The 127,757-nt window shown below is 44.6% G+C and overlaps 8 protein-coding genes and 1 long non-coding RNA gene across 21 annotated transcripts in view; all 9 read right to left on the minus strand.

Annotated features, from left to right (window-relative positions):
- Window positions 1-240: 240 nt before the first annotated feature.
- LOC106577937 (solute carrier family 12 member 6) lies at window positions 241-25,826 on the minus strand. Of its 6 annotated transcripts, none has more exons than XM_045701496.1 (27): window positions 25,573-25,826; window positions 24,006-24,048; window positions 23,185-23,412; window positions 15,034-15,128; window positions 14,787-14,915; window positions 14,227-14,373; window positions 13,910-13,964; window positions 12,635-12,765; window positions 12,154-12,395; window positions 11,679-11,797; window positions 11,194-11,373; window positions 10,951-11,115; window positions 10,561-10,659; window positions 10,129-10,186; window positions 8,867-9,041; window positions 8,622-8,740; window positions 8,404-8,502; window positions 7,454-7,573; window positions 6,661-6,765; window positions 6,270-6,438; window positions 5,816-6,011; window positions 5,398-5,567; window positions 5,155-5,286; window positions 4,725-4,850; window positions 2,408-2,679; window positions 2,114-2,247; window positions 241-1,881 (listed from the first exon to the last, which is right to left on the minus strand). In XM_045701496.1, the coding sequence occupies exons 3-27, from the start codon at window positions 23,402-23,404 to the stop codon at window positions 1,790-1,792; spliced, it is 3,549 nt and encodes a 1,182-aa protein (XP_045557452.1). In that variant the 5' UTR covers window positions 23,405-23,412; window positions 24,006-24,048; window positions 25,573-25,826; the 3' UTR covers window positions 241-1,789. The 6 variants fall into 6 exon arrangements, with proteins under 6 accessions (XP_045557452.1, XP_045557449.1, XP_045557450.1 ...); XM_045701493.1 differs by having other exon boundaries at window positions 15,034-15,131; XM_045701494.1 differs by lacking the exon at window positions 24,006-24,048.
- Window positions 25,827-25,944: 118 nt separating this feature from the next.
- Window positions 25,945-27,297, minus strand: LOC106577940 (H/ACA ribonucleoprotein complex subunit 3). Its single transcript, XM_014156415.2, has 2 exons — window positions 27,065-27,297; window positions 25,945-26,628 (listed from the first exon to the last, which is right to left on the minus strand). Exons 1-2 carry the CDS (start codon window positions 27,116-27,118, stop codon window positions 26,488-26,490), a joined length of 195 nt encoding a protein of 64 aa, XP_014011890.2. The 5' UTR covers window positions 27,119-27,297; the 3' UTR covers window positions 25,945-26,487.
- Window positions 27,298-45,305: 18,008 nt separating this feature from the next.
- LOC106577939 (lysophospholipid acyltransferase LPCAT4-like) lies at window positions 45,306-60,680 on the minus strand. 2 transcript variants are annotated; one of them, XM_014156414.2, is made up of 13 exons: window positions 60,207-60,680; window positions 56,158-56,524; window positions 55,200-55,312; window positions 54,663-54,723; window positions 54,304-54,362; window positions 53,472-53,506; window positions 51,401-51,455; window positions 51,204-51,286; window positions 50,899-51,024; window positions 48,153-48,306; window positions 47,891-47,983; window positions 46,520-46,655; window positions 45,306-46,154 (listed from the first exon to the last, which is right to left on the minus strand). In XM_014156414.2, exons 1-13 carry the CDS (start codon window positions 60,294-60,296, stop codon window positions 45,937-45,939), a joined length of 1,590 nt encoding a protein of 529 aa, XP_014011889.1. In that variant the 5' UTR covers window positions 60,297-60,680; the 3' UTR covers window positions 45,306-45,936. The 2 variants fall into 2 exon arrangements, with proteins under 2 accessions (XP_014011889.1, XP_014011888.1); XM_014156413.2 differs by having other exon boundaries at window positions 48,138-48,306.
- An 8,481-nt stretch (window positions 60,681-69,161) lies between these two features.
- On the minus strand, window positions 69,162-76,249 carry emc4 (ER membrane protein complex subunit 4). Its single transcript, NM_001279033.2, is given in 6 exon segments — window positions 69,162-69,508; window positions 69,645-69,805; window positions 73,993-74,146; window positions 74,916-75,030; window positions 75,303-75,447; window positions 76,096-76,249. Coding segments are annotated over 5 exon segments (564 nt in total). The 5' UTR covers window positions 75,401-75,447; window positions 76,096-76,249; the 3' UTR covers window positions 69,162-69,472.
- Window positions 76,250-78,397: 2,148 nt separating this feature from the next.
- si:cabz01101003.1 (ubiquitin carboxyl-terminal hydrolase CYLD) lies at window positions 78,398-95,853 on the minus strand. Of its 2 annotated transcripts, none has more exons than XM_045701500.1 (13): window positions 95,699-95,853; window positions 94,918-95,143; window positions 93,963-94,238; window positions 93,372-93,749; window positions 93,058-93,163; window positions 92,408-92,874; window positions 92,045-92,210; window positions 86,194-86,335; window positions 85,719-85,841; window positions 85,481-85,572; window positions 84,026-84,089; window positions 83,489-83,886; window positions 78,398-78,515 (listed from the first exon to the last, which is right to left on the minus strand). In XM_045701500.1, exons 2-12 carry the CDS (start codon window positions 95,083-95,085, stop codon window positions 83,622-83,624), a joined length of 2,247 nt encoding a protein of 748 aa, XP_045557456.1. In that variant the 5' UTR covers window positions 95,086-95,143; window positions 95,699-95,853; the 3' UTR covers window positions 78,398-78,515; window positions 83,489-83,621. The 2 variants fall into 2 exon arrangements, with proteins under 2 accessions (XP_045557456.1, XP_045557455.1); XM_045701499.1 differs by having other exon boundaries at window positions 83,489-83,597; window positions 83,679-84,089.
- A 2,420-nt stretch (window positions 95,854-98,273) lies between these two features.
- LOC106577988 (adenylate cyclase type 2) lies at window positions 98,274-108,808 on the minus strand. Of its 3 annotated transcripts, XR_006760509.1 has the most exons (10): window positions 108,550-108,808; window positions 106,490-106,516; window positions 106,343-106,402; window positions 106,091-106,154; window positions 104,363-104,447; window positions 104,054-104,181; window positions 103,810-103,877; window positions 101,432-101,521; window positions 98,849-98,963; window positions 98,274-98,731 (listed from the first exon to the last, which is right to left on the minus strand). XR_006760509.1 is itself a non-coding variant. In XM_014156494.2 (8 exons), exons 5-8 carry the CDS (start codon window positions 102,529-102,531, stop codon window positions 98,643-98,645), a joined length of 381 nt encoding a protein of 126 aa, XP_014011969.1. In that variant the 5' UTR covers window positions 102,532-102,590; window positions 103,810-103,877; window positions 104,054-104,181; window positions 104,363-104,447; window positions 106,091-106,311; the 3' UTR covers window positions 98,274-98,642. The 3 variants fall into 3 exon arrangements, 2 of the variants coding, with proteins under 2 accessions (XP_014011969.1, XP_014011967.1); XM_014156494.2 differs by lacking the exons at window positions 106,343-106,402; window positions 106,490-106,516; window positions 108,550-108,808 and adding an exon at window positions 102,445-102,590 and having other exon boundaries at window positions 106,091-106,311; XM_014156492.2 differs by lacking the exons at window positions 103,810-103,877; window positions 104,054-104,181; window positions 104,363-104,447; ... (2 more) ...; window positions 106,490-106,516; window positions 108,550-108,808 and having other exon boundaries at window positions 101,432-102,221.
- A 6,975-nt stretch (window positions 108,809-115,783) lies between these two features.
- LOC106577975 (adenylate cyclase type 2-like) lies at window positions 115,784-117,156 on the minus strand. The gene is made up of 3 exons (XM_045700604.1): window positions 117,038-117,156; window positions 116,364-116,522; window positions 115,784-116,091 (listed from the first exon to the last, which is right to left on the minus strand). Exons 1-3 carry the CDS (start codon window positions 117,154-117,156, stop codon window positions 115,908-115,910), a joined length of 462 nt encoding a protein of 153 aa, XP_045556560.1. The 3' UTR covers window positions 115,784-115,907.
- Window positions 117,157-118,146: 990 nt separating this feature from the next.
- Window positions 118,147-120,297, minus strand: LOC123723910 (uncharacterized). The gene is made up of 3 exons (XR_006760510.1): window positions 120,017-120,297; window positions 119,401-119,568; window positions 118,147-119,156 (listed from the first exon to the last, which is right to left on the minus strand). It is a non-coding gene; the product is annotated as an uncharacterized lncRNA (long non-coding RNA).
- A 5,619-nt stretch (window positions 120,298-125,916) lies between these two features.
- The window catches only part of LOC106577987 (C-type mannose receptor 2), a 4,708-nt gene continuing 2,867 nt past the window's right edge, over window positions 125,917-127,757 (minus strand). For 3 of the 4 annotated variants that reach the window (XM_014156491.2, XM_045701501.1, XM_014156490.2), the window contains exons 5-6: window positions 127,571-127,674; window positions 125,917-127,047 (exon numbers count right to left, since the gene is read on the minus strand). In XM_014156491.2, the coding sequence (XP_014011966.1) occupies window positions 126,901-127,047; window positions 127,571-127,674 (251 nt within the window). In that variant the 3' untranslated portion in view covers window positions 125,917-126,900. The other variant, XM_045701502.1, reaches the window with a different exon arrangement.

A 127,757-nucleotide genomic window follows, 5' to 3' on the forward strand; every position in this document is an offset into this window, starting at 1 on the left:
AAATTGTACTTTTTCCCCCCTATTTGAGATATTTAGCCATTTCAGTAATGAGAAGGCCAAGTGCGGTAAAGGGGTCGTTTGAGAATAAGAACCTTATTCTGAAGGCATACAAGCTAATAAATTAACAATTTGTGCTCATATAAGGACTACTCCTCTAGATGATGCATCATGGGTGAATAAAACCTTATTAAAAATGTTTTACAGGAACTTGAATAAGTAATGAGACGTCCACAAACACTGTTTGTACTTAATAAATATTATACTTTAATGTAAACTCCAACTAGTATACAATGTCTATGATTTATGGACAAACTACAGTAACATATTTGTTGTTTTATTCAAATAGGTTACATTTTTGTAAAGATTATTTTTTAATAGACCAGAGAATTTAATCCAGACTCATTTCGGTAATGACACTTTCCCCAAAACTAGACATCTTATTCCTCAGAATGACAGTTGATTTTTGAAGATGCATCATGGTTTTGTAATTCAATTTGGTACAGACATTTTAAAACTGGTTTAATGATAATGACCCAAATACAGATCAGAGACCAGGAGGCTATTATAACTTATCATCACAAAACCTGGGTACTATTTAAAATGTTTCTTCTTGAGCGTCTGTCTGCTTTAGTTTGCCTGGTTGGAGACACCAATACCAAACGTTGGGTTTGCATGTTTTGGCACTATTCTGTTGGTTCCATCAAGCATAGCTCAAGTATTGAAAATGATTTCAAATAGTATATGAACCCAAGTCCATTCTCTGTCTAGCTCTAGCCTACACAATGTACATACATACATACATACATACATTACATACAACGTACACATTTTCTCACACTCGTACCACACAATCCACTCATCTGCGTTCCAATAATCCATACTATGTAGAATGCATGGCTTCACTCTAGCATGCTAGACAAGTGGATTTTGGAAGAGAGCGCCTGTCGTCGTTTACTATAACTAACCCCTGAGTCACTCAGTGGAACACTCACTGTTTCACGGTGTTCTAGATTCTATGTAGATGTTCTAGGACGTGCTAGATTCTATCTAGATGTTCTACAATGTTCGAGATTCTATATCGATTTTCTAGATTCTATATAGATCTTCTAGAATGATCTCGATTTTATAATGATGTTCTAGATCGATGTTCTAGATTCTATATGGTCTGTCTGTCTACTAGATTATGACTATCATCCATTGGTCCACACACGCTCATACTACACATTGTAAGTCTAAAATCACACCGTATTCCCTATTTAGTGCAAAAGTAGTGCACTATGGGGAACATGGTGCCATTTGGGACATAAACACTGGTCCCTGATCCAACTGCTGTATATTATTGTGCATTATGTGGAAGGCCAGGAGTTTTTCCTGACCATGTGACCTGATCAGGGGGAAAACTCAGGGCCCTAGTTATCAGCTATAATCAGGACCAGGAGTTGTGCTGGTCTAGTCACGTGGGCTGGTCCTTTTTGTATTATATGTTGAGATGAATATCTCTCATACACTTAGACACACACAGACACACATTATGAGAACTCTCGCTCAATGTTCACTTGAGGAATCGTGTTGGCTTTTTGTAGCTTGTCTTTAGTGGAATGGGGAAGCCTAGGAATAATGACTGACAGCGGAGAGATGGGAGGAGTTTATCCAAGCTGAAGCCAATGACAGTCCATCTTTGCGCTGTCTGACAGAGGGGCCACACCTCCAGGGCTCCTTAGCCCCACCTCCCTTAGCATTCTCTTCCACGTGATTGGCTGCTCTGACATAGCTGGTTTGTGTGAGCAAATCAGGAGTAGATGGTGATGACTTCACTTCCTCCACCCCTGACCAATAGGACGCGTTCCAATCCCTCAGTTAGAACTTCCAGAAATTCCATATCTGACCATCGGTTAAGGACTGGTCCACTGTTTGGAAACGTTTTCTCAATAACAATAAAAAAAGAATACTGTAACTACTACTGCGTCTATTATAGCTATGACAGAACACACAGCTATTGGTTCATTTCCAATTCACTCAATTAAGGAGGTGAAAAATAAATCGATTGAAATGGAATTGAGTCCAACCCTGGTACACAGGAAGAGAAGCACAGTAAACAGGAAGTGAAGGATACAGTTTTCGTCTCCGGCTGGGTTCCGTGGCGGTCCCGGCATGTTGAGCAGGACCAGCCGAGCATCATGGGATTTGTTGACGATAACCTCGTTGAGCTTGACAGCCGTGTGCATCCGCCGCACGTTGGAGTGGTCCCTGGGAGACAGACATCATTAATAACAACAATCATCAACATTCATCCGTTTGTGTGTGTCTCCGTTCAAGTGTGTGTGTGTCCACGCGTGCGTGTGTCTCCATGCGTGCATGCGTGTTGTGTGTCCGTGCGTGTGTGTCCATGCGTGTGTGTGAGACTTACGGCCTGATACTGAGCATATCTCTGAAGCCCTCTGGCGTACTACAGCCGGAGTGTGTAGCTCTGTACTGCAGGGCTTTCTCCTTAGTCCAGGTCATGTGGACTCGTCTGTTCTCCGAGGCTGACATCCCTCCATCCCTTTCCCTTCCTCCGGCTGCTCCTCCTCCCTTTTCGGCATTTCCTGTGGGCCCTCCACCCCCGTCGGTGTCTTCATCGTCGTCAGAACCAATGCTGGTTAGCCGAAGCATGGAGTTACGATCCTTTACCAACTGGGCCTGGGGGAGAGAATGTGTAACACACGTTTAGAAATCCTCTCTCCCCCTCCCTCCCTCAGAGAGAGATACACCTACAAAAGACACTCAGTCACTGAGTACAGGGTAGGGCTGGGCGATATAGCCAATCGATTCGAATTTTTGTTTTAACGTGATGTTCCAAATGCCTTAATCAAGGTTATTTTGTAATGTTTGAGCATTCTGTCTTTTTGGTCTCGTCTCCTTTGGTGCTGTGTGCCTTCCCACTAGCACATAGACACCAAGCCCCTCCTCCTCCTGTGCACCTTCCCACTAGCACACAGACACCAAGCCCCTCCTCCTCCTGTGCACCTTCCCACTAGCACACAGACACCAAGCCCCTCCTCTCCTGTGCACCTTCCACTGACATAGACACCAAGCCCCTCCTCCTCCTGTGCACCTTCCCACTAGCACACAGACACCAAGCCCCTCCTCCTCCTGTGCACCTTCCCACTAGCACACAGACACCAAGCCCCTCCTCCTCCTGTGCACCTTCCCACTAGCACACAGACACCAAGCCCCTCCTCCTCCTGTGCACCTTCCCACTAGCACACAGACACCAAGCCCCTCCTCCTGCCACTCACAACAAAAAAATGATAAAGATCACTTCTTCCTCTCTGACAACAAGGAGTTTAAACTCACTATTTGCGTTTGAGGTTTGGTCCAACAGAATGGGTCACATGGACACCTAAACACTTAGACATTATTTTACTGTAATAGACTTGAAATTTCCAACAATACCCTTTTTATGTCTCAACTCCCAAAATGTAGAACAGAGCAGACCCTACTAAGACGAGAGTATCAATGAACATGATTGTGGAAAATGAATGGTCAGGTTGTCGCGTGCAGCATTGCAGTAACACATACCGCTAGCAGGATGTTAACCACAGACTGTTATGTGCTAGTTGTCTAGTCTGGGTTTTAGAAATGTGCAATGACAATAAAAAAAACACATTTATATAAGGAATTGGCAACTTGTCCTCATTCTGAAAAATAAGCATCTTATCCAGGTAGGCTACTTGACTGAAATATCTAAACAAAGTGAACAGGCTATGTTGTTCAAACAGTGAGAGACGGACTGAAGGGCGTATTCATAACAGTTAGACCGTTCTACCTTGTTAGCAAGCAAATAGATCCAAGTTGACTAGACTTTAAATATATAGATCAGCTGGTTACTCAATAGCACGTGGTTTTGTGCATGAGAGATGAGACCGGTGTTCATTTTCTAGAATGCTTGATACCATTAGTGGACGTGCATTGTGCATGGTTACATTTGTAAGAAAATTGGCATTTTCATATACAGATTTAAAGCCAGATCAGTAATTATTGCAAAAAAGCAGGTTAAACTATTTTGATCAAATAATTAAATTATGAATGAGTCTTATGGTTGTGGAAGGCTTATATTTAGCCTAGGTATAATTTTACAAACCCCAAATTCATTAGATTATTCCTGACTGTCTGAAATTCTGTGTATTGACCTTTAATTGTGAAACAAAGGCTATTTAGAGAAACCGTAAAAAATATTGAGGTATATATTTTATGAAATCAGCCATAAGTTTGAACAAATTTTAGATATGATTTTTTGGCCATATCGCCCAGCCCTATTATATGGTCATATTCATTAGGGCACACCATAACAAAACATTTTGGAACGGAAAACAAAAACAGGTGTTTCTTATTAGACAAGTTCAGGTCATCCCCTCCCTGTTTCAGTCCGTTTTCTCCCGTTCGGTACCTAATGAATACGACCCTGATACACACTCTCCAACACAGGACAGCTTACGTCTAGCGACATTAGCAATATGTAGGCTGCAGGATAGGGTAGGGCATTATTTGTGGACTACGTAGTCTACGAGACAGTTGGGAGTCAATTACTACTGAGCAGACAGCAAACTTACTTCATCTACACTCCAGCGAACTCGCTAAGGAAAACAACAATAGACAGATGAGGTGAAGATGAACGCTCGCACACACTCTTTCCGCACACACACACACGCGCGTATGGAAACAGAACTATGAAACAAACACACTTGTTGAGGCCTCCGCACCTCTTTCTCTCGGTCAGACTTGGACAGCCTCATCTGTCTGAGCATCTGAGATCTCTGCTCCATCATCAGAGTCCTCTCATAGGTGTAGGCTGAGATGTCACTGTTATGCTAGGAGGAGATAGGAGAGGGGGGAGGGAGGTGGAGAGAGGGGAGGGAGGAGATAGGAGAGGGGGAGATGGAGATAGCAGAGGGGGGTGAGAGGGGAGAATAGGGGGGGTAGTGAGGAGAGAGGAGAGAACGACAGTTTCTCATGGGTCAAATGAACAAAGCCTAACAGATAGCTATTAGCTAGTGATCAATATTGGAATCAAAAAAGATTTCTTGATCATCCGTACGCTACGGCATTATTACATGAACGTTTGAGTAAAGTGCGTGGGCCTCAAGTTATTATTGGGTCTATACAGAAACCTACCATCTCCACCACTTCAACATCAGCCTCTATGCGGAGGTGGTAGAGGAACGTAGCCAGGTCCTTCTTCATCTGAATAGAGTTATCCTCCATCTGAGCCACTGTGAAGATACGCATCGCACACTTACGCCACACCTGGGGACGGAAACACGACAATAACGTCAGTTACATACACGTGTACACAACCTTTCTCTCTACGAGAAGGTGATGATATGACTAAATGATATGACTGAATATTTCTCTGACCTTGTGTTGCCTCAGCAGGAAGGGCAGTAGCATGAGCATGCCCCCGTCGTGGACGATCCACCACACGTCAATGTATCCCTCCGCGCACGGCTCGCTGTTGCCGGGGAACAGAGAGATGTTCTTGGGCACAAGTAGGGCCAGGTGGGCCGCTGTCGTCACACGCACGGTGTCTGGAGGAAACACGCACACAGAGAGAGGGGGCGCTGTTTATTCAAACCACCACGTCTCAAAGTTAGATGGCAGGTAGTCAACTTCAAAAGGCCAGTTGCATTGTTTGACAAACAGATGGCAGTAAATGGTACCATTCAATGATTCCCACTTGCTTTCCCCCGTCTCTCTCTTTCGCCTCATGACTTTTGCCTTGAAGCCTGATGAGAAAGCGCACATGCACACCTCTCCTCTCCTGTACTGTACTCACTGATAAAGGTCTTCCAGGACTGTGGATCCTCACTCTGCCTCCAGGCCAGGGGCCAGCCCATAACCACAGTGTTGTGCCTCATCCCTCCTAACCCACTGGACTGGATCATGTGACTGATGCCCTCCCTGGCCTTGTTAGCCACAATACACTGACAGAACCCTTTCACCTTCTCCTTGTCCATCTGGTGCTTCAGAGTCTACGGGGGGGGGTGAATAAAGAGCAAGAAAATAGGGAGAGAGAGAGCAGGGGGAGGGATAGTGAGAGGGAATGGAGAGAGAGTTGTTATAACACAATACACCTACAGATCCATCAGGTAAGTCTGAAGGAGAAAGACAAAGTTAGAAGCCTGAAAGAGGGGAGAAGAAGAGGGGCGGAAGTCAGAAGAGGATTTAAAAAAAAACATTTTTAGAGAAACGCACCAAGAGTGCTAGACAGAGAGAAAAGAGAGACCAACCTGTTCTGCAGCCAGTGCCTCTCCGTAGCTGTGGAGGTAGTTTCCAGTGATGACGGTCCCTACAATGGTCAGACCTTTACCTGCCTTCAGCTGAGATGCAAAGGTTAGCAGGCGGGGAGACTTGACATAGGCATCCTCATCTAACTTCAATAGAACTAAGAGCTGGGGTCTGGAGGGAGAGAGAGAGAGAGATTGTAAAGGTGTGACATTGGGTGTATATACATGGGTGGTTGTGCATGAGTTGCTGTTAACGGTATACTGCTATACTTTACCTCCAGTTCTAGGTGTGTATAGACAGCTGTGTGTGTGTGTGTGTGTGTGTGTGTGTGTGTGTGTGTGTGTGTGTGTGTGTGTGTGTGTGTGTGTGTGTGTGTGGTTGTGTCTACTATACCTCCAGTTCTTGGTGTGTGGTGGTCCCTCTTCCAACCTCAAGAGGGCGTAGCGAGCAGCGCTGAGGGACAGACCCCGGATACCATCTCCCCACTCCTTCTCTGCCCTGGAACACACACAAGAAGACAACTCAGAGATTCATACACACACACACACACACACACACACGAAGACAACTCAGAGATTCATACACACACACACAAGAAGACAACTCAGAGATGCATACACACAAGAAGACAACTCAGAGATTCATAAACACACAAGAAGACAACTCAGAGATTCATAAACACACACACACACAAGAAGACAACTCAGAGATTCATACACACACACACACAAGAAGACAACTCAGAGATTCATAAACACACAAGAAGACAACTCAGAGATTCATAAACACACACACAAGAAGACAACTCAGAGATTCATAAACACACACGAAGACAACTCAGAGATTCATAAACACACAAGAAGACAACTCAGAGATTCATACACACACAGAAGACAACTCAGAGATTCATACACACACAAGAAGACAACTCAGAGATTCATACACACACAAGAAGACAACTCAGCGATTCATAAACACACAAGAAGACAACTCAGAGATTCATAAACACACAAGAAGACAACTCAGAGATTCCTACCCCACACTTTGTCTAAATATATTAATCTTCCTTTTGAATTATGAATGTAACACCTCCACAAAATATATAATTGGATTTCTGTGACCTCCATTCACACAAGCCCACACACACACAACTGGTTTGTTCCAGTAGGTCCCCATGGAAACCTACCCGTGGTACTCGATGTATTTGTAGATCATGCCAGCAATCACTATAGCAACAATAGCATAGTACCATGACGATATGAACATCAGCGCCAAGCAGATGATCATACCCAAAAATGACAAGGTCCTAGAGAGAGAGAGAGATAAAATAATCAATCATCACGCAGGGCTCAACATTAATGCTTGCCCTCTTGTCCGGGACAAGTAAAAATAACATTATGAGAAGTTTTTATTGTCGGACAAGAAGAATGGACAAGTAAAAAAACAAAATATCATACAATAATCACAATGATCAGAATGGGATCAATTGTAATGTTGTAATATTTTATAGGCTACCAAGGGTGGTCAACCACCCGGCAGGAGAGTCTTAAAGGGCCAGGGTTGGATTTTGAGACAGGCTTGAATATGCAGAGAAGCCAATGGACAGAGCGTAGCCTACATCTGTCTGATTGTCTATGGCAACACGCAACACATTTTAGTTTGTAAAGTGGTTCCTTGCATCAAACATTGATGTAAAAACGCTTGCTACAGACCATATAATTTGTGACTAAAAAAGTTCATGTCAAGCCCTGATCGGACTTGAGAGAGAAATAGAAAATAATCAATCACACTTGAAAAGTTCTTCTCCATTTATAAAAAGTTGATATGTAAATAGAGTACGTGTGTGTGGACGTGTGTGTGTGTGTGGACGTGTGTGTGTGTGTGTGGATGTGTTTAACTATACTTGTGGGGACCAGAAGTCTCCACAAGAAGAGTAAATAAACAAAAATTTGACGAGGTCCCCACGAAGTCAAATGCTATTTCTAGGGTGTTTAGGGTTAAGGTTAGAATTAGTGTTAGGTTTAGGAGCTAGGGCTAGGTTTAGGGTACAGGTTAAGGAAAATTGGATTTTGAATGGGACTGAATTATATGTCCACACAAGGTTAGCTGTGCAAGACTGTGTTTGTGTGTGTGTACCAGTGGTAGTAGGAGAAGCGTGGTCTCCAGTTGGGAGTTCTCAGCAGCGTCTGCAGAGCACAGGCCAGGTTCACAAACAGATAGCACATCAAGAAGAACCTACAGAGAGAGGGAGATGTGGGACTCAGGCTGCACTGGATCAGCATCCATACACTCAGACCAACAAACAATCTCACACACACACACACACTTTCTCTCTCCAAGAAACACACACTCACATGGAGAGGATGGGTGCAACCAGGTCCAGAGAAGCAATGAGGATTCCCAGCTCAGCTATCAGAGCTGTCAGAAGCAGAGCCCAGGTAGGCTCTCCATTAGCCTTGCCATGACCAAACACCTGGACGGAGAGAACAGAACATCAGAGCGAGAGAGATACAGAGAGGAGTGAGAGAGAAAGTGAGAGAATGATAGAGAGAAAGAAGAGCTATATATACACACTACAACACTTGTTTATCTATCTCACCCTGAGGAAAGGGATGATGTTGTCCTTGGCGATGGCCTGGAGGAGGCGGGGAGCGCCCGTCAGTGACTGGAGGCCAGCGCCGCACGTCGAAAAGAAGGAGCCAATCACAATGACCCAGGGGGAGGGCCAAGACAAGGTGCCCACTACCAGGTTTCCCTTTACAGAGTCTCCAAACCTTCAGAACAACAGACAGGTCAGTTAGTGTGACTTCACTGAGTCTCCAAACCTTCAGAACAACAGACAGGTCAGTTAGTGTGACTTCACTGAGTCTCCAAACCTTCAGAACAACAGACAGGTCAGTTAGTGTGACTTCACTGAGTCTCCAAACCTTCAGAACAACAGACAGGTCAGTTAGTGTGACTTCACTGAGTCAAAACCTTCAGAACAACAGACAGGTCAGTTAGTGTGACTTCACTGAGTCTCCAAACCTACAGACAGAAAGACAGGTCAGTTAGTGTGACTTCACTGAGTCTCCAAACCTACAGACAGAAAGACAGGTCAGTTAGTGTGACTTCACTGAGTCAAAACCTTCAGAACAACAGACAGGTCAGTTAGTGTGACTTCACTGAGTCAAAAACTTCAGAACAACAGACAGGTCAGTTAGTGTGACTTCACTGAGTCTCCAAACCTACAGACAGGTCAGTTGGTATGACTTCACAGTCTCCAAACCTTCAGAACAACAGACAGGTCAGTTAGTGTGACTTCACTGAGTCTCCAAACCTACAGAAAGACAGGTCAGTTAGTGTGACTTCACTGAGTCAAAACCTTCAGAACAACAGACAGGTCAGTTAGTGTGACTTCACTGAGTCTCAAAACCTTCAGAGAGACAGGTCAGTTAGTGTGACTTCACTGAGTCTCCAAACCTACAGACAGTTCACTGAGTCTCCAAACCTACAGACAGACAGGTCAGTTGGTATGACTTCACAGTCTCCAAACCTACAGACAGAAAGACAGGTCAGTTAGTGTGACTTCACTGAGTCTCCAAACCTTCAGAACAACAGACAGGTCAGTTAGTGTGACTTCACTGAGTCTCCAAACCTACAGACAGAAAGACAGGTCAGTTAGTGTGACTTCACTGAGTCTCCAAACCTACAGACAGAAAGACAGGTCTCCAAACCTACAGACAGACAGGTCAGTTAGTGTGACCACAGAATGTGTCCTAAGAAGGCCAAGACACACATCAATTTCAGTTTACTTCCTAAATTGACTCAATTTACTCCACCCTGAAACACACACACACACACACACAACAATATACTAACTTGTCTCTGAGCACCACTCCTTCGATGCAGGCTCCAAACAGCACCACACTGCTCAGGTCTGGCCAGGCCACTCAGGTAAATAACCCACTAGTCACATCACACCTGAACCATAACACAACTCTGTACCAATATCAACCCATTACCAGACACAAAGCACCATGCAGGTGTGTGTAACTAGAATGATTCTAATTCTATGACTAGGACAGAGTTTACATGTGACATTTTCAATTAAAAATACAAAAGCTTTGTTGTCCTTGGGTGTCTGAAATTGCCCCCTAAACCCTACACACCGCACTACTTTTGACAAGAGCCCTAGTCAAATGTAGTGCACTATGTAGGGATTAGGGTGTCAATTAGGACGCAGCCAGAGTTAATATGAAAGATATTCTCAATTCAAAATCCGAAAGCTTTATTGTCCACAGTGAAGGATACAGACGAGGGAGGTAGTGAGGATGGCCATAATGGTTCCTATGGGGATGGAGCGCTGAGCGTCTTTCAGGTCCCCAGACCGGTTAGAACCAGCCATTATACCTGGAGGGGGGAGAAGGGGAGGAATAGTGAGGAGGGAGAGAGAGAAAAAAAGAGCGAGCGAGAGAGACAACAGAGTTGGTGTATGAATCTATGACAAATAATTTTACAGCTGGATCAGCCTGTCCCAAGTCTCTCCCTACCCCTCGCCTCTGTTTCCGCAGAGCTGTAAGCACTATGGTGGGAGCTCCACCACTGCACTGCTTCTACCGATTCAGATCTACAAACATCAAGAGGTCCAAGGGGATCGGGAGGTACTGGGATCAGGAGAGACGGAAAGAGGAGGAAATATACCTGTGACTGAGGGGAAGAAGATTCCCACCAATAGCGTGAAGGAGGTGGTGATGTCAGCGAAGACATAGGGCAGCCGATTGGTGGGTGGGTGGACAGGTCTGGGCGAGGGGAGTGACCCTTTCTCCAGGACGTCCCCTTTACTGAGGTAAACACTCCATATGTTCTCTATGGAGAGAATACTAATTATTAGAGAGAAAGAGAGCGAGAAAGAGAGAGAGCGTGAGAGACAGAGAGAGAATGTACCTGTGATAACTCCACTGGACAGGCCTGGTATGCCAGGTATCTCAGAGATGTTGCTGAGGTTAAAGTAGTAGTCACAGGAAGCGTTGAGGTCTGGGCCTTCACAGAACTGCAGCCACAGGGCCGTGGTCGCCTCAGAGGAGGGCAGGGAGGGATCAAAGGTTGACGGCACCGTGCCATTTCCTAGAAGAATTGGTTGATTAGTTGATATTGGGGACGATAATGAACAAGCGAGCAAAGAGGTGGAGAATGAGGAATTCTAACAGTGGTCGAATGGCAGGCAGATCTAACACCTTCAAAGCCTTGAATGGCCTGTTAGGCGTGATTGATTAAGGCTTCAGCAAATGAGCCGCAAGTGGGCGTGTCCCATAGTGAGATGTCAAACAGAATGGACCGAGAGAGAACATGAGGGTTAACATAAAAAATGTTTCTCATTATAATTGACTATGGCATTTTTCCAAATTGAAAGGTAATATTGACGGTTTTACCAGCGAGTGTGAGGTTGGTATCCACAGGTCTGGGTGGTTCTTTGGGCAGGGTGGTCTTGGCACAGGGACTATCATGGAGGATGTGTCCTGACAGGGTACGGTTACCCAGCATACACACCCTGAGGAGGAGGGAGGAGACGATTAGAGCACGGGATTGGTCAATCACAGAGATGACAGTGAACGGATTGGTCGATTAGGGCATCAGTCAAGTTTAAGTGTTTGGCAGTAAGAGTGGTGTGAAAGTCTTGAGAATGGGTCAATAAGGGTACGTGTATGTCTCAATGAGAGTGGTTACAACGTTCTCAGGTTTCTCACTGGTGTTACCGGCAGTGAAAGTGTAAATCAGGCATGCCAATGGAAACACATCAGTTTAGTTTCTTGTTTCTTTGCGACTAAAATGCGACCCATAATCAACTCCGATTACACCATGAATCTGTCAATCAAACCGCTCTACGATCACAACGGAGGAACTCACGGGAAAGTGGGCGGGCTGAAGGCGGAGACCAGCGCCCCGGTGTAGATGGACAGGATGGAGATGATGACACAGGCCAGGAAGACGGATGCCAGCTTGTTGACATATTTGACACCGACAAAGACCAGTAACGCCATGAGGAGGAGGAAGATTGATCCGTAGACCCTCATGTTGTTCAACATGGCTGCTCCCTCACCGTCCAGACTGCTGGAGACAAAGATGGCCGCCCACGGGGCAATGTACATCTGGGGGTGGGAGGAGAGCGAGAGAGGGTAAGATAACAGACACGCAAAATCAAACGATATATTGGATTGGTGAGGGTGAGTAGATGCTGGAGTTTGTCATGTGAACACTTATACAGACAACATGAACATGACAACCATGATAATGAACGTCAGAGTAATTTGATGGCGGTTATAAATGATGGTTCTAATGAGGATGACAGTGAGGAAGAGGAGCGGGCGACAAAGGCTCTCCCACCCACCAGCAGGATCTCGATGGCTCCCAGGATGTACATGGCCCCGGCGAATGTGGTGCCCAGGTAGAAGCACAGCCCCACCGCCCCCCCAAACTCTGGCCCCAGAGAACGACTGATCATGAAGTAGGAACCACCAGCTGGAGAGGAGAGAAAAGGGGGAGAGAGAGGGTGGGGGAGGAGAGATTTGGAAGAGAGAGAGAGAGAGAGAGAGAGAGAGAGAGGAGGTGGGAGGAAGGAGAGGGTAGGAGGGAGAGAAGTAAAGAGAAGAATGAGTGTTATAGTATCATTATGGGCGTTATGGAAGAGAAAAAGAGAGAGAAGGAGAAAGAAAGAAAGTAGAATAGTACAGTATTATGATAATGAGAGACAACACACTAAGATTGTACCAATAAGCATAGGTCCCAAATGGCACCCTATTCCCTATGCAGTGCACTACTTTTGACCAAGCCCATAGATGAGGGAGGAGATCAATGAAGGAAATGTAACTTTGCAGATAGAAGCAGGGATTTTGTCTTGACATAGAGCCCCTTACTGATTCTAACTACAATGTTGTCAGATGGAATAGTTCAAATCAACTAAAATTGATTTGCTTCATATTCAAATATCACAAGAATATGTTAGAATTGTTCAACGACAACTTTGACATTTGGGATATTTCCGGCGTGAGTGTTGTTTCACTCAGAATTAGAATGATTTTATTATTCATTATTATGTGTGTATAATTACTCATTCTATGTCTATGGTTTTACTAGTGGTGAATGGTATTGCTGGGTGAGGACACTATGTCTCAGTGTGTACAGTCAGAGAGGGGAGAGGCAGATCAGACGTTAGAACGAGCAGACAAACCTGACCTGGGTTCAAATATCATTTGAAATCATTTCAAATAGTTTATCTTTATCCTGCCTGGCGCAGTGGAAGCGATAGAATGGTTGGAAAACTGCCAAACTCTGCCCACCCGGCAGTTCAGGCAGACTAAACCAAAAGCTACAAGTATTTTTAAATACCCAGGTCTGACACATACATACATCACTGAGACAGAGTTGCAAAATTCAGATCACTTTTCCAAAATTCCTGACAACCTGGGAATTATGGAGAAAGTAACCAGCATTTTTAAACCATAACAAACATTAAACATACACATGGATGACAACAACACAGAGGGATGGAGGGAGAGAGGAATGGATGGAGGGAGAGGGATAGATGGATGGAGAGGGATAGATGGAGGGAGGGGTGGAGGTAGGGAGAGATGGAGTGAGGGAGGGAGATGGATGGAGGGAATACCTGGTACAACTCCATTGGTGGCGATGGCACTCATTGAGATAGCAGTCAGTAAAGTCTGCAGAATGAGAGAGGAGCAGTAGCTGTATCATGCATATATCTATACACATAAAGATACACTCACTAATCACTATCTACAGGGCACTGCTCTTAACAGGCCTGTTTCAATTATCTCCTGTTCTCTTATCTTAAACACTTTCTGGCTAAGTGTCTGCTAAATGACCAAAATGTAAAAATGTGTGTGTGTGTGTGTGTGTGTCTGCATCTGTCCGTGTGTGTTGCCTCTACTGTGTGTGTGTGTGTGCGTGTGTTATCCTCACACAGCAGCAGCATATGAAGACGATGCAGAGAGCCTGCAGCACACCGGCAGTTCCCACCACCCAGGTGAGACGCAGGAACAAGATCACCCCGAAGATGTTCTGCAGGCATGGCAGGTACACTCCCATGAACGTACCCATCTGGGGAGACTGGGATAGACACACAGGAGAATAGTGATCATTAGTGCACAACGTAACAAAAATATGTTCTGCAGACAGGGCAGGTACAACCCCATGAACGTACCCATCTGAGGAGACTGGGAGACACAAATGGCATTAGATATGAGGGTCCTGTTCATTAGTAAACACTGTAGCAAAGCATTTTCCAAATAATAAAAACTCCTGATCATATCCATGACATGCTAGGTGTGATTATATTAGGTCAGACATTTTACATCCCTGGGTCTATTCTCTTCTACAGTACCTATACGGTGGTGTAAGTCAGTGCAGTAACAAGGGAGTCAAAAGTACAACCTAAAAGCATAGCGCTTAGATATTACTGCCAGGGGTCCAAGTACTATGCCAGGGCATGCCGGGAGTTAAGGAGTCAGAGTGGTGTGTACCTTGTGGGCCTTTCTCTTCTCTCCTATGCTCTCTGCCTCCTCGTGCTCCCTGGCCCCCTGGGTCAGGTTGGTGTAGTTGGCCAGACGGTTGAGGAGAGAAGATACCTTCGGCCTAGTGTCCATCTCCTCCTGCAGGAGGGGGAAGGGGGGGGGCAAGGAGAGAAAATAGGAAGAGATGAACACATGATGAGACAGTCATAAAACAGAGTGCATCAAACACTATTTATTGATTGATTGATGCTCTAACCTCAAAGAGAGCCAAGTTTCGGTCGTAGAAGTCATCATCGTCCACCCCATGACTGTTGTTGATGTAGACATTGGACATTTTGGAATTGCCATCTCCTACTGAGAGAGAGGGTAGATAGAAAAGGAGAGAGTGAGAAAGAGAGGAAGAAGGAGAGAGAGAAAGAGAGAGAGAGGAAGAAGGAAAGTTATACCTCCGTCAGCAGGGCCCTGAATCAGCACTCTCAGTTCCCTCTCCTCTACCACCAGGGAGGACACACAAAAAACACACACACACACACAGGGATGATCGTTGTGACACCCTTTTCTCACGCATTGCTACACATACACACAAACATCTAAACTCAGCAAAAAAAGAAACGTCCCTTTTTCAGGACCCAGTCTTTCAAAGATAATTCGTAAAAATCCAAATAACTTCACAGATCGTCATTGTAAAAGGTTTAAACACTGTTTCCCATGCTTGTTCAATGAACCATAAACAATTAATGAACATGCACCTGTGGAACGGTCGTTAAGACACTAACAGCTTACAGACGGTAGGCAACTAAGGTCACAGCTATGAAAACTTAGGACACTAAAGAGGCTTTTCTACTGGCTCTGAAAAACACCAAAAGAAAGATACCCAGGGTCCCTGCTCATCTACGTGAATGTGCCTTAGGCATGCTGCAAGGAGGCATGAGGACTGCAGATGTGGCCAGAGCAATAAATTGCAATGTCCGTACTGTGAGATGCCTAAGACAGCACTTACAGGGAGACAGGGCGGACAGTTGATCGTCCTCGCAGTGGCAGACCACGCGTAACAACACCTGCACAGGATTGGTACATCCGAACATCACACCTGCGGGACAGGTACAGGATGGCAACAACAACTGCCCGAGTTACACCAGGAACGCACAATCCCTCCATCAGTGCTCAGACTGTCCGCAATAGATTGAGAGAGGCTGGACTGAGGGCTTGTAGGCCTGTTGTAAGGCAGGTCCTCATCAGACATCAACAGGCACAAACCCACCGTCGCTGGACCAGACAGGACTGGCAAAAAGTGCTCTTCACTGACGAGTCATGGTTTTGTCTCACCAGGGGTGATGGTCGGAATCGCATTTATTGTTGAAGGAATGAGTGTTACACCGAGGCCTGTACTCTGGAGCGGGATCGATTCGGAGGTGGAAGGTTCGTCATGGTCTGGGGCGGTGTGTCACAGCATCGTCGGACTGAGCTTGTTGTCATTGCAGGCAATCTCAACGCTGTGCGTTACAGGGAAGACATCCTCCTCCCTCATGTGGTACCCTTCCTGCAGGCTCATCCTGACATGACCCTCCAGCATAACAATGCCACACTACTCGTTCTGTGCGTGATTTCGTGTAAGACAGGAATGTCAGTGTGCTGCCATGGCCAGCGAAGAGCCCGGATCTCAATCCCATTGAGCACGTCTGGGACCTGTTGGAACGGAGGGTGAGGGCTAGGGCCATTCCCCCCAGAAGTGTCCGGGAACTTGCAGGTGCCTTAGTGGAAGAGTGGGGTAACATCTCAAAGCAAGAACTGGCAAATCTGGTGCAGTCCTTGAGGAGGAGATGCACTGCAGTACTTACTTTTGATTTTGACCCCCCCTTTGTTCAGGGACACATTATTCCATTTCTGTTAGTCACATGTCTGTGGAACTTGTTCAGTTTATGTCTCAGTTGTTGAATCTTATTTATGTTCATACAAATATTTACACATGTTAAGTTTGCTGAGTTTACAAATACCAATACATTTTAGTCAGTTAGCACACGCCCTTTTCCAGAGTGTATAAGACATTAAGAAAACTTTCCTAATATTGAGTTGTACCCCCATTTGCCCTCAGAACAGCCTCAATTTGTCGGGGCATGGGCTCCACAAGGTGTCGAAAACATTCCACAGGAATGCTGTCCCATGTTTCCCACAGTTGTGTCAAGTTGGCTGGATGTCCTTTGGGTGGTGGACCATTCTTGATAAACACGGGAAACTATTGAGTATGAAAAACCCAGCAGTGTTGCAGTTCTTGACACAAACCGGTGCGCCTGGCACCTACTACCATACCCTGTTCAAAGGAATTTAAATCTTTTGGCTTGCCCATTCACCTTGAATGGCACACATACAGAACCAATGTGTCAAAAGTCTTAAGGATTAGAAATCCTTCTTTAACCTGTATCCTCCCCCTTTATCTACAATGAATGAAGTGGATTTAACAAGTGACATCAATAAGGTATCCTGGCTTTCACCTGGATTCACCTGGTCAGTCTGTCATGTAAAGAGCAGGTCTTCCTAATGTTTTGTACAGCCTACGCAGCAAACAAAACCGTCACAGGTAACACAACCGCCACAGCAAACACATCATCCCCAGAATACACAAAGGTAGCCTTATGTGTGTACCCCTGGGAAGGGGTCTCTCCCCCTCTCCCTCCAGATAGTGCTCACCTGAGGTGTAGGGGTCTCCCCCCCTCCAGATAGTGCTCACCTGAGGTGTGTGCGTGCGTGTGCGCGTGCGTATCCCTGCATGTGTCTGATGGAGCAGAATGTGATATGAGGAGTTAATGTGTAATGTGAATGAATCCAGTCTGTCAAATTCTATTACTGCTTTGTGGGCAAGACCGACTAAAAATAACCATCTCTGCACGGCTTGACCTTCCTTGAAATAACACAGCTGCCTCACTCTCTCCACTGCTTTTGTCTGTTAGGACTACTCAGCCAGTACACTGCATCGTCTCAGCAGTGTTTGTGTCTGCTTCGGTAGATCAGCCTGTGCAAGTCAATTCCTAATCGATTTGTTGCGTTTCGTTTCTCCTTTCTTGATATAAATAACCAAAGCGTCACCCTCGGTCTATAAAGTGTTCATGAAATGCTTGCTCGCCTGCACACTACCATGGCTCGGAGATACAGGCACTCTCTCTCCCACACAACAGGCATTCTCTCTCCCAAACAACAGGCATATACACACACACACACACATACATACATACATACATACATACATACAAGTATGTGGACACCCCCTTCAAATTAGTGGATTTGGCTACTTTAGCCATTACTGACAGGTGTATAACAAATAAATGAAAATACAAATTTAAAAACAATTGAGCACACAACTCCATATTAATGTCCATGACCTTGGAAATGAGACATTTGACGAGCAGGTGTCCAAATACTTTTGGTCATGCAGTGTAAATAGACAGACAGGGCATGAATGAGCATTTGGAATTGATGGCTTCAAGCATGAATCCACAAGGTTTTACACTGTAATCTCTGGACTTTAGAGATGCATTAAGGAAATACCACTGGCTTATGCAGACATCATATCTGATATGTACAAAGGCTCTTTTCTCCAAGTTACATGTGGGAAGCAGCTAAAACGAACCAATCCCACTCAGGGTTAGCATAGAACCAACTGCTGTCAACTTCATCCTAGCCATCAACCAGTGGCTGAAATGGCTATGCCAGCGTACCACAGCCCATGGGTGGTCACTGAACCCAGTACAGGGGAATGGTGATGATGTTCAGATCTCCTCCAGAGAGGAGCATGTTATCAAAAACATGCTCTCTCGCACAGATGACTTTTAGAAATGGTCTGGGCTGGAAGTGAAAGACAGTAAATGTGCAGGCTTGATATGATTGACATTTCCCCTCTGACTGTGGTCAATGAGTTAGCGGCTGTGAAAAAGGTGGCCCTTGCAAAGATTCAACATCGGTTTGCCAATGTACAGTTGAAGTCAGAGGTTTACATACACCTTAGCCAACTACATTTAAACCCAGTTTCACAATTCCTGGCATTTAATTCTAGTAAAATCTCCCTGTCTAAGGGTCAGTTAGGGTCACCACTTTATTTTAAGAATGTGAAATATCAGAATAATAGTAGAGAGAATGATTTTTCAGCTTTTATTTCTTTCATCACATTCTCAGTGGGTCAGAAGTTTACAAATACTTAATTAGTATTTGGTAGCATTGCCTTTAAAATGTTTAACTTGGGTCAAACGTTTTGGGTAGCCTTCCACAAGCTTCCCACAATAATTTGGGTGAATTTTGGCCAATTCCTTCTGACAGAGCTGGTGTAACTGAGTCAGGTTTGTAGGCCTCCTTGCTCGCACATGCTTTTCAGTTCTAGGATTGAGGTCAGGGCTTTGTGATGGCCACTCCAATACCTTGACTTTGTTGTCCTTAAGCCATTTTGCCACAACTTTGGAAGTATGCTTGGGGTCATTGTCCATTTGGAAGACCCATTTGCGACCAAGCTTTAACTTCCTGACTGATGTCTTGAGATGTTGCTTCAATATATCCACATATTTTCCTACCTCATGATGCCATCTATTTTGTGAAGTGCACCAGTCCCTCCTGCAGCAAAACACCCCCACCACATGATGCTGCCACCCCCGTGCTTCACGGTTGGGATGGTGTTCTTTGGCTTGCAAGCCTCCCCCTTTTTCCTCCAAACATAACGATGGTCATTATGGCCAAACAGTTCTATTTTTGTTTCATCAGACCAGAGGACATTTCTTCGAAAAGTACAATCTTTGTCTCCATGTGCAGTCGCAAACCGTAGTCTGGCTTTTTTATGGCAGTTTTGGAGCAGTGGCTTCTTCCTTGCTAAGCGGCCTTTCAGGTTATGTCGATATAGGACTTGTTTTACTGTGGACATAGATACTTTTGTACCCGTTTCCTCCAGCATCTTAACAAGGTCCTTTGCGGTTGTTCTGTTCTCGCACCAAAGTACGTTCATCTCTAGGAGACAGAACGCGTCTCCTTTCTGAGTGGTATGACGGCTGCGTGGTCCCATGGTGTTTATACTTGCGTACTATTGTTTATACAGATGAACGTGGTACCTTCAGGCGTTTGGAAATTGCTCCCAAGGATGAACCAAACCTGTGGAGGTCTTGGCTGATTTCTTTTGATTTCCCCATGATGTCAAGCAAAGAGGCACTGAGTTTGAAGGTAGGCCTTGAAATACAGGCACAGCTACACCTCCAATTGACTCAAATTATGTCAATTAGCCTATCAGAAGCTTCTAAAGCCATGACATAATTTTCTGGAATTTTCCAAGCTGTTTAAAAGGCACAGTCAACTTCTGACCCACTGGAATTGTGATACAGTGAATTATAAGTGAAATAATCTGTCTGTAAACAATTGTTGTCCTAAATCGGTAGATGTCCTAACCGACTTGCCAAAACTAAAGTTGGTTAACAAGAAATTTGTGGAGTGATTGAAAAACAAGTTAATGACTCCAACCTAACTGAATGTAAACTTGACATCAATTGTACCTCTCCCACAGAACATTCTGAGGGAAATTAATAACAAAACTTGTCAAGTGTTGAGAAAATGGCTATGCTTAAACACACACACCACATGTGACATTATCTTCCTGAAATAAATGGTCTGGGTGTTCCGAATGTCCAGTGGATTTACACTGCTACCAGACTGACTAACCTGTCGAACACGCTCAACAGTGACAACGCGACAGTCAGCCAAAGTCTCCCTCCTCCTGGACTAGGAAGGTCCCACTGGCCAATGACACTAACGGACAACTTCCTGGGCTTCATTAGGAAGGCCAATGGAAAACTGGACACTCGTGCTGCAGGCTTTGGAGTCTGGTCAGTCCTCAAGGAGCTGTACAACCGGATTGGAGCTCAGATGGACACAAACTGACACACAGACCACAGGAAGTTGGTGGCACCTTAATTGGGGAGGACGGGCTCAATTAACCTGTCTGGGCTAGGGGGCAGTATTTTCACGGCCGGGTGAAAAACGTACCCAATTTAAACAGGTTACTACTCTGGCCCAGAAACTAGAATATGCATATTATTAGTAGATTTGGATAGAAGACACTCTGAAGTTTCTAAAACTGTTTGAATGGTGTCTGTGAGTATAACAGAACTCATATGGCAGGCAAAAAACTGAGAAAAAGTCAACCAGGAAGTGGAGGATCTGAGAATTGTAGTTCTTTCTAGTCCCTTTCGAAACTACAGTATCCGTGGGTTTACGTTGCACTTCCTAAGGCTTCCATTGGCTGTCTAAAGCCTTCAGAAAGTGGTTTGAGCATTGTCCTGTCACTGGGCAGATAATAGGAGCTCCGTTTCTGAGTGGACTGCCTGGCAACAAAGGGATTGGATATGCGCGGTCATGCGAGCGCGCCATTCCTTCTTTTTCTTCTTGAATGAATATGCTATTGTCCGGTTGGAATATTATCGCAATTTTACATAAAAAATACCATAAAGATTGATTTTAAACAGCGTTTGACATGCTTCTAAGTACGGTAATGGAACATTTTGACTTTGTCTCTGGTTATGCCTTTGGATAAGTGATCTGTACGCACAAACAAAACGGAGGTATTTGTACATAAATATGGATTATTTCGAACAAAAACAACATTTCTTGTGGAAGTAGCAGTCCTGGGAGTGCATTCTGACGAAGATCAGCAAAGGTAAGAGAATATTTCTAATACTAATTCCGAGTTTAGGTTGCCCCGAACTTGGCGGGTGTCTGTATAGCTCGCCGTGATGGCTGAGCTATGTACTCAGAATATTGAAAAATGTGCTTTCTCCGTAAAGCTATTTTAAAATCTGACACAGCGGTTGCATCCAGGAGTAGTCTATCTATAATTCTTTAAATAATTGTTATACATTTTGTCAACATTTATTATGAGTATTTTTGTAAATTGATGTGCACATTCACCGGACGTTTTGGTGGGAATACATTTTCTGAACATCACGCGCCAATGTAAAATGCTGTTTTTGGATATAAATATGAACTTTATCGAACAAAACATACATGTATTGTGTAACATAATGTCCTAGGAGTGTCATCTGATGAAGATCGTCAAAGGTTAGTGCTTCATTTAGCTGTGTTTTGGGTTTTATTGACACATGTCCTTGCTTGGAAAATGGCTGTGTGATTATTTTTGTCTATGTACTCTCCTAACATAATCTAATGTATTGCTTTCGCCTTTTTGAAATCGGACAATGTGGTTACATCAAGGAGAAGTGTATCGTTAAAATGGTGTAAAATAGTTGTATGTTTGAGAAAGTTTAATTCTGACATTTTGTTGTTTTTGAATTTGCCGCCCTGATATTTCACTGGCTGTGTCCCGCTAGCGTCCCATGTAGCACATAGAAGTTAATGGTTTCAACGTGTTTGATGCCATTCCATTTGCACTGTTCCAGCCACTATTATGAGCCGTCCTCCCCTCAGCAGCCTCCACTGACGCAGACTGAGACAGTGACAACCTGTGATGCAGTTGTGTTGTCGTGGAGGCTTCTGTCACCCATGACAACACTCCTCTCTATCAGACAGATGCAGCTACGGCACCTCTGGACTGGCCTGAGGCTGCTGGGGAAACTTGCTGCTCTGGTCTGTGCTGACAACTCTGTCTTCCATTCCATGTACCAGCATACTGCCAGTGACGAGGACATTCTGACATTTACTGTTAAGGCGAGGCTGTAAGTTCTACCCAGAAAACACAACCTAACACTCTGGTACCCTGCAAACCATGATCCTTCTGTGTTTTACAACCAGAGTTAAATGTAATGGAGTCTGTTGCACATGTTGTTAAGGTTGCCCTTCATACAAAGGCATGTACATTGCAAGACGTGACCGCCTTGTCGACCTGGTAGCTACTGAGGTGAGAAAGGTGTTTCAAAGCATTTCAAATGTGTGCGTGCATGTCTGCTTCTTTAGTTCAGCCTGTGCCAGTTCATTTCCTGTTTGATTTGTTGTGTTTCTTTTCTCCTTTCTTGATATAAATAACCAAAGCATCACCAATGAGATAACCTAGCTGAGACTATTTCTGGAGCCAGTAATTGCTTATTAACAGTGAGACTACTATTGTAACGTAGAAGCTGATTCTGTCCAGAAGAATGATTGAGAGTACCCTGCCACTAGAGGGTGACATCACAAACAGTTGAGCAATTAGGCTAACAGTCCAAAACAGGGTCATGTTCATTAGGACATGCAATGGGACACTTTTTGCAATGGAAAACAAAAATAAGGGCTGCTTATTAGACAAGCCCAGACAGTCCATCGCTGTTTCAGTCTGTTTTTTTTAAATGTTCGGTGCCTAATGAACACAACCCATTAATAACCGAAAGTTGTCAACTTGTTGCGCACGCACACACACACACACACACACACACACACACACAAAGTGACATGTCACCTTGCTCTGTGTTGGTCCTGTCAGGCGTCTCGTTTTCACCAGTTGTGGTGAGCCCTCCCGACCCCTCGCTTAGCGGTTCACTGCGGTTCACACTCTCCCGCGAGCCAAAACGTACGTGGCCGCGGCCGCTGGACCGGGAACTGATGTCCGGCGAGGTGTCCGACAGTCCCGGGAGGTCCTCGGCCTTGGTGGGCGTCACCGTGAACCGTACCGACGCCATTATTGGGTCTTGGAGGAATGGGGGTCAAGGGTTAGAGGTCAAGGGTCACCAACTACGCTAGCTCGGCTAACCAATACTAGGCTAGCCCACACTAGGCTAAATTAGCTAGGCTAACCTATGCTAAGCTAACGTTCAAGTGACTGTGCAGGGACAGCTACTAGACTTGAATCTGCACTTCCCCATTGAATTGGACTGGTTTCAATGGCATATGTGGGATGAATGTCATGAGATATGTGTGCCTTTTTTCCATTTGATGAATGTGTAATGGTTTAACATAGAGCCTACACTTTAAAATTGTAAACAAATGAATTAGGTTGAAGAGTAAACTGTGTCTCTAAGAATATATATTTTTAACTTCCTCTTCAGCTTTCAATTCAGGTTTTATATTTTTTAAAAAGAAGTAAAGTTCCCTTTTCACTTCGATTAATATTATTGCTTATTCAGAAACTGGATTTGTACGGTGTGTTCATACATGCCCACATGACCTGACAATGAACTTAATAATACTGGCTATCAATATGTAGGCCTAGTGTCAAATCTGCCTCTGCTCTCGTATTCCCAAGTAAACATAGGTTTGTTTTTTTCTCTGTGTTATATGCACCTCAGTGATAGCTTAGATTTCCTCTATGGATGACAATGAGTGACTAATGATGGATTGATGGGGGGAATAGGGAAGGGTTGAGAACCAAGACAAAAGGAGAGAAAAAGGGAGAAGTCAAAGGAGGAGACATGCATGTCACTCAGTAACCTAACAAAGAGCAGAAGAGAATCATGTGCTTTCACAAACACCTCTCAGGGGAGCAAACTGCAAAGTTAACCAGGTGAGAACACTGACTGAAAAACAGTCTCCTTGCTCAGACTCAATTATGTGAGGTACAAGTACCTGCCAAAATAAAGGAAACAACAACATAAAGTGTCTTCATAGATATACACATGACCCTAAGCATGATGTGACGTTAATTCCTTAATTAACTCAGGAACCACACCTGTGTGGATGCACCTGCTTTGTATCCCTCATTTAACTCAAGTGTTTCCTTTATTCTGGCAGTTACTTGTAGTTCAGTTGAGTAGTTGCTTTGGTGCGGTTTATAATTTAATTATTATACAAGAGCAGTTCCAACCGGTTGGGCCAGCGGCAGCTTGAGCCACATGCGGAGGAACTCATGTCTTTGTGCAGTACTGTAGCTGTATTGTAGACAGCTACTAGCATGTAGAGATGGGATGGTTGCTTGTTATCAGTTTCGCAACATTTCGAGTTGTACTACTCGTCTTATACTAGGCATTTTTAGCTAGACGAGGGTGTGGCAAATTGTTGGGCAATCTTGTCAGTTCTTGAGGTACACATGAACTGAAGCTAGTTAACAGTGCATAAAATTATTTTAGTCTCATAGCTAGTTGCAACCTTGGTTGCCTACCAATGAATCTATACAAACGGTGGAGACAAGGACCAGCATCTGTATGCGACTGTTGAATTGAACTGCATCCGTTTAAATAATGAACGCTTAGCAACTAGTTGGAGCGTATGTAAAGCGAAATAAGATTGTGTTCACGGAGCAAGACTCATCAAATGTTCAGATGGAACATACTGATAACGTTACACCTACGTGCACTTGCTTGAAATACCGTATGACGAGCTAGCTAGTATCGGTTGTGCTAACATTAGCTGGCTGGCTAACTAGTAACTACCCTTAACCGTTAAGCCAATTATAATTTCTAGCTAGTTCGAACCAGCCAGGGAAAATTGTCATATCAATATATTCCAAACCCGCGGTTGAAATACATTTAGAAAAAAATTGTCTGTATTTAAACTACAACTAGCATGGGTAGCTAGCAGTAGCGTTTTTGTTGGCAAAACGATGCGGCATGTCAACAATGTATTAGCATGTCAATCAATGTATGCAGGCAGATGTTCCGAGGGAGTAAATATTTTCTTTCTGGAATTACACAACATAATATGCACGGTAATTTGTGTCAACTTTCAAGTCATGGTATCGAAATAAACTAGACGAACACCCTACTACGTTTGTTTTGCTTATCATGAAAGGATCCCCTCAACTCGTTCAGTACATTAGCTACTTGTCGGTATCAGTCGACTGTCCGTTGAATTTACAGTGGTACAGTAGCTAGCTGTTAGCCACGCTGCTAAAGTGTGACAGAACTCCACGTACCTTGCTCAACGGCTAGAAATTGACAGAATTCTGCTGCAACTTCACGGCAATATTTCAAACAATATACATAGCGCGTATATAGTACTCTCGTGTCCCTTGTATCCAGCTGTTTGGCTTGCTAGTGCTTCTCAAAATGAATTGAAACCATAGTAGCTCCATGCATGTACTCGCCTCATCCTTTATTGTCGGCACTTTGTCCAACAGTCAGAAACGCGTGCCAGCCCCCGCCTCTCAATACCTCTTTCGCTTGCCGTAATTTCGAACTCACGCATGCGGGGTAGGGTAGAAAAATAAATCCCTACAAAAGTGGTTTGTCCCAGATGTACCAAGAGTTGGGAAAGCAAGTGAAACAGTAGCTAGTAGAACTCAATGTACTTTCCACATTTCATTTATTCTCCATCTCCAAAACATCTTTAGAACATATTGACAATAGTACACCTCAATTTGACAGCTCTGAAACCACATTGCGGATTACAAGATAATCATAATGCAGAATTTGATGTCCAAAATTATAAGTGTTCTGTAAACAAGTCAGAAATAAAACAAACTAAATTTAATGACACATTCTAGCAAATCAAACAGCCTATATAGGTGCCAGCCTGAGACTTTCATAAGCAGATATCTCAGGCTAGCCCCAAGGCATACATCCTAAACAGATGTCAACAAACAATAGCCATCTGCACCCCTTTGGCCCATGTCTGTCAAACAATGGAGGAGCGAGCGTCTCAAATCAATTGATGGTAAATCAAAGCCTGATTCACACATACAGGACAAAGCTGAGCTGTACTGGTTACATATCACAGCATGCTGGAAAGGACAATGTGAATAAAAAAAATATCCAAGCCAACGCGGTGGGCCAGCCATGTTGCATTAATCAGCCATAAGTTATTGGGAAAGTGTTGTTCCATTCTCCAGTCACAGGATGGGTCTAGGCTGCTGGGTCAGGAGGAGGCCAAAGCGTTTCTTCAGGGTCACCCGGTGCCTGGAGAACTTGTCATCAGGCGAGAAGCGGGCAGGATGGGCAGAGCTGGTGGGCTGGCCCAATAGATCCACCTTCTTTTGAGCCACGCCATGGGAGAACGTGAGGAAAGCGGGGTGAGAAGAAAAGAGAAAGCATGAACAAGTAGCCTTGTATAACTTGTCAAATAGCTAGGATGTTAGTGTTGGACAGGCCCATTTTCTACATACAAGTTGTAGGGTCAGAAGAATACGTTTGGAAACGTGGAACAATCCTTTGAGAAGCTTATGAATCGCATAATTAGTTGACCTGCCATCTAAGTAGGACATAAACACTAAAGTTAGCTAACTAGCTAGTTAAATCAGGACCTAGCTACAATAACACCATATAAAGTCCTACAAATGCATTAAAATACTGAAAATATGTAGCTAATGTCTATAGAGCAGACACGATTCTATTCCACATTGAATACTGCTAAACGTTAAGAGTACAGTAGTTAAATAAAATAAATAAAAAGTAGCTTGCTAAACAAACCTTCAGTGTGTAAACTCTCTCCCCATTCTCGGTCAAATAGAACTGCAGGAACATCGTGGTAAATAACGTGTGCTTTTTAAGTTATAAACAAATTTACTGCACCGACCAAAGTGGACTTGTTCACTTTTATTTGACAGAAAATGTATCTCGCGTTCCTGCGATCCACGTGCAAGTTTTTCTCCTTGGGTAGAAACTAAAAAGCGGATATCCGTAAGCAAAAGGATACCTCTTCCGCAAAGCAAATCGGGAAAATGAGTTTTATATGCAGCCCTCATACTTGAAAGAGTTTTCGTATTATAATATTTTATAAACATAGTCTGTACAACATTATTATCATGTTCTGTTTATATAATAGTTTTTTTTGTCCCCAGAACGTTTGATCATCGCAACTATCTGAGTTAGAATCAGAATTCGAAATGTTTATTTTCGAAAAAGAATGAACGAAAAATGCCAAATTATAATTTGCGTGTGCGCACAGATTGAAAAACATCGTCCAAAACAAATGCCATAACAGGTGAGTTTATATATTATTTGACAACATGACGGAAAAGCCACGGTATCATTAGGCTTCTCAAGTTTTTCTGACGTTTAATCAAATTACCCAGTGGGATATCAATGTATTTTCCCTATTATGCTGGCTTTAAATACATCAGATTCACCAGTCTCCATCATAAGAGGCAGCCTGTCTGTGATAGTTTATGACACTTACAAAGTTAGCTTTATTACATAGGTAAACTATGCTAATAGTTGTTTTCGATGTAGCTAGATCATTGATGTCCGGAGGGGGGTGAGGCAACGACGACTCAGTCGGGGTCTCAATTTAATGTTGCTAGTTATAGTAATAGAATACACAAGGTGCAATTTCGAAATTTGGTTGCCCATTAGCAGTCACTCAATTAGCCCATGTCAGCATTTTTAGATTGGTAAATTATTCAAGCGGCCAGCTATCTACGCTTGTAACCTAGTAAGCATGGTCGAATTACCGACCAGGGTGGGGCCCATTGATCTTCAGTTATCATATTAAAAACTGCAATCATTTGCCTCCACCCTATGGCAAAATGTGTAGAATTGCAGGAAATTAGCTGTAAAACTGCAAATGGCAAAATGAGTAGAATTGCATGAAATGAATTTATAAAATAGCAATACTTCTCTCCGCCCCATGGCATCAACTAGTAATTGTTTTGCTCATGGGGGTATGGATGTGGGTTCACAGACCCACCAGCCGCTGCGGCCAATCATGAAGAGTTCAGTTTTTTTGTGGCCCCAACCCCATCAAAGTTACCATCCCTGAGCTAGACTAGTTGTAATAGTCCTATTTCAGGGAGAGATTGAGATGCTCACTGACTCTCAATAAACAGAATCTCCCAAAACTACAGTAAGTTTAGCATGATATCAAATACTGTATGTTTTGGCAGGTGCAATAATTCAAATTCCAGACCAATCCACTTTTGGAAACAACCCCACAATCCACTTCTTTACCCCAGGAGGAAGAAGAAGGAACATCATCTCCCATGGACCTTGGCGATACAGAGACAGCATCCATACCAACTCCTCTTTCTCATACAGACCCGGATGAATCAAAGTCTGTAACAGCACAGGGAGCAAACCCAGACTGTGGGGTGGACTCGGAAAGGCCCATGTCTGAGTCAGAGCCACCACCTCAGATACTATGGGAATCACACCCTGCACAGACGGTGTCTATTTCTCCACTTCCTAACATAGACCCTGAGGAATCAGAGTCAGTTCTGAAGCTGGAGACAGCCCCATGCCCAGAGGTGGACCCTGAAAACACAAACTCTGACTCAGTTCCATGTCAGACACAAGAGGAATTCGACTCAGCACAGAAACCATCAAAGCAGCAAGATCCAGTCCCAGGTTTGATCCTGCTGACTGATCTCTCCTTTCCAACTGTGTCAGAGACAGCACTCTGTCTAGGACCACAACTAGACCCATGTGACATGAGGGGCTCTGAGGATCCCATATCTGCTTTAGAACCACCTCAGATAGATGAGGAACCAGACCCTGAGCTGGCGTCTATGCCCAGGCCTACTCCTCATCTTCACATAGATTCCAGAGAGCTAGAGGCTATGCTGAAGCTGGGGCCAGACCCAGACCCAAGCCCTGACACAGACTCAGAAAACCCAAGATCTACAACAGAGACACCGCCTGAGCTACAAGGGGAGCCCGACCCAGCCGAGCAGCCGGCCACAGCATTGACCTCTATGACTGAATCGGAGGTTGACCTGGCCTCTCCAGCTGTATCATGTTCAGTGTCATGTGTTGGCCAACCAGACTTGTGCAATGGGATGCGATCTGAAAATCCCATGCCTGCCTCAGAGCCACTTCAGATAGAGATAGAAAAATTTTCTGATCTGGTCCAGATACAGGCTAATGATCCTCTCCCTCACCTAGACTCCCAGGAATTTGAGCCGGTGCCACCTCATAAATCCGACCCAGCACAGACAGGCCTACAACCAGAACAGCCAGCCCCAGTCTCACTGACTGTCAAGACTGAGCCCAGTCTCTCTTCTCTGGTAATATTGTATCCAGCGGCATACATTCGACAAGAACCAGGTGTAGAGACTCTTAAGTCTGACTCACAGGGGAGGGACAGAATCCTTGAAGGCTCCCACCTGCGATGTCTCCAACCACAGTCTCAGTCTCTCCCATACTTTCCACCCATACAATCGCCAACATATTCACCCGTACAACCTCAGCAGTCTCCATCCATATCGAATGGCCCTTGTCCGGTGATCTGTCACTCAATACTTATCCCAAGCTGCCCTCCTCTGGATCTCCCACCAGACTTTCCTTCATATCACCCCCAGATGAACCATAACTGCCCTCAACCAGGCCCTAATCGCCCCTCACTGACCCCCCAACCGAGGACTAATTTCCTCTCACTGGCCCCCCAGCTACGCCCTAACCACCTCCAACCACCACCGGACCTTCAGCTCGGCCCAGGCTTACCCGGTCCTCTCCCTGGTTCTATCCCCAGCCAGACCCCACCTCCCCAGGCCTGGTGTCGCAGCGAGGGCTTCTCCTCCCGGGGGATGTTTGAGAACTATAGGTGGTGGCAGAACCTCCGGGACATGGCCAGCAAAATCTACCCCGACAGCGGACCTGACGCAGAGGCCCTGGCCTGCTTTTTCATGTGAGTTTTGGGGTTGAGTCTGAAATGGCACCCTTTTCCCTATGTAGTGCACTATTATTCATAGAGCCCTGGACAAAAGGCTGGGGCGGCAGCGTAGCCTAGTGGTTAGAGCATTGGACTAGTAACCGAAAGGTTGCAAGATCAAATCCCAGAGCTGACAAGGTACAAATCTGTCGTTCTGCCCCTGAACAAGGCAGTTAACCCACTGTTCCTAGGCCGTCATTGAAAATAAGAATTTGTTCTTAACTTATTGCCCAGTTACATAAAGGTAAAAAATATAAAAAACGGAGTGCATTCTATAGGGTACCTTCCATCCCCCTTTCCCCTAACTATTCTTGTTTAGCTAGTTTTTATGTAGACTCTTGCTCGGTGACTTGGTGCTGTGTATTGTTTTGGTAATACAGTCTTTATTACCACGTAATAACTGAATATAAATAGAAACCTTGTATCTTATTGACCTTTTATTTACATTTTTGCACTGTCACTATGCAGACTCACAGGGCCCTACACACTCACACACACAGTGTCACTCCAACACACACACACAAACACTCACACCATCATCTGCTCACTCACACATAATATGAATTTATACTGACTCTACACACACGCACACCCACTCACATACAAGCTGCTGCTACTCTGTTAATCTTATATCCTGAGGCCTAGTACCCTTACCCCTATACATATCTACCTCCATCACTCCAGTATTCCTGCACATTGTAAATATGGTATTGGAACTGACCCTGTATATACTAACTTCTTGTGTTCTTCATATTTTAATATATTCTGTTTTTCTTCTACCTTGTTATTAATAGTATTACACTGTTATTGATTACTGCATTGTAGGGTTTTGAGTTTGCAGGAAAGACATTTCACTGTACTTGTGACATTAAAACTTGAAAACTAAAAGTCTCTGAGTAGAGGACCTGTGAGTGAGAGTTGTAGAGGGTTTTGTTACGGTTTTGGCTACATATTTATTGACTGTGCTACCCCTAACCCTGTGTGTGTGTGTGTGTGTGTGTGTCTCTTCAGTCCAGTGATTCGTTCCCTCTGTCTCCAGTACCCCTCACTCCTCTTCACCCAGGGCATCAGTGTAGCGGTGGGAGAATGGAGGAAGCTCTCCAACTACGACCGTATGGAGTACTACCACTTGGCCAAGAAGTGAGTCCACAGTGTGTGTGTGTGTGGTGCGTGTGTGTGTGTGTGCATGTCAGTCAGTGTAAGGGCTGTCTTCGTCGTCAGATGAAACAGAGAAGTCATCGTCGGAAAAGGTGGACCAATACGCAGCGGAGTGAGTGTTCATATTCAATTAATAGAAACACTTTAAACAAACCACGAAAATGAACGACAGCCTACAGTTCTGCTAGGTACAAAACTAAACAGAAACAATTACCCACAAAACCCAAAGGAAAAACATGCTCCTTATGTGTGACTCCCAATCAGCAACAACGAGCTTCAGCTGTGCCTGATTGGGAGCCACACACGGCCCAAAACAAAGAAATACAAAAACATAGAAAAAGGAACATAGAACGCCCACCCAATGTAACACCCTGGCCTAACCAAAATAAAGAACAAAAACCCCTCTCTATGGCCAGGGCGTTACAGTCAGTCAGTGTGTCTGTGTGTGTCCTCACAAAACACAAGATGTCATTCAACTTTGGCACAGTTGTTAAGACACACAACTTTTGAAAGAAATGTTAACACTGACATGCCATCCAATTATTACCCTCACAGTTTTTACAGTTTTGTAACTCCCATAGCTCTGCACCTAAAGAGCAATCTGGGATTGGTTCATCCATTTTTATACTTATATTGCCATTAATTCCATCCCCCAGATGGCTCCTTTAAATGTGCTTTTCGTGTTAACATCAACAGAACGTTCTCCCCATAAAAGATGGAATGTTTGATTAGATTATCAAATAAGTGGGTAACTGCATCATTGTGGAATTACATTGGAGGCTACTAACAAAGATACCCTACTGAAGATATAAAGATACGAATCATGTGGAAAGAGTTTATTTATCAATTTAGATTAAATTTACATTAGTAGTTTCAAGTCTTAATCTAATCTATGGATTTCACATGACCGGGCAGGGGCGCTGCCATGGGTGACCCTGGGAGGGAAAAGGCCCACCCACTGGGGAGCCAGGCCTAGCCAATCAAAATGAGTTTTTCCCCACAAAAGGGCTTTATTATAGACAGAAATATTCCTCCGTTTCATCAGCTGTCCGGGTGGCTGGTGTCAGACGTGTAATGATCATGCTGTCTAATCAGCTTCTTGATATGCCACACCTGTCAGGTGGATGGATTATCTTGGGAAAGGAGAAATGCTCACTAACAGGGATATACAATTGTGTGCATAGAATCTGATAGAAATAAGCTTTTTGTGGTTATAGAACATTTCTGGGATCTTTTAATTCAGCTCATGAAACATGGGGCCAACACTTAGCATTTTTTACATTTTATTTAACCTTTATTTAACTAGGCAAGTCAGTTAAGAACAAATTCTTATTTACAATGACGGCCTACACCGGCCAAACCCGGACGCTGGGCCAATTGTCCTATGGGACTCCCAATGACGGCCTGATGTGATACAGCCTACATGCTGCATTTATATTTTTGTTCAGTGTATATATACAGGGTCTGTTCCAGTACCATATTTACAATGTGCAGGGATACTGGAGTGATAGGAGATATGTATTGGGTTAAGGTGACTAGGCATCAGGAAATATGATAAATAGTAACAGCAGCGTATATGATGATTGTGTGTGTGTGTGTGTGTGTGTGTGTGTGTGTGTGTGTGTGTGTGTGTGTGTGTGTGTGTGTGTGTGTGTGTGTGTGTATGTAGAGTCCTGTGAGAGTGCAAAGAAAAATGTAAATACAAGAGTCAACTCAGATAGTCCATGTAGTCATTTTGTTAGATATTTAGCAGTCTTATGGCTTGGGGATAGAAGCTGTTCAGGAGCCTGTTGGTGTCAGACTTGATGTACTGCTTGCCGTGTAGAAGCAGAGAGAACAGTCTATGACTTGAGTGGCTGGAGTCTTTCTTGGCCTCCCTTTCACACCGCCTGATATAGAGGTCCTGGATGGCAGGGAGCTCAGCCCCAGTGATGTACTGGGCTGTTCGCACCAGCCTCTGTAGCGCCATGCAATCGAGGGCGGTGATGTTGCCATACCAAGCAGTGATGCAGCCAGTCAAGATACTATCAGTGGTGCAGCTGTAAAACTTTGAGGATTTGCGGGCCCATGCCAAACCTTTTCAACTTCCTGAGGGGGAAGAGGCGCTGTCATGCCTTCTTCACGACTGTGCACGTGTGTGTGTGGAACATTTTAAGTCCTTAGTGATTTGGACACAGAGGAACTTGAAGCTCTCGACCCGCTCCACTGCAGCCCAGTCGATGTGGATGGGGGCTTGTTCTACCCCCCCTGTTTCCTGTCGTCCGCGATCAGCTCTTCCCTCGATCAGCTCCTCTCTCTCTAGTATCTCTGAATGTAATTAGATTACAGACACTTGTCACATAGCTTGTCAAAACATGCTCTTAGTGGCCCTAAATGCCATGGCTGCATCCTAAATGGCACCCTATATCCTATATAGTGATAGTATACACTTCTTTTGACCAGAGCCCAATTGGCCCAGTCAAAATTAGAGCACTATGCATGCGAAACGTGAGAATGGGACGACCTGGTAATTGATGCTCAGTTTCTGGTTGTTTCTCATAATATTTTACCAATATAGTAGTGCACATACATTTTGATCATGTTAAAGTATGTTGGGGAATAGGGTGTCATTTGAGGTGTCGTGTGTGTGTGTGTGTGTGTGTGTGCGCGCGTGCATGTGTGTGTGTACTTGATCAACTCTAGATTCGTGGAGCTTGAGGTGGAGGAGGTGACAGCTAAGGAAAGGTCAAAGGTCATACAAAGGTCACTGTCAGGGACAGGTCAGAGTGGAGTCCAGGCTGAGTTGAAAGGTCAGGATTCCTGCATGCTAACTACCACTGAGAGGTCACAATAGGTCACCAGCAATTTCACAACATTTTCCGGATTGACTAACCTTCATGTCTTAAAGTAATGATGGACTGTCATTTCTCTTTGCTTATTTGAGCTGTTCTTGCCATAATATGGACTTGGTTTTTTACCAAATAGGGCTATCTTCTGATGGGCTGAAACACATTAAGAAGGAAAGAAATTCCACAAATTAACTTTTAAGAAGGCACACCTGTTAATTGAAATGCATTCCAGGTGACTACCTCATGAAGCTCGTTGAGAGAATGCCAAGAGTGTGCAAAAATGTCATCAAGGCAAAGGGTGGCTATTTGAAGAATGTCAAATATAAAATATATTTAGATTTGTTTAACCCTTTTTTGGTTACTTCATGATTCCATATGTGTTATTTCATAGTTTTGATGTCTTTACTATTATTCTACAATGTAGAACATTAAAAAAATTAAGAAAAACCCTTGAATTAGTAGGTGTTCTAAAACGTTTGACCGGTAGTGTATAGTTAATTATCTATATAGTTAGTGATTAACCAAAAAGTGAATTAATCATTTGTATCAATGAATGAAGCCACATGGTGTGGAAACTTTATGATGATCTCTCTTTCTCTCCCTCTTTCTCTCTCTCTCCCCGCTTTGCAGGTTACACGGGGAAGAGCAGTGCCACCACGTCAGCCAAAGAGACAGAAACCAAATGCAACACCAGAGTTAACCAAGCCAAAGACAAAACTCAGAGGGCCACTAAGAGTCGCAGTGGTCCTAGAGTGCCCCGTGGTCGCCGACTAGGGAAAGTGGACATCAAGGTATTGACAAAGTAGCTGGAAGCTAAGCTTGTAGGTTATAGAGACTGTCCCAAAATGACCCAGTCACTCTTGTCAGATGCTTTAGTTGCAGTTAACTCAACTTTATTGAGTTGGCATGGCCGTGTAGAAAGTTAAGCAAAGGCAAACAATTTGTCTACTTCCCTTAAGGTCCTGGAGGAACGTGCCCTCGGGGAGTACACGGCAGCCATGGAGGCCCTCCTTATTGACCCCATCGGGGTCAGGGATAGGTTAGAGGTCAGAGATCAAGAGGAAGAGGGGGATGAGAAAAAGAATGATGAGGAAGAGGAGGGAGGAGGAGACGGGGAAGGCTCATTCACAGAGTACCTAAATGAGCTGTGCAGTCAGAAGGAGTTTGTCACTAAGGTAATGAACAGACAAAGGAATTGATGTGATGTATATTTTTCTTACAATCATAAGCATTTCCTGGTGGATTCTGTCTTTTCAGTCTTATAAATCATATCATTTGATGATGGATTTTTAAGGTAACGAACAACAGTTGAGAAAAAAGAAGAAAACTGCTCTTGCTGGTATCCCTGCTCTTTATTAAGCTTTACGTATCGTCCTCAAGGCCTTTGTCAGAGCTTTTGTGAGTGTTTGTAATTTGCAACCTTATGTAGTCATTGCTCCACCCACATCCGTTCAATGCACCGAATGGGGTTGGAGTAAAGGGAAAATAAGCAAATGTTACCAAATATAACAATGTGCATTTCATAAGTATTCTAGTAAAGTGTATACATAAAACATATTAAAAAAGTCTAATCTAAAGGTGTCTCTTTTGCATCTACATGTACAGACAAACCATTTGATACGAAAGTAGAACTGTTTAAATTCTTTCGCAAAATTAAACTTAAATGTGTTTTCCCAAAACACTATTTCTGGCATAGAAACCCAACAAATAACTGTTACCCATTTTAAGCCCAAAAGCAAATTCTGTCCTATGGTTAACAACTCCTCGATTAATACCTATTGTCGGTTAGTCGAACAAGAAGCCATGTCAGTGTATACGAGAAAAACAAACCATATTCAGAAGAACCTCACCAGGACCTCACCAGGACAGAAGCAGCCCTAGCACACTATTTGAGAGACAGAGATACTAACAAATACCCACCAACAAACTTTATTCTAGAGCTGGCAGAATATGTTTTGAAGTATAACTATTTCAGGTTTGATGATGAATACTACCTCCAAACGAATGGAACATCGATGGGCTTCACATTCGCTCCGAGCTACGCTAACCTTTATGTGGGTCTTTTTGAAGAACGTTTTGTTAACAATGCAAATGAAAATCCATTATGGGAATAAAGTCCTGAAGTGGTACCGATATATTGACGACATGTTTTGCATATGGGAAGGAACGGGAGAAGAGCTGTCAGACTTTATGGCACTACTCAATGACATTGACCCCAATCTCAAATCCACTATTGAATGTGACACTAAACGTGGTCATTACCTCAATGTGTGGATTGAGAAATCAAATGGAACCCTGTTTACCACTCAGTACAGAAACGAAACGTACATAAATAGTATATTACAGAGAGACAGATTCCACCCTGAGCCATTAAAAAGAGGACTTCTAAGAAGCCAGTTTTTCAGACTTTGCCTTATATTCCACTCCACCGAGGACTGTCTAGAAAAAGCAGTGGAGATGCGCATTAGGTTTCTAAGAAGAAGCTACACTCCACAATGTGTGGATGAACCTCTTCATTTGGCATTAGGGAAAACACGAGATGAACTGCTACAAAAAAAAAACACCAGAGCGAAAGAACACAGTAATGTTCACCACCACATATACTTTGAACTCGCGCAAAGTGGGAGGTGCTGTTAATAAACACTGGCATGTTTTATCATCGGACCCAGGTTTTCCAGCTGAATTTAAGAACCCAGCACTTATTGTATATAGGAGAGGTAGCAATTTACGCGACAAATTGTTCCATGCCAACAGCCAGCCACAAAAGAAAACGCGCCAGGCTCCTTTACGCCCTCTTCTGAACGGTAGCTATAAAAGGTGGCGCACAGTGCAGCAATATGATGAGGTGTGAATATTTCTGCCACCTACATACAGGAAAACGGTTCCAAATAAATGACATTATTATGTGCTCCACCACCCATGTTTTCAAGATGATTAAATGTCCACGTGGGCTGTGTTAAGTAGGTAAAACCTCTCGTTCTCTCAAACAGAATTAGTGAACATAAAAGTTCAATCAGGAGAAACGACAGGGATTATCCAGTCGCAGTACATTTTAATGACCCGAAAACATGACATTTCTAGCTTCAGATTTTGTGGCATAGAGTCTAGTTAAGATATCACACAGGGGAGGTGATATAAATAATACTCTGAGTAAAAGAGAATGTTTTAGGATTTCCACCCTCCAGACATTAATTCCTAAAGGTCTTAATGATGAAATGCCTGTATGTCATGTTATAAATGTGAACATGAATTAATGCCTCCACTTCAGATGACTCTGACGTTTTTCTAGCACTGTACCCGATGATTAATGAAAACTTAGTGATGGTTCATGTCCTCATTGTGGTTTTACAGACGTGTTTAATACGTTTTATGTACACATTTTATTAGAATACTTATGAAACGCACATTGTTGGTAACAGTTGCTCATTTTCCCTCGACTCCAACCCTATTCGATGCAGTGAACGGACGTGGGTGGAGCTATGTCTACATAAGGGTGAAAATTATAAACACTCACAAAAGCTCTGACGAAGGCCTTGAGGCCGATACCGGGGTTGGATTAAATGCGGAACACACATTTCAGTTCAATGCATTCAGTTGAACAACAGACTAAGTATCCCCCTTTCCAATACGTAAAGCTGAGTAAATAACTGATACTATCAAGAGCAGTGTGTGGGTTTCTTCTTTTTTCTCATATTATTCAACTGTTACCATGCACCTGCATCAAAGATCGCTCAAATGTGCAAGTGCCTTTTGAGTTTTGAACGAACAACAGTTAAAATAATTGATGTCACTTTTTTTCTTTTCTTACACAGATCAGTAGCGGATTTTGTCTACTAATAATCTTTTAAATAGTATAATGCGCTGGTTTTATTTTATTTGACAATTTAAAAAACATGTTACACCTGGCAGCAGCTACATTTAACAAAAACTGTTGAGGGTATAAACCAGAGGAGGCTGGTCGGATGAGCTATAGGAGGACTGTCTCATTGTAATGGCTGGAATTGAATTAATGGAACTGAGTCAAGCATGTGATTTCCATGTGTGGTACCGCGTTCCATTCCTGCCATACAATGAGCCCGTCCTCCTATAGCTCCTCCCACTAGCCTCTGATGTAAACACAATAAAGTCAATAGACTTGTTTTCCATTGTGGTCCTCCATCCATTGTGCATGATGTCACTGTTTCTTTTTCACACATGATAAGCTAGTATTCAAACAACAGTTTAATTCTGGCTTTCCTGTAGGTTGCAGCAGTTGATATTTGGGGTTTTGATACCACCACCCCTCTGTGTTTCCCTCACAGGTCGGAGCAGTGCTGGATCTGCAGTACCTGTCCTCTCTCCTCACCTCAGACCCCGATACCATCGACCTCCTATCACAGGAGGAGGCACAGGTGTTACAACTATCTCTCAATAAAAGTCAAACAAAGAAATGCTTTGATGTAGCCTATTTCATTGGTGTGTCTCCTGTCCCTTTATCCTCACAGGTGGATCAGGAGATGCCAGACGTACCTGCCAGTGTTACTTGCAGTGACCCAGAGGCCTACACTACCCACACTGCATCTGAAGGCTGTACTGCACAACAACAGGCCCCATCACTCACAGAACACAGAGAAGCTCTGAGCCCACCTATGACATCATATGAATTACAGTTCGAGAGGCACTGCATGTCTATGTCCACCAGTATTCATCATAAGAGCCGTTCAACTCCAAACTACGATAACCACAATGCACCTGACCATGGGCCTCCATTGTTCATACAGACTCAGGACGGCTGTACTGTTAGTTACCTCATCCCTCCTACTTCTACCCCGTCACCGTCTGAAACTTTCCGACTGGCAACCTCACAGGACGGCTTGTTTCAGCTTCAAGGACCCTGCCCTCCTCCTCAACCTGCGATCAACTACTCCCACAATGCACCATTCCCACACCTCCGAGCCTTCCCTCTCCCACCTCTACCTGTTAGTCACAAAAATTACAACTACCACAACGCACCACCACCGCAAGGGTTTTTCGTCCTACCGGAAAACTATTCCCCACACCCTATCCCTATGGCAGGCCAGGATGCATTTCAGATGTGTCCTCCACAACATTCCAGGCACTTTGTGTTCAGTGAGGACAGCCCTGAGGGTGGACCCTTTGTGTTTATTCCAATGGGAGATTACGTCCCCCACAATGCACCACTTCCGATGATGATGATGATGAACTCCCCCTCCCCATTTCCTTTCTCGGAACATCAAATCCTGAGTTATACTCCTAGTAATCAGACTTCCCAACAGACACAGTACCATTATCCAAACAATACTATTGCTGTGACTGATGTCTACTATCCCCCAGGAGCTTTGCCTGTAGAAAATGAAAACAATCAGAATCTTTATATACCGACTGGGCCTAATACAGCCTATGAAGCTATATTGTCACATGGTAGCTCGTCAATAGAACTATCCGCCGCCATCTTGCCTGTTGTGGGCAGCAGTGGTCAATATAGAACAGGACATTCAGCCTCAAACTTTGTGGTTCAGGAATCAAAAGACCCACTCTCCATCACTTCAGTCCTTGACCTGCAGGGCGGTCCTCTGCAAGGGGATCTTCTAGCCTCCGAGCCCGCCACATCCTCAACCACATCTGGGGTACTCAACAACCTGCACCGGATTAAGTCCGATCAACAGAACTACAACCAGTCAGGTCAACAAAACTACAACCCCCGGAACGAGGCAAACTTGTCAAACTTGTCAGTCCCCTTAAATATGCGTAAAGATGGGTTAACCTTCACGATCCTGCCTCTGGAAAGAGAGGAAGATGGAGTGATGGAGGGAATGAGTGAAGAAGAAGAGGACTCGGGCGACTCCACCGCGGGGCAAGTGGGAGACGTGCCGAAACAGGAGGATCTGGAGGAAAAGAAAGAAGAGGAGGGAGGGAGAGAAGAAGAAGAGCAGGGAGGGAGAGAAGAAGAAGAAGAGGGAGGGAGAGAAGAAGAAGAGCAGGGAGGGAGAGAAGAAGAAGAAGAAGAAGAGGGAGGGAGAGAAGAAGAAGGAGTAGTACTATCCCCCATCCAGACATATCCTTTCCCCTCCCCTCCTCCTGTCTCTAGTCTAGGCCCGCCTACTCCGATTGCATCCCCCAGCCCTTTCCCTCTAACGGCCTATCATGGGGGCAGGAGGATGTTGACAGAAAACCCGCCGTTCCGCCCCCCTAACCTGAGACTCCTAGCCATGGCTGCCCTCATCCACTCTGTCTCTTCAACGCCCCCGGAGGGCCAAGGAGACGACAACAAGGACGAGGGTCAACTGAACTGGAAGCCCCAGGACCCTCGCCCCTTTCAGCTGTCTCACCCTGCCCGGGACAGGGACAGGGTCACCCCCCCTTCAGGCCATGGGGATGGGGATACCCCCTGCACCGAACCCATCCAGTCCTTCATCATGGCTGTCTCCTGCTCCACCCCTAGAGGCGACCCCTTCCTGGATGGTCACCTGACAGGCTGGGTTAGGGACACCCTGAACCCGGCAGGTGAGGGAGATCCAGAGCCTCTACCTCTATGGGCCCCTGCCTCTCTCTCAGACCCCACTGAGGAGCCTCAAAGTGGGGAAGGGAGTCTGGAACACAGGCCTCAGCTGGTGGAAGGTCCTAGACTGGATGGGACTGGGAGAGGAATGGAGGTGGAGGCAGCTGACAAGGGAGGTGAGGAGGAATGGATAGTGATAGACACTTCATCATTCGACGGGCCCAACACTGAAACATCTGATAGTTTCAATGCTAAAACGTTAGACTGTGTGAATAGTTCAGCTAGAGATGGCAACAATGCTGAAGCTTCAGACATGCGTATCAGTCCTCAAGCTTCAGACATATGTATCAGTTCTCAAGCTTCAGACATTCGTATCAGTCCTCAAGCTTCAGACATGCGTATCAGTTCTCAAGCTTCAGACATATGTATCAGTTCTCAAGCTTCAGACATGCGTATCAGTGCTCAAGCTTCAGACATGCGTATCAGTCCTCAAGCTTCAGACATGCGTATCAGTCCTCAAGCTTCAGACATGCGTATCAGTCCTCAAGCTTCAGACATGCGTATCAGTCCTCAAGCTTCAGACATGTGTATCAGTTCTCAAGCTTCAGACATGCGTATCAGTTCTCAAGCTTCAGACATGCATATCAGTCCTCAAGCTTCAGACATGCGTATCAGTCCTCAAGCTTCAGACATACGTATCAGTCCTCAAGCTTCAGACATGCGTATCAGTGCTCAAGCTTCAGACATGCGTATCAGTCCTCAAGCTTCAGACATGCGTATCAGTTCTCAAGCTTCAGACATGCGTATCAGTCCTCAAGCTTCAGACATGCGTATCAGTCCTCAAGCTTCAGACATACGTATCAGTGCTCAAGCTTCAGACATGCGTATCAGTTCTCAAGCTTCAGACATGTGTATCAGTTCTCAAGCTTCAGACATGCGTATCAGTCCTCAAGCTTCAGACATGCGTATCAGTTCTCAAGCTTCAGGCATGCGTATCAGTCCTCAAGCTTCAGACATGCGTATCAGTTCTCAAGCTTCAGACATGCATATCAGTTCTCAAGCTTCAGACATGCGTATCAGTCCTCAAGCTTCAGACATGCGTATCAGTGCTCAAGCTTCAGACATGCGTATCAGTTCTCAAGCTTCAGACATGCGTATCAGTTCTCAAGCTTCAGACATGCGTATCAGTCCTCAAGCTTCAGACATGCGTATCAGTCCTCAAGCTTCAGAGATGCGTATCAGTTCTCTAGCTTCAGACATATGTATCAGTCCTCAAGCTTCAGACATGCGTATCAGTTCTCAAGCTTCAGACATGCGTGTCAGTTCTCAATTTTCAGACATGCGTCTCAGTCCTCAAGCTTCAGGACTGGACCGTGCTAATGTTAAAGCATTAAATAGAATTGATCTTAAGGTGACAAATGTGTCTGAAACAAATCCTCCAGACAATGTCAACACTCAGGCAACTGACAGTGCAATTGTTCAAGCAACAGACACAACCATCACTGAAGCACCTTGCGCTACTAACACTGGAAGTTCAGCCACTGTTAACGAAAAGCTAACAGACGTGATCACTGCCACCGAAGCCTCTGGTATCACTGAGTCATGTGGTTCAGCTGGCGGCAACAAACCGTCGCCAGACTCTCCTGCTATTGACTGTGTGAAAGAGTTCGCTGACCTCAGTACAGTTCCTATTATCACTCAGGTGGACTCAGACACAGAGAGCTCACCGCCATCCATAAGCAGCACAGATCTTGGATCAACCCTACTGTCAGACTGTGTGAGTGAGACAGTGGAAGAAGCCTATCCTAGAATGGAGGAAACATGGAACCAGCCTATAGAAGGGGTGAACTTGGATGAGTCTATGTCCGATAGTCAGGCTCCCATACCTGGGCTGCTCCACCTTCACTCTGCCTGGGATGAGTCCACTCCACTCCCCCTGTGTCTGGATGCTACTGGGGTCAACAACGACCAGCTCCAGTCATACATGCCCAGGGACAGCACAAGAGAGACGGCCAACATCTCTACCGCACACACCCTCCTCACCCTGGGGCAGGTTGAGGTGGAACACTCCCTCACCCCAGCGTCTCGTGGAAGTGCAGAGACCGAGACAGAGGGAGAGACAGTTTTGGGTGGCACCGAGGGACAGATGGAGAGTGATGTAAAGAGAGAAAACGGGGTAGAGACAGGAGAGGAGGCTGAGATGGAGAGAAAAGAGATAAAGCAGCAGAAGAGAGAGACTGAGTCGGAGGTAGAGACCACCCAAACTGGTCAATGGGCAGATGCAGATAGAGAGAATACAGAGATGCGAGAAAGAGAAGAAGAAGAGAGAATGAAGGAGAGGAACGAGATCATTGGAAGACTTGAAGAAACGCCAAAGGCGAATCCAAGCAGAAACAGCAAGAGGTCAACTAGACATCAGAAACAGAGAGAGAGTAGACGCAGGAAAGACACCATGAAAACAGAAGAGCGGAAGAAAGAAATAGAAAATGAAAAGGAGGTAGTAAAGAAAATGGAGAAAATGGAAACGAGGGAAGTAGCAGTTAAAGAAGAAGAGGGGGATGTGATAGCAACCGAAAACAAGATGGAAGAGAAAACAGAGAAAAAGAAACAGAGACAGTCAAGGAAAGGACGAGAGAGACAAGCTGTGAATAGAGAACAGGCCGAAGAGAAAGAACAGAGGAGTGACAAAGAGGTGCAGACGGCATTCAAGGCTGCTACTGCTCCTAATATTAACACTGATAAAGTGAAGGTGACACTGAAAGAGCCTCAACAACATCAAGGCCAGAAAACGGAGGCAGACAGAGAGACGTTGGAACAACGGGACGAGGCAAAGGATAAGACACAAAAGCCAGGTACCTTGACAGGACCTATGATAGGAGCAAGGAGGAGTAGCAAAGCTGCAGAGAAGGGGAAAGAGGTGTCGTCAAAAACGGTGAAGAAAGAGACAGAGAAAGAGGATGAGGCAAAAAGGACAGAAAAGCCCCGTTTTATCCCAAGTCCTATGATAAACACAAGAAGGAAGAGCATAGCAACAGAGAAGGAGAAGCCGAAACCAGGAAACACAATGAATAAAGTGACATCTGTAGAGATGGATGAAGAAGAGGACGAGGGAAAAGAGCAAAGATCTGAAAGGCCCAGTCCTTTAACTCCTGTGACAAGAAAGAAAAGAAAAGAAAGGAAACCAAACACAAAGAAAGAGACAGGTGGCGAGACAGAGAAACAAAGGGATGAGGTAGAGGAGAGGACTGAAAACCCCTGTCGCATGACTAGTACTGCGACAAGCCGTATGATAACGACTAGAGGGAACTGGAGAGCTGAAGAGTGTAAGAAAGAACAGAATCCACGCACGGCTAAAAAAGAGGCCATGACTACTACCCCTAATATCTACACTGATAAAGAGAGGGAAGAGAGAGGGAGAGAAGAGAGGGAGGACGTACCAACCTCAGGGAAGGTGACGTTGAAAGAGCTCAGTCCTATGACAAGAACAAAATGGGGAAAGAACGACGTCGAGAGGAAAGACGAGAAGGAGCCGAGCACAGCAAATATGGAGATAGATGGAGAGATGGAGAAAAAAGAGAGCGAGAAGATTGAGAAGCCTAGTCTTAGAAGTCCTGTGACTAGAGCAAGAAGGAAGGATGTAGAGGGAAAGAAAGAGGATAAACCAAAACCAGCAGAGAAAGAGACAGGAAAACAAGGGAACGAGACAAAGGAGGAGAGGACTGAAAAGTCATTTCCTATTCCAAGTCCCATGACAAGAACGAGGCATGCTAAAGCCGTAATGGGCAGGAAGGAGCAGAAGGAAGAGTCCGCAAACACTGCAGAGAAGGAGACGGGGAAACAAGGGGATAAGGTAGAAGAGCAAGTGACAGAAAATCTGAAATGTAAAACTGTCGAGGGGGAAGGGACTATCGAGAATGATGCATTCGTAACCAACAGGGGTCTAAACCGTAAAGGAATGAAAAGGAAGGCGGGGGAGAGTGGGGATATGGGAGGGAAGAAGGAAATACAAGTAGTGGTTCAATCTAAAGAAGGGAGCCATTTAGGATTAAAAAAGCTTAAAACTAAAAACAGGAGAGGACTTACAGAGGAATCCACCTCCTCTTCCAAAGCAAAAATAGAGAAGGTAGAAACCGATGCTAAGATAACGGGAAACAGAGGGACAACAGAAAACAAAATAGAGGTAAAGATAATTCCAGCATCCAGAACCAAACACAGTGAAGGGAAAATTGAGAAAGAAACAGTTCTGTCCCCCGTAACTGAACGGAGGACAGGAAAAACAGAGGGAGGAAAAAGAAAGGGAGAGACCATTCATCCTCCCATCCCAGCCACGCTCAGTAAAGTGGAGGAGGATGAACCAACACAGGCAGAGGGTCACACATCTGACGAGAAGAGAGAGAAAGTGGAGCCCAAGAGAAAGCAAGAGATGGACAGAGCGAGAGAGAGATGGAGCCAGAGAGTAGGTAAAAGACAGCGACTGAGTGAGAAGAGAGGGCGGAAGGATGGGAGAAACAAACTTCAAAGGAAAAGGAAGAAGGCGTCTTTAAAATAAGGCTACAATGAAACAAAAGGAGTCCGATGTATATATGTAATATTCAGTTTAATAGATGAAATGTAAAATACAATATAAAATCCTGAGAATAGTAATTTACATATTCATTTGGTTTGTATATTTTGTTCTTTAAAACAATACAAATTCACATACCACATCCCATTTCAAGCAGTACAAAATAAGACAGACACTCTTAATTTTATTAAAATCGTATTACATTTATAAATAACAACTATCGTGATACTATTTTCCCAGCATCTTGACAGGCAGATCCAGAGAATTGTGTAACAATTACAATTGTTTACAATGTACATAGCTAGCTATGTAGCTATGTACATTGTAAACAAGTCTTAAAAGACCATATATAACCCATCTGAAAGACATTACGCACTAGTTTACTATGAGTCGTTCCCTTCGATTTGTTAGAGAACAGCGTGTTATATTGGCATTACTGTCGATACTGTTGAGCTGCCTTAGGTTTTTCTTCAATTTCACAAAATGGTGTAAGCCCCATTAGAAATAGAATTCCTAGAAGGGGCTCCCCATTCAAGTCGATGTATGGCAGCCATTTTGTAAGTAAGCCCACCCATATAGATTAATCTGTAATAACTGCCCAGTCCGTTCTAGGAATTCTATCAGTATGCTTCAGAGTTCCTTCACTCAGTCGTTCTTCTTACTGGGCAGAGGAGAGCCGTTATCAGCCGTTTTGTAAGGCAAGGTCGTTCTGTTGTCGCTAGGCGATCCTGCATTGTTGTTCCCCGCCTTCCCTTTGGTCAGAGGAGAGGATGGTGGTGTGGACTCCACCCCCCCAGGTGTGAAGTACTCGCTGATCAGTTTCTGATAGGTGGGGTGGGTGGTCAGCACTCTGAACAGGTCTTCTGTAGAGATACAACCACATAGCATTGCAGTTCCAAGGGACAGTGGGACGAACAACGGGACATGGCTTTCTCAATTAATCTTTCCTCGATTCCTTGCATCTGCTCTCCTTGCCTCCTTCTCATTGGAGAAAAAGGTCATTGGAACTTCTCGAATGCTGTTGAGAAGGAGGCGAGGAGATGGGTTGCGAGGGATCGCAGAAAGACTAATTGAGAAACAGCCATAACTAGGGTCAAATCACAGACTTGGTTTGTGCCCAACAAACAGGCGGAGAAGTTTCTAATACACCACTAATAATCAAGATAAGTTTCAAGTTATTCATGTATTTCAATGTCAACATTGTTAATGGATGGGTGCCTGGGCTTACGTTCGGTGGGCGCTCCTCTCAAGGACAGTTCAGTGTACAATTCCTCTGTGTGGTACTGAGGACTCCCCACTAGCGCCCCCATCAGGTCAGACACGTCCACTGCAGTCAGACTGCCACTACACTCTCTGTCATACAGCTGCAGACAGTTTACACTGGGTTCAAATATATACGTTTACGTAAATATATACCATTTTATATACTGTCTATGTAAAATATATTCATGTAGTTTATATAAAATATATTCATGTAGTTTATAGGTTAAAGCGTCCTCTTTATACCGTAGTAACCGGACGTACCGCCTGGGTGCCAGTCTATTTCTACTCCCTTGCCAACTCCTTATTGAATTGTCATTCCAAACATGTTGGAGTTGACAAGAGCACTAACCAATCTGGGATCCAGGCTACGTATAGTACATACAGTTATAGGTTCAAACGTATAACTTCATATCGTACATACCAAGTTTAACATGTATACTCTACACAAACACTGGGGTTCTAAATCTACTCTACACAAACACTGGGGTTCTAAATCTACTCTACACAAACACTGGGGTTCTCAATCTACTCTACACAAACACTGGGGTTCTAAATCTACTCTACACAAACACTGGGGTTCTAAATCTACTCTACACAAACACTGGGGTTCTAAATCTACTCTACACAAACACTGGGGTTCTAAATCTACTCTACACAAACACTGGGGTTCTCAATCCACTCTACACAAACACTGGGGTTCTCAATCCACTCTACACAAACACTGGGGTTCTAAATCCACTCTACACAAACACTGGGGTTCTCAATCCACTCTACACAAACACTGGGGTTCTCAATCCACTCTACACAAACACTGGGGTTCTCAATCCACTCTACACAAACACTGGGGTTCTAAATCCACTCTACACAAACACTGGGGTTCTCAATCCACTCTACACAAACACTGGGGTTCTCAATCCACTCTACACAAACACTGGGGTTCTAAATCTACTCTACACAAACACTGGGGTTCTAAATCTACTCTACACAAACACTGGGGTTCTCAATCCACTCTACACAAACACTGGGGTTCTCAATCCACTCGACACAAACACTGGGGTTCTAAATCCACTCTACACAAACACTGGGGTTCTAAATCCACTCTACACAAACACTGAGGTTCTCACTCCACTCTACACAAACACTGGGGTTCTAAATCCACTCTACACAAACACTGGGGTTCTAAATCCACTCTACACAAACACTGGGGTTCTAAATCCACTCTACACAAACACTGAGGTTCTCACTCCACTCTACACAAACACTGGGGTTCTAAATCCACTCTACACAAACACTGGGGTTCTACATCTACTCTACACACACTTGGAGCAGAACTTACAGTGAATGCAGTGTGAAGGAGGGACTTAAATCCCAGAAGCCCGGAGACTGATGTCACACTTAAATAGATCTGTCTGAGGTCCACCATGTCATCCTGGAACACACACACGTACTGTTAACACATACACACACACAGAGTATGTAAAGTACACAACACCAAGGAATACTTAAGGAAATCTACTACTTCAGTACTCGACACAGAAGCACACACACCACACTTGACGCCGGTTGGTGGTGGCCAGTTTAACCTTGGAGTAGTTTACCTTGGAGTAGAGTCCACAGATCTTAGCAGCAGTCTGTCTGTCTGTCAGTCCCAGGAGTGGGGCCAGCTCATCCACACCAGCCCTCCAACCCTGTTCTGACTGACACCTGTCAATCATCTTACTCAGTGCTGCCTCCACCTCGGACTCTCTGAGACTGAGGATGGAGAGTGAGAAAGATGAGAGGGGGGAGAGAGAGAAATAAGAGGGGCAGAGAGAGAGCGAGCAAGAGAGATGAGAGGGGCGAGACAGCGAGAGAGATGAGGGTCGAGAGAGCGAGAGAGATGAGGGGCGAGAGAGAGATGAGAGGGGCGAGAGAGAGATGAGAGAGGGGCGAGAGAGATGAGAGAGGGGCGAGAGATTGATGAGAGAGGGGTGAGGGAGATGAGGGGCGAGAGAGAGAGAGAGATGAGGGGCGAGAGAGAGAGATGAGGGGCGAGAGAGATGAGGAGAGAGAGATGAGGAGAGAGATGAGGGGCGAGAGAGATGAGGAGAGAGAGATGAGGGGCGAGAGAGAGAGAGATGAGGGGCGAGAGAGAGAGATGAGGGGCGAGAGAGAGAGAGATGAGGGGCGAGAGAGATGAGGAGAGAGAGATGAGGAGGAGAGAGATGAGGAGAGAGAGATGAGGGGCGAGAGAGAGAGAGATGAGGGGCGAGAGAGATGAGGGGCGAGAGAGAGAGAGATGAGGGGCGAGAGAGAGAGAGAGATAGATGAGGGGCGAGAGAGAGATAGATGAGGGGCGAGAGAGAGAGAGAGAGATAGATGAGGGGCAGAGAGAGAGAGAGAGAGATGAGGGGCGAGAGAGAGCGAGAGAGAGATAGATGAGGGGCGAGAGAGAGAGAGAGATGAGGGGCGAGAGAGAGAGAGAGATGAGGGGCGAGAGAGAGAGAGAGAGATGAGGGGCGAGAGAGAGAGAGAGAGAGAGATGAGGGGCGAGAGAGAGAGAGAGAGAGATGAGGGGCAGAGAGAGAGAGAGAGAGATGAGGGGCGAGAGAGAGAGAGAGATGAGGGGCGAGAGAGAGAGAGAGATGAGGGGCGAGAGAGAGAGAGAGATGAGGGGCGAGAGAGAGAGAGATGAGGGGCGAGAGAGAGAGAGATGAGGGGCGAGAGAGAGAGAGATGAGGGGCGAGAGAGAGAGAGAGATGAGGGGCGAGAGAGAGAGAGATGAGGGGCAGAGAGAGAGAGATGAGGGGCGAGAGAGAGAGAGAGAGATGAGGGGCGAGAGAGAGAGAGAGAGATGAGGGGCGAGAGAGAGAGAGAGAGAGATGAGGGGCGAGAGAGAGAGAGATGAGGGGCGAGAGAGAGAGAGATGAGGGGCGAGAGAGAGAGATGAGGGGCGAGAGAGAGAGATGAGGGGCGAGAGAGAGAGATGAGGGGTGAGAGAGATGAGGGGTGAGAGAGATAGATGAGGGGTGAGAGAGAGGTTAGCAGGATGTTTATAGACAATCATTTAAGTCTTGCACACAAGGAAAACATCAGCTTAGTCACCATCAAACACACAGCCATAGATCAAGAGTCTACCTACACATAAACTACATGGCCAAAAGTGGACACCTTCAAATGACTGCATTTGTGCCTTTCAGCCACACCCGTTGCTGACAGTAGTAGAATGGCCTTACTGAAGAACTCAGTGACTTTCAACGTGGTACCGTCATAGGATGCCACCTTTCCAACAAGTCAGTTTGTCACATTTCTGCCCTGCTAGAGCTGCCCCGGTCAACTGTAAGTGCTGTTATTGTGAAGTGGAAATGTCTAGGAGCAACAACGGCTCAGTCGCGAAGTGGTAGGCCACACATGCTCACAGAACGGGACCGCAGAGTGCTGAAGCGTGTAGCGTATAAAAATCACCTGTCCTCGGTTGCAACACTCACTACCAAGTTCCAAACTGCGTCTGGAAGCAACATCAGCACAATAACTGTTTGTCTGGCGTTTTATGAAATGGGTTTCCATGGCTGAGCAGCTGCACACAAGCCTAAGATTACCATGCGCAATGCCAAGCGCCGGCTGGAGTGTTGTAAAGCTCGCCACCATTGGACTCTGGAGCAGTGGAAACGTGTTCTCTGGAGTGATGACTCACGCTTCACCATCTGGCAGTCCGATGGACTAATCTGGGTTTGGCAGATGCCAGGAGAACGCTACCTGCCCCAATGCATAGTGCCAACTGTAAAGTTTGGTGGAGGAGGAATAAAGGTCTGGGGCTGTTTTTCATGGTTCGGGCTAGACACCTTAGTTCCAGTGAAGGGAAATCTTAACGCTACAACATACAATGCATTCTATACGATACTGCGCTTCCAACTTTGTGGCATCAGTTTGGGGAAGGCCCTTTCCTGTTTCAGCATGACAATGCCCCAATGCACAAAGCGGGGTCCATACAGAAATGGTTTGTCGAGATCGGTGTGGAACAACTTGACTGGCCTGCACAGAGCCCTGACCTCAACCCCATCGAATGCCAAATGCGAGCCAGGCCTAATCGCCCAACATCAGTGCCTGACCTCACTAATGCTCGTGACTGAATGGAAGAAAGTCCCTGCAGAAATGTTCCAACATCTAGTGGGAAGCCTTCCCAGAAGAGTGGAGGCTGTTATAGCAGCAAAGGGGGGACCAGCTCCATATTAATGCCCATGATATTGGAATGAGATGTTTGACAAGCAGATGTCCACATACTTTTGGTCATGTAGTGTACACACACACACACACACACACACACACACACACACACACACACACACACACACACACACCTCTTACCCGTCTTTGTGCAGCAGAGAGAGAGTTTCTCTGGCAGGTGGTTCTAGGGGGAGGGAGAGCCCTCCCAGTTTTCTGGTAGGAACACGCCCCTCCATCACATGGTCTGTCGCCGGGATGCCCAGGGTCCTGATAGACACAAGAGGTTACAGATGTTAGAATCATCTACACACCTTCATAAAATACATGCATCCAAAGCAAACAGACAGCCAAGTATACATTATGCAAATACAGAGGCAAAATTGACCACATCATGCCAAACATTGGGAAATGTCCACAAACTACACACACACGCTGTGTAGACTCACTTGGCCATGAGTTTCTGGACATTGTCTGCATACAGATTAGGGTCATCCTTCTCCTCCTGGGAGGGGGTGTATACTGGCAGGTACTGTAGCCAATAAGAGAACATACATTTTTTACTGACAGGTATTACAGCCAATGAGAAAACAGGACGCTTTTCTTCTGTGAGTGACCATTCTGATTATGGACAATATGGCCTTACCTCAACAGTAACGTTAGTGTAGAGCTGAGAGCAGGTGTGCCACAATGCCTCAACCCTGGAGGGAAAAACACCCCCACCAAGCAGTGAAATATCATCTATTGACAACTTGTTTCCAATAATATGTATGTGAAATTGAGATTTGATAATGAAGTTGATAATGAGCTCTGACGCTCATCGGATGTGGCAGGGCTTGAAAACTATTACGGACTACAAAGGGAAACCCAGACGCGAGCTGCCCAGTGACTCGAGCCTACCAGACGAGCTAAATGCCTTTTATGCTCGCTTCGAGGCAAGCAACACTGAAGCATGAACGAGAGCACCAGCTGTTCTGGATGACTGTGTGATAACGTTCTCGGTAGCCGATGTGAGCAAGACCCTTAAACAGGTCAACATTCACACAGCCGCAGGGCCAGATGGATTACCAGGACGTGTACTCAAAGCATGCGCGGACCAACTGGCAAGTGTCTTCACTGACATTTTCAACATCTCCCTGACCGAGTCTGTAATACCCACATGTTTCAAGCAGACCACCATAGTCCCTGTGCCCAAGAATACGAAGTTAACCTGCCTAAATGATTACCGGCCCGTAGCACTCACTTCTGCAGCCATTAAGTTCTTTGAAAGGCTGCTCAAGGCTCACAACAGCATCCTCCCGGACACCCTAGACCCACTCCAATTCGCATACAGCCCCAACAGATCCACAGATGATGCAATCTCTATTGCACGCCACACTCGCTTTCTCACCTGGACAATAGGAACACCTATGTGAGAATGCTGTTCATTGACTACAGATCAGTGTTCAACACCATAGTACCCTCAAAGCTCATCACTAAGCTAAGGACCCTGGGACTAAACACCTCCCTCTGCAACTGGATCCTGAACTTCCTGACGGGCCGCCCCCAGGTGGTAAGGGTAGGCAACAACACATCTGCCACGCTGATCCTCAACACTGGGGCCCCTCAGGGGTGTGTACTAGGCCCCTCCTGTACTCCATGTTCACCCATGACTGGGTGGCCAAACACGACTCCAACACCATCAGTAAGTTTTCTGACAACACAACAGTGGTAGGCCTGATCACCGACAACGATGAGACAGCCTATAGGGAGGAGGTCAGAGAACTGGCAGTGTGGCGCCAGGACAACAACTTCTTCCTCAATGTGAGCAAGACAAAGGAGCTGATCGTGGACTACAGGAAAAGGCGGGTCGAACAGGCCCCCATTAACATAGACGGGGCTGTAGTGGAGCGGGTCAAGAGTTTCAAGTTCCTTGGTGTCCACATCAGCAATGAACTATCATGGTCCAAACACACCAAGACGGTCATTAAGAGGGCACGACAAAACCTTTTCCCCCTCAGGAGACTGAAAAGATTTGGCATAGGTCTCCAGATCCTCAAAAGGTTATACAGCTGCACCAGAGAGCATCCTGACCGGTTGCATCACCGCCTGGTATGGCAACTGCTTGGCATCTGACCGTAAAGCGCTACAGAGGGTAGTGTGTATGGCCCAGTACATCACTGGGGCCAAGCTCCCTGCCATCCAGGACCAATATAATAGGCGGTGTCAGAGGAAAGCCCATAAAATTGTCAGAGACTCCAGTCACCCAAGTCATAGACTGTTTTCTCTGCAGCCGCACGGCAAGTGGTACCGGAGCGCCAAGTCTAGGTCTAAAGGTCTCCTTAAAAGCTTCTACCCCCAAGCCATAAGACTGCTGAACAATTAATAAAATGGCCACCACCCCTCCCCCCAATTGTTTTGTACACTGCTGCTACTCGCTGTTTATTATCTATGCATAGTCACTTCAAATTACCTCAACTAACCTGTACACTGACTCGGTACCGGTACCTCCTCTATATGGCCTCGTTGTTATTTTATTGTGTTACTTTTTTATTATGTTTTACTTTAGTTCTTGAACTGCACTGTTGGTTATTAAGGGCTTGTAAGTAAGCATTTTACGGTAAGGTCAACACTTGTTGTATTCGGCGCATGTGACACATAAAGATTGATTTGAATGATTATAAAGATTGATTTGAATGATTATTAAAGGTTTTTATTTAATATAGATGGTGTCTTACCAGGTAGTTCCCCTGTGGGTCCAGCGCACAGTATCCTAGAAAGTAAGCATTTTTTTAAAAAGGCATAGAAATAATAACTCTAGAAGGTAAACTGCCATGTGCAGATAGTACATCTGATTCTGTTCAGAACATTGCATGGGCCTACGTCTGACTGTACAGGCATGCTGTGGTGCCATGAGAGTTCCAACATCCACAAACATTAACTATGATTAGAAACCAAACCACATGCTATTTTTTTATACGACAAGGTAGGGTGCTCTCAGGCACAATTCCAATGCGCTCCGGGTTAAAATCCCACAAGCCCAACCTTAGCCATTAGTGGGGGAAATGCAAAACTGACCCAAAATAAGCATCTAGTGCCAACTTCAAGTTTCAATGTCACATGCAGAAGTACAGTGAAATGCCTTTCTTGCTAGCTCTAACCCCAACAATGCAATACTAGAAATAACAACGTAGAACAAAACACAATATATAAATACAAGTAGTAAGTAAGCATACAGGGTCAGTTCCAATAGCATATTTACAATGTGCAGGGATACTGGAGTGATGGAGGTAGATATGTATAGGGGTAAGGGTACTAGGCATCAGGATATGATAAACAAAGTAGCAGCAGCGCACATGATGATTGTATGTGAGCGGATGTGTGTAGAGTCAGTACAAATGTACGTGCAACTTCACCCTACACCTTCCGCTGCGTCGGTATGTAAACTACTAGTGACAGTGCTGCTTCCCCCTGACAACATGCACCCCTGGAGGCAGCGGTTCCATCCCTCTGTTCTGCCACTCAATTTCTCTGCTGTATCCCAATACTGACGCAGTCCAGTCTACTCACCAGTTTGTTGGGGTAGTGCAGCAGAACAGGTTGGACTGGGACTCCAGCTAGGAAGGCACCTAGGAGGGAGACAGAACAGCAAACCTGTCAGCCTACCACCCCCCTATGTAACACAACATACCATCCATTACTTTAGGTGTAGAAGAAGTGACATTCTTTATGATGTTCTCACCAACCCGGGGTTCAAATACTATTTCAAATGATCTCAACTACTTTATCTGGGCTTGATTGAGCTTGACTGGCACAATGGAACCAGTAGAATAGTCACAAAAGTGCAAACCCTGCCCATCTGGCAACCTAGGCAGGCTAAAGCATTTGAAAGATTTAAAATAGTATCTGAACCCAGGTCTAAATCTTACCAGGTTTGAACTTTATGAGACTGGTGCCGTTCGTAGTGGTGCCTTCTGGGAACATCAGCATCTGGCCATGAGAGAGAGGGAGACTGTTTGATGAATAGAGACAATGGGAATTTAGAAAGCAAGGGAGTTAGTAGAACCAATTCTATGTTGTCCCATCAGGAAGGTTCATTCGGAGGAGGGAAAGCAAAGCAGTGACTGATGAATAGAGGTGTGTTAAACCAGTTCTATGAAAGCTGTCCCTTCATCAGTAAAGTTCATTGTTGGCCACCAGTAACATTATTAGAACGTGACATACCGGTATTGCAAGTTAACAAAGTTGTGGTGCTATATGACGCAAAACTGATGCAGTGAGGTTACATGTGTAACTGGTGGGATGTGAACCAACGTTTCCTGTCTTAACCATTAGACCAAGAGGAAATCCTTGTAGTCTGCTAGCAACAATTGGGTTTGCATGTCTCTGGCAGGGCTACTACGTTACACCGGTTCCCCCATTGGCCTAATTTGACCTTTGACCCCTGCCCTCTGATCCCTGCTTACCTGTGGCCAGTAGCCGTTGGAGATGAGCCTCTCTTTGATCTGAACGACAGCCCGTTTTCTGGATTCTGGATCCTTCCTGTTTACCAACACTGACTGGTTAAACTCCAGGAGGGCTGAGAGAGAGAAAAGACAAACCATACACAAGGCTGTTATAATGTGACATAGCCATATTGACATGAGAATTATATTCATTAGGACACAAACGCCACTGAAGTGCTACTGAAGAGAGGAGAGGGAGAGACATAAACTCTATAGGGAGAGAGAACAGAGGGAAATGTGAGAGAGAGAGAGAGAGAGAGAGGGGGAGAGAGAGAGACTAGAGAGAACAGACAGGGAAATGTGAGAGAGGGGGAGAGAGAGACTAGAGAGAACAGACAGGGAATTGTGAGAGAGAGGGACAGAGAGACTAGAGAGAACAGACAGGGAATTGTGTGAGAGAGGGACAGAGAGACTAGAGAGAACAGACAGGGAAATGTGTGAGAGAGAGAGGGAGAGAGAGACTAGAGAACAGACAGGGAAATGTGAGAGGTGGCGAGGAAGAGGAAGGAGAGGAGGGGATGGAAAAGGTGAAAGATAAATAGGGAAGGTGGGGAAAGAGAGTGCAGGACAAAGAGACAAGAGAAAAAGAAAAAAGAAAAAGAGGGAAAAATACAACTTAAGCCCACATACAGAAGAGAGTCATGAGAGTTGTGTTCAAATATTCATTAGTTCCTTGTGCTGTTGGACTACTAAATGCAAAGTAGACTGTATCGGTATATGTACTTATCTAGTGCAGTTGGGACAGTGGTTGTTTGTGAGTGAATGTATTAATGATGGACTGACTGGTTTAAATGTGTATGATGTGAAAATGTATGTGATTCTTTTAATGAAGGTGATGCCAAAGAAAAATGTCCATCCTGTCTCTTTAAAAGGGCAACTTTGATCCAGAGCCTCTCCCAGTCTCCCACATAACACTTACCCCCTATAACGGGAATGCTTTGGTTCTCCGATCTAGACACCACCGCAGGCAGCTGGGTTTCCGTCAGCACCAACATATCCAGGAAGCTACTGTGAGGTGCCACTGCCAGCACAGGAGCCTCCTTACACCCCGCCCTACAACCTTTGACCCGGACCCAGAAGAACCCCAGGAAGAAAAACACTGCCCGGCTAAGGAACCAGATGATGGGGTGTAGTAACCATCTCCTCCACCCTGTTGTTACTGGCCGGGACCGTTCCGCCTCTGAGAGGCCAGCCAATCGAAGCCGGGCAATAGGCCACATGATCAGGAAGCAGAGGACAGCCAGAAAGACTCGTATGGGGACGAGGATGGAGCCCAACACCATGCCCTGTGGATGGGAGGGACAGGGATATGATCATATATGGAGGATATTATATTGCATAGGGTAGGTTGAAGTCGGAAGTTGACATACACCTTAACCAAATACATTTAAACTCAGTTTTTCACAATTCCTGACATTTAATCCCAGTAAATATTCCCTGTTTTAGGTCAATTAGGATCACCACTTTATTTTAAGAATGTGAAATGTCAGAATAATAGTAGAGAGAATGAATTATTTCAGATTTTATTTATTTTTCAGTTCCGCCCACACATTTTCTATGGGATTGAGGTCAGGGCTTTGTGATGGCAACTCCAATACTTTGACTTTGTTGTCCTTAACCTGTTGGGGGTAGGGGGCAGTATTGACACGGCCGGATAAAAAACGTACCCGATTTAATCTGGTTACTACTCCTGCCCAGTAACTAGAATATGCATATAATTATTGGCTTTGGATAGAAAACACCCTAAAGTTTCTAAAACTGTTTGAATGGTGTCTGTGAGTATAACATAACTCATATGGCAGGCAAAAACCTGAGAAGATTCCTTACAGGAAGTGCCCTCTCTGACAAGATCTTGTTCTTCTTGTCTCTGTTTATTGAAGACTGAGGATCTTTGCTGTAACGTGACACTTCCTACGGCTCCCATAGGCTCTCAGAGCCCGGGAAAAAGCTGAATGATATCGAGGCAGCCCCAGGCTGAAACACATTTGCGCTTTTGGCAAGTGGCCGATCAGAGGACAATGGGCTTAGGCGCGTGCACGAGTCGACCCCATGCTTTATTTTCTTTCGTCTTTTTACCTAAACGCAGATTCCCGGTCGGAATATTATCGCTTTTTTATGAGAAAAATGGCATAAAAATTGATTTTAAACAGCGGTTGACATGCTTCGAAGTACGGTAATGGAATATTTAGAAATTTGTCACGAAATGCGTCATGCTCGTCACTCTTCTTTACCCTTTCGGATAGTGTCTTGAACGCACGAACAAAACGCCGCTGTTTGGATATAACTATGGATTATTTGGGACTAAACCAACATTTGTTATTGAAGTAGAAGTCCTGGGAGTGCATTCTGACGAAGAACACCAAAGATTAGTTGGTACATGGTGTGCAGCAAAAAAAAAAAAAAAAATTGGTAATAAAATTTTTCTTATAGTAAATCTGACTTTGGTGAGTGCTAAACTTGCTGGGTGTCTAAATAGCTAGCCCTGTGATGCTATCTACTTAGAATATTGCAAAATGTGCTTTCACCGAAAAGCTATTTTAAAATCGGACATATCGAGTGCATAGAGGAGTTCTGTATCTATAATTCTTAAAATAATTGTTATGCTTTTTGTGAACGTTTATCGTGAGTAATTTAGTACATTTTTAGTAAATTCACCGGAAGTTTGCGGGGGGTATGCTAGTTCTGAACGTCACATGCTAATGTAAAAAGCTGGTTTTTGATATAAATATGAACTTGATTGAACAAAACATGCATGTATTGTATAACATAATGTCCTAGGTGTGTCATCTGATGAAGATCATCAAAGGTTAGTGCTGCATTTAGCTGTGGTTTGGGTTTATGTGACATTATATGCTAGCTTGAAAAATGGGTGTCTGATTATTTCTGGCTGGGTACTCTGCTGACATAATCTAATGTTTTGCTTTCATTGTAAAGCCTTTTTGAAATCGGACAGTGTGGTTAGATTAACGAGAGTCTTGTCTTTAAAATGGTGTAAAATAGTCATATGTTTGAGAAATTGAAGTAATAGCATTTCTAAGGTATTTGAATAACGCGCCACAGGATTCCACTGGCTGTTACGATTTCGTCCCGCCGACCCTAGAGAAGTTAAGCCATTTTCCCACAACTTTGGAAGTATGCTTGAGGTCATTGTCCAATTGGAAGACCCACTTGCGACTAAGCTTTAATTTCCTGACTGATGTCATGAGATGTTGCTTCAATATATCCACATATTTTTCCTTCCTCATGATGCCATCTATTTTGTAAAGTGAACCAGTCCCTCCTGCAGCAAAGCACCCCCACAACATGATGCTGCCACCCCGTGCTTCACGGTTGGGATGGTGTTCTTCGGCTTGCAAGCCTCCCCCTTTTTCCTCCAAACATAACAATGGTCATTATAGCCAAACAGTTCTATTTTTGTTTCATCAGACCAGAGGACATTTCTCCAAAAAGTACGATCTTTGTCTCCATGTGGAGTTGCAAACCGTAGTCTGGCTTATTTATGGTGGTTTTGGAGCAGTGGCTTCTTCCTTGCTGAGCGGCCTTTCAGGTTATGTCGATATAGGACTCGTTCTACTGTGGATATAGATACTTTTGTACATGTTTCCTCCAGCATCTTCACAAGGTCTTTTGCTGTTGTTCTGGGATTGATTTGCACTTTTCGCACCAAAGTACATTCATGTCTAGGAGTCAAAACGCATCTCCTTCCTGAGCAGTATGACGGCTGCGTGGTCCCATGGTGTTTATACTTGCGTACTATTGTTTGTACAGATGAATGTGGTACCTTCAGGCGTTTGGAAATTGCTCCAAAGTATTAACCAGACTTGTGAAGGTCTACAATTTTTTGGTTCTGAGGTCTTGGCTGATTTCTTTTGATTTTCCCATGATGTCAAGCAAAGAGGCACTGAGTTTGAAGGTAGGTTTTGAAATACATCCACAGCTACACCTCCAATTGACTCAAATTATGTCAACTAGCCTATCAGAATCTTCTTAAACCATGACATCATTTTCCGTAATTTCTCAAGCTGTTTTGAAGGCACAGTAAATTTAGTGTATGTAAACTTCTGACCCACTGGAATTGTGATACAGTGAATTATAAGTGAAATAATCTCTCTGTAAACAATTGTTGGAAAAATTACTTGTGTTATACACAAAGTAGATGTCCTAACCGACTTGCCAAAACTATAGTTTGTTAACAAGAAATTTGTGGAGTGGTTGAAAAACAAGTTTTAATGACTCCAACCTAAGTGTACGTAAACGTCTGACTTCAACTGTATCATACATGCATTGCACACAGAGACATACATCCCTTTCGTATTTATTTGGACAGTGAAGCTAAAATGTTTAATTTGGCACTATACTCCAGCATTTTGAATTTCAGATCAAATATTTCATGAGTCGACAGTACAGAATGTCACTTTTTATTTGTGGGTATTTTCATACATATCTGTTTTATTTGAAGGTGTCATAAGTATTTGGACAAATTCCCTTATAGTGTATTAAAGTAGACAAACGTTTCCTTTTCTGTCCCATATTCCTAGCACGCAATGACTACATCAAACTTGTTGACTCTACCAACTTGTTGGAGGCATTTTGTTTTGGTTGTGTTTTCAGATCATGTTGTGCCCAATAGAAACGGAATGGTGAATAATGTAGTGTCACTTTTATTATAAATAATAATATAATATATTTCTGAACACTTCATTTAATGACTACATTAAATATGGACGCTACCATGATTACGGATAATCATTAATCAATCGTGAATATTGATTAGTGTGAAAGTGGCATAAATAGAATGTAGCCTGCCGGGCAGCCGCTAGTGGGCGCTATGTTTGGATAGTGGAGATCCATAACGCCCACTGGCGGCTGCCCAGGCTAGGCATAATGGTGAGAGGTTAGTTATGTTTTGGAGGTATGATCGTTGTGCATCTCTTACCACATTTCCTCAAGTATAATAAGACAACTCACCCTTATTAACTGCGCCCTGGTCAGTTTCAACGTGTGCACAAATGGGTGTTGGGAAGAATAAGTTGCTTGGTGACTGTTCTGCCTCTCCATGGCGACCAGGCAAGCCTTGACAGATCAAACCAGATTTCAAAGTAACCCTTTCAGCTTTGTTGTGTGAGGTATTCACTGAATGGTAATACATATACCGTAGTGTCGAACGTTTAATTCCGCTGCAACTGTTTTACTTTGCATAAAACCTGAAAAAGCTGGTTGGATAAAAAATAAATAAAGACAAGTCCAAAATGAAAACTAGCCAAGTGAAGACGTGAACCCGTACAAAACAAACAAAAAATCCCAAACGTTGATTTATTGTACTACAACACAATGAACTTCATAAGAAAGGTGCGCTAGCGTCCTTGCACATAAAGTAAAAGAATAACAACCTAGGTAGTTAGTCCATCCTTTTAACATACCACACCTGTCACGCCCCTTCAGAAAGACTTGACAAGTGAAAGACGCTGTCAATGGGAGGATTCGATTATGCTGAGCCGCGAGACACCGGTCTATGGACCGTGACGGTGAACGGGGAAAAGCGGTAAGGGAGAAGAGCCTCTCAAATCGAACAGTAATATGTGTAGCTTGGTCATTTTGTTAACAAGGCAGCATGGTGCATCGTCCAGAAACACATATAATTTCCATAAAGTATATTTTGGAATTTTCAAACGACTTTTCATTGATAAGGCAGATATGGCAATCAATTTTGCATGTGCTACTCATTACCCCACATGCTTAATTACATCACTTTTGTTTTGAGCCGATGTCGCCGTGGGCCTTGAACGTGGCACCTGGCTCACGCCTATGAGGCAGCCCGGTTCCAAAACGAATGCAATCAAATTTCACCCGGTGAAAAACACGCCTAACCGGACGCCCGAGACAGATTAATCGAATCCCCTCACTGACATCCAAGCAACCACCGAAGTGGCATCAAGTTGAACCGGTTAAAAATTCTGTCACTGGTACTACATGTTTAGCCTATTGGCCTACACGCCCAGTCGAACGACAGTCATCTAATTAGGGTGTTAAAGTTAATTTATCGTGCCAAAAAAACTATTGATCATTTGTTTTACATTTAGCCCATTTAATAAGCTTGTCATGTTTTGAGAAAATAGTCATCCTTGGCTGCATTGCTAAATGACGCATTGTCTATTCTCATACACCTAATATTGGAGAAATGTGTTCGATTAGAATGTCGGCTATAGAATGGACCATGGACATCTGTCGCAATCTGTGGAACATCATGTTCCATCATCCAATCTCAGTCAACATTATTTAGGCCTACATAGCAACATGAGACAGGCTATAGAACATAGAAACAAACAACAAGTAGGTAAATTGTATGGAGGACCAAATCTGCCATAATTAGAAATAAATGCATGAATAAATAAAATGCACACAGACATAAATAGATTAAGACATGAATAAATAAATACATGCACATATAAATAGATAGATGCATGAATGCATACAAATAATTTAGATCAATAAATAAATTGATGAATACATGAATGCTACAAGATTCTGGAGCAACCCCCTGCTCCCCACACCACTGGCAGAACTCGCGCCACCTTGTGTCATAGATTCATGTGGTGGACGGAGCCCTGACACTCTGTAAGATGTTAACAACAGAGGGCTCAAAATCTAAACCAGACCATTTTCGCTGATAATAGGTCCAGCCTCCGAGGTAGTTCCCATGCTGTCCCTGCTAGGAGTGACAGTATTGTGCTGAACCAGTGGTGTCTCTGCCATCTCAGGGAAATCAGAAGGACCTGGTGGCCCGCTTCCCTGATTCTGACCAGAGTCACTGGAATCAGCGGGATCGGGGAAAGGTGTATAGCCAGGGCATCTAGACCAAGTGGTCCGGGGGGATATCAAGAACCAGAGGGGGCACTGTGTGTTTCTCTGAGGCAAACAGATTCAACTCTGCTTCCCCTCACTATTCAGGGATGCGGTAACCACTCCCCTTCCTGAGGGCCTCCCTGGACAGCATGTCCGCTGCAGAGTCCCTGGGAGGTGGACAGCTCGCAGTGAAGCAAGATTCTTTAGCCACTCCCCTTCCTGAGGGCCTCGCTGGACAGCATGTCCGCTACAGAGTCCCTAGGAGGTGTACAGCTTGCAGTGAAGCCAGATTCTTCTGTGACCACAGCAGAAGTGTAAGTGCCATCTGGTGGAGGCGGATGGAACCCAAACCCCCTTGGTGGTTTATGTACGCTACCACTGTGGTGCTGTCTGTCTGTACCAGCACCGGTTTGTCTCGCAGTTGTAGGAGAAGAATTGAGCCCAGCTAGTTGGATTTCTCTCAACTCCAGCATGATGATGGGGAGTTTGGACCAGCTGGGGCTCCATGTCCCGCTGGTCTCCCTCCTCCTCAATACCTGCTCACCAGCCTGTCAAGGAGGCGTCTGTTTGGACCAGTTCCCTCCGATGGACTCTGCCCAGGCGTATCTCGACTGAAAGGAATTTCAGTGATTGCTATCTTGCCACTGCTCAGGTACATTCCTTGGACACAGTCAGACGACAATACCTGTCTTCCTTGGGATGTAAACCCTGAGCATTGAACCAACTCTGCAGGGGTCTCTGCAAGTGTAGAAGGCCCAATGGGGTCAAAAAAGAGGCTGCGGAGAGGAGACCCATCGGTCTCTGACACTGAAAAACAGTCACCTTCTGGTTTTGGACAAAAACATTGAGGTGAACTACAATTTCTGGACTTTCTCTTCGGTGAGGTGGGCCCTCATTAGAGACGAGTCGATCTGCATGCCCACAAACATTACAGTTTGTGTGCGGCCCAGGAGGCTTTACATTTTTTTTTACATTTTAGTCATTTAGCAGACGCTCTTATCCAGAGCGACTTACAGTAGTGAATGCATACATTTCATACATTTTTTTATTTTTTATACTGGCCCCCCGTGGGAATCGAACCCACAACCCTGGTGTTGCACACACCATGCTCTAACAACTGAGCCACAGGGAAGATGTGAGATGTTCTCGTGAATGAGCACAGGTTAGCCAATCGTCTAGGTCATTTAGTAGTAAATCAAATCTAATCAAATTTCATTTGTCACATGCGCCGAATACAACAGTATTCAGCGCATTTCACCTTAGTGAAATGCTTACTTACAAGCCCTTAGCCAACAAGCAGTTTTAAAAAAAATAAGTGAAAGTATTTACAAACAAAAGAAATACAAAAAAATAAAACTGAAGTAAAAAAATAGAAAAATAACAAATAATTAAAGAGCAACAATAATATAACAGTAGCGAGGCTAAATACAGAGGGTACCGGTACAGAGTTAATGTGCGGGGGCACAGGTTAGTCGAGGTAATTGAGGTAATATGTACAGTACCAGTCAAAAGTTTGGACACACCTACTCATTCAAGGGTTTTTCTATATTTTTTACTATTTTCTACATTGTAGAATAAAGTGAAGACATCAAAACTATGAATTAACACATATGGAATCATGTAATAACCAACAAATTGTTAATCAAATCAAAATCTATTTTATTTTGGAGATTCTTCAAAGTAGCTACCCTTTGCCTTGATGACAGCTTTGCACACTCTGGAGCCGATGTAGTACGATACAATCGTAGTCCTGTATTGACACTTTGCCTGTTTGATGGTTCGTCGGAGGGCATATCGGGATTTCTTATAAGCTTCCGGGTTAGAGTCCCACTCCTTGAAAGCGGCAGCTCTACCCTTTAGGTCAGTGCGAATGTTGCCTGTAATCCATGGCTTCTGGTTGGGGTATGTATGTACGTACAGTCACTGTGGGGACGACGTCATCGATGCACTTGTTGATGAAGCCAGTGACTGATGTGGTGTACTCAGGAGGATAGAGTTATGGTCAGATTTGCCAAATGGAGGGCAAGAGCTTTGTTCGCGTCTCTGTGTGTGGAGAAAACGTGGTCTAGAGTTTTTTTCCCTCTAGTTGCACATTTAACATGCCGGTGGAAATTTGGTAAAACGGATTTAAGTTTCCATGCATTAAAGTCCCTGGCCACTAGGAGCGCCGCCTCTGGATGAGCGTTTTCCTGTTTGCTTATGGCGGTATACAGCTCATTGAGTGCGGTCTTAGTGCCAGCATCGGTCTGTGGTGGTATGTAGACAGATACGAAAAATACAGATAAAAACTCTAGGTAGGTAGTGTGGTCTACAGCTTATCATGAGATACTCTACCTCAGACGAGCAAAACCTTGAGACTTCCTTAGATATAGTGCACCAGCTGTTGTTTACAAATATACATAGACCGCCACCCCTTGTCTTACCAGATGCTGCTGTTCTATCCTGCCAATACAGTGTAAAACCTGCCAGCTGTATGTTGTTCATGTCATTGTTCAGCCACAACTCATTGAAACATAAGATACTACAGTTTTGAATGTCCCGTTGGTAGTTTAATCTTGCTCGTAGGTCATCGATTTTATTTTCCAATGATTGGATGTCTGCCAATAGAACTGATGGCAGTGGGGGTTTACTCATTTTACTCACTCGCCAACAAATTCTCATAAAGGCAGCCCGACCTCCGCCCCCTTTTTCTCTGTCTTCTCTTCACGCAAATGACAGGGATTTGGGCCTGTTCCCAGGAAAGCAGTATATCCTTCACATTGGACTCGTCGGACTCGTTAAAGGAAAACGCTTCTACCAGTTTGTGGTGAATAATCACTGTTCTGATGTAACTGTGCATGTAACTGATTAAATGTAACTCAGTATTTTCAATGTAAGTAGGTAACCAAAGTGTACAGTACAGTGTATTTCAATGAGCCAGCTTATTAAAAAGGCAAGATAAATATAACCGCATGTTAAAGAGGAGGTGGTTAGTGTTTGGTCCAGGCACGCTGACTGTTGTGAAGGTGTGGTGTGACCAGTATCTTCAGGGAGAATCCCACAAGCATCCATCCACTCTGGGAGAGTCCTAAGAAAGAAGGCAGGAGAGAGGGGGATGAGGAGGAGGGAAAGGAGTTTAAACCACCCACAGGTGGCTGGTGCCACCTTCATTGGGGAGAATGGGCTCATTGTAATGGCTGGAACGGAGTCTACTTAATCGTATAAAGCACATCAAACATAGTTTGACACCAATCCATTCACTCTATTCCAGTCATTATTATGAGCTGTCCTCCCCTCACCAGCCTCCTGTGGAACCACTGTACAATATATTAGGCCAACCATCAAATTTGACAACAAAGCTACACTGCAAAGTGTGTAGTATTTTATTAAATCACTTTTTTTGATAGGTGTTTCCCACTTGATAGGCCTCACTCGGTAGGCTTCGCCCTCTTGGTAGGCTTCGCCCTCTTGGTAGGCTTCGCCCTCTTGGTAGGCTTCGCCCTCTCGGTAGGCCTCGCCCTCTCGGTAGGCCTTTTGGTCTTTTTAGTCCTTTCACTTTCGGTAGGCGTTTCTCTCTGGGTAGGCGTTTCTCTCTGGGTAGGCGTTTCTCTCTGGGTAGGCGTTTCTCCTTCAGTAGGTTTCTTAGTCTCTGCAGGCCTTTCTCTCTGGGTAGGCTTTTCCCTTTCACTGGTAGGCCTTTTAAATTCTGTAAATAAACTCTGATTTCAGACTGGGGCAAAGGTTCACCATCCAACAGGACAATGACCCAAAGCACACAGCCAAGACAACACAGGAGTGGCTTCGGGACAAGTCTCTGAATGTCCTTGAGTGTCCCAGCCAGAGCCCGGACTTGAAACCAATCGAACTTCTCTGGAGAGACCTGAAAATAGCTGTGCAGTGACGCTCCCCATCCACCCTGACATAACTTGAGAGGATCTGCAGAGAAGAATGAGAGAAACTCCCCAAATACAGGTTTGCCAAGCTTGTAGCGTCATACCCAAAAATGCTGTAGTCGCTGCCAAAGGTGCTTCAACAAAGTACTGAATAAATGGTCTGAATACTTATGTAAATGTTATATTTCCATTGTTAGTTTTTTTAATAATAAATTAGCAAAAATGTCTAAACCTGTTTTCACTTTGTCATTATGGGGTTTGTTTGTAGATTGATGAGGGTGGAAAAATGATTGCATCAATTTTAGAATAAGGCTGTAACGTAACAAAATGGGGGAGGGGGAATGTCAAGGGGTCTGAATACTTTCCAAATGCACTGTATGGTACCACCTTGACATCTGATCTGCTTGCCTCAATACATGAATGCTAGAACATTGGTCACTAGGATTAGCCATTTGCATCTAGTCCCTTAATAATTGCATAACGGTGAAAGTTAGACACGTGTCCATTATAGTCATACTGAGAGGTGATGCAAGGCTCGCTAGCTTGACTAGATTCCTCCAGAGACGTACACAGCCTGTTGCATTTATTCACATAATATTGGAGTCAGATTGATGAACGCAGTTTATTATTATATTGAACATAATGGTTGGATAATTACCATTAACTATAAATGGTGGCTCCTCAGTTAACGATGGGGATTTCCATAGACCCTTACAGTGGCGGGGTGTCGCTTTGTTATTGTTTGAATAGCAGATTGCCCCGTTAAGTAATACTTTAAAGTAATTTTTCAGCATATCTGTACTTTATTTATATTTTTGACAACTTTTACTCCACTACATTCCTAAAGAACATATGCACTTTTTACTCCCATAAAGTTTCTGTACTGGTGGCGCCACCTTGAGTTAGGAGGTCAGTAGTGGTAGTAGCATTAGCCTCTTCCTCCAGTACTGGCATCTCACCAAAGCTAGAATCTTAAGAGGGGAGTTAGTAACAGCATTATATTTTTTACAAAACCACTGCACTCCTATCAGTATCAATCAGATTCAACAATATTAATGGCTAAGTCTCAAATGACACTATGTCCTATAAGTTTTTTATTTCAAGTTTATTTAACCAGGTAGGCCAGTTGAGAACAAGTTCTCATTTACAACTGCGACCTGGCCAAGATCAAGCAAAGCAGTTATATAGTACACTAATTTAGAACTTATATATAGTACACTATAATAGGTTGCATAGTGGTTAGAGTGTTGGGCCAGTAACCGAAAGGTTGCTGGATTGAATCCCCGAGCTGACAAGGTAAAAATCTGTCGCTCCCTAAGCAAGGCAGTTAACCCACTGTTCCCCGGGCGCCGAAGACGTGGAAGTCGATTATGGCAGCCGCCCACACCTCTCTGATTCAGAGGGGTTTGGTTAAATGCGGAAGACACATTGTTGTACAACTGACTAGGTACCCCCCTTTCTCTTATTTCAAGGAGTTGGCCACTATATAAACGCATAGAGATAAATGGAGAAAGAAGCCATTATGGCAAAGATAGGAGACGTTCTCTCTATGGTGTCATTTAATCTGTTCGTTATCGTTACAATCCTAATTGCTTTACCTGGTCCTGCCAGGGACTGGTGGCGCCATCTAGAGTTTGGTCAGAAGTGGGTTCACTAGTTACTTCTTCCAGTACAGGCATATCAAAAAGGTAGAAGAATCCTAGAACAGGTTTAGCAAGTAACAAAATTATATGTACAAACTTTCCCAAAATGATTCTGGTTTTCCAGGAATTCTGGTTGGAAGATTCCTGGAATCAAGAAGGAATAAGCAAGAAACCTGGTCCTGTGGATTCTGTCTATTGTGCTCATCTGATGGCTTCTACACACACACACCATGCTGATTGGAGACAGAGACATAAAGGGAGAAATAAAGAGAGAGTGTGGTGGGGACTCCTAAGATTCAGTATTTTTGGAACGGAGGAAATTATTTACCGTAGTCTACTTTGAGAACAAACTCTCACATCTTTCACAGCAAAGAGTGAGCTAGTGAGGAGAGAGAGATGGGAGGGCCACAGCTAGGCATGTCGGCAGTGCTTCATTTGTAATTCGGGAGGTGCGGAACAAAAAGTGAGCACGAGAGGGTGGTTCGGGAGTTCTGAGGTACCGGAACATATATCATCGCATTTGTGTAGTGACATAGAGCAGTAGAGTACAGGCATTTACAGAGGTTGCACACATTGGCCCTCCCCTTCCCACCATTCACTCACTCATTTAGTAACAGCCTGATAGTAAGCAGCAGCAGGTCATATACAGTACCAGTCAAAGATGGGGCAGAACTACACATTCAAGTTTTTATTTATTTTTACTATTTTCTACATAGCAGAATAATAGTAAAGACATCAAAAATATGAAATCATGTAGTAACCAAAGAAAAGTGTTAAACAAATCCAAAAATATTTTATAGTCGTCAAAGTAGCCACCCTTTGAAAAAACATGACATATTGATGACAGCAAATAGTGAGGAAAGTCTTTCCTGCAGTCTAAATCAGTTTTCATTTATCTGCCATCTATACTCCGTTGATTGGCTACCATCGCCAATCTCTGACCACATTTTGAAAAAGCGTATTCTCTTGGAAATAACCACATCGTGTGGAGGCGGGGGAACAAATACAAATAGGCGAGATTCATTTGTTTAACTGTACAAATGCTACTCAATGATTGGCTGGAATTTCAGTTAGTAATCTCATTATTTTTCTTCTAACCTGTTTTTTTTTGTAAAATTGTCAGCGTGAAAATTACAGGTAGAACAATCATTAGAATGCCATTGCTAATTTCCATAAATGTAAGACTTGCAATGTGTAACATGCATGAGCAGAAATAGTAATATGTAACCATTGTTGCAAATATCACCTGATGAAATGACATGCCTGGACAAAGTGGATGATTTGGAAGAAATGGCCTGATGATACAATGCAAAACCTACCTTTCCACATTCTTCACCAACGTGGAGAAAACAAGTTTGAAAACAGAGGCGTGTCCAAGGTTAAAAGGGAAAATCTCTATTTCTGAAGAATGTTTTTATTCACTATTCTAGAACAGTGACATTCTCACACATTTGCCAGTGAGTCATAATTTCTCACTGTAACAACTATTCTGTCCAAGTTTTTCTTTAGTTGTTTTCTATAAATACATGTGCAAAAAATACATTTGACACCTTAATTTGTTTTTTGACCCTTTTATTTTGAGAAAAAGTTGAAATTAAAAACATGTTATGGTGACATCTTAATTTAACCTAATGTGGATGTAGTAGGATGGTGGACGTGGATCGCCCCCTAATATTATCAGTTGTAACGTTTGATCACCTGTGAAAATTGCAATAAAACCCACGAAAGAACAGCAACAAAGTGTAGGGATCAATACAAACCTTGAGGGGTTTGACACAAACCTAAAAGCCAGAATATTGTAAAGACTTGGAAGAGATTTCATGTATTCATAATTAATAGTAGAGCATATTTCAGTGTGCACGCGCATCTGTCCTCTTCACAACACCATCCCTCCACCCATAATCTCCATTCTCTGCAGAGGACAGAAAAGGCGTGAGTAAGATTTCCAATGTATTCATTACACATGACAAATAAACCTGAAAAACATATAACACAAAACAAGTGCTAAAACAGGAAACTGAATTTAACAGCATAGCAAAAAATCTCACCATAGGCGGTTCTATGAAAGCGAGCCAATCAGAAGAGTGCGTTGGGAGGAGCCCCATTGATTGACACTTGTAGATAGCCAATGCAGAGCCAAGCAGGTTTCCTACAGAATAGACCAGCCCCTGAAGCCACTGCTGGTTAGAGTTCTCCAACAGCTTGAACGCTGAGAGAAAATGCAACAGTGAGCAGTGGTAACATGCTTATAAAATACGTCAAATGAAATTGTATGTCACATGCGCCAAATACAACAGTGAAATGCTTACTTACAAGCCCTTAACCAACAGTGCAGTTAAGAAAAAGTATTTACAAAAATAAACTGAAGTAAAAAAATAGAAAAATAACATAATTAAAGAGCAACAATAAAATAACAGTAGCGAGGCTATATACAGGGGGTACCGGTACAGTCAATGTGCGGGGGAACAGGTTAGTCGAGGTAATAATTCAATTATGATATGTAGGTTCAGGAGAGCTCCAGGAGAAAGGTTGACAACATTTGACATTTTAGTGATTTAGCGGACACTCTTGTCCAGAGTGACTTAGTTAGTGCATTCATCATAAGTAGCTAGGTGAGACAATCACAGTAAGTACATGTTTCCTTAATAAAGTTGAGGTGACCACTACTGTAGTCTCAGAGGGAAAGGTAGAGCTACGCTTTTGCCATTTTGTGTATTTGTACAGATGTACAGTTGAAGACTGATGTTTACATACACCTTAGCCAAATACATTTAAACTCAGATTCACAATTCCTGACATTTGATCTTTGTAAAAAAAAAAAAAATCCCCGTCTTAGGTCAGTTAGGATCACCACTTTATTTTAAAAATGTGAAATGTCAGAATAATAGTAGAGAATGATTTATTTCATCACATTCCCAGTGAGTGGGGAATGATACCACTCCTCTATGTATATTGTTACAGGGCAAAGCTCGTAGCAGAGGGAGGACGGCTAACTGTGCACAATATAGAGACTACTATGAAGTTAAATTGAACGTTACACACACACACACGCACACACACACACACACACACACACACACACACACACACACACACACACACACACACACACACACACACACACACACACACACACACACACACACCTAGATCATGGTGAGAGTAGCAGAGATAGTGTAATCATTTCAGACACCACTGTCAACTTTCAGTGATTGGTTTGTCAAAGAAGGTACAGTGCTTGAAATAATAGCCACAGATCCCTGTATATAGGATGCCAAATCCCCAGAAGGGAAGTTAGCGGTAATAATAGCATCTCCTGCAGAGTGGGATTAAGAAACATGTGACTCAGAGTTTTGTTAGGTTGGATACTCTTCCAACGCCACTAATCTCTCCCCCATTTCTAACAGCCAGCAAACACTTGACACACCTCCCAGAAGATTGGGACCGAGTGACACAATTATTACACTGTAACGAGGGTGTTCACAAAGGGGTGGGGTGTAGATCGGCTTTGGGATGTGCGATGTGTACCTAACCTGAGCACAGGGAAGTATTATCCACAGGTACCAACTGTAGCAGAACACAGGAGGTCACTGAAGATGTTGGTGGTTAGGGAACAGGGTATGAGTTGGGAGACAGGTAGGGAGTATCTGAAAAGGTTCAGTCCTAGACTTATCAGTGAACCACGAAGATAACAGGAGAGCAGGAGACAGATTCACGGGCAATAGCTATTCTCACGGCAGTCGCTGTAGGGACAGTAACTGTAGGAGTTGTAGCAATGGCAAAGGATAATATAGCAACAGCATGGAACTGGACTACAGAGCAAATGAAGGGTATTGTGAAGTACGCGCCAGGGGCAGTGTTAGTAGTAGCAGGGGTTACTTTAGTAGCATTGTTGGGATATCATATTTTGAGGGCATTGATGTTGAAACGTATATACAGTGCTGAGTTACCTCAAGATGAAGTAAAGTTGATTAAGGCCACCGCATGTCTATATCGGATGGACATGGAGGAGGAAAGAGATGGGGAGTGAAGTGAAAATGACATGGCTTGGGAACACCTCTTGGAGCCTGTGGCCTGACAGGGGAAGACTGGGTGAAAGCATGAGGCTTTATATGGCCTTAATTTTAGTGGAATCCAGCAGAAAAGTATCCTGAAGGCATAGAGTCAGACGAAGAGAGAGTGGGAATCGTCATGTTATCAAACTTGGGTTTTTCTTTGCATATAAACTCAGCAAAATAAGAAACGTCCCTTTTTCAGGACCCTGTATTTCAAAGATAATTCGTAAAAATCCAAATAACTTCACAGATCTTCATTGTAAAGGGTTTAAACACTGTTTCCCATGCTTGTCCAATGAACCATAAACAATGAATGAACTATGGAATGGTCGTTAAGACACTAACAGCTTACAGACGGTAGGCAATTAAGGTCACAGTTATGAAAACTTAGGACACTAAAGAGGCCTTTATACTGACTCTGAAAAACTATAGGGAGACAGGACGGACAGCTGATCGTCCTCGCAGTGGCAGACCACGTGTAACAACACCTGCACAGGATCAGTACATCCGAACATCACACCTGCGGGACAGGTACAAGATGGCAACAACAACTACCCGAGTTACACCAGGAACGCACAATCCCTCCATCAGTGCTCAGACTGTCCGCAATAGGCTGAGAGGCTGGACTGAGGGCTTGTAGGCCTGTTGTAAGGCAGGTCCTCACCAGACATCACCGGCAACAATGTCGCCTGCAGGCACAAACCCACCGTCGCTGGACCAGACAGGACTGGCAAAAAGTGCTCTTCTCTGATGAGTTGCGGTTTTGTCTCACCAGGGGTGATGGTCGGATTCGCGTTTAACGTCGAAGGAATGAGCGTTACACCGAGGCCTGTACTCTGGAGCGGGATCGATTCGGAGGTGGAAGGTTCGTCATGCTATGTGGCGGTGTGTCACAGCATCGTCGGACTGAGCTTGTTGTTATTGCAGGCAATCTCAACGCTGTGCGTTACAGGGAAGACATCCTCCTCCCTCATGATGTGGTACCCTTCCTGCAGGCTCATCCTGATATTGACCCTCCAGCATGACAATGCCACCAACCATACTGCTCATTCTGTGCGTGATTTCCTGCAAGACAGGAATGTCAGTGTTCTGCCATGGCCAGCGAAGAGCCCAGATCTCAATCGGAGGGTGAGGGCTAGGGCCATGCCCCCCAGAAATGTCTGGGAACTTGCAGGTGCCTTGGTGGAAACATTTCACAGCAAGAACTGGCAAATCTGGTGCAGTCCATGAGGAGGAGATGCACTGCAGTACTTAATTCAGCTGCTGGCCACACCAGATACTGACTTTTACTTTTGATTTTGACCCCCCCCTTTGTTCAGGGACAAATTATTCAATTTCTGTTAGTCACATGTCTGTGGAACTTGTTTGGTTTATGTCTCAGTTGTCAAATCTTGTTATGTTCATACAAATATTTACACATGTTAAGTTTGCTGAAAATAAACGCAGTTGACAGTGAGAGGACGTTTCTTTTTTTCCCGAGTTCATATAATTATGCATACCATAGCACATTATTAATACTTGTTATGTTTTGTGTTTCTATTTGCTTTCAAGTCTTGTGCTGTCACTCTTAGGAACCAGAAGGAGGAAATGAAGAAAGTCAAAAGCTCCAGCTGGAATTATTATTCAAAAGGGGGGACTGATGGGTACTGACTTCTAAACTTGAAATATCCTTATTCATGTCACTGAGGGAGAGAGTAGAATGCAGAGTTCTAACAGAACATGTTATTGTTAGATATTAGGGACCCTATGGAGTGGAGAAGGGCTACAGTCTGGTTTCAGTTGTTGGGTTATTATTTGAAATACACCAGAAGTTAATGGTTATACATAGGAGGAATGTATATGGTGGGGTCAATTAAGGGTGAATATGAGCCATGGGCTTGGAGAGTTACTAAGTAAGGGAAAAGGCAATCACATGGTTGCGGTCACTGATAAGGGTGGAGAGATGTGGTTTAGTGAGGAATGGGGGCCGAGGTCAGGTCAGGACACATTAAGGGAGAAGGAACAGTTTATTACACACATCACTTAACTTCCTGCCTAGCAACAAAGATGTCATGTTTAGAGAGGAGGAGACATCACCTAAAGTGGGGAATAAATACTTGTGCTGGTGGGAACATGTCTTTGTCGTTCCAGCTGTCTGACCCATTGGGTGAATAAACTTGGTTTGAGCTTTTCCTAGTTCTCCGTTAGTTTTTCACTCTGCTTGTCAGAACCTAACAACGGCTATGGGCTGTATCCAGGCACTCTGCATTGCGTTGTGCTTAAGAACAGCCTTTAGTCGTGGTATATTGGCCATATACCACAAACCCACACAAGGTGCCTTATTGGTTAAATAAACACTCACTGGCAGACATGGACATGAGAGCCTGGATGGGCCTCCAGGCCATCATACAGACCATCATGATGGGGAAGATGGATATGGTGTTACCAGACATGTACATAATGAATAGATTCATAGGAATCTGCTTCAGGGGCCCCAGAGCTACGTCCCAGCAACGCTGTCATGGGTGTAGAGAGGTAGGGGGAAGAGCGAGAGAAAAGAAGTTAATAACAATCTACAGGTAACTGCCAAAAAAAAGGAAGCACCAACGTAAAGTGTCTTAAAAGGGCGTTGGGTTGCCAGAACAGCTTCAATGCACCTTGGCATAGATTCTACAAGTGTCTTGAACTCTATTGGAGGGATTTGACGCCATTCTTCAATGAGAAATTCCAAAGTCTTTTGTTGAATAAATAAATAAAATAAAAACAATTGCGGAAAAGGGGGATATTGTGCCGCTCAAGAATCTCCCGAAAGTGTTCAATTGGGTTGAGTTCTGGAGACTGAGATAAACACCCTTTAAACCCCCTATGCTCCTTTGAGACCTCTTTCAAAGTTACTGAGATTTCTTCTTCTAGCCATGGTAGCTAAAACAATGGGCAACTGGGCATTTTTATACACAACCTTAACCAGGATGAGATGTTGATTGCTTAATTAACTCAGGAACCACACCTGTGTGGAAGCACCTGCTTTCAATGTACTTTGTATCCCTCATTTACTGAAATGTTTCCTTTAGTTTGGCAGTTACTTGTATATTCAAGGCATTTTCTTTTTTTAAGTACAATGTGCAAAGGGAGATTTGTTAATGCATCCTGATCATATGTAGCCCAAAGTCCAGTCTGTTTGTGCTACCATGCAAACTTCCTGTCACTCACTGACAATGACAGCAACGGATTTGGCAAAAGCACAAACAGATCAGATCATTTAAATTCCTCCTCTACACTACCTACCTTCTCCACCAGGTTTTTGTCTGATTCCTGGATGCTGGTATCTGGGACTGGTTTGTCTGAATAGCCAATTGGATACATCACATCTCCCTGGTTACTCTGTCTGTCACCACGGCCCCTGGAAGAGACAGAGGTCAGTTCAGTTCACTTTATTCAGAGGGCTATAGATGGTGAGAGAGGCTGTAGTATAGGATATAAAGGTTATTCATAGTTCTAACAAGGTAGCTAGTTCTTCAAGCAGGTCATGCCCGTGTATCTGAATTCATGATCAAATGTGGGCTCTGGGAACAATAATCCACCATTTGTCAGGTAAAATCAACATGGCTGATAAGAGTTCCAATCCAAAAATCAACCACTAAACCCTACGCACCTGTGGGTTTCTCTTCTTACCTGGCATTGCCCAATGTCAGCTCCAAAGCCCATTTCATCCTCCTAGCTCCTCCTCTTGTAGACAACGCCCCTCCCCCCTGTCCCCCTGGAGTCGCCATGGCAACGTAGAACTCTGCTGAACAACCACACAAAGTAGCACCAAACCCTGCAAAGTGAAAACACAACATTATTACATGAAAGGAACTGAACTACATATTAACAATGACCAAAACGAACACAGATCTTTGTTTTTGCAGAACTTCATAGATCTTGCTTGTGTCAGAGACTATTACAAAACAACAAATATTTTCAGCTAGAGGAAAGGGAAAAGGCCTTGGTTTGACTTGACATACATCAAACAAGACTATTACAGGGGTGAAACGTATTGGTTTCGTTTTAAATGTGAAAGAAACGCTAGATCTGGCTACAATCAAAATCAAAGTGTATTTGTCACATGCCAGATTACAGCAGGTGTAAACCATACAGGGAATGTCTCATTACAAGCTCTTCAACAATGCAGAGTTCAATATCAGAGGCAAGACAGAAAATCCAGAATAGGATCTTTAAAAAAAAGTATCTGCTTACGATGTGTTTGAATGTTAACAATACGTTTATAGACGTCATTTACATTTAAAGGCGCTGTCAAGACATGTCCCTAATGTAAACTGGGACTTCTGCTAATAGATTATAAATGTGCTGATGCAGCTGGCTAGCTTGATAGCATGCAATCTTAGTTAGCTGCCGTTACTAGCTAGATTCAGACATCTACTATAGTAAACAGAGGTTAAATAAATAAAATGACAACATTCCTTACCTTACAGACACGTTCCAACTACTGTTTAATATGCTTTTATATTACTATTGTGCAGAATTAGCAGGCAAATAATGGATAATCATCAAATTAAATCACAAGCAGTGAACACAACTTGAATGGACGACATATGATGGTCGAGAAAAAAAAATAACATACGATGGTCGGTCTCAAAATGATGACGTTTCATTATTGATGTCGCTCTTCACTGCCTTCTTGTGGGCAAACATAGTAGTAGAAAAATAAAACTTCTTCAAATGGGGTTTTAAAGGCGGTTGGCATCCGATGTTAATGGCGCATTACCGCCACCAGCTAGACGGGGTGTTGAATGAGGAAATAAAAAACATTACGGAAAAGGGGGATAACGACATCATATAAAATTAGACACGTCAACTAACAAAATCCATCCCACGTCTTCATTCAAAGTCCACTCCAAAATACATCCCTAGCAGGCTCAGGGGCCTGTGATGATGGTACACCACCCACAGGGTTTCTTGCAAGGCCTCTGCTGTGAAATTATGAAAAACCAAAAACGTTCAGCTGCATTCACAATGATTCCAATTTTCTTTGACATCCTCTCCACTTGTGCTGTACAGTTTATGACCATTGCAATTAATAATACAAAGTCCACCTTTAACATGTTGCACTTCACTATCCCTCGTTTGAGAAGAAACCTTCACTGGTCGTGGTGGCTCTACTAAAATAAAACGTGATAATAATCATTATTATTTGGAGGGGTGCATATACTTGTCCTGTTACACACAAGTGTGTAATGGAAATGTTTTTCTTGTATATCCCAACTCTCCCTGAGACACCTGCAGGGAGTGGGATCACGGCCAGGGTAAACATTGTCCAGCATCCCTGGAGCAATTGAGGTTAAGTGCCTTGCTCAAGGGCATAGCAACAGATTTTTCACCTTGTTGGCTCCCGTATTCGAACCAGAGCCCTATCGGCTACTGGCCCAACACTCTAATCTCGGGACTACCTGGCGATGATAAGCATTTAGGGCTATTTTTCATACACCAGAATCATACTTTGACAATAACATGTTTCAAACAACATATTTCATTATAATTCTCTTTAATATATTCTCATGGTCATTTTCTCTATCTATGTATTACAACATAACCAATATGGAATTAAAAAGTGGTGTGTAAAATAAAAATATGCAAATTATATTTGATATATAATAATATTATATTATATCAAATTATGATATTATATACAATTATTCATAATTTTCTTCTCAGATTTCCATTGAACATACGCATAAAGTAAACAGAAGAGTGGTTAACAGGTTGTTCGTGTTGCAAAGGCACATTTGGGCAGTGGTTAAGGCACATTTGGGCAGTGGTTGTTGTAGGAGTCTCTTTCTGTGTTGCTTGTTGGAGGCACATTGGTGCAATACTGGAACTTGTGCGTGTGTTACTTGAACAGGCACAACAGTGGTTAATGTACAATACTGCATGTCACTCATCCTGAAGGCACATTGGTGTGTGTGTTACTTGTACAGGCTGAGCTCAGGGCTGTGGTAGAGACACATGTAGGAGTCACACAGCAGCCGGCGGGCGGACTCTCTCAAGGAGGCGGGGTCTAGCCTGCCCAGCTCCTCCGCCGATAGGCTGAGGTAGCGGCCCACCTCTGGACACGCCCTCACCTGGGGAATGTTGAAACCGTTCTCCCCGCCTGGCCGTAACCATGGAAACAGAACATGGCAACTATTATGGGATGTCGCAATCATATAAATTAAGAGTTTCATAGTTTCAAGGGCTATTTGAGATTTGCAGTACTGCAGATTTGCATTTGCCCTGTAATCAGAGAGTGATTCAGATCTGGAACACCAGGTGAGTAGACTCTCTGGCCAATCAATGACATTATTCAATCAATTGACTAACAGGAAGAAATGAAAAGTAGCTGCAGGCCTTAGGCCCCTTTTTAAAGTTGACATCTCTCACCTTCCCTGTCGGCCATACTGTCAAAGAACAGCCAGTCGTCGGGGCGGGGCCCGTGCTTGACGAAGCTCACGTAGTGGCTGGTCTCGATGCACGTCACAGCAAAGAGAGACAATCGCTGACGAGTTCCATGCAGTGGGCCGGTCCACGGACCACCAGCCACACCCACCTGACATGGACTGTGGGACTGGCGCTTCTTGTGGATGTGCACCTAATGGAAGGATGGAGGGAGAGAGGGAGAAGGAGGAAGGGAGAGAGAGGACAATGTTGGTCCTGCAGTGTGTAGATGTAAGGGACTTTTGAAGTAACTTTGAGAGCTGTACTATAGGTAATAATGGTGTGCTATGGTTACCTGAGTGTTGCAGGTGTGGCAGTACTGTTTCAGATGACCAGGTGTGATGTCCAAGTCGTCATAACACTCGAGACACTCCCATTCTGCTACGGCCTGGCAAATACTGCACTGTCTGAGAGCTAGAGAGAGGGGGGAGGAGTGAGACAGCGGGAGGGAGAAATAGAGAGGAAGAGATAGCAATAGGGGGAGGGAGAGAGAGATGAGTGAAGAGAAAGAGAGAGAAAGAAAGCATTAAATAGGCCATCAACAGGAAACCCGCCCGATAAAATGTCCTCATGTTTTAACATAGCAGGGTTCTTACCATAGACGTACACTGAGTACACCAAACACTAGAAACACCTTCCTAATATTGAGTTGTACTCCCGTTACCCTCAGAACAGACTCAATTTGTCGGGGCATAGACTCTGCAAGGTGCCGAAAGCGTTCCACAGGGATGCTGGTCCATGTTGACTCCAATGCTTTCCACAGTTGTGTCAAGTTGGCTGGATGTCCTTTGGGTGGTGGACCATTCTTGATACACACGATAAACTGTAGTGTGAAAAACTCAGTAGCGTTGCCGTTCTTGACACAAACCGGTGCGCCTGGCACCTACTACCATATCCCGTTCAAAGGCACTAAAATCTTTTGTCTTGCCCATTCACCCTCAGAGTGGCACACATACACAATCCATGCCTCAATTGTCTCAAGACTTCAAAATCCTTCTTTAACCTGTCTCCTCCCCTTCATCTACACTGATTGAAGTGGATTTAACAAGTGACATCAATAAGGGATCACAGCTTTCACCTGGATTCACCTGGTCAGTCTATGTCATGGAAAGAACAGGTGTTCTTAAAGTGTTTTGTACACTCAGTGTACATTTTCATATATGAGTTTATATTGTAATGGGAATTTTAATGTTTGTGCTTTTCTAATAACCAATTTCGGTCTTCATGCAAGTGACCGATTTAACGAATCCTCACTATCAGAGGGTAGTGCGTACGGCCCAGTACATCACCAGGGACAAGCTTCCTGCCATCCAGGACCTCTATACCAGGCGGTGTCAGAGGAAGGCTCTAAAAATGGTCAAAGACTCCAGCCACCCTAGTCATAGACTGTTCTCTCTGCTACCGCACAGCAAGCGGTCCAAGAGGATTCTAAACAGCTTCTACCCCCAAGCCATAAGACTCCTGAACAACTAATCAAATGACTACCCAGACTATTTGCATTGCCCCCCACCTCTTTTACGCCGCTGCTACTCTCTGTTATTATCTATGCATAGCCACTTTAATAACTCTACCTACATGTACATATTACCTCAATTACCTCGTCAAAAGTGCCCCCGCACAAAATAAGATGCCGCCGAAGAACATGGATGACGTTTTACATTCTCCCAACCAATTGTGCTATTTAAAAAAATAAAAATGTGCGTAACTTATTTTTTACTTATTGTGTACATAATGTTGCTGCTACCGTCTCTTATGACCGAAAATAACTTCTAACTTCTAGACATCAGAACAGCGATTACTCACCGCGGACTGGAAGAAACTTTTTCCTTTAACGAGTCCGACGAGAAGGATATCCTGCTTTCACTGGAACAGGCCCAGATCCACGCCTTTTGCGTGAAGAAAAGATGACGAAAAAGGGTCCGCCGATCAGGCACCCTTCTGAGAATCCGGAGGCGAGCGAGTAAACTCCCACTGCCTTCCATTCTTCTGGCTAACGTGCAATCATTGGAAAATAAAATTGATGACCTACGATTAAGATTATCCTACCAACGGGACATTAAAAACTATAACATCTTATGTTTCACCGAGATGTGGCTGAACGAAGATATGGACAATATAGAGCTAGCGGGATTTTCCATGCACCGGCAGAACAGAGACGCTACCTCTGGTAAGACGAGGGGTGGGGGTGTGTCTTTTTGTCAATAACAGCTGGTGTGCGATGTCTAATATTAAATAAGTCTCGAGGTATTGCTCGCCTGAGGTAGAGTACCTTTTGATAAGCTGTAGACCACACTATCTACCAAGAGAGTTCTCATCTGTATTATTTGTAGCCTTCTATTTACCACCACAAAACGAAGCTGGCACTAAGACCGCTCTCAACCAACTCTATAAGGCCATAAGCAAAGAAGAAAATGCTCACCCAGAAGCGGCACTCCTAGTGGCCAGGGACTTTAATGCAGACAAACTTAAATCAGTTTTACCAAATTTTTACCAGCACGTCACATGTGCAACCAGGGAAAAAAAATATAGACCACCTTTACTAGACCACCTTTGTTGCTGCTAGACCACCTTTACTTTACTAGACCACCTTTACTCCACACACAGAGATGCAAACAAAGCTCTCCCCCACCCTCCATTTGGCAAATCTGACCATAATTCTATCCTCCTGATTCCTGCTTACAAGCAAAAACTAAAAGCAGGAAGTACCAGTGATTTGCTCAATATGGAAGTGGTCAGATGATGCGGATGCTACACTACAGGACTGTTTTGCTAGCAGACTGGAATATTTTACAGGATTCATCCAATGGCATTGAGGAATACACCACCTCAGTCATCGGCTTCATCAATAAGTGCATCGATGACGTCGTCCCCACAGTGACTGTACGTACATATCCCAACCAGAAGCCATGGATTACAGGCAACATCCACATCGAGCTAAAGGCTAGAGCTGCCGCTTTCAAGGAGCGGGAGACTAATCCGGATGCTTATAAGAAATTCCGCTATGCCCTCAGACGAACCATCAAACAAGCAAAGCGTCTATACAGGATTAAGATTGAATCCTACTACACCGGCTCTGACACTCGTCGGATGTGGCAGGGCTTGGAAACTATTACGGACTACAAAGGGAAACTCAGACGCGAGCTGCCCAGTGATGCGAGCCTACCAGACGAGCTAAATGCCTTTTATGCTCGCTTCGAGGCAAGCAACACTGAAGCATGTACGAGAGCACCAGCTGTTCTGGATGATTACGTGATAACGCTCTCGGTAGCCGATGTGAACAAAACCTTTAAACAGGTCAACATCAACAAAGCCGCTGGGCCAGATGGATTACCAGGACGTATACTCTAAGCATGCGCGGACCAACTGTCAAGTGTCTTCATTTACATTTTCAACCTCTCAGGAGAAAACCTTTTCACCCCTCAGGAGACTGAAAAGATTTGGCAAGGGTCCCGAGATCCTCAAAAGGTTCTACAGCTGCACCATCAAGAGCATCCTGACCATTGCATCACCGCCTGGTATGGCAACTGCTTGGCATCTGACCGTAAGGCGCTACAGAGGGTAGTGCAAACAGCCCAGTATATCACTGGGGCCAAGCTCCCTGCCATCCAGGACCTATATAAAACAGGCAGTGTCAGAGGAAAGCCCATAAAATTGTCAGACTCCAGTCACCCAAGTCATAGACTGCCGCGCGGTAGCAGAGAAAACAAGCGGTACCGGGGCGCCAAGTCTAGGACCAAAAGGCTCCTCAACAGCTTCTACCTCCAAACCATAAGACTGCTGATCAATTCATAAAATCGCCACCGGACAATTTACATTGACCCCCCCTTTTGTAACCTGCTGCTTCGCCCCCACCTACATGTACAGATTACCTCAACTAGTCTGTAACCCTGCACACTGACTCGGTACCGGTGCCCCCTGTATATAGCCTCGTTATTGTTATTCTTATTGTGTTACTTTTTATCATTGCTTGTTATTTTAGTCTACTTGGTAAATATTTTCTTCTTCTTGAACTGCACTGTTGGTTAAGGGCTTGTAAGTTAGCATTTCACGGTAAGATCTACACTTGTTGTAGTCGGCGTATGTGACAAATTAAGTTTGATTTGATATTGACTCTGTACCGGTACCCCCTGTACATAGCCTCGCTTTTGTCATTTACTGCTGCTCTTTAAGAATAACAAATAATTATCTCTTGCTTTTTTTGTAGGTATTTTCTTAAAACTGCATTGTTTGTTAAGGGCTTGTAAGTAAGCATTTCACCGTAACACGGAATCCAAACCGGCTGCGAGCGTGCTCCATCGTGCGCAATCGTGCATACATTTATTTTGTCCCCCTACACCAAACGCGATCACGACACGCAGGTTAAAATATCAAAACAAACTCTGAACCAATGACATTAATTTGGGGACAGGTCGAAAAGCATTAAACATGTATGGCAATTTAGCTAGTTAGCTTGAACTTGCTAGCTAATTTGTCCTATTTAGCTAGCTTGCTGTTGCTAGCTAATTTGTCCTGGGATATAAACATTGAGTTGTTATTTTACCTGAAATGCACAAGCTCCTCTACTCAGCCAATTAATCCACACATAAAACGGCCAACCGAATCGTTTCTAGTCATCTCTCCTCCTTCCAGGCTTTTTCATATTTTAACTTATATGGTGATCGGCATCTACACTTTCATAGTATTACCATGACAACCGGCAAAACAGTTCGTCTTTCAATCACCCACGTGGGTATAACCAATGAGGAGATGGCACGTGGGTACTTGCTTCTATAAACCAATGAGATGGGAGAGGCAGAACTTGCAGCGCAATCTGCGTTATAAATAGAAAGGAGTTATATTTTAGCCCTTGGCATCGCAGATGCTCGTTGGCGCACGCAAGCAGTGTGGGTGCAATAATTGAATAACATGGATTTCTACATTTATTTTGCAACGCTCGCACACGTGACGTGTCCGGTCAGCATGTAAGGTCTACACCTGTTGTATTCGGCGCATGTGACAAATAACATTTGATTTATCAGAATCCGCAATTTGGCAGTACGCCCAGACCTTGTTTTGAGAACGAAAAAAAGTTATCTTAGTTTCAAGTTCTCAGCTTAGAGAGAAGCCTTGTGAGGTGTTGGTCTGTTACATGTTATAAACCAGTATTGGTCTGTCACATGAATGAAACAAAACAGTAATGATTAATTCATTATGCAAATGTCTGTGTATAGTCGTACAGAAGACAACTGCTGGGACTGCCCAGGCAGAGCTCCTGACTGACATGTGTACTATGGTGCATTGAGTTGGTTGGAACCTCTCTCGCGCTCTGACAATAAACAATGATTCATTAAGATTGACTTCCAGTGACCCTGTATAAGAATTTCCATGACAATATCTTTGTTTCTTACTGTCATCCAGCAGGTCTGTGATGTCGATGGTGAGTGAAGGCAAGATGACGTCAAACATCTTGAAGTCCTTCCCAAACCTAGGCATGAGGAGGGGGAGGCAGGAAGGGGCCTGGCGGAGGGGAGAGTCAATCCATCAACCCTTCAACGTTGAGTTTGTTTGTGTATCTACTATGTCGTCTTGTGTTGTTACCTCAGCAAACTTTAGTCCCGCGTGGAGGAAAGATTTCTCTAACAGAGTCTGAACACTGGCCACCCTCATGAGTACTGCAGGGGAGGAGAGAGGGATGGGACAGAGGGACGGAGACAGAGGGACAGGGGAAGAGGGAGAGAGGGGAACGGATGGAGGGAAGAGCTGGTAGAGGTGACACTCCTGAGGCTGCTGCTTCTGTGTCACTGACCTGAAAGGAATGAGGGGGAGCAGGAGAGAAAGTGTGTGTAACAGAGAATAAGAGAACGAGAGAGAGAGAGAGAGAGAGAGAGGGGGGGGAAGGGAAGGAGAGCGAGAGAGAGAGAGAGAGAGAGGGAGAGAAAGTATACCTGATCTTCAGAAGAGGTTCGACCCGGAGGAGCTGGAAAAGCTTGTTGAGGAACTCTTCTGGGTCTGACAGAAAGAAGACAGACGTGTTTAAAAACACCACCAATGTTCCCTCAAATATCAGCCTGCGCAGAGTGGCACGAGATTCAACTTCACTCAACTTTCTAGAGTTAAATAACACTATCAACGTTTCCCCTTCACTGTGGAAATTGTGATCAAATCAATGCAACATTAGCCACTTTCAACGCAACATACCGAAACAAAATGAACTATGCAGGACTTAGTATGCAAAACAAACAATGCAAGAGATTTTGTTGTAGGCAGAACACATCGATCAGAGTAGGATTCTATTGCATTGACAGGCACGACTCAGGCCCTTACTCTAAATAGACTGATGTGCCATAACCAGAGCTGCAGTAGGCCTAGCTAAATAAAAAAAATATGCAAATAGACCATTGCCATATATGGATCTGTGATGTTTACTTTGAACTGGACTGTTTTTAGAGCTTGAACAGTCGTGAGTAGATGCACCTGTTTTGAGATCAAAGTGAAAGCTGCATGTAACCACACGTGCACATTTTGTTCATATCCTTTGCTAGTTAGTGAGTTATTAGCCCAGTCATAGATCATTTGTAGTCAGCAATGGGGGAGTGATTGCTTCCTACAAGAGCACAAAATGTATGCATTTCTAGATCTGTGAAAAGCGAGTCAGGTAATGAGCATTTTATGTCTTGAAGGGGCATTATTGTATTTTGAGACAAGCTTGAATAACCTAAGTAGCCAATAGGCAGAGGGTAGCTTAATTTGTTTGATTCTCTGTAATAGTGGTATGGGAATAATAATGCATTTTATTTTGTAAAGTGGTTTCTTGTATCAAACAACACAATAACATTTTCAGTCACCTCCTTGTCTGAAGGACAAGTGGATAAACAGGTTAATTTCAAGCCCTGCATGTTTTTTTTCCCCAAAGGTCTCATGGAATGTAGGTCTACATTGAACACCCCACATTGGCTGCTAGTGTAGGCTGAACGACAGAACAGCAATTTTCATGTTAAAATTTTATTGGATGCATTTTCTCCATTGTTTTTGATGGTAGGCCACTCTGGTAAACCTACATTATGATCAAATAGCCACATTAGTCTACCTGACCATTGTTAAAACGAACTTAAAGCGGGTACAACCTCACTGTTAACAGTAAACGCGCACCGGAAGTTGCACAGAATTTTCACAACTTTCGAGTTTGCGCTCAGCAGACCTCAGTGACAAAACAAACTAGAGGGAACATTGATCCACACATAGATGAACACACATTCCCTTTCTCTCCCTCATGCCCCATCCTACTGACACGGACGGAGAGACAGACAGCCAAACACCCTCTCCCTCTCACACGGACACACACACACACACACACACACACACACACACACACACACACACACACACACACACACACACACCTTTCTCCTGGTTGGTGAAGCCTGTGTCACTACTCTCAGCCTCCAGTAGTCTTCTCAGGGCCATGGTTTTACTGGCACATACATAGCCAAACCTGAAAGACACACACAGCCCAGTACATTCATAAAAGCTATTCAAATTCACTATATAAATACAAAGTGATACTGATCTACAACAGAACAATTTAAATCACAATATATGCCTATACATAAAATCCATTGTGAAGGAACACACACACACCTGCGTAGGGGGTTGACGATCTCACAGCGAAGCAGGTCCTGGGCTTGGCTGCAGTGGGGGCCGTCTGAGGGGTTCGAGGGCCACAGCAACACCCAGTCTACTGAACTGCAGCACGAAAACAGACTGAGGGGGAGAGAGAGGGGGAGAAAAGAGTTTAATTAACATGAATGCATCCAGCATTCCTTCTAGTTTAAAAAACTATCTTAGATTCGATATGATAACATTCCCCAATTGTACATTTTTGCACACTAAAAAAGCATTTAACTGCATTATCTAATCCTTAATTCGGTTCTATCGGAGTGTTCCGGTTCTAACTGAGGGTTCCGGTTCTAACCGATGGTATCCGGTTCTAACCGATGGTATCCGGTTCTAACTGAGGGTTCCGGTTCTCAACATCCTATTACATAACTGAATAACAATTATTGGCTTAATAATATTACAAACAGGACGGAGGGAGAATGCCAGTGTTAGTCACCTGAATAGTGAGGCGTCCAGGTAGCAGGAGTTGAGGTGGCCCTGGATGCCTCTCTTCCAGCCCTGGTACATATCTCTGGCCTCGTCCCCCTGGACTGGAGGGGTGTGCTCCTCGACACGCTCACTGCCCCACTCGGCAAACGCTGGTGGTTGGAGTGGTCATCATGTTACATGGTATGGGCACACACACACACACACACACACACACACACACACACACACACACACACACACACACACACACACACAGAGAGACAAACATGTGCCACACACACACACGAACCCTGGGATGGATGTAACTCACCCCTGCTGAGACAACTGCTTCTGGGATGGAGAGAGCAGGAGGCCAAGAAAACAGATTCAACGGGGCGGGAGAAGGAACAGAAGGAAGAGAGCCACCGCAGCTAGCAGAAAGAGGAGGAGGCAGCTAGGACTATTTCGGTGACCGTATTACCGCCGGTCACGAGTTATGACGGCAGTGAAATTTCACGTGACCGTTTAGTCATGGTAATTATGCTTCTCCAAGCTGTGATGCTGCTGATGGTCATTAGTAGCCTACCAAAGTTGCTAACTGGTACTCAGCACTCTATTGTCCATCTAATAAATCTGACATCAATGCAAATGTAATCAAAAATCTAATCAAACACTTCATGAGAGCCCATGAGCTCATGTTGCGCAACATTTCTATAGGCTATGAAATTGTGTGAGAAAACAGAGTGATGGCCTCTATTAAAAATAGGAGGATCACATCAGTTTTCTATAGGCTAGGCCAGGTATTCCCAAACTGGGGTACGCGCAATGCCGTCTGAAGTACGCCAAATAAAAATGTGATTCATTATATATATATATATATAAAATATTCCCCCCCCACACACATTTTCAAACAGTACATTTATATTTTCCAATGGGGCTATACATTTGGGTGAGGTTTTTTCCCCCTCGCCTGAGTAGCCTCGTTTCACTGCGAAAAATAAAATTGGTGGTCAAGATGTGTTGGTATCTGTACTGATGGTGCAAAAGCCATGACAGGGAGACATAGTGGAGAGGTAACGCGTGTGCAAGCAGTAGCTCCCGACGCCACTTGGGTACACTGCAGCATCCACTGAGAGGCTCTTGCTGCCAAGGGAATGCCGACAGCTTGAAAGACGTTTTGGACACTACAGTGAAAATGGTTAACTTTGTTAAAGCAAGGCCCCTGAACTTGTGTATTTTCTGCATTAGGCAATGATGTGGGCAGCGACCATGTAAAGCTTTTACAACATACAGAAGTGCGCTGGTTATGAAGGGGCAAAGTATTGAAACATTTTTTTTTTTCATTGAGAAACGAGCTTAACGTTTTCTTTACTGACCATAATTTTCACTTGTCTGACGGCTTGCATGATGACAAGTTTCCTCACACGACTGGCCTATCTGGGTGATGTTTTTTCCTTGCCTGAATGATCTGAATCTAGGATTACAGGGAATCTCTGCAACTATATTCAACGTGCGGGACAAAATTGAGGCTATGATTAAAAAGTTGGAGCTCGTTTCTGTCTGCATTAACAAGGACAACACACAGGTCTTTACATCATTGTATGATTTTTTGTGTGCAAATGAACTCAAGCTTACGGACAATGTCAAATGTGATATAGCGAAGCACCTGAGTGAGCTGGGTGCGCAATACGCAGGTACTTCCCCGAAACGGACGACACAAACAACTGGATTCGTTATCCCTTTCATGCCCTGCCTCCAGTCCATTTACCGATATCTGAACAAGAGAGCCTCATCGAAATTGCAACAAGCGGTTCTGTGAAAATTGAATTTAATCAGAAGCCACTGCCAGATTTCTGGATTGGGCTGCGCTCAGAGTTTCTTGCAATGGCAAATTGCGCCGTTAAGACACTGATGCCCTTTGCAACCACGTACCTATACGAGAGTGAATTCTCGGCCCTCACTAGCATGAAAACTAAATACAGGGACAGATTGTTTGTGGGAAATGATATAAGACTGAGACTCTCTCCAATACAACATTTCAGTGAGTTATGTGCATCCTTTCAAGCACACCCTTCTCATTAACCTGTGGTGAGATATTTGTTCATCAAAAATTGTGAAAGGTTTTATATGCAAGATGGCTAAATAAAGAGCAAAATTATTGATTATATTACTATTTGTGGGTTAGGTCTTTCTCAACTTTCCTAATATTAAGTACATTTGTTCTCTTTACATCAGGAGTATATCCTACCTGGCTGGCATGAAAATAAACCACGGGGAAAAGCAACCTCCATTTGCTATTTAAGTGCATAGATGACATGTAAAGCACATTAAATCTGCTTTACAACGGGAGTAGAGCCTAACTGGCATACATATGCAGCATGTGAGTTTCAAGTTTGGGAAAGATCATTTTCACCATAAAAATACAACTTTAAAATAAAAGCATTACACACATAATCGCATTTGCGGTCACTTTTGAGAATAGTGTTTTCCAGCTAATGGAACATTTACACTTCTAGCCTACAGCTGTGTGCGCATTGCTGCGCATATAATGTGAAGAAATAGCCTGATAGTTGATCAACATTTTAAGCTAAACGTTCTGCTCTGTTGCGTCAGGCTCATTGCTTTAAACAGTTTTTTTGATGCTAGTGGTTGTTCATTTGGGATCTATCGCATCCCACAACTGTCCCAGACTTTGTTTGGAATATTTATTTCGCTCACAGAATAGGTCAACTTTTGTTATTGTTGTTAATGTTGTAAATTACTATTGTAACTGGAAATGGCAGATTTTTTATGGAATATCTTCAGTTGAAGTCGGATGTTTACATACACCTTAGACAAATACATTTAAACTCAGTTTTTCACAATTCCTGACATTTAATCCTATTAAAAATTCCCTGTCTTAGGTCAGTTAGGATTACCACTTTATTTTAAGAATGTGAAATGTCAGAATAATAGTAGAAAGATTGATTTATTTCAGCTTGGATTTCTTTCATCGCATTCCCAGTGGGTCAGAAGTTTACATATACTCAATTAGTATTTGGTAGCATTGCCTTTAAATGGTTAATCTTGGGTTAAACGTTTTGGGTAGCCTTCCACAAGCTTCCCACAATAAGTTGGGTGAATTTTGGCCCATTCCTCCTGACAGAGCTGGTGTAACTGTGTCAGGTTTGTAGGCCTCCTTGCTTGCACATGCTTTTTCAGTTCTACCTGCAGATTTTCCATGGGATTGAGGTCAGGGCTTTGTGATGGCTACTCCAATACCTTGACTTTGTTGTCCTTAAGCCATTTTGCCACAACTTTGTAAGTAGGCTTGGCGTCATTGTCCATTTGGAAGACCCATTTGCGACCAAGCTTTAACTTCCTGACTGATGTCTTGAGATGTTGCTTCAATATATCCACATAATTTTCCTTCCTCATGAAGCCATGTATTTTGTGAAGTGCACCAGTCCCTCCTGCTGCAAAGCACCCCCACAACATGATGCTGCCACCCCGTGCTTCACGGTTGGGATGGTGTTCTTCGGCTTGCAAGCATCTCCCTTTTTCCTCCAAACATAACGATGGTCATTATGGCAAAACTGTCCTATTTTTGTTTCATCAGTCCAGAGGACATTTCTCCAAAAAGTACAATCTTTGTCCCCATATGCAGTTGCAAACCGTAGTCTGGCTTTTTTATGGCGATTTTGGAGCAGTGGCTTCTTCCTTGCTGAGCAACCTTTCAGGTTATGTTGATATAGGACTCGTTTTACTGTGGATATAGATACTTTTGTGCCGGTTTCTTCCAGCATCTTCACAAGATCCTTTGCTGTTGTTCTGGGATTGATTTGCACTTTTCGCAGCAAAGTAAGTTCATCTCTAGGAGACAGAACGCGTCTCCTTCCTGAGTGGCTGCGTGGTCCCATGGTGTTTATACTTGCATACTATTGTTTGTGCAGATGAACGTGGTACCTTCAGGCATTTGGAAATTGCTCCCAAGGATGAACCAGACTTGTGGAAGTCTACAATGTTTTCTGAGGTCTTGGCTGATTTATTTTGATTTCCCCATGATGTCAAGCAAAGAGGCACTGAGTTTGAAGGTAGGCCTTGAAATACATCCACAGGTACACCTCCAATTGACTCAAATTATGTCAATTAGCCTATCAGATGCTTCTAAAGCCATGACATCATTTTCTGGAATTTTCAAGCTGTTTAAAGGCACAGTCAACTTAGTGTATGTAAACTTCTGACCCAATGGAATTGTGATACAGTGAATTATAAGTGAAATAATCTGTCTGTAAACAATTGTTGGAAAAATTACTTTTGTCATGCACAAAGTAGATGTCCTAACCGACTTGCCAAAACTATAGTTTGTTAACAAGAAATTTGTGGAGTGTTGAAAAACAAGTTTTAATGACTCCAACCTAAGTGTATGTAAACTTCCAACTTCAACTGTACATAGGTGTAGAGGCCCATTATCAGGAACCATCACTGCTGTGTTCCAATGGCACGTTGTGTTAGCTAATCCAAATTCATCTTTTTAAAAGGCTAATTGATCATTAGAAAACCCTTTTGCAATTATGTTTGCACAGCTGAAAACTGTTGTTATGATTAAAGAAGCAGACTAGTTGAGTATCTGGAGTATCAGTATTTGTGGGTTCGATTACAGGCTCAAAATGGCCAGAAACAAATAACTTTCTTCTGAAACTCGTCAGTCTATTCTTGTTCTGAGAAATGAAGGCTATTTCATGCGAGAAATTGCCAAGAAACTGAAAATCTCGTACAACGCTGTGTACTACTTCCTTCACAGAACAGTGCAAACTGGCTCTAACCAGAATAGAAAGAGGAGTGGGAGGGCCCAGTGCACAACTGAGCAAGAGGACAAGTACAGTAGAGTGCCTAGTTTGAGAAACAGACACCTCACAAGTCCTCACCTGGCAACTTCATTAAATAGTACCTGCAAAACACCAGTCTCAACGTCAACAGTGAAGAGGCGACTCCGGGATGCTGGCCTTCTAGGCAGAGTTGCAAAGAAACAGCCACATCTCAGACTGGACAATAAAAATAAAAGATTAAGATGGGCAAAAGAAGACAGACACTGGACAGACGAACTATGCCTCGAAGGCCAGCATCCCGGAGTCGCCTCTTCACTGTTGACGGTGAGACTGGTGTTTTGCGGGTACTATTTAATGAAGCTGCCAGTTGAGGACTTGTGAGGTGTCTGTTTCCTCAGGGTTGAGAGCTAGGGTATTCATAAGATAAGTAGAGTCTTTGTTTGAATAAATACAGGTGGTGTACTTCCTCTCAAGGGGCCACTGACCGAAATAGACCAGATGGTTTCCTCTCTTGGTAACTGTGTGGGTTCATGCTTGGGGTGTGTATGAAAATGTCTTAGGTGTGACTATACCTCTTCTGTCTCGTAGGACACTAGGTCCCGTTACGGTGAGTAACTTCAGGTCCACAGGTAAACGGCTCGTGACGTGCACCCGTGGGTGTAAAACTAAGGTATCTATTTAATAAAAACAGTTGCAGAGAGGAGAAATTATACTCTCCCTCTAGTTCCCCAGGTCTTATGCTTCCACTGGTCTTACGCTTCCCCTGGTCTTATAGCCCTAGGATAGCCTGATGAACTACGGGTTGCGCTACCCCGGAGTTGGATGCCCCGCTGAGTGGTTTAAAAAAAAAAAAAAGGTTTCTCCCACTCCAGCTGTCGGCCGCCAAGAACTACGCCAGGCTGGAATCAGCGGGTAGCTGGCATCCGGACTGGGCTGGAAGGGCGGCACCTGTAGGTCATAGACCTGAAGCAGTGGGAACCTAGGCTAGCTCATTCATCTCAAGGGAGTGGCGTGAGTTGGGCAAGACAACACACACACACACACACACACACACACACACACACAACACACCTATGGAGTTGCAGCGCTCCACCTGATTGACCGGTGTCTCAGGGGCAGGGAATCTGGAATCCCGCCTACAGTTCCGGAGTTTGACGAACAGCCCCTTGTTGGCAGGGCAACGGAAGTGGCGTTCGCCAAGGTAACTGCCGTCTGTTCCAGCGGTCAGTTCCTGGTCCTGAGAGAGGAAAGTAAGCAGATAAATATGTTACAAACACACACTAGACATTTTGGAGTTTAAGGGGGCCTTAGTTGAAAATGTTTGAATACCGCTGCTTTACAATGTTGTCATACACTGATTGACTTGACACTGACACAATTAGAGTTGATGGAATTACAGGGAGTTGATGACACACAGTGACAGTGTTACCGTACCAGTTCGATTCCTGACACCAGTTGTGGAACTCCACTGATTCGTCCAATCCAACGAATCACTCCAAAAAGGGGCGGGTCATTCACCTCCACCATGGACCCCACCTCCAACTCAACTTCCAATCCCGCATCTCCGTTCTCCTCAGTGTCCAATCCGTCACCTCGACCCGGAGAGAGGGGACCGGGCGAACCGTTCAAGAGCTGTGGTTGATCAGTGGCGGTCGGGGAGGGCAGAGTTTGGGGTTTGATGGTGGGAGGGGTTGGGGGAAGGGGGTGAGGTTTCGTGAAAGGTTTGGGGCTGAGGAGGGGTGGAGGTTTTAAGGCCAGTTTGGCTGAGAGGAGTTGGGGGGGCATCAGAGCGATCTTTGGGGTGGAGGCAGGTGAGGATACAGGGGCAGGTGGTTGGGTGGGTTTGAGGACCGGTTTGGGGTTCCGGAGGGGAGGAGTGTGGCGGCGTGACCTTGTTGGTTCTGCGGGGGGAGGAAAATGAAAGACAATCAGGGGTAAAGGATGGGAGGACATCAGTCATCTAACAGTCATGATTTTCCACAACGTTTTGTTTTCCAATTGCACCCTCTCTCATAACAGTAACTCAACAGTAAATCAACAGTATCTCTGATCTGCCCTAACATTTCAACCAGGGAGTGACGTACCAGGGGACACCTTGGAGATGGGTAGCAGGCAACCATACACAGAAGAGGAGATGGAGCACAACTTTTCTCCTTTATATGAACCATCCCAGTTACCAACCGCATTGTCCTGCGTAGAAACAAACTGATTAGCGCAAATATACAGGAAACATTGACTGTTAGATGAAGAATATAGCCTAAACGTGTGTGAATGTTATCCACAAAACACTATATTTTGGTTGTCTTCAAACACAATAATTACTATAAAATCTAAAATGTGTATAATCACACTGATTGTATTTCTATATACAGTCGCACCCTCCAGCAGTGATACTGACCAGCAGGATTCCTACAAACACCCCAGTGGAGGTCCGTCCAGGCAGGGCCCCACAGAACCTCACCTCTCCCCCATGGACAGTATCCTCCAGGGGGAAGCACACTCTGTGGCCCACCTGGAGGGGAGGTGGGGAGCTGGGGTTTCGAGCCAGGACTGGGACTGGGGCCAGGCTGGGAGACGATTCAGCCGTTCTAGCAATGATGTTACCAATGGGGGGTTGAGGTTGAAGAGCGTTGTTGTGATGGTCGTCATTGGCACGGGACCAGCGTCGTAGCCTGATCTGATTGGCCGGTAGGAAGAGGGCGGAGGCTTCGGGACAGGTGAAGAGCTGGTGGCCTTTGTAAGAACCATTACTGTTGCCTCTACCCACTGCTGAGTCCTGAGAGAGAGAGAAACACACAGAGACAGAGACAGAGACAGAGAGAGAGAGAGAGAGAGGTAGATCCGAGTCATTTGACAATTTGGGTACTACTGTGTGACAGTGGCTAACTAAAATACAAGTAAAATGACCTTCAAGACAATCATCAAAGAGTGAAAGTTTGTTGTTATGATCTGTTGTCTATAGCTAAAAACACCACGTTAGCAACAATACCTTCAGCTGCACCCCAAACAACACAGCAGTACTTCCTCTGGTCAGCGGTCCTCGATACCTCAGCTCCGCCTCCGCCAGCTCTCCTGGTTGGCCCATCTGGACATAGAGGGGGGTGCCTAGGGGCAAGGCAGCCAATCGGTAAAGTTGCTTGGGGTTAATGAGCAAATTGAGGCGGGACTCCGGATCAGATACAGGCTCCAATAGGCCGGTCAGGTCGGTGGGGACTTCTATAAGGAGCTGTTTGTCAATCTTTACCATACAACCATAGTCTAACACCTGAGGGAGAGAGAAAGAAATGAAAGGAGTGTATAACTTGCCAATCTTCAGCTGCTTGACAGTCTTCAACATACTGGCATTGTCAAATACCTGATGGTGAGCGAGGGAGAGAAAGAGAGAGCGAGAGACGGTGGGTGGTGGGGAACAAGGAGAGAGAGGAAGGGCGAGAGAGAGGAAGGGCGAGAGAGAGGAAGGGCGAGAGAGAGGAAGGGCGAGAGAGAGGAAGGGCGAGAGACGGAGGGTGGTAGGGGACAAGGAGAGAGGGAGGGAGAGCGAGAGAGAGGAAGGGAGAGAGAGAGGAAGGGAGAGAGAGAGGAAGGGAGAGAGAGAGGGAGAGAGAGAGAGAGGGAGAGAGAGAGAGAGGGAGAGAGAGAGGGGAAGGGAGAGGGAGAGAGAAAGAGAGACGGAGGGTGGTGGGGGACAAGGAGAGAGAGGATGGAAGGGAGAGAGAGAGAGGAAGGGAGAGAGAGCAAGAGAGGAGAGAGCGAGAGAGAGAGAGGGACAGAGGGTTGTGGGGGACAAGGAGAAAGATTGCAGAGAGTGAGGGAGGGAGGGAGGGAGGGAGGGAGGGAGGGAGGGAGGGAGAGCAGAGAAAGAAAGAGAAAAAGGAGAAGTGAGGGAATATTCAAACAAGGAAGAGAGAAGACAGGCGTGATAAAGTATTAATTCATTTTCTTACCTTTACCCACAGTTGGTCACCCCTGCTCCTTCCCCCCTCTTGCTCCTGACAGAGGTTCCCCCGTAGCAGTCGAATGGTACCTTCCAACTGGTCCTGAATCTTTTGGTTGGATACCACCAAGTACATTTTCGGGGGTTGCCTTCTCTTGTGCTCCTGGGCCCCAGACATTGTGGTGTGAGTATGTCTCCTCAGTTGAGTGAGCTCACCAATTCATCAGCCCCAATCTCTGTGAATAGAGCAGGTGAGTGTATATCGTGGCATTGATGGTACTGTCACTAAATGGCACAACATAGCCTCAAAAAGGTAGATTATAAACTAGTTATAAAACATAACCTGCACATTTTAACCTAATCTCGGACCAGAGCCGAATCTCGCGTGAATGTAGTTACAGGATATTGGGCGTCTAGCTAGATGTATGGTCATGGCTAGAAGGGTTCCAGTTTTTGTCAGATTAGACTTTCCCCAACAGGTTAGGAGAATTAACGTAGCTGTTAGGAGAATCCAGACAATTAAGGTTAGGAAAAGGGTTAGCTAAAATATATATATATACACGTTTGACGTAAATTTGACAAAAGCTGGAATCCTTCTAGCCATAACCCTACAACAGCCCACATCGCAATGTTGAACATTTCTGACCAGCTAGCTACGGTCACGCTACCAAAACGAGTCATTCTACCGCACAAACCATGACGAAAAGGAAACAGGTGCCATCTCGGTTCAAAACTCGACTGAAACTGATATATTTGCACATTATTTGACAGTTAATAATATCAACACTTACCAATTTCACCAACTTTTCGATCTACCAAAACTTTCATACAACATAACTCACGAAATGTCCCAAAACAGAATGAGGACCAATAACGAGCGAGAAGAGTTTTACATATAAATCGTTATGGCCATTCAGAGAGGTCTGTGGGTGTGGCTTAACAGAGGGGAAATTCCACAGCTCTCAGTTCGTCGGAAACTGACGTATCGAGAATAAAAAGGTAGGCCTGGTTCTTTGTGCTTCATGACACGTTATGAGTACGAACTAATAGGCTACACATTATTATCATCTTAGTAAAGTAATAATGCACTAACAATATTTAAAGAATTTGGTCGCTTAAAAGTAATTATAAAATTTCCCACATCTTAGTTCATTTTTATGTGCATTCATTTATACTCAAGCATGTTTTTATTATAAAGTAGTTCAGAATAGACAACACATATTAGTCTCTTTAATACAAACTAAATACAAAACAAATAATTACATTATCAAAAGTTATATTGCATTCTCAGGCCACTAAAGTGGCAGCAGATGGATTCAAAAAGGTGTAGCTATGTGTGAATGTTTCAATAGCTTTGGCAGAGAAGCCTACTGGCCAGAACCTCCTCATCCATTGCAATAACATAACACCATTCTTATTATATGCAGCACCACTTATTTCAAACATCCCTTTTAGGGAATCAATCTAGAGTTCCCATATACTCTGGCATTTCCTAACAAGGCCCTTTCAATGTCATTTCTTGCCTTGAACCCACTCTGTGCGTCTGTCATTAGTAATAGGAGGATGTTGCTAAAGGTCTTTGGTTAGGTGTCTGCCATACACAGATCACACATAGATACAGTGAGGAAAAAAGTATTTGATCCCCTGCTGATTTTGTAAGTTTGCCCACTGACAAAGAAATGATCAGTCTATAATTTTAATGGTAGATTTATTTGTACAGTGAGGGACAGAATAACAACAAAAAAATCCAGAAAAACGCATGTTAAAAATGTTATAAATGATTTGCATTTTAATGAGGGAAATAAGTATTTGACCCCTCTGCAAAACATGACTTAGTACTTGGTGGCAAAACCCTTGTTGGCAATCAGAGGTCAGACGTTTCTTGTAGTTGGCCAACAGGTTTGCACACATCTCAGGAGGGATTTTGTCCCACTCCTCTTTGCAGATCTTCTCCAAGTCATTAAGGTTTTGAGGCTGACGTTTGGCAACTCGAACCTTCAGCTCCCTCCACAGATTTTCAATGGGATTAAGGTCTGGAGACTGGCTAGGCCACTCCAGGACCTTAATGTGCTTCTTCTTGAGCCACTCCTTTGTTGCCTTGGCCGTGTGTTTTGGGTCATTGTCATGCTGAAATACCCATCCACGACCCATTTTCAATGCCCTGGCTGAGGGAAGGAGGTTCTCACCCAAGATTTGACGGTACATAGCCCCGTCCATCATCCCTTTGATGCGGTGAAGTTGTCCTGTCCCCTTAGCAGAAAAACACCCCCAAAGCATAATGTTTCCACCTCCATGTTTGACGGTGGGGATGGTGTTCTTGGGGTCATAGGCAGCATTCCTCCTCCTCCAAACACGGCGAGTTGAGTTGATGCCAAAGAGCTCCATTTTGGTCTCATCTGACCACAACACTTTCACCCAGTTGTCCTCTGAATCATTCAGATGTTCATTGGCAAACTTCAGACGGGCATGTATATGTGCTTTCTTGAACATGGGGACCTTGCGGGCGATGCAGGATTTCAGTCCTTCACGGCGAAGTGTGTTACCAATTGTTTTCTTGGTGACTATGGTCCCAGCTTCCTTGAGATCATTGACAAGATCCTCCCGTGTAGTTCTGGGCTGATTCATCACCGTTCTCATGATCATTGCAACTCCACGAGGTGAGACCTTGCATGGAGCCCCAGGCCGAGGGAGATTGACAGTTCTTTTGTGTTTCTTCCATTTGGGAATAATCGCACCAACTGTTGTCACCTTCTCACCAAGCTGTTTGGCGATGGTCTTGTAGCCCATTCCAGCCTTGTGTAGGTCTACAATCTTGTCCCTGACATCCTTGGAGAGCTCTTTGGTCTTGGACATAGTGGAGGGTTTGGAATCTGATTGATTGATTGCTTCTGTGGACAGGTGTCAATCACCACCTTCCGGAGACACCTGAAACCCCACCTCTTCAAGGAATACCTGGGATAGGATAAACTAATCCTTCTAACCCCCCCCCTTAAAAGATTTAGTTGCACTATTGTAAAGTGGTTGTTCCACTGGATATTATAGGTGAATGCACCAATTTGTAAGTCGCTCTGGATAAGAGCGTCTGCTAAATGACTAAAATGTAAATGTAAAATGTATACAGGTAACGAGCTGAGATTAGGAGCACTCCCTTTAAGAATGTGCTCCTAATCTCAGCTCATTACCTGTATAAAAGACACCTGGGAGCCAGAAATCTTTCTGATTTAGAGGGGGTCAAATACTTATTTCCTTCATTAAAATGCAAATCATTTTATAACATTTTTGACATGCGTTTTTTCTGGATTTTTTTGTTGTTGTTATTCTGTTTCTCACTGTTCAAATAAACCTACCATAAAAATTATAGACTGATCATTTCTTTGTTAGTGGGCAAACGAGGGGATCAAATACTTTTTCCCCTCACTGTACATACAGTAGTACATGAGTAGAGAGTCATTAAAAACACAATGAATAAATGATCACAAATTTTCGCCAACCAAGTATATATATTTTGACAGTCTGGATTGTGGTTTAACGTCTTCAGAAAACAGAAAGGAACCTACTGGAACCAGAAATCAACCCGGGCATTTCTAACACAAAATTGTTTGGTCAGATGAGTGTTGATGACTGGTTGGAGAGGTCAGAACAGAGGAGCTGATTGGTCAGTCGGTGTTGAGTTCCCCTTTGCCGGTGATGACTCATCTCTTGGTCACACCACCTGCAGTGGGATCTCTCTCTCTCTCAAGTTAAGGCTCGATCTCTTTTAGTCTTTCCTTGATTCTGTGCATCCTCAACCGTACTGAAGGAGAAGGTCCCTTCCCTCTGACTTTCTTCTCCAATACATTTTGAGAATCAGGCAAGGAGAGACGACAAGGAATCGAGTAAAGATTAAATGAGTCAGTCCATATTTTTCTTGTCCCACTGGCCAGCCAGCCAGACAGACTCACCGATTCGTAGCTTGAATCTGTTGAAGGAGTGTTGGTTGATGGACTCCAGGTTGTTCTTCAGAGCAATGGCAAACTCTACCATGCTGCACACATGGCTGTAGGACACATCACAGCCCTACAGGGGGAGACAGAGAACAAGAGAACACTTCCATTTCATTGACAAGATTTGATTGGTGAAAACAATAACATGATAAGTGACCTTTCTTTCTCTTATCCAATCACATACACATCAATGACTACCTCAGAAAAAAGAGTATGTAAGGGCGTATTTTTTTAAGTATTTGAACTCGACCCAGTGAGGCAGAACAGAGCTATCTATATATGACCTTTCGCTCTTCCCCTATAGCAGGATTGGTCAGTCCAGCAGCTGCCACAGCTGCCATGTAGGTACTGCCATGTAGGTACTGCCATGTAGGTACTGCCATGTAGGTACTGCCATGTAGGTACTGCCAATAGTCTTAATCTTCTCCTCAGAACAGAACTTTGGCTTAGAGAGAAGCTGCTAGAGACAGAGGGGTTGAGAGAGAAGCTGCTAGAGACAGAGGGGTTGAGAGAGAAGCTGCTAGAGACAGAGGGGTTGAGAGAGAAGCTGCTAGAGACAGAGGGGTTGAGAGAGAAGCTGCTAGAGACAGAGGGGTTGAGAGAGAAGCTGCTAGAGACAGAGGGGTTGAGAGAGAAGCTGCTAGAGACAGAGGGGTTGAGAGAGAAGCTGCTAGAGACAGAGGGGTTGAGAGAGAAGCTGCTAGAGACAGAGGGGTTGAGAGAGAAGCTGCTAGAGAGAGGGGTTGAGAGAGAAGCTGCTAGAGACAGAGGGGTTGAGAGAGAAGCTGCTAGAGACAGAGGGGTTGAGAGAGAAGCTGCTAGAGACAGAGGGGTTGAGAGAGAAGCTGCTAGAGACAGAGGGGTTGAGAGAGAAGCTGCTAGAGACAGAGGGGTTGAGAGAGAAGCTGCTAGAGACAGAGGGGTTGAGAGAGAAGCTGCTAGAGACAGAGGGGTTGAGAGAGAAGCTGCTAGAGACAGAGGGGTTGAGAGAGAAGCTGCTAGAGACAGAGGGGTTGAGAGAGAAGCTGCTAGAGACAGAGGGGTTGAGAGAGAAGCTGCTAGAGACAGAGGGGTTGAGAGAGAAGCTGCTAGAGACAGAGGGGTTGAGAGAGAAGCTGCTAGAGACAGAGGGGTTGAGAGAGAAGCTGCTAGAGACAGAGGGGTTGAGAGAGAAGCTGCTAGAGACAGAGGGGTTGAGAGAGAAGCTGCTAGAGACAGATGGGTTGAGAGAGAAGCTGCTAGAGACAGAGGGGTTGAGAGAGAAGCTGCTAGAGACAGAGGGGTTGAGAGAGAAGCTGCTAGAGACAGAGGGGTTGAGAGAGAAGCTGCTAGAGACAGAGGGGTTGAGAGAGAAGCTGCTAGAGACAGAGGGGTTGAGAGAGAAGCTGCTAGAGACAGAGGGGTTGAGAGAGAAGCTGCTAGAGACAGAGGGGTTGAGAGAGAAGCTGCTAGAGACAGAGGGGTTGAGAGAGAAGCTGCTAGAGACAGAGGGGTTGAGAGAGAAGCTGCTAGAGACAGAGGGGTTGAGAGAGAAGCTGCTAGAGACAGAGGGGTTGAGAGAGAAGCTGCTAGAGATAGGGGTTGAGAGAGAAGCTGCTAGAGACAGAGGGGTTGAGAGAAGCTGCTAGAAACAGAGGGGTTGAGAGAGAAGCTGCTAGAGATAGGGGTTGAGAGAGAAGCTGCTAGAGACAGAGGGGTTGAGAGAGAAGCTGCTAGAGACAGAGGGGTTGAGAGAGAAGCTGCTAGAGACAGAGGGGTTGAGAGAGAAGCTGCTAGAGACAGAGGGGTTGAGAGAGAAGCTGCTAGAGACAGAGGGGTTGAGAGAGAAGCTGCTAGAGACAGAGGGGTTGAGAGAAGCTGCTAGAGACAGAGGGGTTGAGAGAGAAGCTGCTAGAGACAGAGGGGTTGAGAGAGAAGCTGCTAGAGACAGAGGGGTTGAGAGAGAAGCTGCTAGAGACAGAGGGGTTGAGAGAGAAGCTGCTAGAGACAGAGGGGTTGAGAGAGAAGCTGCTAGAGACAGAGGAGTTGAGAGAGAAGCTGCTAGAGACAGAGGGGTTGAGAGAAGCTGCTAGAGACAGAGGGGTTGAGAGAGAGGGGGAGGCAGAGAAAGAGAAAGGGTACATTTGGTAACAAACTAATGGTCAGTTCATGGTCAGGTTACCAGTTGAGGAAAATCTCCAGGCCCTTTTTCCCTTCCGAGTTCCAGACCAAACTCTGAAGTGGGACTCTATTCCCTATAGTTCACTACTTTTGAACCCAGACCCTTTTTATTTAACTTTTATTTAATTAGGCAAGTCAGTTAAGAACAAATTCTTATTTAGAATGACGGCCTACCCCGGCCAAAGGACGACGCTAGGCCAAATGTGCGCTGCCCTATGAGACTCCCAATCACGGTGATACAGCCTGGAATCGAACCAGGGTCTGTAGTGATGCCTCTAGCACTGAGATGCAGTGCTTTAGACCGCTGCGCCACTTGGGAATCCTGAGTGGCCCTAGTCAAACGTAGTGCACTATATAGGGAATAGGGTGCCCTATTTGTACCTCATCAAAGTCTGAGATGATCTCGTTGAGGAAGTGTAGACACTGCAGTCCAACTCGGTTCACGCTGCGCTCGTTGTAGAAGTCCTTAAACTGGGGTACCGAGGTAAACACAACACACACAGAATATATCATATAACACTGACACAACCACATCATATCATATAACACTGACACAACCACATTATATATACACACGAAACACGTCATAATGTCATATCACAACACACACACTATATCATATAACACTGACACAACCATGTTATATATACACACGAAACACGTCATAATGTCATATCACAACACACACACTATATCATATAACACTGACACAACCATGTTATATATACACACGAAACACATCATAATGTCATATCACAACACACACACATTATATACACAAACACCTTATATACATGGTTTGGTTGGTCATTTGCATGAAGTGGCCCTGTCACCGTTACAGTGTTGCTGGTGGCACTCAGACTGACCCTCTGTAGTCTCCAGCCCTGCCTTCCACTACTATTTCAAATCTTTACAACATTTGTTTTAGCCTGACGGGAGTGCCATGTGAGCATTTGCACTTTTGGGACTTTTGTAATAATTAAACTGCAACAGGCAGCTCAATCAAGCTTAAGTATTTGAAATGATTTGAAATAGTACTTGAGTCCGGGAGTCACGTATACTCCCTCTCCGGCCTCTAGGTCATCAGGCTGCTGATTATCCCGCACACCTGTCACCATCGTCTCACGCACCAGTACCTCATGACACTCACCTGCACTCCATCACCTCTTTGATTATCTTCCCTATATCTGTCACTCCCCTTGGTTCTTTCCTCAGGTGTCATTGACTCTGTTTTCATGTCGGTGCGTTGTTTGTGTTTCGTGTTTTTTTGTTTTGTTAATTTATTAAAACACTCACTCCCTGAACTTGCTTCCCGACTCTCAGCGCACTCGTTACACCAGGTCGGACCACACACACACACACACACACACACACACACACACACACACACACACCTGGTTGCGTATGGCCTTTGCCATGAATTTAGATGCTACATGAATCGGCAGGACATTCTGCAGTAGTAATTTGTTAACGTTCTCCATCTCATCTCTCTCTGTCCTAAAACACTGCTCCAGCAGGAACACACGACAGCCCAGTTCACCTAAAGAATACACACACAGTTAAAAAACACACACACACACACACAGTTTAAAAACACACACACACACGGTTTAAACAAACACAATTAAAACACACATGCATACACTACATCTACACACGCGCATGTGCGCACACACAGACACACACTTGTGGTGAAGTCAGGTGCAGGAGAGCAGAGAATTGTGAACAGGCGCACACTTTATTTCGGCAGGAGAAATATTAGACAGACAGACAGACAGACAGACAGACAGACAGACAGACAGACAGACAGACAGACAGACAGACAGACAGACAGACAGACAGACAGACAGACAGACAGACAGACAGACAGACAGACAGACAGACAGACAGACGAAATAGAAGATGAACAACCAAACTCCAGCCATGATCTTAGGGTCCTTTAGGACTCCAGGCCCGGGGAAATACAAACACACACTTTGAGCCACCATGTAATCATCCGTCTTTCCCTTGTTCTCTCTCCACCTCTGTCATGTCAGTCTTTTAAAAAACATATTCAAACTCACTTTCCTGAGAGGGAGGGGGAGGGAGGAGAGAGGGGGTTCCACAATCTGGCCTCACAGAGTGACAGACAAAAGACATGTCTGACTCACCCAGGTTTGAGTTTCAAGCCTTTTGTCTGTCACTCTGTAAGTCCAGATTGTGGAACCCAGACGATAGTATCATTTTACCTTTATTTATTCACACAGCTTAAACAAAGGGCCAAGGAGATAACACCGCCTCAGGCTTTGTTGACTAATGTAATGAGGTTATGTGATACTGAAGTGGCTTTGATGAAAGCTGTTGCTAAAGGTGTGTGTTACTATGTTACTACCTGTTATCCAGTCTTACTTGGTGTCGTTGTAGAGCAACGTGTGTGTGTGTCTCTCTCTCTCGATGGCTGCGTTCACACAGACAGCCCAATTCGGATTCTTTTTTTCACTAATTGGAAAAAACTAAAAACCACAAATTTTGACCAATCAGATCAGCTCTGAAAAAGATCTGATGGGGGAGAAAGAGAGTGATCACCGGTGACTGATATTAGACTAGATATTAAGCACCTTATGACAAACCTGGGTCGTCTGCTGGCCACAACTGTGTGTTAGGTTAGCCTACTGAGCTAAAGCCTAGGTATTTTCTCAGGGGGCTAACGAAAGTGTTCATGTCTCAGGTAAGGTAATAATTGATTGGTTGACTGCTTGATGGATTGAGGAGGTACTCACAGGGACAGTGTATAGGTGGAGGTTATTTAGTAGGAGATTGACGTACGGTTGTTTCCAGGTAAAAAAAACTGTAGAGTGAAAAACATAGTGAGTTAAAGTGTGTGTGTGTGTGTGTGTGTGTTTGTTTGTTTGTGAATTCCAGTATGTGTGTGCATGCATGTTAACATATGCGTGTGTGTGTGTGTGTGTGTGTGTGTGTGTGTGTGTGTGTGTGTGTGTGTGTGTGTGTGTGTGTGTGACTTACAATGTTCAGTATAGCCATGAGCAGGGTGATGAGGAGACAGAAGCAGACCAGTAGTAGTTGTAGCGCCGCCCTGGTGGCCAATCTGTGCGATAGCGACAACATCCACTGGACACCTTAGAGCTCAACCTCTGAAACGCACACGTGCACACACCCACACACACATATACACATCAAATACCTTGCTAGAACACTCACACTGGAATTGTTAAAGAGAAACATTTAGGGTTAGGGTTGTGGTTGAGGCTAAGGTTAGGGTTGAACCAGGATGTGGACTTGAAGCTAGGTTTAGGGTTGTGGATACAGTGTTACCTTGAGGTATCCAGTGCAGACCACAGAGAGGAGTAGCACCTCAACAGGAAAAGTAACTCCATATGACACAGCCATAGCAATGTTTCTGAGAGAGAGAGAGAGAAAGAGAGCAACAACATCTATTCTCCATCTCTCTCCATTAATCCTTTTAGACCCTATATACCTCCTTTCAACCTCCCTCCTTTTCCCCTCCCTCCTTTTCCCCTCCCTCCTTTTCCCCTCCCTCCTTTACCCCTCCCTCCTTTACCCCTCCCTCCTTTTCTCCTCCCTCCTTTACCCCTCCCTCCTTTACCCCTCCCTCCTTTACCCCTCCCTCCTTTACCCCTCCCTCCTGTTCTCCTCCCTCCTTTACCCCTCCCTCCTTTACCCCTCCCTCCTTTTCTCCTCCCTCCTTTACCCCTCCCTCCTTTACCCCTCCCTCCTTTTCTCCTCCCTCCTTTACCCCTCCCTCCTTTACCCCTCCCTCCTTTTCTCCTCCCTCCTTTACCCCTCCCTCCTGTTCTCCTCCCTCCTTTACCCCTCCCTCCTTTACCCCTCCCTCCTTTTCTCCTCCCTCCTTTACCCCTCCCTCCTTTACTCCTCCCTCCCTCCTGTTCCCCTCCCTCCTTTACCCCTCCCTCCTTTACTCCTCCCTCCTGTTCTCCTCCCTCCTTTACCCCCTCCCTCCTTTACCCCTCCCTCCTTTACCCCTCCCTCCTTTTCTCCTCCCTCCTTTACCCCTCCCTCCTTTACCCCTCCCTCCTTTTCTCCTCCCTCCTTTACCCCTCCCTCCTTTACCCCTCCCTCCTTTTCCCCTCCCTCCTTTACCCCCTTCCCCTCCTTTTCCCCTCCCTCCTGTTCTCCTCCCTCCTTTACCCCTCCCTCCTGTTCTCCTCCCTCCTTTACCCCTCCCTCCTGTTCTCCTCCCTCCTTTACCCCTCCCTCCTTTTCTCCTCCCTCCTTTACCCCTCCCTCCTTTTCTCCTCCCTTCTTTTCTCATCCCTCCTTTCCCCTCCCTCCTTTCCCCTCACTCTCTTTCTCTGGATGTTACAGTAAATGCAAAACAAGAACTCTTTCTTTCCTTTGATCTCTGCTAGATTTACATGTGACCATTCATTTGCAGCACAACAGTAGTGTGTGTGTGTGTGTGTGTGTGTGTGTGTGATGGTACTCACTTCTGGGAGACAAGCATTTGGAAGGTAAACAGAGACACGAAGATGAGAGCCATTCAGCCTACTGACTGGCTCTATAATTTTTTGTGGGGGTTGATACATTTTAAAGGGGAAATTACAAACTTTAGAAACTTTTTTAAAACTTGAATACACTACAAGTTTGCATTTCCTGCTGTGCAGGAAAATCCTCGGCAACAAACGAGTGATCAAATTAAGATCCTACATCTGTAACCCCCATTATTAAATCGGACAAAACACCAGATGCAACACACACCACCATTACACCAGACAAACCAACCATAATGCATCAGTCAGCCATAAAATACACTACACTGCTAGAAGAAATAGTTCTATATAGCACCTAAAAGGGTTCAATGGCTCGATTCATGGCCCTCAAAAAGCTGCAAAGCACCCTTCTTTTTAGGAGTGTACTTTATTTAATACAAGACCTATCGGAACATACAACACTGACATTAACACCACACTTCAAAAGACAAGCCTTAACACACAGACATGTCACAAAACATGCCCGTAACTATGACACAACAAACAAAACACAGCAGTAAAAAACTCCCACCTGTTTCTCCAGCTTTAGTTGGTTGAATAACAGGGTTAGGCAGTTCAGCTTCTTGGCTCTCCGCCTGTGAAAGACAGAATAAGAGACGAGAGGAGACAGTCTGAGGAGAGAAATAACATATAGGTATAATGTCATAAGCATGTACGAGCCTTTATAATGTCTTATAACAAGGCTTATAATATGTTATGTCAGTTGGCAGAGAAAAGAACAGAACACAACAGAAAAGTGTTAGAGCTAGGGGAAAACACTTACCCTGCAGCGTCTATGGTATCTAACGACCCGCTTATGCCATCGTCCAGGACCTGACTGGTACTAAGAAAGATTCATTCATTAATCTACAGTAATACAACAATGGGAAAAAATGATTGAAAATAAAATACAAATAAAAAACTGGTTTACCTGTTGGAATCGGTCTGAGTAGGAATTCTCTCATAGAAACACACACACGCGCAAAACCACATAGTCAACAAAACACAGAGTTCATTCTGAATACACATACAATTTTATTTATTTATTTCACCTTTATTTAACCTGTTAGGCTAGTTGAGAACAAGTTCTCATTTGCTACTGTGACCTGGCCAATATAAAGCATAGCAGTTCAACACATACAACAACACAGAGTTACACAGTGGATAAACAAACATACAGTCAATAATACAGTAGAAAAAAAGAAAACAAAAAGTCTATATACAGTGAGTGCAAATGAGGTAAGATAAGGGAGTTAAGGCAATAAATAGGCCATCGTGGCTAAGTAATTACAATATAGCAATTAAACACTTGAATGGTAGATGTGCAGAAGATGAATGTGCAAGTAGAGAAATTGGGGTGCAAAGGAGCAAGATAAATAAATAAATACAGTATGGGGATGAGGTAGATGGATGGGCTGTTTACAGATTGGCTATGTACAGGTGCAGTGATCTGTGAGCTGCTCTGACAGCTGGTGCTTAAAGCTAGTGAGTGATTTTTGCAGTTCATTCCAGTCATTGGCAGCAGAGAACTGGAAGGAAAGGCAGCCAAAGGATGAATTGACTTTGGGGGTGACCAGTGAGATATACCTGCTGGAGCGTGTGCTACGAGTGGGTGCTGCTATGGTGACCAGTGAGCTGAGATAAGGCGGGGCTTTACCTAGCAGAGACTTGTAGATGACCTGGAGCCAGTGGGTTTGGCGATGAGTATGAAGCGATGGCCAGCCAACGAGAGCGTACAGGTTGCAGTGGTGGATAGTATATGGGGCTTTGGTGACAAAACGGATGGCACTGTGATAGACTGCATCCAATTTGTTGAGTAGAGTGTTGGAGGCTATTTTATAAATGACATCGCCGAAGTCGAGGATCGGTAGGATGGTCAGTTTTACGAGGGTATGTATGGCAGCATGAGTGAAGGATGCTTTGTTGTGAAATAGGAAGCCGATTCTAGATTTAATTTTGGTTTGGAGATGCTTAATTTGAGTCTGGAAGGAGAGTTTACAGTCTAACCAGCCACCTAGGTATTTGTAGTTATCCACACATTCTAAGTCAGAGCCGTCCAGAGTAGTGATGCTGGACGGGCTGGCAGGTGCAGGCAGTGATCGGTTGAAGAGCATGCATTTAGTTTTACTTGCATTTAAGAGCAGTTGGAGGTCACGGAAGGAGAGTTGACAATTAACTCTGTCAGCAGTGAAAGATTGACAGAAGAGAAAGTAAGCTGTTCAATGATTTGTTTTCAAAGATAATATAGACGTTTGTGTCCTTTGTGAGGACGTCTAAGTAATCAAGTTAGTGAATGGAAAAAGAGTGGGTGGGAGAAAGGCTTAGGGTGTGAATACCATGTCATGCATGGCGGTGTGAGTGTGTGTGAATACCATGTCATGCATGGCGGTGTGAGTGTGTGTGAATACCATGTAATGCATGGCGGTGTGAGTGTTTGGGAATACCACTTCATGCATGGCGGTGTGAGTGTGTGGGAATACCACGTCATGCATGGCGGTGTGAGTGAATACCATGTCATGCATGGCGGTGTGAGTGTGTGTGAATACCATGTCATGTATGGCGGTGTGAGTGTGTGTGAATACCACGTCATGCATGGCAGTGTGAGTGTTTGTGAATACCACTTCATGCATGGCGGTGTGAGTGTCGGTGAATACCATGTCATGCATGGCGGTGTGAGTGTGTGTGAATATCATGTCATGCATGGCGGTGTGAGTGTTTATGAAGGGAGAAGGTAGAAGAGGCTAACAGTGTCATGTCCATTAGGGCACGAAACGTTCTAAAATGTTTCTCATTGGAAAACGAACGTGAGCGTTTCTCATTGGACCAGGACCAGGTATTCCCTCCCTCCCTGTTTTTGTCTGTTTTTTTCTCTCTTTTTGGTGCCTATATGACCCTGGTATGTTACCTATTTAGGAATATGAGGTGGGGAGGGGATAAGGGGTGTGAAAGTATGATATGTATGAGTGTGGGTTCAACAGGTAAATCACTCACTGTGGTTGGCTGTGATTGGTTGGCACCGGCGCCAGTCGGTTTGATTGGCGGCCAGGTGGGTGTGGCCTAAGGGTTGCTGAGGTCAGAGAAGGGGCTGATGGTCTGCCAGGACTGCAGGTACTGAGACATCCTCACTGAGGATTGCTGCTGACAACCACTGTCATGGTGTAGGTCTGCAACACACACACAGTGATGCATGCATACATTTACATTTACATTACATTTAAGTCATTTAGCAGACGCTCTTATCCAGAGCGACTTACAAATTGGTGCTTTCACCTTATGATATCCAGTGGAACAACCACTTTACAATAGTGCATCTAAATCTTTTAAGGGGGGGGGGTTAGAAGTATCCTAGGTATTCCTTAAAGAGGTGGGGTTTCAGGTGTCTCCGGAAGGTGGTGATTGACTCCGCTGTCCTGGCGTCGTGAGGGAGCTTGTTCCACCATTGGGGTGCCAGAGCAGCGAACAGTTTTGACTGGGCTGAGCGGGAACTGTGCTTCCTCAGTGGTAGGGAGGCGAGCAGGCCAGAGGTGGATGAACGCAGTGCCCTTGTTTGGGTGTAGGGCCTGATCAGAGCCTGAAGGTACGGAGGTGCCGTTCCCCACACAGCTCCGTAGGCAAGCACCATGGTCTTGTAGCGGATGCGAGATTCAACTGGAAGCCAGTGGAGAGAGCGGAGGAGCGGGGTGACGTGAGAGAACTTGGGAAGGTTGAACACCAGACGGGCTGCGGCGTTCTGGATGAGTTGTAGGGGTTTAATGGCACAGGCAGGGAGCCCAGCCAACAGCGAGTTGCAGTAATTCAGACGGGAGATGACAAGTGCCTGGATTAGGACCTGCGCTGCTTCCTGTGTGAGGTAGGGTCGTACTCTGCGAATGTTGTAGAGCATGAACCTACAGGATCGGGTCACCGCCTTGATGTTAGTGGAGAATGACAGGGTGTTGTCCAGGGTCACGCCAAGGTTCTTAGCACTCTGGGAGGAGGACACAATGGAGTTGTCAACCGTGATGGCGAGATCATGGAACGGGCAGTCCTTCCCCGGGAGGAAGAGCAGCTCCGTCTTGCCGAGGTTCAGCTTGAGGTGGTGATCCGTCATCCACACTGATATGTCTGCCAGACATGCAGAGATGCGATTCGCCACCTGGTTATCAGAAGGGGGAAAGGAGAAGATTAATTGTGTGTCGTCTGCATAACAATGATAGGAGAGACCATGTGAGGATATGACAGAGCCAAGTGACTTGGTGTATAGCGAGAATAGGAGAGGGCCTAGAACAGAGCCCTGGGGGACACCAGTGGTGAGAGCATGTGGTGCGGAGACAGATTCTCGCCACGCCACCTGGTAGGAGCGACCTGTCAGGTAGGATGCAATCCAAGCGTGGGCCGCGCCGGAGATGCCCAACTCGGAGAGGGTGGAGAGGAGGATCTGATGGTTCACAGTATCAAATGCAGCAGATAGGTCTAGAAGGATGAGAGCAGAGGAGAGAGAGTTAGCTTTAGCAGTGCGGAGAGCCTCCGTGACACAGAGAAGAGCAGTCTCAGTTGAATGACCAGTCTTGAAACCTGACTGATTTGGATCAAGAATGTCATTCTGAGAGAGATAGCAGGAGAGCTGGCCAAGGACGGCACGTTCAAGAGTTTTGGAGAGAAAAGAAAGAAGGGATACTGGTCTGTAGTTGTTGACATCGGAGGGATCGAGTGTAGGTTTTTTCAGAAGGGGTGCAACTCTCGCTCTCTTGAAGACGGAAGGGACGTAGCCAGCGGTCAAGGATGAGTTGATGAGTGAGGTGAGGTAAGGGAGAAGGTCTCCGGAAATGGTCTGGAGAAGAGAGGAGGGGATAGGGTCAAGCGGGCAGGTTGTTGGGCGGCCGGCCGTCACAAGACGTGAGATTTCATCTGGAGAGAGAGGGGAGAAAGAGGTCAAAGCACAGGGTAGGGCAGTGTGAGCAGGACCAGCGGTGTCGTTTGACTTGGCAAACGAGGATCGGATGTCGTCGACCTTCTTTTCAAAATGGTTGACGAAGTCATCCGCAGAGATGGAGGAGGGGGGGGAGGGGGAGGAGGATTCAGGAGGGAGGAGAAGGTGGCAAAGAGCTTCCTAGGGTTAGAGGCAGATGCTTGGAATTTAGAGTGGTAGAAAGTGGCTTTAGCAGCAGAGACAGAAGAGGAAAATGTAGAGAGGAGGGAGTGAAAGGATGCCAGGTCCGCAGGGAGACGAGTTTTCCTCCATTTCCGCTCGGCTGCCCGGAGCCCTGTTCTGTGAGCTCGCAATGAGTCGTCGAGCCACGGAGCAGGAGGGCAGGACCGAGCTGGCCTGGAGGATAGGGGACATAGAGAGTCAAAGGATGCAGAAAGGGAGGAGAGCAGGGTTGAGGAGGCAGAATCAGGAGATAGGTTGGAGAAGGTTTGAGCAGAGGGAAGAGATGATAGGATGGAAGAGGAGAGAGTAGCGGGAGAGAGAGAGCGAAGGTTGGGACGGCGCAATACCATCCGAGTAGGGGCAGAGTGAGAAGTGTTGGATGAGAGCGAGAGGGAAAAGGATACAAGGTAGTGGTCGGAGACTTGGAGGGTAGATGCAATGAGATTAGTGGAAGAACAGCATCTAGTAAAGATGAGGTCAAGCGTATTGCCTGCCTTGTGAGATTGGCGGGGGAAGGTGAGAGGGTGAGGTCAAAAGAGGAGAGGAGTGGAAAGAAGGAGGCAGAGAGGAATGAGTCAAAGGTAGACGTGGGGAGGTTAAAGTCACCCAGAACTTTGAGAGGTGAGCCATCCTCAGGAATGGAACTTATCAAGGCATCAAGCTCATTGATGAACTCTCCAAGGGAACCTGGAGGGCGATAAATGATAAGGATGTTAAGCTTGAAAGGGCTGGTAACTGTGACAGCATGGAATTCAAAGGAGGCGATAGACAGATGGGTCAGGGGAGAAAGAGAGAATGTCTACTTGGGAGAGATGAGGATCCCAGTGCCACCACCCCGCTGACCAGAAGCTCTCGGGGTGTGCGAGAACACGTGGGCAGATGAGGAGAGAGCAGTAGGAGTAGCAGTGTTTTCTGTGGTAATCCATGTTTCTGCCAAGAAGTCGAGGGACTGGAGGGTAGCATAGGCTGAGATGAACTCTGCCTTGTTGGCCGCAGACCGGCAGTTCCAGAGGCTGCCGGAGACCTGGAACTCCACGTGGGTTGTGCGCGCTGGGACCACCAGGTTAGAGTGGCAGCGGCCACGCGGTGTGAAGCGTTTGTATGGCCTGTGCAGAGGGGAGAGAACAGGGATAGACAGACACATAGTTGACAGGCTACAGAAGAGGCTACGCTAATGCAAAGGAGATTGGAATGACAAGTGGACTACACGTCTCGAATGTTCAGAAAGTTAAGCTTACGTTGCAAAAATCTTATTGACTAAAATGATTAAAATGATACAGTACTGCTGGCTGGTGAAGTAGGCTAGCTAGCAGTTGCTGCGTTGTTGACTTTGTTTGAAAGTGTAGCTGGCTAGGTAACCTCGATAGTTTCAGTGCTACACCTTATCATGATCCAAAGGCAACTATGTGTCTAGCTAACACTAGCTAACCTGGCTAGCTAACCTCGATAATTACTCTAAACTACACAATTATCTTTCATACAAAGACAGCAAAGACAACTATGTAGCTAGCTAACACTACAATAATCAAATCGTTCCGTTGTAATGTATTCATTTCTACAGTGCTGCTAGTCACCCTTTGCCTTGATGACAGCTGTGCACACTCTTGGCATTCTCTCAACCAGCTTCATGAGGTAGTCACCTGGAATTAACATGTGTGCTTTGTTAAAAGTTAATTTGTGGAATTTCTTTCCTTCTTAATGTGTTCAGCCAATCAGTTGTGATGTGACACAACAGAAGACAGCCCTATTTGGTAAATGACCAAGTCCATATTTGTCATAAAAATAGTTGTACTCATCCTTGAAAATGTCGTACTGGAGAGAAGAGGACCAAAACGCAGCAGGTATGTGCAGGCTCATCTTGACTTTTATTCACTATCAAAATGAATGCCAAAATAACAAACCATGAGAATGAACGAACAACCAACAAACAGTCTGGCAAAGCATAGGCTCAACACAGAACAATTCCCCACAACCCCAAAGACAAACACACACACCTATATAGGACTTCCAATCAAAGGCAACTATACACACCTGCCTTCAATTGGAAGTCCCAATCATCAACCCAACATTTAACAAACACAAACATGCTACGTCCTGACCAAAACTAAAACACTAGCTCCATCTGCTGGTCAGGACGTGACAGTACCCCCCCCTCAAGGTGCAGACCCCGGAATGCACCTAAAAAAGAAAAACAAGAAAATCCCCAATACCCCAACAAAAACCCAACAAACAATAACCCCTAAACCATAAGGGAGGGAAGGGAGGGTGGCTGCCGTCAACGACGGCACTGTGCTACACCCTCCCTCCCCAACCCACCTATCCTGGAGGTGGCTCAGGTGCAGGCCGTTCCAGGCTGTCGGGGCAGTCTGGCAACTCGGGACAGTCGGGGCAGTCTGGCAACTCGGGACAGTCGGGGCAGTCTGGCAACTCGGGACAGTCGGGGCAGTCTGGCAACTCGGGACAGTCGGGGCAGTCTGGCAACTCGGGACAGTCGGGGCAGTCTGGCAACTCGGGACAGTCGGGGCAGTCTGGCAACTCGGGACAGTCTGGCAACTCGGGACAGTCTGGCAACTCGGGACAGTCTGGCAACTCGGGACAGTCTGGCAACTCGGGACAGTCTGGCAACTCGGGACAGTCTGGCAACTCGGGACAGTCTGGCAACTCGGGACAGTCGGGGCAGTCTGGCAACTCGGGGCAGTCTGGCAACTCGGGACAGTCGGGGCAGTCTGGCAACTCGGGACAGTCGGGGCAGTCTGGCAACTCGGGACAGTCGGGGCAGTCTGGCAACTCGGGACAGTCGGGGCAGTCTGGCAACTCGGGACAGTCGGGGCAGTCTGGCAGTTCGGGGCAGTCGGGGCAGTCTGGCAGTTCGGGGCAGTCTGGCCACGCCGGCAGTTCGGCGCAGTCTGGCCACGCCGGCAGTTCGGCGCAGTCTGGCCACGCCGGCAGTTCGGCGCAGTCTGGCCACGCCGGCAGTTCGGCGCAGTCTGGCCACGCCGGCAGTTCGGCGCAGTCTGGCCACTCCGGCAGTTCGGCGCAGTCTGGCCACTCCGGCAGTTCGGCGCAGTCTGGCCACTCCGGCAGTTCGGCGCAGTCTGGCCACTCCGGCAGTTCGGCGCAGTCTGGCCACTCCGGCAGTTCGGCGCAGTCTGGCCTCTCCGGCAGTTCAGCGCAGTCTGACCTCTCTGGCGACTGTTGACTGGCGGGCAGCTCTGACGACTGTTGACTGGCGGGCAGCTCTGACGACTGTTGACTGGCGGGCAGCTCTGACGACTGTTGACTGGCGGGCAGCTCTGACGACGACTGTTGACTGGCGGGCAGCTCTGACGACGACTGTTGACTGGCGGGCAGCTCTGACGACGACTGTTGACTGGCGGGCAGCTCTGACGACGACTGTTGACTGGCGGGCAGCTCTGACGACGACTGTTGACTGGCGGGCAGCTCTGACGACGACTGTTGACTGGCGGGCAGCTCTGACGACGACTGTTGACTGGCGGGCAGCTCTGATGACGACTGTTGACTGGCGGGCAGCTCTGGCGACTGTTGACTGGCGGGCAGCTCTTGCCCCGTCAAACAGCCCTTGTGCCCCCCCCCCTAAAAAATTCTTGGGGGTGCCTCTCGGTCTCCCTTACCTCGCCAGCCTTCTTCCGCTGCTTGGTCCTTTGTTGGTGGGGAATTCTGTCATAAAAATAGTTGTACTCATCCTTGAAAATGTCGTACTGGAGAGAAGAGGACCAAAACGCAGCAGGTATGTGCAGGCTCATCTTGACTTTTATTCACTATCAAAATGAATGCCAAAATAACAAACCATGAGAATGAACGAACAACCAACAAACAGTCTGGCAAAGCATAGGCTCAACACAGAACAATTCCCCACAACCCCAAAGACAAACACACACACCTATATAGGACTTCCAATCAAAGGCAACTATACACACCTGCCTTCAATTGGAAGTCCCAATCATCAACCCAACATTTAACAAACACAAACATGCCACGTCCTGACCAAAACTAAAACACTAGCTCCATCTGCTGGTCAGGACGTGACAATATTATGGCAAGAACAGCTCAAATGAGCAAAGAGAAACGACAGTCTATCATTACTTTATTAAGACATGAAGGTCAGTTAATCTAGAAAATTCTTGAATGTTTCTTCAAGTGCAGTCGCAAAAACCATGAAGCGCTATGATGAAACTGGCTCTCATGAGGACCACCACAGGAAAGGAAGACCCAGTGTTAACTCTGCTGCAGAGGATAAGTTCATTAGAGTTAACTGCACCTCAGATTGCAGCCCAAATAAATGATTCACAGAGTTCAAGTAACAGACGCATCTCAACATCAACTGTTCAGAGGAGACTGCGTGAATCAGGCCTTCATGGTGGAATTGCTGCAAAGAAACCACTACTAAAGGACACCAATAAGAAGAGACTTGCTCGGGCCAAGAAACACGAGCATTGGACAATAGCCCGGTGGAAATCTGTCCTTTGGTCTGAACCACCATGTCTTTGTGAGACGCAGAGTAGGTGAACAGATGATCTCCGCATGTGTATTTCCAACCGCAAAGCATGGAGGAGGAGGTGTGATGGTGTGGGGGTGCTTTGCTGGTGAAACGGTCAGTGATTTATTTAGAATTCATGGCAGACTTAACCAGCATGGCTACCACAGCATTCTGCAGCGATACGCCATCCCTATCTGGTTTGCGCTTAGTGGGACTATCATTTGTTTTTCAACAGGACAATGACCAAAATACACATCCAGGCTGTGTAAGCGCTATTTGACCAAGAAGGAGAGTGATGGAGCTGCATCAGATGACCTGACCTCCACAATCACCCGACCTCAACCCAATTGAGATGGTTTGGAATGAGTTGGACCGCAGAGTGAAGGAAAAACAGCCAACAAGTGCTCAGTATATGTGGGAACTCCTTCAAGGCTGTTGGAAAAACATTCCTCATGAAGCTGGTTGAGAGAATGCCAAGAGTGTGCAAAGCTGTCATCAAGGCAAAAGGTGGCTACTTTGAAGAATCTAAAATCTAAAATTTGTTTAACACTTTTTGGTTCCTACATGATTCCATGTGTTATTTCATAGTTTTGATCTTTTCACTATTATTCTGCAATGTAGAAAACAGTAAAAATAAAGAAAAACCCTGGAATGAGTAGGTGTGTCCAAACATTTGACTGGTACTGTACATAAACACATCAATACACACAACAACAGGTTCTAAAACATGCACATTGCACACACCTCTTCCTTCTTCTTAGAGGTGGTAACTTCCTTATGGGGGTCGACCACCAGGTAGGTTTTCCTCCCCTTTAGCAGAGAGTCCCAGCTCCCCCCGTCAGTGTCCTCCACTTGGTATGCCCCATCTAAGTGACCCAGTGTCTCCACTGTGATGTGGACACGCCTTGGGTGGGAAACATTGCAGGTAGAATTGTACTGAATAGAACTGACACAATGCCACATTCTGCATGGTAAACAATCATATCTGTTCTACCTAAGAAATTTCTGTCTGAAAGATCTGTAACATTGTGCCCACCTGAACACACACTTGCATAAAGCTATCTTAACACACACATACCACATGGGTTTTTAACCCAGGTATGACATGTCTTAAAAAGCTTATTACACATTTATAACAGTTCATAAAACAAACACACCAGCATCCTGGTTCCTTACCCTGGCATGCCCCCAGACTCCATATGATTGGCCAGGGTCACGTCATGTGACCAGACATTGTACTGCCACTTCTGTAGACCAATTACGCCACAGAGAACGTTGTCGGAGTGCACGCCCACTCTCATACTGATCTCCACACCTGTAGCCTCCCGTAGTTTACTACAGAGATATGACAAGGTTATAACAATCAGTCTTGATCACAAACCACATCATACAGACTATGTTAAATTATTTCTGCATTGGCAGCGAGACAAGGTGATTTATCAGAAACAGAGTCAATAAAATAATGAATAGAGAAAGTAGATTAGCGATTGAGAAATTATTGATTTACCTACATGATACAGATTTATACTGTGTATATATATATATATCTATATATATATATATATATATATATACATACATATATATTTTTTTTACTTTTATTTAACTAGGCAAGTCAGTTAAGAATCAATTCTTATTTTCAATGACGGCCTAGGAACAGTGGGTTAACTGCCTTGTTCAGGATCAGAACGACAGATTTTTACCTTGTCAGCTCGGGGATTCGATCTTGCAACCTTTTGGTTACTAGTCCAATGCTCTAACCAGTAGGCTACCTGCCGCCCAAATGATAACCTGTATGATAAAAGCAGTTCACAAAAGTGATTGTCAGAGGTGATACATGGAGGTGATACATGGGGTTCATACACGGTGGTGATACACGGAGGCGATACACGGAGGCGATACACGGAGGCGATACACGGAGGCGATACACAGAGGCGATACACGGCGTTGATACACGGGGTTCATACATGGAGTTGATACATGGTAGTGATACATGGAGGTGATACATGGAGAAGATACATGAAGGTGATACATGGAGGTCATAGATGGAGGTGACACATGGAGTTGAATGACAGGCAGATACAGATGAAGGAGAGAGCATGATATGTGAGAGGTGATGAAGAGCAGTGATTGGTTGGTTGGCAGACTGACATGTCAAGACCCATCTGAACACAGTTCCTAGCATGGGTGGGGATGTGGTCAGGCAGACCGGGCACAAAGTAGTAACAATCACCCAGGATCTTGATACGCAAACACTCCTTCTTCTGGAGAGAGATAGAGAGAGATAAGGAGGGTGTGAGGGCGGGAGGGAAAGAGAGTGAGTGTAACGATCGTCGTATGCAGTAGACCAAGGCGCAGCGGGTTGAATGCTCATTTTAAACTTTTATAGAACACTAAATAAACAAAACAAGAAAACGTACGAACGAACAGTATTGCAGGCTAACACAGCAGTGCAACAACAACTTCCCACAAGGGACAGGTAAAAACAGGGCTACCTAAGTATGACTCTCAATCAGCAACAATGATGTACAGCTGTTCCTGATTGAGAACCATACCAGGCCAACACAAAGAAATACACAACATAGATAGAGCATAGAAATACAAAACATAGAACATAACCAAAACCCCGGAATACTCTAAACAAACACCCCTCTACATAAACACATATATCAACACACCCCGAACCACATAAAACAAACACCCCTCTGCCACGTCCTGACCAAACTACAATAACAAATAACCCCTTTACTGGTCAGGACGTGACAGTGAGAGAGGGAGGTAAGGACGATGTGAGGAAGGGAGAGAAAGAGAGGGCGGGAAGTAGAGAGAGAAAGAGAGAGAGAGAGAGAGAGAGAGAGAGGGGGAAGAGGAAGGGAGAGGGGGCGGGGAGAGGGAGGGGGTGAGAGAGATCCAGAGATTTAGGCAGGGAGGGAGGAAGGGAGAGAGAGGGGGACGGAGACAAGGGGAGAGGGTGGGAAGGTAGAGGGGAGAGAGAGAGATGGAGAAAGAGTCAGAGAGTCAGTGATGGAGAGTTTTTAGTATGTGATGGTGTTTGAGTGAACGTACGCCATCGGGATCTATTGAGCTGTTGTTGAAATTATATTTCATCTTGGCAATGTCATCAAACCTGCTGAAGAGTTTGTTGAGGACTCGCACCAGCTCCTCTGGAGAACAGGTACTGGCCAGCTTAGTAAACCCCACGATGTCAGAATACAGAATATTACACAGAGCCAAGTAGATACAGTAGGGGAATCAATGTGACTCTGCTAAGTCCTCTGATAGTATTTAGGTGTGCTGGCCAAAGTAACAGATCATTGGTGTTTCAGAAAAGGGAAGATGATAGCAACTCCCCCAAAAAAGCAGGTTGATGTTTATTGGGATGAATCTTGAGCGGTTTCCGCTAAATCGTCAAGCTGCGAAGTCAGAATTGGCTATATCGTAAATAGTTTATAAAAACAAAAATTCGATTTTTGGTCTTATTTTAAGGTTAGGATTAGGCATAAAGTTAGCAGTGTGGTTGAGGTTAGGGTTAATGCTAGGATTACTGTAGGTTTGAAATCAGATTGTATGACTTTGTGGCTAAGCCAGATGGTGACCACTGCAGAGCTGCCTCCAGGACAAGACTCATCCCAATAAATGCAAACCTGCCAAAAAAAGACTGCAACAACCTGTGTGCAATGTCATCATCACCTTTCCTTTTTTGAAATACCAAGGATCTAAAAAGTCCTTAACGATCACACAAAGCAATATTCATTGGTGCACATTCTTTCAAGTGCACATTTCCTGACCTGACGTCTTTGTGTTGGCGGATGTACAGACACATTTCCTGACCTGATGTCTTTGTGTTGGCGCATGTACAGACTGTGAAAGTTCTGTCCTTTGTCTTTATTCTCTGACAGTCATTTGATGATCTCTGTCTTCAGCTCCATGGCGATGTACCGTGGAAACACAGACAGGAGGAGATTGCTCCTGTTGTCAGGGGGAGGGGCATGAGGAGGGTTTGTGTGTAACTATCAAACTGAGGGAAATGATGAATAGGACTGTAGAATTGAATTGACTTGAGCTGAATTGAGTTGAGTTCGGTTGAATTTGAACTGAATCGAACTGAACTGTACTGAACTGAGTTGACTTGACTTTAAGTGAGTTGAATTGAACTGAACTGAATTTAAAACTGATGCGAACTCAACTCAACTCAACAACTTGACTTCTCTACCTGCTGGTGTTTCTGTATGACTCTTTGGGAGTCATACAGCGCTGAGCTGTATGACAGCGCTGAACGTCTCTCTCTTCTTACTGGACTTCCTGTGGGCATGCTCAGTCAGCCACAGGGGAACACGCCCACACAGATCACACATACACACAATACTGCATTGACCTCCAGCTGTCAGGGAGAGAGATGGGGGGAGGGGGAGAGAGAAACATTTTTTATAAATGTTTTATTTAACGTTTATTTAACCAGGCAAGTCCATTAATAAGAACATATTCTTATTTACAATGAGAGAGTGGGGAAGAGGGGGAAGAGAGGAAGGGATATGGGAAAGAGAGTGAGAAAGATATATGAGGAGGCAGATGGATATGGAGAGGATAGAGACAGAGAGAGAAAGAGAAAGAGAGAGAGAAAGAGAGAGAGAAAGTGAGACAGAGGGTTTGGAGAAAGAAAGTTAGCAAATCGTTCAGCAAAATAACAGAATCAACATACCGTGTGAGGAGAAATTAGATACACAGTGTGTTGTGGGCTGTGGTATCGTGCACATTGTCCTGGTAAGATTTTAATAGGGACGCTATGTTTCAGACGATGCAAATGTGTGTGTGTGTGTGCGTGTGCTTACATTAACTCTTTCTTTCATTCATTGCAGCTCATTTGCAAGAGTTTGCCTGTGACCTTTCTATTTGCAATACATTTAGTGTGGGTGTTTTTTTTCATACTACTGCAAATAGTCTGGGTAGCCATTTGACTAGATGTTCAGGAGTCTTATGGGTTTGGGGTAGAAGCTGTTTAGAAGCCTCTTGGACCTAGACTTGGCGCAATGTTACCGCTTGCCGTGTGGTAGCAGAGAGAACAGTCTATGACTTGGGTGGCTGGAGTCATTGACAATTTTTAGGGCCTTCCTCTGACACCGCCTGGTATAGAGGTCCTGGATGGCAGGAAGCTTGGCCCCAGTGATGTACTGGGCCATTCGCACCCTCTGTAGTGCCTTGCGGTCGGAGGCCGAGCAGTTTCCACACCAGGTGGTGATGCAACCAGTCAGGATGCTCTCGATAGTACAGCTGTAGAACCTTTTGAGGATCTGAGGAGGAATAGGTTTTGCCGTGCCCGCTTCACGACTATCTTGGTGTACTTGGACCATGTTAGTTTGTTGGTGATGTGGACATCAAGGAACTTGAAGCTCTCAACCTGCTCCACTGCAGCCCGTTGATGTGAATGGGGGCGTGCTCTTTCCTCTTTTTCCTGTAGTCCATAATCATCTCCTTTGTCTTGATCACGTTGAGGGAGAGGTTGTTGTCCTGGCACCACATGGCCAGGTCTCTGACCTCCTCCCAATAGGCTGTCTCGTCGTTGTTGTGTCATCAGCAAATGTAATGATGGTGTTGGAGTCGTGCCTGGCCGTGCAGTCATGAGTGAACAGGGAGTACAGGAGGGGGCTGAGCATGCACTCCTGATGGGCCCCTGTGTTAAGGATCAGCATTGCGGATGTGTTGTTACCTACCCTTACCACCTGGGGGCGGCCTGTCAGGAAGTCCAGGATCCAGGTGCAGCGGGAGGTGTTTAGTCCCAGGGTCCTTATCTTATTGATGAGCTTTGAGGGCTCTATGGTGTTGACGGATGAGCTGTAGTCAATGAATAGCATTCTCACATTACCCAACTAATTCTGATTCATCTGCCACAATGTGCCAAGCAAAAGGTGGCTCTACAAAGTATTGACTTTTGGGGGGGGGGGGGGGGGTAAAGTAATGCATGCTCAAGTTTGAATTTTTTTTGTTCTTATTTCTTGTTGGTTTCACAATAAAAAATATTTGGATCTTCAAAGTGGTAGACATGTTGTGTAAATCAAATGATTCAAACTCCCAAAAAATCCATTTTAATTCCAGGTTGTAAGGCAACTAAATAGGAAAAATGGGGGGTGAATACTTTTGCAAGCCACTGCATCCACATTGCATTTTCACAGTGTCTGGTTTGAATTCAGTGCCATGGTTATCACCAGGAGGTGGGGCCTCCAGAGATTCTCTGAAAGACAATTGGGCCTTGAGAGGTTCCGGGGCTAGCTCCACCTTAGCCACGCCCACCTCTCTGTAGACACGAGGCTCACCGTGTACTGATTGGCTCTTGGAATCTCCGCTGACCTCATCTCTGATGTCATTACTGTGAGTCCTGATGCCAAATGTTTTCGCTGTGATGTCATTCCTTTGCTTGCTGATGTCACCATCCTCTTCTTCCTCTGCAATCAGACATTCTCTAGAGTCAGCATTGTCTTTTGTGCTGCTGGTCAAATCTGTCAGCTCCAGGCTTGTCTCTCTCCCATATCCCCTGTCTCCTCCGTCATCTCCTCCCTTGTCTCCCCCGTCTCCTCTGTCTCCACCACCAGCAAACCCACTACCAGTCCTGTTCATGTCTCCAGTTCTGTTTCCCCCGACCACCAAGTATCCCTAAGGGTTGTCCTGCATGGTGGTTAAATCCTGCATCTCTGTCCTTGTTGCCAGGGATACTGAAGGACAAAGGAGGGACAGAGTCAGGGTATATTCAGGTTCTCTGAATAACTTTAAGACATTTTACAATCATGATGTTGTCTTCCTTTGATGACTGACTGTAAATCCATGTGGAAAGGGAGGAACTTCTCTGCCAAAATGGATAGAGATTAAAACTCCAAACCCCCCACATAATCCTCAGTGCTAAATCATGCTAACCATAACTACTAATGCTAACCGGGCCCGAATGCTATAACCACGTCTAATATGCTAACCAGTGCTAACCAGACCATAATGCTATAACATTAACGACTTCTGCTATGCTAACCATTTATGCTTACCAGGTCATAGGCTAATGCTATAACCACTGACTATACCCACTGATGCTAAAGCTAAGCATTTGTTAGTTATGCTAACCAAGCCATAATGCTAACCACTACTGTCCTAAACACAAGCTAAACTAAATGTAATGCTAAACCCTTCTGCTTAACCAGTTTCCCCTTGGTACAGATCTAGGATCAGCTTCCCCATTCCCCAATCCTAACCTTAACCAATAGTTGGGGAAAAGCAAAACTGACCGAGGATCAGCGTCTAGGGGCAACTTCACCCCTCACCCACTGATGACTCCTCTGATGCAGACCTGGTTTCAAATGCATCTGTGCTTCATTGAGTTTGCCGGGCTTATTGGACCAATAGAATAGTCCCAGAACTATAAACCCCACCCATCTGGCACTCTGGGCAGGCTAGAGCACACACTGAAAGAGTTTAATTAGTATTTGAACCACAGGCTGCCGGTGGCACCTTAAATGGAGAGGACGGGTTCATAGTAACGGTTTGTTGGCTAGCGGAACGTTTAAGTAGTATTTGAACCACAGGCTCCCGCGCCCTGCTGTTCCATTGGATGTTGGCTAGCGGAACGCCTAGCCAACATCCAATGTAACAGCAGGGCGCGAAATAAAAAACATAAAAAATCGAATAATTTCAATTTCTCAAACATACAACTATTTTACACCATTTAAAGATACACTTCTCCTTAATGTAACCACATTGTCGGATTTCAAAAAGGCTTTACATCGAAAGCAAAACATTAGATTATGTTAGGAGAGTACATAGACAAAAATAACCACACAGCCATTTTCCAAGCAAGGAGATGTGTCACAAAACCCCAAAATACAGCTAAATGAAGCACTAACCTTTGATGATCTTCATCAGATGACACTCCTAGGACATCATGTTACACAATACATGTATGTTTTGTTCGATAAAGTTCATATTTATATCCAAAAACAGCATTTTACATTGGCGCGTGATGTTCAGAAAATGTATTCCCACCAAAAACTTCTCCCCACCAAAAAATACTCATCATAAACGTTGACGAAATACATAACAATTATTTTAAGAATTATAGATACAGCACTCCTTGATGCAACCGCTGTGTCAGATTTTAAAAAAGCTTTTCGGCGAAAGCACATTTTTCAATATTCTGAGTACATAGCTCGCCATCAAAGCAAGCTTTACAGACAACCGGCAAGTTCTGGGGTCACCTAAACTCAGAATTAGTATTATAAATATTCTCTTATCTTTGCTGATCTTCGTCAGAATGCACTCCCAGGACTGCTACTTCCACAAGAAATTTTGTTTTTGTTCGAAATAATCCATATTTATGTCCAAATATAGTACCTCCGTTTTGTTCATGCGTTCAGGTCACTATCCAAAGGCATAATGCGCGAGCGTAATTCGAGACACGAAAAGTAAAAATGTTCCATTTCCGTTCGTAGAAACATGTCAAACGTTGTTTACAATCAATCATTAGGGTATTTTTGACGTAAAAATGCGATAATATTCCAATCGGACAATAGTGTATTCATTTTAGGAGAAAAAGAAGGAACGGCGGGATCGCGCATCACCAAGCCCTTTGTCCTCAGGCAGTCCACTCATTGACTGAGCTACTATTCTCTGCCCAGTAACAGGATGAATGATGAAAAAACTTTCTGAAGGCTGTTGACAGCCAATGGAAGCCCTAGGAAGTGCAACGTGACCCCACAGACACTGTAGTTTCGATAGGGATTCAAAAGAAGAACTACAATTCTCAGATCTCCCACTTCCTGGTTGGATTTCTCTCAGGTTTTTGCCTGCCATATGTGTTCTGTTATACTCACAGACATCATTCAAACAGTTTTAGAAACTTCAGAGTGTTTTCTATCCAAATCTACTAATAATATGCATATTCTAGTTTTAGGGCCCGAGTAGTAACCAGTTTAATTTGGGTACGTTTTTCATCCGTCCGTAAAAATATTTCCCCCTACACCTTAACAGGTTTTAACGTCTATTTTCTGGATTTTAACCAGGTATCGGCCTAATGCATGCATTATTTGGTGTTTTAAGTTGTACACAGAGGATATTTTTGCAGAATTCTGCATGCAGAGTCTGAATTTGGTGTTTGTCCCATTTTGTGAATTCTTGGTTGGTGTGTGGACCCCATACCTCACAACCATAAAGGGCAACGTGTTCTATAACTGATTGAAATATTTTTAGCCAGATCCTAAATCTAATTTTATGTTCCTTTTGATGGCATAGAAGGCCCTTCTTGCCTTGTCTCTCAGATCGTTCACAGCTTTGTGGAAGTTACCTGTGGCGCTGATATTAAAACTACATTCAACTGCATTTCAAATAATATGTAACACAAATGACAAAAAAATGTATGACACGAAAAGCTTTTTCCACATTTCAAATAATATTTAGGCCTAAATAAATATTTACATCTGGGTATCTTCCCTTGTCTATGTTCCCGTAGTGACACCAGGCTACTGGGAAGATAGCATAAACAGATGACTTACTTTGATACAAAGATCACGGCTATCAGTTATGAAATATCAACAACTGTTAAAACTATTCAAAGTTTTTTAAAAAGTAGCTTACCTGTCTTTCAAGTTGTTTTATGTTAGTCTGGGTGACTGCGCCTCCCTCTCTTTCGCCCTTCTTCTTCCACTTTGCTGCTCTCTATGTCGCTCACACATCCATCCCTCATTTGCCTGTCCTCCTTTTAATTACCTTTATCTCTTTTCCTCCTCTATCTCCTCTATCCTATTGTTCTTTTCCTTTTATAATTCTTTCTTTCTTTCTTTCTTCCTTTCTTTCTGTTCAATTGAAACCCAACATATCTGAACTGAAACCATGAACCCTCAAGTTAAATCATAATCTAAACATCAATTTATTGCATAGCTGTATGTTTGATATCGCATTCATGATTTAAATCCCCACTCTGTAATTCAAACAGCAACAAAATGGCAGCCCCGCCACTTGGTTTCCTAAAAAGCTGAGGGATGACACTAGGGAAATATAACCACCCTCAAATTGAATTGGACATTATTTATAATTTATTCAATTAGTATTTATCATTATTTTAAATGGCTTAAAAATTGCTGTGAATATCTAGAGTTCGCCTTTAAAGCAAATAATTGCGAGTGTGTATGGTAGCCTCCCAAATGGCATCCTAATCCCTGTTTTAGTGCACTACTTTTGACCAGGGCCCATAGGGTTCTGTTTGAAGGTAGTGCACTACACAGGGAATAGGGTGTTATTGGGACACAGCCAGACTCACCTGGCTGGAACTGAAAGATGATCACACCGCTCGCTGAAGAATTCAAGGGCATATCTGACGACATATACATTTTCCCCATTTCAGTCATAAAGATAATATGTATGGGTTTATACAGTGAATATCAGGTCCATTATTGCTTTTTTTGCTTTTTTTGCTTTGTAATAGCTATAATGATAAACAATTTATGAACGATTTACAAACTATTCATAAATATTTAATTATTGGTAAACATTTATAAAGGAAATTGACAGTTATAAAGTGTGACTTCTATATCTTAATCTCACCATTCATCTGGTCCAGCAGACAATCCTTATCTGACCTCTTCTCGAACACAGAAATAATAGTAAGTATAACTAAAGTTTTAAAGTAAGTTTAACTCTTGAAATAATCCAGTGTTATAAATATTTCTACAGTTTGTCAACCTCGGTATTAAAAGCAGAAACCTTATCAGTGAAATCATCTTTAATGCTGTACAAATCACAGAACTATTCAAAACATAATCAATCACATAATAAAGCAACCAATCAATCATTCAACTGATCAACCAATCAACAAATTACATAATAAATCAACCATTTACACATTCTCCCTGTGGGGACTGTTACATTAAAACTACCTGAAAAAAATACTACAGAATAAACACAGAGATACAACTATTTCCCCTTTAACCCACAGAATGTAAATTCAAACTCACTCTTTCATGTTAAGGTAGTTGTTTACAGTTAGAAACTGAGAAATCACAAGAAGAAGAAATAGATTGAATCAATAACAAGAAAGCTGAAACATTTAGACATTTCTTGGAATTATAGTTTGAACAATAAGTGTGAAAACAATCCAGATGCAATTTGACATTATAATGTGTCAGTAATAATATTTAACTGTTGTTGGCTACTGAGTATAAAGAACAGGATACAAAGAAATACGTTTTTTTTTTAACATATAAAAGTTGGGAGAAACGAAGGGTACGTGAAAGACTATATTTCATTTCTTAATTGGTTAAAATGAGGTTAAGGTTAGGGTTAAGGGATTCGTTAAGTTTAGGGGGTGGGTTAAGGCTACGGTTAAGTTATTGGTTAAGGTTAGGGTTAAGGTCAGGGTTAGGGAGTTGGTTAACGTTAGGGTTAAGGTTAGGGGTTTGGTTAAAATGAGGTTAAGTTTAGGGTTAATGGATTCGTTAAGTTTAGGGGGTTGGTTAAGGTTAGGGTTAAGTTATTGGTTAAGGTTAGGGTTAAGGTCAGGGTTAGGGAGTTGGTTAAGGTTAGGGTTAGGGTTTGGGTTAAGGTTAGAGGGTTGGTTAGGGTTAAGGTCAGGGTTAGGGGGTTGGTTAACGTTAGGGATACGGTAAGGGTTTGTTTTCAGGGTTTTGGCTAGTCGGGCTGTAAATGGGATTTTGGTCAGAAAAGTCCCCATAGTCTACAGTAATAGTGTTTACAGTTCCAGCTTCATACTCAGTTGAGTTTCTCCTCCTTTCTTCTTCTCCTTTTCTTTATTGTGGAAGATCTTTCCATCGGGCTGCTTCTTCCATCTCAGTTTGACGTCATCAGAAATCCCCTTCTCAGTCAACTTCTTCCTTATCTGGAACACAAACAACATTTTGTTTACTGACTAGTCTACCAACTATGCAGCCAGTACTGGCTAACACTTTACTGTATTCCTCATTCATAAAGCCTTTATAAGAGCTACATAAGACATAGTATCAGTGATATGTATAGCATCAGTCATAGACAGTAATAAACATTATGAACAACAGCATAATATGTTTTACATTTACATTTAACATTTAAGTCATTTAGCAGACGCTCTTATCCAGAGCGACTTACAAATTGGTGCATTCACCTTATAATATCCAGTGGAACAACCACTTTACAATAGTGCATCTAAATCTTTTAAGGGGGGGTTAGAAGGATTACTTTATCCTATCCCAGGTATTCCTTGAAGAGGTGGGGTTTCAGGTGTACTGTACTTGTAATGGTTATAGATGACAGGTACTACATCTGTAGTCAATTGTATATATTATGGCCAGATACTGCAGTAACCCTTTACCACTTGTACTAAACTGGCTCTAATTTTTCAACGAGGAAGAGAAGGTGAAATTCACCTGCTGCAAGATGGCCTCCTGAATGGCAGGATCAGTCAGGTCCATGTCCTGGTCCTTTCGGGTCAGCTTCACTCTCACCACCTGCTGTGTCTTCACTGCCGGAGCTAACAGAGACAGACAGAGACAAAGAGACAGCAGTATATACCTTTACAAGACGCAGGCCTCCTCATTGTCCCTAGAATTTCAA

This window comes from Salmo salar, chromosome ssa18, assembly GCF_905237065.1.
Source record: "Salmo salar chromosome ssa18, Ssal_v3.1, whole genome shotgun sequence".
NCBI classification, from domain to species: domain Eukaryota; kingdom Metazoa; phylum Chordata; class Actinopteri; order Salmoniformes; family Salmonidae; genus Salmo; species Salmo salar.

Bases quoted from the DNA above. Each gene is read 5' to 3' on its own strand.
- LOC106577937 (XM_045701492.1), bottom strand. From the start codon at position 23,404: ATGGCGTCGGTACGGTTCACGGTGACGCCCACCAAGGCCGAGGACCTC. The intron at 5,287-5,397 runs GTCAGAGAAATA...TTCCGTCCCCAG, and splicing joins TCCTGCTGAGGCAACACAAG to GTGTGGCGTAAGTGTGCGAT. The intron at 1,882-2,113 runs GTATCCTTCACT...ACCGATGGTCAG, and splicing joins CCCAGCCGGAGACGAAAACT to ATATGGAATTTCTGGAAGTT.
- LOC106577975 (XM_045700604.1), bottom strand. From the start codon at position 117,156: ATGTATGAACCCCGTGTATCAACGCCGTGTATCGCCTCTGTGTATCGC. The intron at 116,523-117,037 runs GTATCACCTCCA...ATATCTCTGTAG, and splicing joins CCACCGTGTATGAACCCCAT to TAAACTACGGGAGGCTACAG. The intron at 116,092-116,363 runs GTAAGGAACCAG...TTCCCACCCAAG, and splicing joins GAGTCTGGGGGCATGCCAGG to GCGTGTCCACATCACAGTGG.
- si:cabz01101003.1 (XM_045701499.1), bottom strand. From the start codon at position 95,085: ATGTCTGGGGCCCAGGAGCACAAGAGAAGGCAACCCCCGAAAATGTAC. The intron at 94,239-94,917 runs GTAAGAAAATGA...TCTCTCCCTCAG, and splicing joins GTGACCAACTGTGGGTAAAG to GTGTTAGACTATGGTTGTAT. The intron at 86,336-92,044 runs GTGTGTTGTGTG...TCCAACCACCAG, and splicing joins GGAGCGCTGCAACTCCATAG to CGTTTGCCGAGTGGGGCAGT.
- LOC106577939 (XM_014156413.2), bottom strand. From the start codon at position 60,296: ATGGAGAGGCAGAACAGTCACCAAGCAACTTATTCTTCCCAACACCCA. The intron at 54,363-54,662 runs GTAAGATTTAGA...TCTCCCTCCTAG, and splicing joins TCTCATAAAGTTCAAACCTG to GTGCCTTCCTAGCTGGAGTC. The intron at 53,507-54,303 runs GTGAGTAGACTG...CTTACTTTCTAG, and splicing joins TGCACTACCCCAACAAACTG to GATACTGTGCGCTGGACCCA.
- LOC106577940 (XM_014156415.2), bottom strand. From the start codon at position 27,118: ATGTTCCTGCAGTTCTATTTGACCGAGAATGGGGAGAGAGTTTACACA. The intron at 26,629-27,064 runs GTTTGTTTAGCA...GTGGCTCAAAAG, and splicing joins AGAGAGTTTACACACTGAAG to AAGGTGGATCTATTGGGCCA.
- LOC106577988 (XM_014156492.2), bottom strand. From the start codon at position 101,638: ATGACGTGTTTCGTGTGTATATATAATGTGGTTGTGTCAGTGTTATAT. The intron at 98,964-101,431 runs GTACAAATAGGG...CTCCCCCTGTAG, and splicing joins TCATCTCAGACTTTGATGAG to GGCTGTGATGTGTCCTACAG. The intron at 98,732-98,848 runs GTGAGTCTGTCT...GTATTGGAGAAG, and splicing joins CAGATTCAAGCTACGAATCG to AAAGTCAGAGGGAAGGGACC.